The following is a 107,960-nucleotide window of genomic DNA, read 5'->3' as shown; positions in this document are numbered from 1 at the left end:
TAACTAGATTAACAAGTTAGAACTATTAGTAGAGAATTTTATTTACTAGTATAAGTCACTCTACTACTATAGTAAAGTAGACTAGTTACTATCTTGCTCTATTTAGATCTATTACCTACTCTACCTTATATCTAATACTAGGGATTTTAAACCACCTATATACTATGCCTAATAGTCTTTAGAGAGGCTTATTAGTTATATTAAGAAGATAGTAACTTCTCCTTCCTAGAAGTATATTAGTTTAGAGTAGAATATGCTAGCATATAAGCGTATTATCCACGCGTAATAGCTTAGGCTTAGTATAGAGTATAATATTAATAAAAATATAATTATAACTTAGTTACAAGAGCACTGTCTAAAATCTAAGTCTTATAGTAGTATAGATGCGCACTAGGGACATATCCTAGACAATACTTATACTATAATTGCAACTATAGTGCATACTATATAGACACGCGCCTAGGATATAGTTATATATAATGTAACAACCCTATTATAAAGATACCTTATAGTGTTCTAGTTAATTAGGTGCACCCCTAGCTAGGTTTAGTATCTTGGCGCCTAAGCTGCGTAAAACCTGCGCTTCGCCTAGGGCTTAGGCAAGATAAGTATTATTCTTGTGTTAATACTATACTAATAGCTATCTCTACACTATTCTATCTAGTGTAAAGCAAATACTATTACCTATAACTAGAACCTTATATAATAATACTTCTTATTTAATAGTCTAGAGATAGCTCTATCTACGCGCGTAAATAGCTAAGGGGTACTACTAGTAAAAATATAACTACCCCCTATTAAGCTATAACTAAGGGAAGAACTAGTAAGCAGTTCCCCCCTAAGCAATAAGTAGTAAACCCCTATGCTAGACGTAGACTTAACGCTTAATAAGCGTATCTAAGCTACCTAAAGGAGACGTAATAAACTCTAGAAACTATAACGCCTACGCAAACTAGAAGCTAAGATCCTACACCTTAAAAGCCTAGAAAGGGACACTACCCTAGACTTAATAGGGAGTATAATAGAGGATGTCCCTAAGACACTTAAAAATACGCACAAGTAGGGCGTATCTAGGGTGCTAACGCCCCTACCTTTAAAGCGTATACTAAAACTAAAGGATCTATTAAAATATAAGGGAAAAAACCTTAAGGAATATTATAAATTCTTTTACTCTTATAAGGGAGCCTTTCTACTATTGCTATAGACTTTCTACTATAATAAGGATAAGGTTCTTTAGGCTATGTAGTACTTAGCAGGAGACCCCTAAGAACTATAGTACACGCACTTTAAGCGCACGTTTAGAGTAACTACTATAATACTAACCTAGTTATATTTTAAGGTATATATACTTAACTTACTCTCTAACCCTATTAATTATATACTTAAAGTAGCTATAACGCACGCTTAGGTAATATAGCATAGGGACTAAATAGTTTGCTCCTTTATAATATACCTTAAAGTCCTAGAGGATTAACTTACTCCCTACACTAAATAATAGAGAGTCTAGTATCTTTTCTTAAAGCTAAGGCTAGAGATATAGCAAGCAATTACTAACTACTACTAAGTACTAGTAATAAGAGAGGATTTAATAGCGTTAGGCTCTATACTTAAGTAAAACCTACGCTAACCCTCTTTAACGCGTAATTATAACACACGTTCTAAGGGAAACACTAGATATAGGGACTAGAAGCTAGGGGAGAAGCTACCTCCTCCTATAAATAAGCTACCTTAAGATAAGAATAGTATTACCTATTTTAAATATTAAAAGAAAGGCTACTACACTAATAAGTATAAAAGTAGTAACCTAAATTAGATCCCTGTGCGTATTAATAAGATAGGAAAAGCTTAAGCCTTACTAATAACCTAGGGATAGTAAGGCGTATTCTAATATATATCTTACTAGGCATAAAGCGTATATATAGTGTAGCTAGGGAGATAACCCTAGAGAGATAACTATAGGTTATTTTAGACCCTTAGGTAGATATTAGCCTAATTAGTTAAAAGACTACTATTAAAATAAGCCTACTACCTATTAAAGGAGTAGAGCTTCCTTAGTTAGGCTAGATTAGGAGATAGTAATAGAGCACTTACGCAGTATATACGCTCTAGGTACACTTAGCTAACAATATAGGCGTTAAGCGCTATATATAGATAACTGTATATAGTGTTAATAAGGAGGGCTCTCTACTACTACTTAGTAATCTATTCCTTTAGTAAGGATATATTTACCTTAACTATAGCTCTTAAGCCTAGAGATAGGGATATAAAGTAGCTAGTATTTAGCTTATTACTACTAAAGAGTTAGAAGAAGATATATAATAATTAGGTCTTAACCTACTACTTCTTAGTGTTATATAGACTACTAGTATAGACTTAGAATATAATACCTATATCTACTAAGTATATATAGCGTAAGAGCCGCGTATACTAGATGCTTTAAAGGACTACTCTAATATCTTTAGTAAGGAGGCTATTATAGACTAGCCTTAAGGGAGAATATAATAAGCGTTAATAATAGTATTTAGTATCTTAAAGGAGAGGTAAGCCCTCCACGCCTTTTTATAGGTGTCTAGTGTGTTCGCTTAGTAGTAGTGTTAGACTTAGTCTGTCTTGTGTTAGACCTAGGCTTAGGCATAAGCCTAAGCCCTTTACATACCCCTAACCTTCCCCTATAAACTATTGTAAAATCGTCTTTCTAGGGGTCTAGGGTTATATCTTTGTCCTCTATAATCTATATTAGGCTTTATTACTATATTTTTTAATTTTATTATTATATCTTTGTATTCCTTCCTAATTTGTAATAGGCCTGTATATTAAGTAGTACGCGCGTGTGGCGTCTATATGCTTATTTTAGCACCCTACTATAAAAGTTCTAATATAGCTATCCTACCCTACTATAAATTTCCTAAACTTACTTTATTATATAATAGATTTTCCCTACTAATTAGCCCTTTCTCTAATCTTTTCCTATTAATCCTACCTATCTAGTCCCTATTATATCTTTGTCTATAGCTACTAGTGCTAGTAGTAGGGATCTACTATAAAGCAGTTAGACCCTGCGCTAGGCCTACTAAGACAAGGTGCGTACTTCTAATATTCTCCCTATATTTCCTGCACTAACTTTTTATTTAGCATATATCTCCCTAAACCTAGTTACTTAGTAGCTTTATTATTTCTAGTAACTTAGATAATAAGGAATATAATAGTAGCTTTATAAAGCTACTTCCCTATAATTAGTATATTAACTAGCTTTATTTCTTTAGCAAGTGTAACTATTAGGAGGGTAGTAGTAAGTTCCCCTTAATTTTTATTTCCTTTATAGCAAGTTCTAACTATGTCTAAGGCGCTTATATAAGTCCTGCTATCGCGGCTATAAGACTTATACTTAGTTAGAAGCTATCCTTACTAATAATCCTAATATTTACTAAGCCCTCTGCAACTAGCTTTAGTTTTATTATAGTTACTAGGAGGATTACCTTTATATTGCAAAGAAGGGGACCCTTAGCACTTTTATAGGGAAACCTACTAAAGGCACCTATTACTAGTTTATACTATAGTTCTACTAGCTCTACTATTATTTTAAGGATCTTATATTAAGGGCTTAAACTAATAACGCTATTACTCTACTCGCCCCTACTACTTACTCGCGCGCCTATAATTAGTATTAGCTTAGTGCTATTATTCTATCTACTACTAGTGCTCTAGTATTTCCTCTTTAGTCTACTATTACGCCTTTATATAGTAGTTATAGTAATAATAATATTATATAGCTTACTACTACTACTAGTATTACCTTCTAGCGTATTAACTAGCGTATAAACAAGACCTAGGCCTAAACTAACCTTTGTATTAATAGGCTTAAGAGCGCTACTAAGCGCACTACCTAAGGTATTAAGACTCTTATTATTAGTATTAGTTTTCCCTTATTCCCTTTGCATCTATTCTAATATTTATTTTCTTTAGGCCTAGGGTACTACGCGTTAGTAAGCTATTAAAGCACTACCCTCCTCCTAACGCTGCTACTACTACTACTTGTACTTGTTAACTAAGTTATTCCCTACCTACGCTGCGCGTAAGCGTTACTACTGTTGCTAAGAGATATAGAGGCGTTAGAATAATATAAATAATAGTTTAGGGGGGGCTAAGGGGGGGTTAGTTATAGATAGTAATAGTATAAATACTACTACCTAATTATTAGCTATATTATAAAACTTTAGTAGTAGGGCACTTACTTAGAGTGTTATAAGGATAATTAAAAGATTTCTCTAATACCTTTCTACTTCTTAATTATAATAAAGGTCTAAGTTATTATTCTAGTTTCCTTTTACCCTTGCTTCCTAGTTTTTATATATATTAGGCTATTATTATGTGTAGCATCCCTATACTTTTCCTTAAACCTATCTAGAGCCTTAGTATCCTACACTACCTCTAGTAGGTGCTATATTAGATTAATATACCCCTTCTATTTTACTAGGACTTAACGCTTCCCTTTTTCTCTTGTATTCTTTATACAAAGGATCTCTTCTACTTCCTATTTATCTAGTATTATATCTTTATTTTCTAGAGTAACTATTAGGCCTAGTTATAAGTCCTAAAGCTTCTAGCTTAGTAGTAGGTTATTAGCAGCTCTCTATAGTAGATCTATATATATAGTCTTATATAAGTTCCCTAGTAAGTCTAATACTACTATAAGTAGAGTAGGGACTTCTATTACTTTATACTTAACCTATAGCTAGTTAAACTTTTTACTTAGTTAGTTTATCTTTATATTACGTATTATAAACTAAACTATATTACCTTTTAGGAACTTTTTAGCTAGGCGTTAAGACTAGTTTATTACTTCTTATTATTATTACTATTAGAATATAATAGTAGCTTGCGCTAGCTCTACACCCCTCTATAGGTGTAATAAGAACGTTACAGCTTCTCTATAAGGATTCTTAGGCTTTACTAGTAGTAATATTGTCTTTTATAGTGTGTCTATAGTATACCTATTTAAAAGTAGATTTAGGCTAACACTAGTTATACTAGAGTCCCTATTATTAAGTATAAGTTAGTAGGCTAGTAGGTAATTAGGCTAGTTAGTCTACTTAAAGCATACTATTATACGCAGCACTACCTGCACTTCTTAGTTTACCTGCTCTATCCTGCTGTCTATCTAGGGGTAGTATATAGTAGATAGTAACTAGTTTATCTTTATTATCTAGTATAATGTTATCTAGAAGGATCCTAACTAGTCTAAACCTTAGTTAGTAATAATAGAGGATAGGAAGCCCTAGAACTACTACTAGTTATCCTAGAAGATCCTTATATAATAATTAGCTACTATAGAGACTGTTAATTTAAGCTAAATATATTTAGATAATCTATTAGTAATAACTAATAGGGACTAGGGTTTGCTATTATCTTTTGCAGGTAGGTTAACTATAAAATCTATAGATATTTAGGACTAGTATTATAACGCGACTAGTATAGGTTATAATAGACCTTATTAGCGCTTCTAGGAGATATAAGCACTATAATAATAGTAGTTTTAAATATACTATATAACGTCTCCTAATATTCTATCCTAATAATAGTTATAGCGTAGTATTTAAAATATTATATTCTTCCCTAGATATCCTACTAAACCTAATTTATATACTTGCTATATAATAGTAGTTATAAGGGGTTCTTATATTAGTAACTAAATAACACCCCTCTAGAGCAAAGTGCCATATACGCTAATTATATAGTCCCTAATTTGTTACTTTATATTAGCTAAAACTAGGAAAGACCTAGCGCCTTTCTAAACTATATTAAGACGTACTTAGTATATCTTATCTTCTAGTACTACTTTGTCCTATAGTGTCTACATGTGCAGGTTAGCAAAGAGGCTAGTGCCCTTTAGTAACTTAGACGCCTCCTCTGCTTCTAATACTGCATCTTAAATTAATTTAGGGCGCATTACTAACTATAGTGTTACTTTAGAGGAGTTTAAATCTTGTGGTTATCTACTTAAGGTATTAGGTTATCCTACAAGATAGCTAGGCCTATACTATAGGATATACTAATATTTTAAAAGTTCCTCTACCTAGTAGCACTATTACTTGCTTAAGCTTTAAAGGCTAGTAAAGTACTCTAAGTTTTTATAGTCTATAAATATTATAAATAGCTTATAAACACTCTATAACTCTACTAACTAACTTTTAAGATACTTAATAATAGCAAGTAATTCCTTATTATATATAGTGTAGTTTTATCTCTCTAGCGTTAGTGCTGTAGAGTAGTAAGTAACTAGGCGCTAGACGCCCCTAACTTTTTGTAATAAGCAACCCCTAAGAGCATATCCTAAATAGTCTGCTTCTAATAATGTTTCTTTAGCTAGGTCCTATTATATTAATACTAGTCCTAATATAAATACCTTTTTTAGCGCATTAAATATACTTTATTCTTCCTCTCCCTATTAGAATAGGGTATTCTTCCTAGTTAGTTAGTTTAAAAGTGCTACTACTTTAGAAAACTTCGCGATAAAATTATAGTAGAAGTTAGTAAAACCTAGAAAACTCCTTACCTCTCTTATATTCCTAGGGGATTCCTATTCCTATACTACCCTAAGCTTTTTAGGGTTAGGTCTAAGTAATTTGCCTGCCTTAATAATATAGCCTAGGTAGCATACCTCCTTAATACTAAAAGTATATTTCTCTAAGTCTAGGTATAGTCCTGCTTCTTTTAATATTATAAGTACACGCTTTACTTTTTCTATATAGTTAAGCTAGTCTCCTCCTAAATAAATTAGGATATTATTAAGGTAGGCTATTGCATATAATCTAAGTAACTCTACAAGCGTAGTATTAATATATTATTAGAAAGTAGATAGCGCACTACTAAGACTAAATAGATATACTAACTATTTATATAACCTAAACTAGGTGCAGAAAGCTATTAAGGACTTATAACCTTCTACTATTCTAACTTTATAAAAGGTAGCACAAATATCTACTTTTATAAACTAACTTACGCTAGATAGTATACGCAAAGTTTCCTTAATAAGTAGTAGTAGGTATTAGTCTAATATTATTATACTATTAAGTATCTAGTAATCTATATAAAGGCGCTAACCACCTAATAGCTTCTTTACTAGTAATACTAGAGCTCTAGCTATAGAAGAGCTTGCTTAGATCTAGCCCTTGTCTATTAATCTAGTAAGTTATATTCTTAGTTCTAGCAATTAGTTACGCGATATAGGGTATAGGGGACCCTATAGGGGGTTAGGCTAGGTTCTATCTAGGAGAGTTATTAACTAAATATAGTAATCTATACTACCTTAATAAGGTAGCAAACTACTTACTAACTCTTTGTTAAACAGGTCCTTAAACTCTTGTAGTTCTAGTAGTAACTTTATCTTTCTAGTTTTATACTTAGGTTTATAGGGAACTATGTTACTAGTAATATAGATAGTGTGTATATTATTAGGACCTCTCTTATTAACACTTCCTAGATATTTTATTAGGCGTAAGTTATATATTGCCTATAAAATATCTAGTATATTTATTGCAAAAATTTATACCTATATATCTTCCTATTAGGATCCTTAATTTAGTAACCCTACTATAACTAAACCTAAGATAGTAGAGATATAGGTAGGATATAGGTGTCTCCCGCTCTCCTATACTACTATATTTCCTGCCTTCCTAATTATTAATTTGCCTTATAGAATATCTATAACAACGCCCTCTCTACATAGCTATAGTCTACCTAGTATTAGTTAATAGGAGAGACTAGGTACTATATAAGCTAAAAGCTAAGACTACTAACTATCTAAATTATAGTCTAATACTACTAACTATAAAATTCTTGTACCCTTAGCAATTCCCTAGGCATGTTATAAGGGTTGTGGGGGAATATTAATAAAGTTCCTACTAATCTATCTTACTAACTTTTTCCTTAACTACACTAAAATACTAGCACCCTAAATTAACTATTGCTTGCACGTTCTCTACTCTACCTAGGAGGAGGGGAATAAAGAAAGGAGGATTATTTAGCCTAGCCTTAATATCTAGGGAATACTTAATAGCCTCTACTATTAATAATTCCTCTATTATAGTATCCTCTTTATACCCCTAACTTAGCCTAAAGTTAGGGGTAGCTAGTTTCCTAAATTAGGGCCGCTTGCTAATACTATAACTATCTTAACACCTACTAGTTATAGTAACAGGGCATTAGGGTATATACGCACAAAATAACCACCCTATCTACACTAGGTGCAGACCTTTGCTAGTTTCTATGCATTAAATAGGTCCTATAGGATCTAGTTAGGACGTAATACTAGTAGTTTAGTAGGTGTACTTAATAAGGCTGCTATTTTTACTATATTTATATTGCTATCCTAATCTAAGTTAAACTTCTACTAGGGTTCCTTAGACTTACTAGCCTAAAGAAAGCCTAGTTCTAGAGAGGCTATTTTAATATCTACTATAATTATCTTATATTCCTCTATAGCTATATTATAGTTTATCCTAAAGACTCCCCTATTAAGGGAAACTAAGCGTATATAACTATTAAGAGATTACTAAAGTTATAAAAGCTTCTATTTATTATCCTAGTATAAACCTCCTAACTATATAAGGAGCTATACAAAATTTACAAAGAACTCTATAAAAGGCTAATTTTAGCCCTAATATAAGTGTTCTAACGTAACTTAGGCGCGCTCCTGCCTATAATAGTTACTATAATAGAATACTAGGTAGTTAAGAAACCTACTTATATCCTAATATTTACATGCACTATCCTTAAAGTATAGTGCTATAGCGCGCTAGACTATAGGTAATAACTAGGACTAAATATATATAAACCTTACCTCCTTATCCTTAATAAAGACCTTGTCTGCACGTAGTTTAAACTCTATAGTTATTTACTAGGAGGAGAAGTTTACCTTAGTGCTATTATATAGTAAGCTAACTAGGAAAGGTTTGTAGTATAAGGTAGGGGAGGGTAGAGGCAGCATGTTATTAAACCTAGCAGGCTTAGAGGAGGGTTAGAATAGAATCTAATTGCGTATTTCCTTATTCTATTAATATAGTATAGCTATTATAGCAGAGTCTTAAGCCTATTATTCTATTAATCTATAGACCTATTATATTAGCCTTTCTACTATATTAGGTTACACCTAGTTATTCTAAATATCTAGCGCGTCTATCTCTTATTACTATTATAGTATATTTAGAAGAAGATACTAAAATATTATAGACTAGCCTTAAGGGAGAATATAATAAGCGTTAATAATAGTATTTAGTATCTTAAAGGAGAGGTAAGCCCTCTACGCCTTTTTATAGGTGTCTAGTGTGTTCGCTTAGTAGTAGTGTTAGACTTAGTCTGTCTTGTGTTAGACCCAGGCTTAGGCATAAGCCTAAGCCCTTCATAGAGGCAGCTACTACCCCTCTAAATTTTAAGTCCTTAGACTATACTATTCCTTTTCTAGAAGGCAAGGAGCCTCTATATAGTCCGCTCTATAACCTCTCCTTATATAAGCTAAAGCTACTTAGAGAGTACTTAGAATAAGCGCTACGTAATAGCTAGATTTGCTATAGCACTAGCCCTATAAGGGCCCCTATCCTATTTATTCCTAAGAAAGATAGAACACTTTACCTTTGTATAGATTACTATAGTTTAAACGCAATTACTATTAAAGATTATTACCTACTCCTACTAATTAGAGAGACGCTAGACTACCTGTTAGGCGCACGCTACTATATAACCCTAGACCTCTAGAACGCCTACTATAGAATATAGATTAAGGTAGAAGATAAATAGAAAATAGCTTTCTATACACGCTATGGTTATTTTAAATATCTAGTAATACTATTTAGGCTAACTAATACCCCTACTAGCTTCTAGGCCTATATTAATAGAGCCTTAATTAAATACTTAGATTATATATATGTTATATACCTAGATAATATCCTTATCTATACTAGTAGTAACAAAGTTACGCTCTACTAGCGTGCTGTGCGTGCTATGCTTTAATTACTACGTAAGGTAGAGTTATTTATTAACCTACTAAAGTGTACCTTTATATCTAATAAGGTCTACTTTCTAGGCTTTATTATTAGCACACAAGGTATATACGCTAATCCTGCTTAGGTAGAGACTATTACCTAATAGCTATAGCTAACTAATATTAAGGAACTATAATCTTTTCTAGGTTTTACTAACTTCTACTAATACTTTATTATAGGCTATACTATATAGACTACCCCCCTTACTAATTTACTTAAAAAGGATAATAGCTTTACTTAGACACCTACTATAGATAAGTCTTTTAAGATGCTTAAAAAATGCTTTTTAAGCGCGCCTATCTTGCGCTACTTTAATACTAAGCGCCCTATTTAAGTAGAAATAGATGCTTCTACCTTTGCTATTATAGGTATCCTTTTATAACTTTTTAAAGATAATAAATAGCACCTAGTTACCTTTATCTTAAGGAAATTACAAGCTACTAAGCTAAATTATAAAGTCTATAACTTAGAGCTACTAGCTATTATTTATAGCTTTAAGTAGTAGTAATACTACCTAGAAGGCACCTAGCATACTATATAAGTACTAAGTAACTATAACAACCTATATAGGATACACGCTATATAGAAGCTAAACCTATAATAAGCTTATTAGGTAATATATCTAGGAGCTTTTAACTTTAAGGTAGAGTATAGATTAGGGAAAACTAACCCTATAGATAGCCCCTTAAGAAGGGCAGATTATATATAGGAGAACCTATTACTAACCTAATTATTACCTACCCTATAGAGTAAACTACTTATAAGGGATAGACTTAGTAAAGTAAGTAGATCTATAGATAAGCAGAGCTTATTAGGCGCGTGTAAGACGCACGTTGCTATAGTTTATAGAACTAGAAAGGTCCCTACTACTAGCGCTATAGTGTGCACGCTATACGTGCCACGCTTACTAGCTAGGGTGTTAGCTAGTAGTAAACCTATAATAGTAGAGTACTAATTACTTATTAAGACCTTACGCTAGTTATAGTAGGGGGACGCCTTTGCATAGTAATAGGTTGCAAGCTTAATACCTAAGAATAGCACTTAAAACTATAGAAAAGCGCACGTTTAGCGCTTAGATAAGAAGGAAGTCCTAAGATATAATAGTAGAATATATATTCTAGAGGAACTAGCTATTAGGTAAGAGATTTTATTCTAGAACTATAACTTGCGTATAGTAGGCTACTTTAGCGCACGTAGGACACTTAAGCTAATTAAGAGGATATACTACTAGCCTACTCTATATTAAGATATTTAGGATTATATAAGAATATATACTATTTACTAGAGGAGTAAGGCTCTAAGGTATAGCTAATATAGGAAGCTATTACTACTACTAGTCCCTAGAGAAATCTTTAAGGAGGTTACACTAGACTTTATTACTAGCCTACTACTAGTAAAGGACTCTATAGGTTATATATTTAATATAATCCTTATAATAGTATATTACTTCTTAAAGATAGCACTCTATATACCTGCTTTAAAAATATAGGATATAAAATAGTTTATAGAGGCTTACTTTATATATATTATTTTAAAGTTTAGGATCTAGAAAGGTATTATATTAGATAGAGGAGCGATTTCTACCTCTTTATTCTAGATAGAAATCTGCTACTAACTATAGGTAAAGCGTAGGCTAAGCACCACCTTCTATCTATAGATAGATAGGCAAATAGAATACTAGAACTAGACCCTAGAATAATACTTAAGAATATTTATATTAAGTTCTTAAAAAGACTAGGTAACGCTCCTTACTATAGCGTAGTTTACCTATAATAATTTAGTATATAAGTTAATAAAAGTTACCCTATTCTAGGTAGTGTATAGTAAGCATCCCTTACTTACTAAGCTACCTAAGGTTAGTAGGCTAGAGGGGGAGATACTAGACGTGATTAAAAGAGTAAAGCGTATATATAGCGTAAGAGCAATAATAAAAGAATAGCTAAAGAAAGCACGCGAATATTAGAGCTAATACTATAATAAGAAATATAAGGAAGAAACCTTCTACCTAGGAAATCTAGTACTACTTAGTACTAAGTATATTAACTTAGCTAAATAACCTAGTAGGAAGCTATCTAGCAAGTTTATTAGCCTATTTTAGATATAAGGCGTAGTTAGAATATAGGTATATTACCTACTCCTTCTACCCTCCTATTATATTTATAATATATTCTACGTTTCCCTACTAGAATATTAGAATCCTAGGATAGGAGAAGAGGATAATACCCTCCTACTAGACGTAACACCTAAAGGAGAAGAAGTTTAGGAGGTAGAGAAGATCCTAGGGAAGTAGAAAAGGAAAGGTTAACTATAATACCTACTCTGCTAGAAAGGCTACAATAAATCCTAGGATACCTAGACTTTACCCTTAGACTTTAAGAATATAGATAATATAATTTAATAATATAAACTTAGTAAAGCTCCTTATATAAGGAAAGTAAGAAAGGATTATAAGTAATGTATAGAAAATATAGTAAAGAAGTATATCTTCTTATATAGCCTCTAGCCTAAATATAGCCTTAGGCCTATAGGTATCTATAAATATAAAAATACCTAATATAATTTATAGGAATTGCGCCCTACGCGTAATATACCTACTCCTCCTAAGCGCCCTCGCCCTTAACTGCACCCTCCTTGCCTTTAGCATCCTCCTTATCTCTACTACTATTACTAGCTTTAACACTAGCACCCTCCTTATTATTATTATTATTACTAGAGGAGCTATTAGTATTATTACTACTATTAGGAGCCTAAAACTAGTTAGTATACGCCCTATATATACTTAATAAGCGCATTTATAAGTCTAGCTATATAGCCTATAATCTACTTAAGCGTAGCTATAATATAACGCTGCTCTATAAGGATTAAGCTAAGGAATTAGGGCAAAGTAGTAGGGACCTAGGTAGCTACACCTAAAGGTGTGCTAGTATAGGCAGCAACATAGTAGCAGCTTAATAGCTCTAAGTTAAACTAGCGCTAGCAGCGCGTAAGCTTAACGCCTATAGTAATTATATTAGCGTCTATCCTTAGAGTAGTAGTATTTATAACTATAGTGTTATAGTTAGTGTAGAGGGCGTATAAACAATTTAATTAACTATTTATTACCTAGGGTACCTATAGAAATTAGCTATAGCGTACCTAAAGTAAACTCTTAGTACTAACCTTAGTATACCTACTATAGTTACTAGTAGTATAGTGCTTATAGTAATAATACTTAAGTATATTATAATCCTTTTTCTACTTAGTAATATTTTAAGCGCAGCGCAGGTAGGTTATAGCTAGGGCTACCTAATCTACGCGCTTAGCTAGCGCGTTAAATGCGTAAGGCTAGGTACTATAAAGGTGCAACTTCTTAATATATTTAGGGTTTAGATAGTAAACTATATTAATAGGCGTAGGATATATAGTTAAGGTGCGTTATAGGTGCTTAAAGATTAAGGCACGTAGTAGTAAAGTATTTAGTTATTTATAATATATAGAGCTTAGGCCTTAGGCTAAGTAATAAGTAAATAGTTAACTTTCTATACTATAGTATAATAACGCGCGCGTACTATATATATATAATATATATAACACGTAGAAGGAATGCTTATATAGCATATCTATAGGTTAAACTATAAATACTCTTTTCCTTCCCTATAGGGTAAGGTTTTTATTAAGGCTATAGGTTGCTACTAGGGACTATAGCTAGAGGGGGAGATTCTATAACAACCCTATTGTAAAGACACCTTATAGTATTCTAGTTAATTAGGTGCACCCCTAGCTAGGTTTAGTGTCTTGGCGCCTAAGCTGCGTAAAACCTGCGCTTCGCCTAGGGCTTAGGCAAGATAAGTATTATTCTTGTGTTAATACTATACTAATAGCTATCTCTACACTATTCTATCTAGTGTGAAGCAAATACTATTGCCTACAACTAGAACCTTACATATAACTATTACATACTTCTAAATAGGTGTACTATTAGGGTTTTAGGGAATTACAAAGATAGTAACTACCCCTAGAGCACTACGTTTATTATATATTACGCTGCTAGAAATAATTATAATAACTATATTTAGCTCTCCTTTAGGATAGTAATACACCTATTTTAAGATCTAGCTAATAACTCTAAATAGGCAGGAGTACTTTAATAGCGACAGATATAACCCGCTGCTACTATAGGCTAACTAGCCTAACCTTAGAGGATAATAGAAGATAATAATAGTATTAAATAGATTTAAACAACAATAATTATTAACCTTATAGGAGTAGCTACAGTTTACTATAGATGTAGCGCTTAACTTTAACCTAGTAATAAGCTGTATATTGTTAATAAACGCAGATAGTCTAAGACTAACCACCTATAGTTAAGTAAGATAATAGGTCCACATCTAGCTTTATAGTACTAGGCTCTTTATACTAACACTATTGCTATATAATATACTAGCATTTATTAGGTAAGTATATTATCTATATATTGCGCTAGACTATTATTAGATATACTAACTTACACTAATTACTGCGCAGTTGTACTACTTGTATACCTATTTAATTTATATTATACTGCAGTTTTCTAAAAATAAGTAAGGTACGTAGTGGACAGCCTTACAATTACGCGGGTATAGGCTAATTATTACGCGGGTATAGGCTAATAATTAGGCAGTTTTAGGCCTGTTAATTGGGCGGGTATAGGCTATTAATTAGGCGGGTTAGGCCTAGGGACAGGATAGGCAACAACGTACTAGTAGTTTATATAAGGATACTAAAAAAAATCTAATACTATTATTACTATACCTAACACTTATATTTTGTCTTTTATAAACCACTTTATATACTCTACTAATAGGACTATTATAAACCACTTTATTTACTCTACTAATAGGTCTATAGTAAACCACACTATGTTTATACTACAAAAAAGTAAACCACCACTTTAAACCTATTTACAGGTATACACAAGGTTAGTTTACACCTATATAGTAAACCCCTAGCGTACCATTCTACAGTAAATAATTTTTTACTATAGTGTTACTTTAGATACTACCTAGATAATTAATTGTAATAATTAACAAACTATTAGGTTAGTAGTAGGTAATAATAAAAGGATTACTACTAAGCTACGCTATATAGATATTTAAAATATGTAGCTAAGATAAGAGTATATAAAGGGATCTTTCTATATTACCTACCTACCTACTAGTAATATACTAGCTAATAGGCTTACTAAAAACCTAACTATATAATAATTTATAAGGTTTAGAGAGCACCTAAAGTTATATAATAGTAGAGTATATATTATATAGCGTTAATTAAAGTAAGGTAGTATATAAGATCTATTAATATATAATATAAGAATAACTAACTATAACCTACCTCTCTATTATTAACTAGGTAGCTTCCCTAAGGAGCTCTATTACGCGCGTAAAGCGTGCCTTAGAGTCTATAGGGAGCTGCCTAGGTTACCCTATCCTAGGATTTATAGGGGGAACCTTAGAGGAGCTAGAGTCCTTATCTTCTAATAAGGAGCTCTAGGCGCCCTTAGCTATAGTAGCAGCCTTGCGCGCAAGCTTAGTAGTAGTAGTAGTAGCTTTTACTAGCTCCTGCTACTTAGCCTTACTCTCCTTAAGGAGCACTAAGACCCTCTACTTCTTATCCTTAAGAAGGTCTTAGCTCTTACTTACCTACTTCCTTACTAGGAAGGATAGTATAGAATATTAGGTAAGCTTAGGGCTATTAGTTTATTAGTATAGATCTTACTAAAGTATTATAAAGGAAAAATTCTTATATAGATTATATATATTAGGATATAGCTATACCTAAAGAAGTACTACTAGTACTAAGTCCCCCTACTAGAAGAGTTATAGCACTTACTATTAGACTTATTAAAGAGCGTAGAGCGTAGATAATTTAGATAAGTTTTAGTATAATAAATACTAGGCTCTCTATAATAGGAGGATCTTAGGGTCTCCTTAGGAGCTAGAGAGGGAGTAGGAGTAGAAGTAGGGATATAGGGTAGGGTCTAGGGAGAAGCAGGAGCTAGAGTTAGAGCTAGAGTAGTAGGAGCTAGAGTAGGAGCGCCCTTCCTTAGCTTTATAATCTTAACTATAGTAGTAGTAGCTATATACTTAGCTACTACACACTCTATAATAGCCTTATACTTAGTAGTAGCACGCTCTTCTTTAGTAGTAGTAGCTTTAGTAATAGTAGCTTTAGTAGTATAGAAGGTAATAAGGGTAGTATAGGTAGAGTAAGTATAAGTAGTAGTTTTTAACTTTAACTAAGATATAGGTTAGTAAGGAAATAGGTATAGTTTAGATTTTTAAGGTTATATAATCTTATAACTTAGGCTATAGTAAAGATTATAGTTAGGTAGATAGAGTTATAGATCTTAGTCTAGATAATATCTAAGCGCGCAAGTGTAGGCTAAATAAGGAAGGCGCACTAGTTAGTATCTAAAGGATAAGCTAATTTAACCCTTTAGATATATAACACTCTAATTAGCTACACTACCTACTAACTATAAGCGTAACTATAATAATAAAAGATCTACCTATACCTAGGGGGTGTGTTATAGGAGGGATATTAACTAGATTATAGAGTATCTTAATCTAATTAATCCTAATTAATACCCCTATATAACCTACTATCTAATTAACTACTAGCTTACTACTAAGTGCCTAATAAAAAGCATGAGCTCTAGTAAGGAAGGTTTACTAATTATTTACCTTCTAGTAAGGGTAGCTAAAGCTCTATATATATAAGTACGATCGTAGTAGATACAATCTAATAATCTATCTCCTAAATTATTCCTAACCTTAGTGATCCAAATTTCCACAATTGCCTATTAAAGCAAGCTTTTACTATCCCTTGCTATAAAACTATAGACGCCTAAGGTATAGCTACCTTATTTATTTAGTAGGTGTACTAATTTAGATATACTCTAGATACTATTATTTCTAATTAAGGCCCTTAGTTTATATCTAGTTTCTAGTCTAAGTTCTATTAGATTATAGGTACTAAAGTTAAGCTCTTTACTACCTACTATAAATAAACTAATAGATAAACTAAGATTATAAACAAGTATATTAATTAGAGACTAAGGCCTTTTATATCCTATTACTAAGATAACTAGAGCAACCTACTACCTATAATAGACTATACCTAAAGTACTCTTTTATATTTATCTATTAGCATAGCTCTATATTAGCTCCTCTTTAGTTCCTTACTAAAGTAAAGTTAGTATTAGAAACTAGAAAAGACCCTATCTACTATACTAGAGAAACTAAACTATAAGGACGCCTTATCCCTTGCTACTTAGATACACAATACCTAGAAGATTACTAAAGAAAATATAGAAAGAGCTTAAGACTAAATACGCTCTACTACTAATTACTATTACTATCTAGTTAACTAGAAGGTTAGTAACTATATTTATCTATCTACTACTAATCTTGCTATTTTATAACCTAGCTAAAAACTATCTAAATAATAGGAAGGTCCCTTTAAGGTATTAGAATAAGTAAGAAATACGTATTACCTCTAATTGCTACCTAGTTCTAAGATCTATAATATTTTCTCTCCTAATATACTATATAAAGATCTCTAAGACCTATTACCTAGATAAGAGGCTCTAAAACCCCCTAGTACCCCTATATAAGGTATAGAGGAATAGAAGGTAGAAGAGATCCTAGCTAGTAAATTATATTAATCTAAGCTAAAATACAAGGTTAAGTAGGTTAGATATAATTCTAATCCTATTTAGTATCCTACCTCTAACTTTATAGGTGCCCCCTATAAATTATAGGTATTCTACTAATAGTATCTAAATTAGCTAGGTCCCCTATATAGCTTACTAAAATAGATTTAAGCCTAGGAAAAAGGTAAAGAGGATCTAATATTACTTTATAATAATTATGCCTAATATTAGAACTAATTTATATCCTATTTAGCTATATATTATTTATTAACTACTATCTATTACTATTATTCTTATTACTATTTATTATTATATCCTATTTAGAACTATTCTAGAACCTTTAAGGTTCCTAGGACACTACTCCTAGGAAACCTTTTTATTCTATATTTATCTTTCTATTAGAACCTAGTTTAGACTCTATATTAGCTAAGATAGTGCCTAGACTACCTTTCTTAGCTAGCTTCTAGATAACTAGTATAGTAGGTGCGGGAGTAGGTGTAGGAGTAGGTATAGAAGCTAGAACTAATTTAGACGCCTTCTTATTAAGCGCCTTTATCTTAGCCTATACTATAAAGGTTACCTCCTAATTTAGTGCTATTTCCTCTTTAAGTTTATTAATAGCCCTTATTAAGCCCCTAACTACTAAGACTATCTTATAAATACTATTCTAAAGCTAATATAAATTAGATATAGTAGTATAATATATAGCTATAAGGATCTTAGTAGCTTCTATACCCTTAGTCTAAGTATTAGTAATAGTAACGCACTTAGTAAGGTTTTAGGTAGCTTCTTAAATAGTAGCCTTAAACTATTTAATATCCTTCTAATAAGTAACTATAGTATCCTTATCCTTATCCCCTTTAGTAGGGTTTACTACTAGGCTATAGTACTTATCTAGAGCACCCCTAAGGGTAGAGTACTCTAGGCTAATAAAAGAAGGAATCTACTAGAATTAGTAAAGGAACCCTATTAGACTTAGATACTTACTAGATTATAATACTTATTCTAGGAGATATAGTACTAGCACTTCTTAGAATTCTTTAACTTAAAATTAAAATTATTAAACTTGCCCCTAGCTAGAGCCCTAACTGCCCTTATATAGAGAGCGTAATAAGCAATAAGGAGGACTCCTAGTAGTACTAGTACTAGTATAGCTAAAGGTTCTAATTTAGATTAGTAACTACTTAATTATATAGATTAAATACTTACTAGATTTTAAATAGATTAGGTTAAATAATTAAAAAATTAGGGATATAGAAAAAAGAAAGTTAGTAGGTAGAGGGCTAGTTATAGGCAGGCTAAGGATAGGGGTCTGTGCCCTAGGAATAAGAAGTAAAGGTAAAGGTAGAGGTGAAGGTAGATTTATTTTATAAGAGCTTTTTTTTTAATAAGGGATCTAAACCTAATCCTAAGAATAGGGACTATCCTTTCTCTATAGGAGGGGGTAGTATAATAATAAGGTAGAATTACCTACCTATTATTCTATACTAAGTTAGGCCTAATAAAGGCCTAACTTACTTATATATATAGAGAATAGCTTGCCTATAGTTAGGATAGGTATATTCTTCTTATCCTTTTATATAAGACCTATAGGTATAGGAATCTTATCCTTTTCTATACTAACGCGCACTCCTATATGCCCTTAAGTCGTATAGGATACCTTTTGGATGCCCTACCTACCTAAGTTGTTACAAATTTTTACCTACTAGATTCCCTAATATTTTAGTTATAAAATTTTAAATAATAGTCTATATAAGGGGTAATCCTTACTATCGCAATATAATATCTTATCAATATCCCACCATATATATCAACTTATCGGGGTGGGGTAACAGTGTTCACTTTTGCCCCATTCTCGGTTTGCGACACTTACCTATAAAGCTCTTTAATATACTCTATAAGCTTGCTTTCTTGCGTAGTATTAAGTATTTAACTATTTAGTAGAGTAGTAGTGCGTGCCTACTAAATTTTCTAGTAGCGTCTAGATAAGGTTAACTACAAGTAACTATACTTTTCTACTATTTCTAAGTATATAAAATCTTCTCTAAAAGTTAAGGATTTAATTACTACAAGCGCGTTATTAATAGGTGCTATAGTTGTTAAGAAATTTAGTGTTGAAAATTTGGTGATTTTGGTGTTAGTGGGCGCTCGGTGGTGGATCACGTTACCACAGACCCTCTGGCTTACTCGTAAGACTTACGGTACCGTACGATGCCGCGCGAGACGGCCCGCGCACGGTTTCTGGGGCATGCGGCATTTAAAGATCCAAATATTGCTACCGGAGCCCCTATGTGCGAGGGTGTTGAGATTCGTACCACAGTACTAGGTATGCACATGCTTTTTATAAAGATCTCTGGTGAGATGCGTTGCGCAAGGGTAGATTGTACCTAAATTTGGGGTGATTACAAATATGCTAATGTCCACTAATATTTTAGTGAAATATGAACAGCAATCGTGCAATCGTCCACAAAGGCTTCCTTTAGGATACCTGCGCGGTACTACGATCAGAGTCAGAACGGTCACACGCTATTCTGGTATGTAATAGCGGTTCTTGTGATGTTCAGTACCATGTACGTACATATACGAGGCTCGCTCTGGCATCCTACACAATCACTACTGGTCGATCCCTCATGGCCATATCCGCGCCACAACTCCGTTTCAGACTGAACTGCACAAGCACGTCATCCCATTTATCTGGGCCCCTGCACCATATATCCACATATCGCAGATCCCGATCTCCTGATGTCATTGTCATCCCCGTCCGCCCACGCGGACCATGTTTGCTCTTGTCAAATAGCGGCCCAACTGCCTTACTTCGCCACAACAAGAAAAATCAAGCATCAGCTTTTCACAAAATAAACTTTGAGAATACGAATGTAGAAACTCACGATGATAACCTCAACAGACAGTGCGTGGCGTAAACATCAGGTCACATCTGTCATGTCTCGACCGATAGCCATTGGCTTCAAAAGGCTCCATCTTCTCAGGGGTCGTCTCCGGTGCCAAGGTGATGGTAAAGGCGCGGAAGGTGGCGGCCAAAATGAGTCGCATTTGGTACGTGGCCATATTGCCTCCTGGGCAGCGGCGAGCACCGACGCCAAATGGGACCAGTAATTTCTTCTTCTCCGCGAGGTTAGTCTCGTCTAACCAGCGGAGCGGATTGAAACTGTCAAAGTCCGGGAAGAGGTCAGGCCTCTGCCGGCTCATGGACAGAGACTGTGTGGTCACGACCGTACCGGCAGGCAAGAAGTAACCCAGCACATTCAAGCCTCCCTCCGGAATCGCACGGCTTCCCGTAAGGGCAACAGGGGGTCGGAATCGCAGCCCCTCCTTGATACACGCATCTAGGAGTTTGAGCGAGTCAAGATCTTCGTATCCCTCATGGTCTTGCAGCTCCTTTCGCAGTTCCTCTTGGAGTGGCAGATTCTTGGCTAATTCATAGTAGATGAAGGCAAGTGCTGACGAGGTCGTCTCCGTTGCGGCGAGAACTTGGCCTGCCATTTCTGCACTGAGCTCGGGGCTGGACCACGATTGTGTGGGGAACTTGGCAGTATGATCGGTGAATAGCTTATGGATGCTAGGATCCTCGTCGAAGGGAGTGTCTGCTCCTGTTTCTGCTTGCTTACAGATTTCCTCTCCAAGGTCGAAGAGCTTATCACTAGACCGAACACGGTAGCGGGCATGCAGAAAAGGGCTGTATTGCAACCAGGTGAAGAGCCATTCTGGGAGGCAAAGTCGCCAGACGACAAGGAAGTTGTATTCTCCGACTGCACGAGGAAAGTCGCCCGGCTCGAGATCAACATTGGCGCCACCCATGATGACCTGAGAGTTCTTGAGTGTACATATGCGGAGATGATACACAATGTCCTCTGACTTGGCCCCCTCGGACCTGGCAAGATCACGAACCATGGTTTCAATGTTGGTGACAAATACATCATGGCGCAACTTGAGATTCTTAGTCGTGGTAGCAATCATAACTGGGTGGCGTCGGAGCCGTGCAACAGGGTGCTGAGGATAGGTAACGGTCCAGTCATGACCGCCAACACGCAAAGCACGAATCGACGTGGGAGAGGTGTCAAGGTCCTTTCTGACGAAGATTTTCTCCACTGCCTCAGAGTCATTCAGGATGACGAGGTTAGGGCTGATTCTGACAAGGGGGCCGTAGGTTGTCATGAGCTTGTCAGCCTCGAACGAAAGTCGGCCATGCCATCTCTGCCACCGAATCCATGCTGAAGTCGCCGAGCTAATCCGAGGACCTGGGATTGAACTCAGTGGATGGATGTAGGCGTTATACACCATCTTGGTGACCTGAGTGATGACTGCGAGGACGGCGACAGCTACCACCAATTCCCATCGAAACACTGTAGTTGGTCCATGCAGGACAGCAGAATGGAAGACCGAGCCGATGATAGATGATGAGTTGGAGGAGTTGTTGGAGAGCGTGCCCAACTCGCCCAAGGAACTGAGTAAAATCGTCTCATCAGACATAATGACGAACAAGAGTCCAGTGAACAGAATCTGTGAAGAAGCAGACAGTTTTGTCTGTATACTTTCATTTGTTCGAGGATACTATCTCTATTTAAGCTCCACAGGTTCTCTTCCACCAAAAACTCAGCCCTGTAGCAGTACATATCGGCCACTGTGTTGGGGACGGTCCAACAGATATCCGGGTTGGGATGGTCCTTGACCATGGCTGCAGTGACCAGTATCATCTTTTTTAGTAGGTATCAGGTCAACGGCGCGGAGCGTTCTCCAGCTGGTCGTTCAGCCACCCCCTTGGCAACGCTTAGAAGCCTGCTTCACAACGTCAAGGGGAGGCCAATCAAATGTGTAAATGACCATGTTGACGCCGTTCTGGTGCGGTAGGTATACCACCTACGACTTCGCGCCGAGAACGAGAACGAGAAACTTTCGTCGGGCACCCTACGCTTGAGGCTAGAAAAAGATTGGCAGCTCTTGTTTTTGTGCTAGTTCAGGAAGGCCTGTACGCGGTACTGTGCACGTACTACCGTGCTACCATACCTCTCGGAGCATCTGGTGTCTTGGGACATGCACTGGGAACATGCCACACGTGAGGCCAAGATGTGGTCCATAGTGTGCATTTCCATGAGCAACTGCTCATCTACTTGGACATCGAGGCCAAGACATGACACCACCGTCTGTTTCGCTTCGGATATATCATATAAATTGGCCAGTAACAGCTACGCTGATCAAACGCCCAAGAAAAACGGATAGCTCGGGGAAGTGCAATTTGTCGTGGACATGAGGGCCCAGGAGCGACCATGTTGATGATGTTGATGGGCGGCTTCACCGTGTCGAAACGTCACTGGATTGGTATTATTCCGAGTACATATTGGTTTTGCCTGGAGATACCATCGGTGATAGTACGGTCCATGCATATACGATCTGCTTTAATTCCGACCCTCTATGGTAGGAACTATTAGAGTGAGTATGTACTGTAGCAGTGTAGGTGAGTGCAGATTAGACCGTACAATGCAGATCTTCTACAATGTGCCTGCCACAAGTCAGTCGTAACTATATCCTCCCCTTAAATCGTTTTCCTCTCTATAAGGAAATGGAAAGATATTCCTACAGTACACTGTTTCTAAGCTGCATTCACTCACAAGTTCAGCGTCTGGCTACTGTTCAACTTTTGCTCAGGTTTCGACAAGCAAACGGGAAACCAAGTCGGCCCTTTTGTTAGTGTAGCTGTCACTTGTCCCTTCCAGCGGTTCGGTACAAACCGTATTCACTGAAGCTAGAAAGCCTAGTTAGCTCCGGGTGGTGCGAGCCGTCTTATGAACACTATCGCCACAGAACCCAATCGAACTCGGCGTAACAACATCTAGGTAGCCCCAGCCGCAATACGTCGCTGCGGAACCTAATCTGGACCGAAACCGTACCACGCCCAAACCTATTATCGACTGCCTGCTTCTGTCTGTCCGATCTTACAAGATCTACAGTACACCTGTTACATGCGGCTAAGCATGGCAACTTTGACGCACACATGATAGTTTGAGTCGATAGGACTGCCATAGCATAAGTCAGCCATGAGGCCATTGCAGCTTAGGTCCAAATATTGTCTTTTACTTTACACCTATCAAATCACAAGACGGACTCCGCCGCTTGCCGGAACTCCACTCGATGCTGAGAAAGCTTCATGATGAAATAGAGGAATGCATTCGCCTTCGCAGGACACAATGGGTACTGCGCTCCGTAGGGATTCCCTCGGAACTCGCCCCTCAAGAATGGACCACAGGGATTGAAAAGTTTCATATGATTGGGAGAAAGCTCGGATCGGTCAAACTTGGGAATTGGAGAAATCTCGCCAATCGTCCGGGAGCGACCCTGCGGCTGCCCCCCCCCCCCCCCCCACCCACAACCGAACATCGTCCCAAGCGAACTGCTAGGGCTGAAACACTGAACTCTCCCTCAGAGGACCGGACCAGTTTCCGGAATGCTCAATGAATGGGAGGTGTGTTCCTTGAATGGCTGCTTGCATTCATTGTGATGGTGTTTGACACCTATTCTCCGGATCTGCTCATGTACCACGCAATGTGGCTACGTAGGCACCAGGTCTAGATGGTGTGTATTACAAAAGCCGACCTCAAGTATGTCTGCTAACGTGGAGTCTTCACCCCAGTGATCGATCTGAGAGACAGGAAGATAGCTAGATCACCAACCAACGATTGGACCAATCATCTCATCCTCATTGACAATCATGCCCAAAATTTCCCCTTGGGGAATCATACAGCTAGCCTCATGCATGAAAGGACTGGGCAAAGACTTACTGGTATAGATTAACTGCAGATACTCACATGAGCTAGTCGGTTGAGTTGGGGTAGATCATAATATCAGGCCATTCTCCTTCACAGCTTTCGCTGTACTTACCACTTATCCCGAGGCAATTTCAGCCCGTAGGAGTACGGTGGCCACAATCCAAGTCCCTGATAGCCAACATGACCTCTGTTGTTATGTAAGAGCAATACGCAGTGTTCGCGCTATACCCCCAGATGGCGAAAGGATCCGTAGTACAGGACAAGGGGGGGGGCTGGGAAAAGTTGTCTCGTTGAACCAGCGGGACACTGGAAGAAGGGTATCCTTCAGCCCTCGACGGGATAATTACACTCGCCAAAATGCTAACTTGGGAGAACTTCGTAGCCAAGCCACTTCTCTCAATTTGATAAGGGGTTCAGCCTGCGAGATAAATAAGAGAAGTAGCTTTATTTGAAACGATAGGGCTGGGTGAGATGGACTTGTATGGCTTGCATTCCGGTAAAGTATGTTCATTTTTCTGTTTCGATTCTGTGCTTTGGTTTGGCTGTCCAACAGCTTTTCACATCCCATTACTCCTGACCAAAGATGAAAACCCGCTGTACATACTCTACAGAGACGCTATATGGTATGCCTGTCCGGTATCCAGACCACAGGGATGTCAGTAGCGGATCTAGAGGTGATCTTGTGGCCAGTGATGGCCACGTCTTTCCACTGGAGAGCAGCACAATTGAGGGTACCCTTGAACTTGTGGCAGTCGTTGCCAGTGAACACCACATAGCCGAGCCCAGACCCAACGTCTGCAGTGTGCTCTGGCACACTTGTGCCCTCAGTCATGGGGGTGCCGCTCCATTGTAGCCAGAATTTCGGTGACCGGAAACTGTTCTTATCAAAGGTGCTGAAGCGATCTGTTGCAAAAGTATTCTGGTCTGGATCCCCCTCACTGTCCTCGGGAAGACTGTCGATCGTTGGAGCATCTGTGTCTTCTTCGATCCCATCATCTTCCACATCGGCCACCGTCCTCTGCAAGCTAGCTCGACTCGCGGCCAATATAACGGCTGCATTGAGGACGAATGGCAAGACCAATTTGCCAATCACGCCCTCCCCATTCTCAGTTAGGCGGTAAAACTCGAGGCCGGAACTCTGATCAGACAGATTTTTTGCCGAGGTATCTATTCGCTTTTGCCATGCTGCACATTTGACCGAGTAGCTACCAAACACTTTTTGAACATCAAAGGCTTTGGTGCGAGACGACTTGCCGTGACCGCCCACACGGTTATGCATGTGGCGCGTGGAGAATGCTGCGTCTTGCCAGTCGTCGCCCATTGTTGGGGGAGGTCAGAGAAAACAGTTGGAAGTTGTATTTGGCTTTTGCTTGGGGCTGCTCGGCTGTGGCTGGTTACAGGATCTCGGGATGTACAGTGTTGCGGTCGTCTGGGCTAAGTTAAGCAATATAAAGGCTGACGTCATGGAGAGCGGCACACCCAGGTACATGGATGTAACTTAAACGGGAGGTCAGCATTCTTAAAATGAGGTTCATTGAGCTAGGTCAGAGTGCCAATGGTAGTGTTTTTTTTTTAAAAAAAAGTATGGCATCGAACTTGTTCTACACACACATGTTGTTGCCTCAACTACAGCACAATGTGTAGTCTTAGAGTGGATGAACCATTCACTCTTGATCCTGGTGGCATGTTCAGTGTTCATTTTTGTAAGACACGTGCTCCATGTTCAAGACCAAAGGAGGGTTTTGTGCGATGTATCATGGTAAGCACTAAGGATACACAGCCGCAACAGCGCCGGGAGTAGGTAGGTACCTGGAGCCTTGACTCTCGAGTTGCCAGTGCCCCGACCTAGATTAAGGTTTACCAATGCTTATATTGATACTGAGAAGCAGATCTTGTCTTGTCGCGTGGAGGAGTTGGTACGGTATGCACATATGCAGGCTACCTACCTAACCCTGGTCCAAGGTTGCGACCCACCTGCAAGGTACTGTGCACGTTCAGGGTACCATGAAGACCGGCGCACGTGAACAGGCGTCGCCAAGAAACCCTGCACATCGCGAATCGCATCGAAATCGCCTGGAACCCGCATCCCTTGCCTCACCAACCCAAATAATGCCGCCAAAAGGGTCTAGAAAATCAACAACTTCACAGCCAGCATTAAACAAGACCCTAGTCCTTGACAATGGCGCATATACGCTCAAGCTTGGCCTGGTAGCGAGCGGATCCAGTCCCGGCTATGACGATTGTACTGTGACGCCCAACTGCATCGCGCGCAGCACACGCGACAAGTGCACATATCTCGCTTCCGAACTGGACTCCTGCAAGGACTTTGGGGAGCTGGCATTTCGAAGGCCGGTGGAGAAGGGATTCATTGTTAATTGGGAGGCTGAAAAGGCGATTTGGGAGCATGAATTCATGAGCGGTAGTGCGAGGGAGGGGTTGAGGGTGGGTATGCATGTTGCGCGCGAGCAAATGAAGAATTCAGGCTGATTGCTGTATAGTGTGACCCAAAAGAGACAAATCTGCTACTGACAGAGAAGCCGAATTGTCCCAAGGAGCTGCAGAAGAATTGCGATGAGATTGTCTTTGAGCAGTTTGAATTCGCATCGTATTATCGCCATGTTGGCGCGGTACTGAACGCCTACCATGCTCCTAATGCAGTTGATTCTACTGTAAAACCTCAGGAATGTCTTCTTGTCATCGACACATCATATTCGGACACGACGATCCTGCCCATCTACAATGGCAAGCTGATTCAGTCTGCTGTTCGGCGTCTTACCGTAGGAGGAAAGCTGCTCACCAACTATCTCAAAGAATTGTGCTCGTTACGTCACTACAACATGATGGAGGAAAGCTATCTACTCAACGAGATCAAGGAAGCAGTATCTTACATAGTGCCCTCGACGCAGGAATTTGCGCGGAACCTAGAGCAGACTTGGAAGGGTCGGGTAGGCGACAGGAGGGAGCTCAGCTCGGATGTCGTTGTCGATTATGTGCTGCCGGACTATGAAAACTCGATACATGGCTACGCGCGACCTCACGATCCTGCAGCACGACTACGCATGCAACGTGGAGTGCAATCGTTGCAAGGACCACGCGAAGACGTGCTAGCTCTGGGCAATGAACGATTTGCAGTACCCGAGCTCCTGTTCAACCCTACAGACATTGGCATACAGGAAGCCGGCCTCGCAGGCGCAGTCATGGAGTCGCTCAGTGTGCTTCCGGAAGCGCTGAAGATTGGCATGCTGGCAAATATCGTGGTTGTAGGCGGGAACAGCTTGATCAAAGGGTTTGTGGAGAGGTTGGAGGCAGACGTCAGGGCGCTCGTACCTGCACAGTACATGGTGGTCGTCACCAGGGCAGAGGATCCAATCAAGCACACTTGGTTGGGGGGTGCGCGCTTTGCCAGTCAGCCCGAGTTGTTGCGGGAGGCTGTGGTGACAAAGGCGGAGTATGAAGAGAAGGGGTCTACATGGCTGGCGAAGAGATTCTCATGACGTGCTATGTCAATGTAGTCATAGATAGAACGTGCAGTATGACCACTTCAAAATCAAAAGCGAATCCCGATTTGCGATATTCTGCCATTTCGACAATAGTGATGGTGGTGATGGTTCTCAATGAAGTAATGATCTAGTTTCGGGGCTACTGCTGTGGTGATTGGCCAATGGACGGAGCCTTGGCACTCTGTCGACGACATGTCGATGAGAATTTCCCCACGAGCTTGCATTGCCAGCCCATCGCGACCGCCATGCGCCGAATACCGCGCCCCTTGCGGGCAATCGAGCCTCCAAATTCACTCGTCCTGCCACGCCGGCCGCCATTCTGGTCCAGTTGTCCCGCTTCCGCCGTGGGCTCTGCCGCCGCCTTCTCCACGAGCACGGCACGCGGCTTCCTCGTGCCCGCGGGCAAGCAAGATAAGAAGAAGCACCAGCAGTTTGTACGGCGCTGGCAGAAGAGGCTGCTGGGTGACTCGGAACCCATTGGCGCTCACGTCGACCCCTACGACCCAACGTCGCCTGTCCGCATTGCTCCCGAAGACCAGGGCGAGTATGAGGAGGTACTCGACGATGTCTCTGTGCAGCCGAGAAAGAAGGCCGTCTACCAGCCAGTGACACGAGTGTACCGACCAGCCAGCTCGGCGCGTCGTTTACCGCGCGTGGGAGACGACGAGTGGCTGCGGCAGCGCCTCGAGGTCGACATGGCACGAGAGTATGAGAAGCTCACGCTGCGCACCTACACGCCGCTTTCGCTCGACATGGCCACCGATATCGAAGGGCTGACGGGCACTCCCTACACGCTGCGTGACGAGAATCTGCTGTTGGCTCAGCAAGTCCACAACGCCACCGGTCGGCCATATACACACTACAACTTTGGTCTGTACCGCAAAGCCGCCAACACCACCCGCGAACTGCGTCATCGGTTTGAGCGTGCCGTGGCCGAAGTTTATGCGTTGCGACATGCGGGCTTGAGCATGGATCTTACCAGGCTCCCCCATGGCGGTGTCTACGAGGCCCCGCCATGGGTGCAGGACATCAAGCTATATAAAACTGACGGTGGCAGGCTCGCCCTAGCATATCCCCATTACAAGAGCGCAGAAGAGTTTCTGAACCTCTTGCAAACAGCACCGAGACTTGAAGAGAGCGTGCCTGAAACCGACGACCTCCTGTTCGATGGCGCTGAAGTGGAAGCTGAAGCTGAAGCTGAAGCCGAGGCCATAGATGTGCTGGAGCCCGTTGTACCACACGAGGAGCCGCCTACTATGGATCCTGCAACCCCTGCTTTCAAGAGAGCAGCTGTGGTCAAGGTGGACGCTGAGAAAAAGTTTGATTTCATGTCAAACCGCCCAGTCCCGCGTGCAAAGCCAGTGCAACAACAGGAGCCAGTGCAACAACAGGAGCCAGTGCAACAACAGGAGCCCGTAGAAGAGGTCAAGACTCAGGAACCTGTCGTCGCCGACGTGATTGTTGAAGAGGTCACTGCTGTGCCAACTTCTGAGCCAGTATCGTCTGAATCAATAGCCGCTGAAACGACAGCACCTTCCACAACCCCCGCCACAGAAGAAGCCGCACTCCCCTCAACAGACGCCCCTGCCTCGACAACAGCCGCGGCCCAGGTTGAAGCCGGCCCTGATGCGTCCACGGTAGAAGAGATCCACTGGCGAGATGTCCGCATCAACAACGTAGCTATCAAATTCGCTGTAGGTAAACCCCCCTTTAATAGAAACCAGCACCCACTAACCCCACCAGCTCTTCAAACGCATATACCAACTCACCTCGCTCCGTATCCCCGACGCTCACTTAGCCGCCACCCACACCCTCGGCGACCTATACGGCCACCTCTGCACCGCCGCCAAGCCCAAGCCCACAACCCTTCATTCCGCCATCTTCATCGAAGGCCAAAAAGCCCGCGAGCGCGCCAAACACCAACGCGCCAATAGCACCACCCGCCAGAAAGCCAACCTCGGCGATCTCATCAGCCTCGGCAACGTCGAGATTCGTCGCACGAAACCGACCAAGATGGAGAAGCAGACAAAGTCGGGTCTGGACAAGGTGGTGCAGTATGCGCTCTGGGAGCGTGGCCTGCGCACCTCGGGACGCAAGCGTGGTGTGCGAAGTCGGAGGGCTAGTGGCGGCAAGGCGCGCACGTCGAACAAGGTGGGTACGAGGGCCCCTGATTTGGGTCGGTTGATTAGTAGTGCGGGAGCGGAGTATCTGGCGAAGAAGACTGAGGAGTTGAAGCAATAGGGGCCGGGAGTGGGGGGGTGGGATGGAGTCAGAGTAAGAGGGACGCGGGGTTGAATTGCGATTTGAACAATTTTCAACGCGTAACTTGGGGACGTGGTGGTTGTCTCCCCGAGTTTAAAGCTGTTTGTATGATTATGTGACATGCATGCATTATCTGCGTCTTTGATCTCTCTCTGAGTTGTCTCTCTCTGGCTTGATCTATCTGCATCTCTGTCAGTAAATATTCAACATTAAACACTAAACCGCCAACTCAATGCCTTCATACCCTCATCATACCCTCAACACATCCAAATTCTTATATCACATCAAACTCCTCATCTCCCACCAGCCCCCAAACACAAACTTCAAATAAACGCCAAAGACCAGATGTACCCACGACTCGTGTGACACTCTTAGATAGAGCGCTGGTAAGCCAATGAATCCCAAATCCAATTCATTCATTTTTTTTGGGAGAAAGAAAGGGGAGGGGAGGTTACACGCATGACACGCACGACATAGCATAGCATAGCATAGGAAAGCAAAGCAAAGTAAAGCCGATCCTAAGTAGAGTACTACATAGGTAGTTAGCTATAATCCCTAGTATACGATTATAAGATCAAGTATAATATTCCAAGAAAGAAGAAAATCGCCCCTACCGGTACTCCCCCATCCCCTTCCAACAACCCACCCGACAAAACCCGACAAACCCCCCCAAAAAACCCCAAAAACACCACCCCTCCTCCCCCTCCTCCCCTTCCTCATAGCTAACTAGCAAGGCAACCAGAGTAGCCTGACATCACCCTCACACCATCAATCACAACCACATGCACACCAAACTCACCGACTCTCCAAAAAAAAACGCTCCGATGAAAATTTCATCTTATTCACCGAGAAAGTTTATCGGTATTGTGTTCGAGCTTCCGCCCACCATCGGCGGATATATTGAATAATTGCTTGGCGGGTAGACGGGTATCCCACCTCTGCCCCGCCAGCAACCCCCCCACCCCCACCAGCATCACGTTCACGTTCACGTTTGGTTGCACGGCTTGCAAGGGGGCGGAATTCGTGTTAATCAGAGGAAATTAGCTGCTATCTACAGTGGGGTTTTACGCCTTGATGCTCGGAATATACATGTTTTGCAGCTCCCCCCCAAAAAACGAAAAAAATAAAAGCACGGACAGCAGCTACATAGGGTATTCTGAAGAGCGTTGATGCAGGTCAGATTTTGATTGCATGGGCGAGGGCTCGTGCCTTCGGGGTATAACATTGCACGTTTTCATAGACGCGTAGCGCATGCTGCCCTTCTTATTCATCCCCCGCTGCAAGCCGTCATGTTGGGGGCACGGATTAGGTCCCAAACGCCAGTGTGGGTAATGCATCTGCTCGAGTCTATGCCGGATCCCGGATGACTCCTGCAGATGCTCAAAAGGAAGCCAAAGGAGAATTGGAGTGTTGGGGCAGGGTCATCTCGGTTGAGGTGAATCTACTGCTTGATTTCGTAGGTGCGGCGGAACATGCCGTCGATGCCGGTGAGGTAGTATGTGCCCGGGAAAAGGGTATCGGCGCTACCCTTGGGGGTGTAGTCCTTCTTCAGGTGAGCCTGCTCACGAAGGTTGCACATCTGGGGAGTAGTATCAGTCATGTGTTCGAAGCCTACAAAAGAGACCAAATCTTACCTCGTCGTACACTTCTGGGCCAACCACCCGCCTCTTCTCCAGACGGCTCTGAATGTCGAGCTGCTTGGCAATGTTCTCGGTGCTGCCAGTGATCTTGAAGGAGAACAGCGAGGATGCGAGTCCACTTCCGTAGCTGAACAAACCAATAGTCTTGCCCTGCAGGTCCTGGCTGCTGATGTTGGCCAATAAGCTGCACAAGCTTCCGTAGACACTGCCACAGTACATGTTGCCGCATTGGGTCGGGACCTGGATACTGGGTTGGACGCGGGAGGCGAATCGCTTCTTCGCGAGCCCCATGAACGTCTTTTCGACCGTCTTGTCTGTAACGGAAGTGGCATAGTCCAGATCACGCAGCTCGGCGGGCACGTCGGCGAAGATTGGGTTGGATGGGTTTGTGAGATAATCGTTGTAGAGCATGCGCGCATAAGACTTGGACACGAGCTTGCAGGTTGGTGCGTGGAAAGCCATGTAGTCGAAGCGGTCAAGCGGTGTCTCCTGGCCTTGGGCATGGCCATTGGCGCCATTTTGTTGCGACTTGAGAGTCTCCTCCCGTGCGTTGTAGGCCTTGTAGCATGCATCAACAGCCTCGGTGTAGCAGCGGACGGAGAAGTGACCGTCCACGATAGGGTACTCGCTCGTGAAGTCGGGCTTGTAAAAGTCGTAGGCGTGCCTGATGTAGGAGCCACGGAGGCCAGCGTTCATGACAATGGGTGCGTTGGGGCCAATGAGCATGGCAACGCAGCCAGCACCACCGGTCGGGCGGGCGTTGCCCTTCTTGTAGAGGGCGATGTCACCAGCGACAACCACAGCGTCACGACCATCCCATGCCGAGGATTCGATCCAGTTGACCGAGTTAAACAGGGCGTTGGTGCCGCCGTAGCAGGCATTTACGGTGTCAACCCCCTCGACATTGTAGTTGCCAGACTCCTCAAACAGCTGCATGAGCACCGACTTGACCGACTTGGACTTGTCCAGCAGCGTCTCGGTGCCCACCTCGAGGCGGCCAATGTTCTTGGGGTCGATGCTGTACTTGCGAAACAGCGAGGAGACGGTTGTCAGGGCGAGCGAGTACATGTCTTTCGGCGCATAAAGTCAATTGCGGGGTCTTTTGCAAAATGCCCGCTGCGGGGTCCAGGGCAAAACTCACCCTCACGATCGTCGCAAAAGGACATCTTGGTCTGGCCGAGGCCGATTGTGTACTTTCCCTGAGAGACGCCATCAAACTTCTCGAGTTCGGCCTGGTCGACACACTGAAGGGCTCACAGGTCAGTAAAAATGGCCGATGAGCAGATATCGGCTAGAAGGGGAAGGTGCAGGAGGATGTGTGTGGGTGTGTGGCGCGTAGGGAGGATTGCTGACTTGCCTGGCTTGGGAAGTACAGCTCAATGGCCTTGATACCGATGTTGGAGGGGCGGGCTGCCATGGTTGCGCTCAAGTGTGTGTGTGAGAGAGAGTGAGAGAGTGAGAGATAGTGTGTGTGCGTGTGAGTGTATGTGAGTGTATGTGAGTGTGAGTGTGAGTGTGAGTGTGTGTGTGTGTGAGAAAGGGGGATGGAATGTGAAGAAGGCAGGAAGAGGGAAGAAGATAAAGGAGGGGTCGATGGTCAATCACACCGCCGGTTTAAGTACTGCAAGAGGACTGTTCTACTGGGAGTGTTATGTACGCGGGCGACTTGGGCAAGGTGCGGTCAAGTAGCAGCGATCGTTCGTGGCAATGCTTGCTGGCAGCGAATGTCTTTTGAGTAGAAAAAAGGGTTGACAGTTGACTGGTTGTGTACAACGCTTTCTAGCTCCCAACAACGCCAACTTGCCGCGAATGCGGAACTGTTGTTCATTTTCCTTGATTTGCATCTGCATTGCCTGTCCACTGTTGTACTTGTGAAAATCTGCCTTTACCTCGTCTCCACTCGCAGCTTGGAAAAGTTGGACAAAAGACCTCATGTGATAGACTCGAGTAGTTCGAAGCCTGCTTGCTCCCCTTTTTTTCCTTTTTCTGCCATGGACAAGTTCTTTGCAGGGGGCCCACCGTAGTCGGAGCATCCTCTTGTCAAAGGACCCTGCCAATCCCTGTCACATCAAGGAAAAAGTTCGTCACGCGAGAGCCAATCGGCGTTGGGCTTGGCATGCAGGGCGACCACCTTCCACCTATGTCGCCATTCCAAGTCTGGCGCTAGTGCAGGAACCCAACGCCATGGCCCGGGTCGTGGACTGTTGTCTCCACGTAACTACCTACATACTCCTAGATTCTATAGTCTATCTTATATGCTACGCGTTCGAGACCTCTGGAGTAGAGTAAGACTAGTAACGAGCAACGTGTTGCAGGACCAAGTAGGAACAGCGTAGCGTGACATGTATCTCGGTATGAAATCTTCGAGACCACATGGAGTAGAACCTATACCATCTCAAATGCGTTTGGCAGATACGCATTATCGACGCTCATCTGTTTCGAATGAGCACGGTGTTCAGCATAGGTACGGTACTATGATGGCGTGTATATCACCAGTTCTTGAAACTACTTCATCTATACGACTGGACCTAATGAGCGTCAAATGTCACTCTAGCTGAGAAGGACATCCTACACTCGGACCGTTTCAACAAGAGAAACCAATATTCTTGACCAAAGAGGAGCCGGTTCAGAATGATTTCGTAACGTCTAGTCAACGATAGAAAATAACATAATGGCCATCCAAATTTGAATGGATTGTCCAGCCGGCCAGATCAAGCATGTATACGTCTGTTGTTCCACCCGAACCTCTGCCACATCCCCTCATTGCATAACTCCAAACACCATCTCACAGTCTTATGCTCATCTCATAGTAGCCAAACACCCCCACATCATACAAGCGTGCCATCAGGCTCACCCGGTAACCTCTTGACTCGCCTCTGTTCCCAGTCTTCGAGGTCTTTTGCTTGTAATCTCTGCAACACCCACTCAGTGACCTATCCTACACCCCGTCTACACAGTCCACTTACATAATATTCATCCTTCATGTTCACTTTCCGTCTCTCGCCTCGTAGGCCCATGGCCTCTTCCTGTGTAATCTGTTGGTTCTTGCGATCATAGCGTTCGTATCGCAACGCCGTCGCCGGCGTGAGCATGAAGCTCCCTGCCACAATGGTGCTGATAAAGGGCAAGCCAAAGAGTAGGAAAGGGTGTTTATGTAAAGCTTTGCGGTATCTGGCGGCTAGAGAGTTGGGAAGAGTGGCGGCAAAGGACTTGGAGGCGAAAGGACCCGGCATCGCGGTGGTGGTATTGGCCTGACTCCGGATGCGATAGAGTCGTCTAGGTTGAAATGAACTACTCTAGCAGTGATAGCTCAAATTCAAGTCGTGGGCGGAGTCTCGCGGCCAGTTGGCTGTTGCTCGCATTGCGGAGGGTTGCGCTTTCCCGGCAAGCCTACGGTAACGTGATCCACCACCGAGCGCCCACCCCCACCGAGCGCCCACCAACACCAAAATCACCAAATTTTTAACACTAAATTTCTTAATAACTATAGCACCTATTAATAACGCACTTATAGCAATTAAATCCTTAACTCTTAGAGAAGATTTTATATACTTAGAAATAGTAGAAAAGTATAGTTACTTATAGTTAACCTTATCTAGATACTACTAGAAAATTTAGTAGGTATATACTACTACTCTACTAAATAGTTAAATACTTAATACTATATAAGAAAATAAGCTTATAAAGTATATTAAAGAGCTTTATAGGTAAGGATTACCCCTTATATAGACTATTATTTAAAATTTTATAACTAAAATAATAAGGAATCTAGTAGGTAAAAATTAGGTATAGCGCTTTATTAACTACTATAATATTAATCTTATCTCCTATTAGGCTACTAGGCTTAATTATAACTACTTTAAAGCTAATTCTACCTTTAAGTATAGCTTATACTTTAAGCTTTTATACTAAAAAATAGAGTAATATAATATTAAGAGTTAGTATATCTATAATATAAATAAGAAGGGTTTTCTTATTAAAGTACTATTAAAAACTAAATATATATTTAATAAGAGCGCTTATAAGTAGAGAAAGATTAGAGCTATACTCTAGGATAATAATAGGGAGTAGATTACTACTATAGCTTATATATACGCTAATAGTACTACTCTTACTCCTACCCTTATTTATTAGTTCTAATCTAGAGCTCTATAAGATACCTAGTTATAAGATTTTAACCTATTATAATACTAAGCTTTCTTTATAAGATTACTAAGTAGGTAGATAAGCTATACCCTAGGGGTATCCTAGCTTAAGGAGGTATTTAATTATAAGATAAAAGCTAAAGCTTATACTTTATACTAGCTCCTTATCCTTAATAGCTATAAATCTTATATAATAATAGAGTTTATTAAGTACTATAATAAATATAAGATCCTACTTATAATATATCCCCCTTATAGCACTTATACCCTTTAGCTACTTAATATTATAGTATTTGCTCCCTTTATAGCTTTATATAAAGCTTAACTATCTAGTTTTCTAAATAGCTCCTAAGGGCTTATAAGTATTACTAAGAGGGATTTCTACTAGTTATTTAATACTATATAGAGTAATACCTTTAAGGAAAAGCTAATATTAATAGCTTTTAAAGTAATAAGTATCTTACTACTTAACCCTAATATTATCCTTTTAAGGTTTAAAGTACCTATAAATAATAGTAACTAGCCTTCTTTAAGTAATAGTATAACCTTAATATTAAGTATAAGTAATTAGAGAAAGATAGAGTAGTTACTCTATAATACTATAATTAATATCTATAATAAATAGTTAAAGAAGCTTAGCTAGATAATCTATACTATATTAGTAAGAAATACTCTACTTAGCTATAAAAATAAACACCTAAGGGCTGCCCTAGCTAATAAGAAGAAGCGTAGGAAGCGTAGTAAACCTCTATTATTACCCCCTAATAATAATTATAGTAGTAGTGCCTAATTTATTTTACTATTAAAGGTAGAGCAAGTATTTAAGCTCTAGGAGTAAAAGAACCTTAAAGAATAGGAGCTATAATACTAAAAAAGTAAGGTAATTAAGCTTTATAAGTAATAAAAGCTTACTAAAGCTTAACTTATAAAGAAGTATTACCTAAATTAAGTAATTACTAAAAAAGAGTAGGAGAAGAAAGCTACCTAAAAAGCTACTACATGTAATAAGTAGAAAACTACTAAGTAACTAGAAAAGTAACTCTAAAATAATATTAAAATATCCTAAATAGGTAAGAGGTAAATCCTTAAGCCTCCTACTATTATACTAGCTAAGGTAGTTAATAAGGAGCTAGTAGAAGAGGATATAGTAGTAGAGGCAACTTTATAGTATAGGCGCCTAATTAGACCCCCTAAAAAGCTGCTTATATAATCTAAAATATTTAATCTACTCTAATAGATCTAATAATTATAACTCTAAGAAATCTTATAATAATAGCTATTATAGGTGGCGTAATATCCTTATTTAGTGGGTGGTGGATTTTAGTGTTGGTGGGCGCTCGGTGGGGGTGGGCGCTCGGTGGTGGATCACGTTACCGTAGGCTTGGCAGTCTCGTGATTGCGCGACCTCCCGTCGACGCGCTTTCACGTCACCCCACCTACGCACACGTGCATCGGACTATCATCTCTTCAACTCGCCCAAATCACCTCGCCGCCTCCACCATACTCTGGATCCAAGCAAGTGGCTCTCCAACTTGCCCATCTGCACACAAGACTTTCCCTCACGCTTTCGACAGGCAACCCAACTACAGCTATCTACGCCTCTGCGCTTCGTCATACCACAATAGATTGCCCGAAACAAAAGCACTAATTTTTCTACTCGAAATGCTGCAGTAGTAACCGCCATCATGGCCCGCAAAGGCGGGAACTCGATGCAACCGCCACCCCCACCCAAAGGAACTACGAACACACATGTGAATGGTCCTTCGCCTCCATCTACAATTGCTGCTCAGATTCTGCACAACGCTTCCAATGTTCATACTCGACACGGTGCGCAAGCCAAAGTTAGCTTTGGAGAGCTAGTCAAAGAATTCCTGCAGCACCCAAACACAGATGAGTCTGATTCTCAACTGGTTGCACTAATAAGTGTCATATCTGAAGCTGGATTGGAGGGCCTGTATAAAGATGACCCCTTTGCCCAAGACCAACAGCGGCAGCAGAGTGTCGACAGTATCGATGCGTTGAAAATCATTATAAAACAAAAGCCTCATTTGCTCATGAGTATCAAAGATGGTGACGAACAAGGAGGTCCTCGGCCACGGCTTCTCCTCTGGCTTTTCCCCAAATTACTGCGCCTATTGACGCATAAAACATTGCGCTTCATTCACCAACCTGCACAGGAGCTTCTTGAACTCTGTCTGGGAGCCCTCGTTCAAACATCCGCGCTTTGGCGACAGGCAAGGGTAGCCTTGCGGTTGTACAAGTCTTGTGTTCAAAGTACGTACCGACCGACCTCGAATTACGTTGCTAATGGTTGTGCAGCCATGCTAGTCGAATTGAAGTGTCTAGATGATATATCATCTTTGCGCGGACACAAATTCAGCATTACCGTGCCACCGTCAAAATGCATAGGCGAGTTTTGGCCAGAGAGCCAACAATTCGTGGCGTTACCCCATGATTTACAGACAGGAATTACTTCACCACTTACGTGCATTTATGTTGGGCTCAGAATTCTGCATGCGCTAGTAGCTGCTACACGTTTGGAGGTCCGAAAGCAGGCAGGCTCGGCCTCATTCGAGCCTGAACTACTCTGGGCGCTCGATAGTACTATTGTGCTATGGCAAGTCTTCCGGAGGTGGACGACAAATTCTGACAAGCAGCCTTTGGGTGATGAGATTGTGATGCTGTACCTACATCTAATCGAAGCATTGGCCATTCCCCTTGGAGGTCCTGGTGACTATTTTCCGAACTCACCAAAAGCCGGCCAAGCTCTCGTCAAGAGTCTAACCAACTTTACTGAGCAGGAATATATTTCGACCATGTCAGAATCAAACCAGTCACACTTAGCTTCATTGTTAACACGTTTACGAAGCAGTCTATTATCTAGAACATCTTGCAATTTGGTTCTCCGAGCACGACAAGCCAAAAGTCGGCCTATTACCCTAGATATCCTAGAGGCAAATATCTATCAAGTATGTCAGTCGACCGAGCTTCTCTTAGCCCTCCACAGAGATTTGCAGGTAAGGCCCAGGTCAGCCATCATCGTAGTAGTCAACTGACCATCCATAGCTCGCACTGTGTTTGTGGACCTCTCCAGGGGACTGGCCAATTGAAGTGGCAGATCTTCGTCAAGACCTATGTGACAATGGGGCAAAGAGTTTTTCCGCTGCTCAAATTGGACTCCAGTCATATCCAGTCTTCCAAGAGTTCAAAATATCAAATTTTTCCGATGGTGACAGGCCAGTTAAGCGACGTAAAACACAGCCTGAGCCCGTAGAAGACGGAGATGTCAACACGTCAGTATATGAACAACTTGTGACCACTTTATGTGGCAGCACACAGGAGTCTCCAGCGCTGGATTTGACTAATCTTCACAATATCATTTTGTGAGTCAATCCAGTGTCACTATATCTACATTTGCTTACCTACTTCAGAGAAAAATTCTCTTTGATGCCAGATGACAACCACCAAAATCAAGAATCCCAATCCAAGATGATTGAAGCTTTTGCAAGGATAGCCTGCGCAGGATCACGAAGCCTTCGAAGTTCTACGGCCCATTCGAAAACACTAGAAAGCCATCGTTGCACGCTGTGCGATGATTCCGACGAATCTAAACGGGATGCGACAGTATACTGGGACATCAATAGCAATTCAGACGAGTGGAAAGACGTCATTGCTGCAATGCTGCTAGTTACTAAAGAGGCCAAATTTCAGGCATCGATCAAGTCTCGGATACTTATGGCTGTAGCCATCGGGCGGGTCTTCAATCACATCGCAGATTCAGAGTATCTCAATCTGGAGATTTGCGAGCTCGGACAGTGGCTACTCGCTTCTATGAGCAGGTCGTTACGAGAATTAAAGCTTGCAGCAACAACGTCCCTCATGGTGTTCCTGCGGAACGATCTCTCTAAGAGGGTCAAGACCAAAAATCGGAGGTCAGCTATAGAATTCTTGGATGCGCTTTCCAAACGCAATGCCCTTTCTGATCAAGAAACGCTCATCATGGCATACGGCCAGATCGCTCACGTATGTGGTGAACTGGAACTCCCCATTGTACTACATCATTTGGTTGAATTCCTTGGTCATCCCAACGCCCTAGTGTGCGGTATGGCTTACTGCGAGATCGGATCTATTGCCAAGAAGTCTTCGATGGATACCACGCAGCTACTGAGTCCATACTGGAAAGTCATCGGATTTTCCATCATCAAAGACATCATCAACAAACCACAAAAGGCACAGCAACTAGCTGACTTGACTGAGCAGAGCGTCCGTCAGCTTCTGGTCCACACGCAGTCGGAAACACTGCCCCATTTAGTTCTAAGTAAGCGAAAGGACATTATCGAGAAGATTGCGCAAGCCCGAAAAGCTTCCATAGTCGAAGTCCTGACTCAACCAAGAGCCAATTTGGCCAAAATTCTTGCTCTATTACTGTCACAGCCAGTGGCGGATGTTGAACGCAACGCCATGGACACTTTGGCAGCAGTGGAGCCGGCCATGCGAGAGAGCAGTAACAATAGGCTCGAGGCTTGGGTTACGCTGGACGTCACTGGCATCGCTATCGAGATATTAATGTTGGCAGCAGACCAAGAAGGAGCGAGGAAAAAGCCATTCTATGACGGCTTTACCATGCTCACTATACTTGCCGACACAAAATCAGCACAGCGCAAGCCTACGTCAAAATCCAAGGCCTTGGATGCGTTTTGCGAGGCCCACATCCTCGGTATCATAGCGCATTTCTCTGATATCATTGAAAGTCCTTTGGCACAAGGGAAGGCTACGTTACGGTCTCTGCCCGAACGCAAAAGAAGTATAGCCGCGATTGGTGATCTCATAAAACTCGCGCGTTATAGTGTAAATGGAGCCTTGCCACAGATTCGCGCATGTCTTCAGTCCGCGATGGCGGATCCAGATCTATGCGATGATACAGTCGCCGTCTGGATGGCATTTCTCAGGGCGCTGGACGAAGAAGAGACAATGCTTGTGGTAGATCAAACTTTCGCTCTAATCGTACAGCATTGGAATCTATTTTCGGAGGAAACCCAGACACGAGCCCACGACACAATCTTGAGCCTTACCAGCGAGTACAACGCCCAACTCAGGGCAAGGATAGAATATTTACCCTCGCTTGCAGGAATACCCATGCTTTCCAAAACAGAAGCAGAGCTGGTGCGTTTCAAGGAAATGGTCGACGAAATCAAGGTCTTCCAAGCATTCAGCAATCGATGCAAGGATCAGAACGCCGTAGTTGTACGTCGAGCGTTGAAGGAGCTAGTGCCTTTCCTTGACACGCATCAAAAAGTTCTGCATCAGTCCATGGTTGACCAGAAGCCGCTTCCAGTCCTTGCAGATTTAACCCGTTCACTGCTTGACGCCAGTGTTCGATTTGCAGAAGATCACACTGACATTACCGTACTGTGTGCCGAATGTCTCGGAATTGTCGGTGGTGTTGATCCCTATCGGGTGGAGACGGTTCGAGAGAAGAAGCGCGTTCTCATGCTATCCAACTTCTCCAAGAGGGACGAAGACATCAATTTTGTAGCCATGCTCCTCGAACAGGTACTGGTCAAGGTATTTCTATCGACGACAAATGCCAAGGCGCAAGGTTGGATAGCATATGTTATGCAGGAGATGCTCAAGCATTGTGGTTTCAGCGGTCTGCATCTCTCCAAGCCACGTTCCTCACAAAACAGTACTGAAGCACAGCGTTGGAACAAGATTCCTGAGGCTGTCCGTAACGTTTTAACGCCTTTTCTCAATTCCAAGTATTCGGTCAATCAAAACCCTGCACTCCAGTACCAAGGTCCGGCCTATCCCATCTTCCCCACGGCCACCAGTCATGGGACATGGCTTCAAACGTTTGTTTATGATTTGTTACGGAAAGGACAAGGTGTCAATGTCGAGATGGTATTCCCTGTCTTAGCTCGCATCATCCGAGGATATGACCTCTCCATCGCAACATTCATCTTGCCTTTCGCTGCTTTGAATGTTATCGTCTCAGATAACGAAAGAAATATGGAGAACATTGGAATAGAGCTACTGACAGTTTTACAAACAAAGATCCAGTCCTTGGACCAGCAGAACGCATCTATGATCAAGCAGTGCAGTGAAGTAAGTTACAGACATAGCCGTCATCGTACAACATCTTCTAACAGTGATTAGAACGTTTTCCAGACGCTAGACTATTTGTCCTTGTGGCTACAAGAGAAGAGAAAAGCGGTAGCAGAGGCTAGGGTGATGGCTGGTAAGACTGGCCGTGGTGTGTCAGAGGACGAAGAAATGAACGCTATCAAACAAATCAGTCGAGTTGAAGGTATTCTCCAAATCATTCCTGCAGAAGTCATCTCCCGACGAGCTGTCGAGTGTGGATCGTATGCTCGAGCTTTGTTCCATTGGGAGCAGTACTATCGCGAACAAGAGCAAATGAAAGTGGAGGCAAGCAAGCCATTCTCCGAAAGGGACGAGCTATTACAGCACCTGCAGATGATCTATTCCCATATTGATGAGCCCGACAGTATTGAAGGTATCTCGGCCCATTTGAAGGTGCTGAACCCTGAGCAACAGATTGTCGAAGATCGCAAAGCTGGTCGATGGACAGCAGCTCAGAGCTGGTACGAAATTGCCTTGGCTGAGAATCCGGACGACACGGAGACACAGATCAACCTTTTGACTTGTCTAAAAGAGTCAGGTCAATATGGTGAGCATGAACATCCATTCTCTGTTACATGGACTAATAAACATATCAGATTCCATACTCAACTATGTCGACAGCTTCCATGCATCCAAGACCGTTTCGAGCAGTACGCTCCCATTCGCAGCTGAAGCTGCATGGTCTGTAGGGAAATGGGAGAAACTTGAGAGGCTCCTTGGGTCATGTTGCGATACTTTACCGGCGTTCATGCATTTCAATGTCGGCTTAGGACGCGCACTTCTTGCGCTGCGTCACCAGAATACCGCCGAGTTCCACATGATTATTGGAAACCTCCGACAGTCGCTTGCGAAGAGTATGTCTCCATCAGTCACTGCTTCTCTCCAAGCATGCCATGATCATCTCGTCAAGCTTCACGCACTGTACGAGATTGAGACAATCAGTGGGATGAGCACAAGAGTTGCTCATGAACGTGAGACCATCCTGCAAAATCTAGACTTACGTCTGGACATCATCGGCGCATACACTTCGGATAAGCAATATCTCCTTGGACTTCGTCGTGCAGCTATGACATTTTCTGGGTACGGTCCACTTCTCCCTTCCCAAATAGTCTTTTTCTTTACTGACGACTTCAAGTATCGAATTTACAAAGTTGAACATTGCTTCAGCATGGCTCACGACCGGAAGACTTGCACGGCAAGGTGACTTCATGACAACTGCTTTCAACTCTGTGTTACATGCCGAGCGCCTTGGAGATAATGCATCCAAAATTGAGTACTCGAAACTTCTTTGGAAGGAGGGTCACCACCGCAAAGCTATACAGAATCTCCGCGGTGCAATTGATGGTAATGCTTTCCAATCAGACCAGACTATACCCGAAAATCTTTCAATCGCTACTACCGGTATGGCGGCCCGGTATGAGATGAATAAGGTCAAATGCCATGCTCAGCTATTACTTGCGAAATGGCTAGATCAAGCTGGCCAAACACAAGCAGGATCGCTAAAAGAGGAGTACGTTGAGGGAGTACAAATCTACCCCAAATGGGACAAGGGTCACTACTACCTTGGTCGCTGGTATCTCAAGCTTCTCGAGTCCGAAAAACGATCTCCGGTATCACGGCAGAGTTCCGAGTATCTCTCTGGAAGCCTAATTAAGCTCGTGATAGAAAACTTTGTCCGCTCCACTGTGTACGGTACGAAGTACTACTATCAAACATTACCCAAGATTCTCACTCTTTGGCTGGACATGGGTATGGAAGTCATGAACACTGCCCCGAGAGCGGCCAAAGACAAGGAGTTCCATGACCACCGGATACAGTATCTGGAGTTTATTAACAAGTATCTAAAACGGTATACTCAAGAGCGCATGCCCGCATTTGCGTGGTATAGCGCATTCCCACAAATTATAACGCGCATCAGTCATCCAAATAAAAGTGTATGGGATGCGCTCCAGACAATCATCATTCGGGTGGCATCGACGTACCCACAGCAGGCGCTTTGGAGTCTTTTGGCAGTGCTTCAATCAACGCAAGATGAGCGTCGCATTCGTGGCACCGCAGTGCTGCAAAAACTTCGTGTGAGTAAGATAGCTGGCCAAGGTCGTACTTCTGCTGACCACGACAAGGATGCCTCCAAAAAGAAGGGAGGCTCGCTCGATTTGAAGAACCTGATTATCCAGGGCCAACGCTTGACTGATGCACTTTTGGCCGCCTGTGATGCGCCAGTGGAACAACGCGTCGCTCATGTGAGTCTATCGAAAGACTTGGGTTTCAATCATAAGCTTGCTCCCACACTGCTCGTCGTGCCTATCGAGGCCAATCTGCTTCCAAGTCTCCCAGCGGGCAACGATAGCCAAGTCATCCGTCGTCACAACCCTTTTCCAGCGGATGCGATCACAATACATTCCTTCAAGGATGACGTCTTGGTGCTGTCATCACTTCAACGTCCACGCAAAGTCAATGTTCGTGGCTCAGACGGACGATCGTACGGTCTACTCTGTAAGCCAAAAGATGATCTTCGCAAGGACCAGCGTCTCATGGAGTTCAACGCTATGATCAACCGTACGCTACAAAGGGACATAGAATCCAGCAAACGCCGCCTATACATCAAGACTTATGCCGTCACGCCTCTGAACGAAGAATGCGGGACTATCGAGTGGGTGGAAGGTCTGAAGCCCATGCGCGACATCATCATCCGCTTCTATCGACAACGCAATATCCACATCGACTATTCGGAGATTCGTTTGCTCCTCAATGAAGCTTCTTCTACGCCATCCAAGATATCCATCTTCACAGAACGTATCTTGGGTAAATTTATACCCGTGTTGCACGAGTGGTTTGTAGAGACGTTCCCTGAGCCAGAGGCGTGGTTCGCAGCCCGACTACGATACACGCGTTCTTGCGCTGTCATGAGCATTGTCGGCCACGTCCTAGGACTCGGCGACCGTCATGGGGAAAACGTGCTGCTAGAGCAAGGCGACGGAGGCACCTTTCACGTCGACTTCAACTGCCTCTTCGACAAAGGCCTCACGTTTGAGAAACCGGAGCTAGTTCCCTTTCGGCTCACGCACAACATGGTCGATGCCATGGGTCCCCAAGGCGTAGAGGGACCCTTTCGCAAGGCCGCAGAGCTCACGTACAAGTTGCTGCGCCAGCACGAAGACACACTGATCACCATTCTCGAGACCTTTGTGCATGATCCCACGGCCGACTTCTTGGGCGGCAGGAAGCGCAAGAAGATCTTTGGCGTGCCGGATACTCCGCAGGAAGTGCTTGATATTACGAGGAGCAAGGTGAATGGCTATCTAAAGGGGGAGAGCGTGCCGTTGAGTGTAGAGGGATATGTCGATGCGCTTATTGCTATGGCGAGGGATCCTGCTAATCTTGCGGCCATGTATATTGGATGGTGTGCGTTCTTTTAACTCGTAATAGATGGCGTGAGTTTACAATCAAGAATGGTCTGTACTTTAATTATAGAACCTTTGCACATTGCATGCAAATCGGGGACTTGGAGCTGACTTTGCATGCTCCCCCCCACTTCGCCAAGTATCAAATATCAAAGTCCATGTGCAGTGATGTTGCAGAATGATCCACTCAGAAAGCTTACTAACGTGACTCACTATGACGCCCAGGAAATATGATTCGCTCGCTCGCTTAGTTACGGCTAAGCGGGCTAGTCCGCAAAGCATCTATGGAACAGATACGCTCAATACATATATACCCGTGCCGGTAACCTTTGCATTTATACTTGTACCTGAACGCCACGACACGCCAATACCGAAGTCAACGTCAACATCAACGCTAAACCTCCACAAACACAATCCTCCACAGTACAACCGATATGAGCGAGACTAAGGATATGGTTGTTATACTCACCGGTGCTTCGAGGGGTACGTAGGATGTGCATACTGCCGTTTTTTTCCCCAGGTTTTCATCGTGTCTGGGATGTTTTTCTTGGGGGTTGTGGGGGGTGTATGTGATGTGCGACTGTTTTATACTCTGGATTCTTGGGTTTGATTTGGGAAGAGAGGGAGGAGAAGGAAGAGGAGGAAGAGAAGGAAGAGAAGAACAAGACACCCGCTCCTCACACCCAAACCTCCAAACCCCAAACCCCAAACCCCAAACTCCCACAACACCCCTACTAACCCCCCTCCCCACACCCCCAGGAATCGGCCTTTCAACAGCACACCACCTCCTCTCCACAAACCTCACCACCAAACTCCTCATCACCGCACGCACCCTCGCGCCCCTCGCCGCCCTGCAAGCGCAATACGGCGCCGCGCGCGTCGAAGTACTCGCCGGCGACGCCGCGGACTTTAGTCTAGCGGGGGAGGCGGTGGAGCGGGTGTTGCGGCGGTGGGGTAGGCTGGACGCGCTGGTTGTGAATCATGGGGGCTTGGAGCCTGTGCGGAAGGTGGGGGAGAGTTCGGTGGAGGAGTGGCGGGCCGCATTTGATCGGAATGTATTTGGGGGCCTTTCTTTTGTGAGTTTTTCAAGTTTCAAGTTTTTATTTTATTTTTTGGAGGGGGGGTCATGTTGGTTCCTTTTGTTCTGGGGGTTTTGTCGGACGGTCCAGTCTTGTCCGAACCTTCACTTTTTGGTCAGCAAGTCTTATCCCAATCTTCCCTTTTTTTTTTCCCAGCAACCCCCAATCCCCCATTCCGGACACCACACCAAACTCACACACCCCCCAGATCCAAGCCGCCCTCCCCGCTCTCCGCACCTCCCACGGCCGCATAATCCTCATCTCCTCGGGCGCCGCAACAACCGCCTACCAAGGCTGGGCCGCCTACGGCGCCGGCAAAGCCGTCCTCAACCACCTCGCCCTCAGCCTCGCCGTCGAAGAGCCTCTGGTAACGAGCATAGCGCTGCGACCGGGCGTCGTGGACACGGAGATGCAGCGCGAGATTCGCGAGGTGCATGCGGCGCAGATGAGCGAGGGGGATAGGGGGAAGTTTTTGGGGCTCAAGGAGGGGGGGAAGTTGGTGAGGCCGGAGCGGGTTGGGGCGGTTGTGGGGAGGTTGGCGGTGGGGGTGGGGAGGGAGTTGAGTGGGCGGTTTTTGAGTTGGGATGATGAGGTTTTGGCGGGGTTTCAGGGGGAGGAGGGGTCTGGGTGAAGGGAGGGTCGGGTTTCAGGAGGGGGGGTTGAGTGAGATTGTCATTGTCATCGTTAGAAGTTGATAGAGTGTTGTCAAGAAGAAATAAAGCATCGTCCACTGTAGCTAAGAACACAAACGCCATTCTAGGTATGCGAGCCCCTCATCTGTACACACTCGCATGGGCATTCACAACACGCAAAACCCCCCTAGACCATCTCCACCTTTCCCGGTCTGCCCGCCAACGTGTCTACATCGGCCGGCTTAGTAGGTGCAGTTGGTCTTCCACTCAACGTATCCACCATTTCCTTGAGCGCCATCCAAAACTCATGTTTGGGGCGACGACGGTGCCACTCAGTCTCCTTCTTCTCCACCGATTCCATGGGCGAGAAGAGAGCCTTGGAACCCTTGATGCCAATCACGCTGACGGACAGGGGATCATCTTCAATCTCCTCGGGGCTCATATCCGCATACGTTTCAAGCTGCTGCATGGCCTTTGTTGCAAATCGGACGGCTCGCACACGATCCATGGGCGACGGCGTGGTGCCTTGTTGGAAGTGACCAGGCACACCGTGGCGCGACTCAAACTTGCCTTTTCCGGCTTCGGCAATCATTTGAGCTATTATCTGAACACTGTAGACCTTGGACGCCTTCTCGTTGACGAGAATCACTTTTCCGGATCTGCTGACGCCCTTGTCTTTGGTGAAAACGTCCCGTAGATGGTCAATGTCGCGATCCAGCATCTTTAGGTTGATGCCGTCTTCTGGTGTGTAGACAGCCAGAGCACCGATACTGAGACCGGCTAGTGTAGCAATATAGCCCGATTCGCCTCCTTGGGTCTCGATGACGAAGACACGGCGACGGGATGCTGATGCAGACTGCCGACAGGCATCACTGTATTGGATGAGAGCGTTGAGACATGTGTCCGAGCCAATTGAGTACTCTGTTCCGGGCACGTTGTTCGAGATGGTGGCAGGGAGGATAACCTGGCTCATTGTCAGTATGCTGTGAAGTAAATATACCATTGTGTGAAACAATGAAAGAAAATAGAAGAAGAAAAAACTGACCATGGGAATCTTGAACGCCTTGTAGTACTCGCGTGCCTTCCTAAGCTCAGACACGGCAGTAAAGGCCTCGAAGCCGCCGACAACGAGCAGCGCTTGGATGTTGAACTTTTTAAACACAAACGCCGTCGTCTCGAGGTCCTCACTAGGGAGACCGCGGTTGGTTCCAATTTCTGAGCCGCCCTTGGAGGCCCATGTCTCAGCGTCCATCCACTTGATGTCCCGTACCGCACCGATAGGCTCGTCCGAGTGATGGCGGATGATACCTGGGAAGCCATTGTGAAGGGCGACTGGCGAGTGTCCGCGGGCAATGCAGTAGGCTACTGCAGCCCGTGTAGCTGCGTTCATACCTCCAGCAGGAGCGCCGACATGAATGATACCGACGCGCATGCGCTTGTTCTCGGGAAGCATGAGCTCGGGCTGGTCTGCGGCGGTGGTAATGTAGTAGGCCTGGTATTGCTGCTCGAATTCGGTATCACGGAGTTGCATGGCCTTGTGGAAGTCCTGGTTCTTGATGGCAATGGCGACTTCCTGCGTCTGTGCCACGGCCTCGAGAAGCGGCCGTCGAACAATCTTGTTCTCCAACATGCAAATGACGGGACTGGGAGTCTCTGGGGTGGCTTCCAGGACGGCCTTGACGGCTTCAGCGCCCTGGAGCGTGGACAACATGCGATCATAGGCACATGGTGTGCCCCCACGCTGGACGTGCCCTAGTGTTGTGATGCGTGTGTCGAGCTTGGCCTCGTTGGAGAGAATGTCCTTGACCTGCTGGCAGGTGATCTTCTTGAGGTTGCGGTCAATGGCGCCCTCGGCCACGACGACAATGGTCTTGCGCTTGCCCATGGCGCGGTGCTTCTTGATCTGCCTGCACATGTCGTGCTCCCACCCCTCTAGTGGGGGGTTTTCGGGTGTGAAGACAAAATCGGCGCCCGTTGCCACGCCCGCATTCAGGGCCAGCCATCCGCAGTGTCTGCCCATGACCTCGATCACAAAGGCACGCTGGTGGCTCACGGCGGTGGTATCGACCGAGTCTATGGCCTCGCAGATGCGGCCGAGCGATGTGTAGCAGCCAATGGTGGCGTCCGTCATGGACAGGTCGTTGTCAATCGAGCCGACCAGGCCCACAATGTTTAGGTGTTTGAAGGGCTCTATCTGCTGAGCCGTGAGCTCGCCGCTCTGGACCAGCTCGTTCAGCAGCTCCGGCCATTCGCCGCGGAACTTGTCGGCGCCTGTAAGGGAGCCATCACCACCGCAGATGATGAGGGCGTCGATGCCCTTGACAATCATGTTCTTGGCTGCCTTGCGCCGGCCATCACGCTCCATGAATTCCATGCATCTCGCTGTGCCAATAAGGGTGCCGCCCTCGGATAGGAAGCCACGAACATCCTCCCACCTCATCTCCCGGATCATGTCGCCGCCTTTGACGAGGCCGTCGTAGCCCTCGTAGATGGCGTAGGCCTCGCAATGGTTATGAATGGCCATGCGGACTACGGCTCGCACTGCTCCATTCATTCCAGGCGCGTCTCCTCCGCTCGTCATGACTCCGATTCTGCGCTTCCTGCCCTCAAGGGGCGCGGGCAGTTCGACGGGCGCCATGTGGTCGTGCGTCTGTGTCTGGGCGCTCGAGGTGGTGGGAGTGGTGAGGGTGGGGGATTCAACGTTGGATTCGGTGTGGTGTCTATGCGCAGACGTGCAATGTACGGCTAGAAGTAGCAAAGGGTTTTCTCGTGGGCCCAGTGCGGGCAGTAAAGTGCACTAGGTAGGAGGTTCAAAGGTGGGTATCCGCGCAAAAGTAAAAAAGAGGGTCCACGAAGCTGTTGGGAGAGAAGGTTGAGCAAGAGAGGGGAGGGGTACGGTAATCTCTGTGCGCCTATCCGCACGGAATCGCTGCAACCGAACTGGAGGAAGGCAAAGCACAATCCGTCGACTGTCAATGGAGGAGGAAGAAGGGTTGGTTGAGAGAGTGTGCTCCTAGTAGTAGGCAACGGCCTTTCTATATAAACGCTGCCTCGTGGAGGCTATGTTCCTTGTGATAGGGTGATGTCTCCCACTCTCGGTCTCTCACTTTCTCTCTGCCTGTCCCCGGGCTGCCCGTTGCCCGTTGCCCGTTGCCCGTTGCCCGTTGCCCGTTGCAGCTTGCTCCTCGAATGACGTGGGCATCTTCAACAGAAAAGAAAAGCTCCCTGGTTCGCCCACCAAGTGCGGGTCACACCACCTCGGCGCCTTGTCAATGGCCTTCCCAATCTGACAACACGTCACTTGCTCTCATTCCTGCACACACCCTGCCCAGTCGAACCAGAAAATAGAACCCGAGTACATCACGCTTCAAGGAGTTGTTTCGCAAGAAGAAAAACCCTACCGCGCTACCAGCATCTAACATGGCCTGACACCTGGTGTGCACCGACCAAGACTTGTGCATACACAGCTAATGCTCAATGAGACGCTGACAACATCATGCCCTCCACAAGCAACATCACCATCACCAACCCCCCATGCTTTCCCATTCCTCCTAGTAGGCACCCACATCTTGGCCCTCCCTCGCAAGCGTCTCAAACACTCTTGGAGGCAACTTGTACCTGATCAACCCAGCAAACACCATCAAGTCCTTTGCCTTTTGCAGCAGCTGGTCTGCGAGCACCTTGCGCATCGGGTCGTCAAACTGGCCAGAGAGCAAGTGCTCGCGATGGCGTGAACAACAGCCAATGCACCACAGAAGAACATTGCCAATGTTGCGTGCAATCTCCGGTGGGTACGAGGAGAAGCTGTTGGCCGTCGACCGGATGTCGCTGAGGTTGCCCTTGGCCGTCAATGGCAAGATGCGCAAGTTTTCGATTTGCTGCAACGAAAAGTCAGTACGAGGGATAACAAAGCCTTCACTACCAAAAGACGTACGCCGAGTGCTTCCATATAGGCCCGGGCCTCGATGACCTTCTTTGCCCTGTTAAGGGTGTACAATATGCCAATCGTCTCCCGATTGACTTGGGAAACCTTCCTCCACCACGAGTTGTTTTCATTGTAAAGGGCAATGACTTTCTCTGCCAGCTCGACTGGGTCATCCGTTCCGAGCATACTCAGGCTCGCAGAAGATTCGTCCCCAGTCTGTCGTTGCTGTGTCTGCTTCTCTGCGGGTGTGAGCTGAGGCTTCAAGGGCTCCAGGCGCAGTGGCTCCTGTCCTAGCTCCACAGAGAGCGCTTCCGCAAGAGCGCGGTTCAGGATGGAGACTACGCTGTCGTATTCACCAGCCAAGTGGCAAAGCAGAATGGCATCATTCGTACGTCCATTGTCATCAGCCATCTTCGCAGCCTCGCGGGTAATCGTGTTCAGTAAGCCGTTCTCGCCCTTCAGCTTAAGCAGCGGTAGTCGTTCCTGAATAAGGCCAGGCGTGGTTTGTCCATTCGACTTTACATCGCCCAACAGTGTCGAAAACTCGCGTGTCTCGAGAACGAGTTCACGCAGCGCTTCATGGCAAAGCTCTGCCTGTTGCCTGCCTGCTTCGCCCGGAAGGTCGGCGTTCATGCAGATGAGAATCAAGTAATCAGCTGCAGCATCGGCACGAGCAGCACGGAAATCGCTGGTGTAGTGGCCAACCACACGTCCAAAGTTGAGTTGCGGCTGTTGCCGCGTGGTGTAAGTAAGGATTTCTCCTCCTGTCGTTGTCCAGTCGGAGACTCGCAAGAGTCCATAGTAGTCGAGAGCAATGGCAAAATGTACCGCAGAAATGTAGTTGTGACTGTAGAGGTAGTTGATGGCTTGCTCAAACAGGCCAGCGAGTATAGACAAATAGAAATAGACACCGTATCCACCAGCTGCCTCGGCATTATCGTCCATGAAGTGGCGCTGACCCACCTCTTTAATCGTGTTTCGCAGTTCTTCCAGACCAAAGACCTCGCCAGCATTCTCTTCTGCTCGATTGCCTTCACGAGCCAGGTTGAAGTGCAACCATGTCCAGTCGTCCATGTTCTCGTTGATGGGCTGCAAATTCCGTTTACTGATGTCGCATCGGCCTACAATCTTGTAACAAGCCAAGCGGTAGGGGTCTTCGGGGACACCAAGTCGAGTTCGCTGGGCGTGGGTATGGCTGATCTTCTGCTGTGTATCTGGGTTTAGTCTACGCTCCGGATCCGTCGCATACTGGGTGATTGCGGCGGAAAAGTTTCTGTCCGTGTTTTGGAAGAAGTTCCTCTTCTCTCGTACATAGTCAGCCGCTTCCGCAAGCAATCCTCCTCGCAGCAGGTAGAAGACGATAACCCATGGGAACTCTTCCCCGACATCACCGATCCGCTGGAGAAGATCCGTATCCGGCCCCAACTCTTTGAAGGCAACCTTGGCTCGCACGAAACCGCGAATCTTGTTGAGCAGAGATGGTACACCGCCGACAAGAGCCTCAGCAGGATGCTTTTGTACAACCTGGTCGACTTCCCTGAGGAACTTCGTCTCGGTATATTTCAAAGCACCGTCTAGAATACGCTTGCGTATTCGCAGGGAGGCAACAGAGTTGCTTTGATCGTCGAGGTAGTCCTTGGCAAAGCTTCGTTCCTTTGGCTGATTCGATCCAGGGTTCGAGGCCTCGAGCTCGTTCTTCTCGCCAATGATGGATATTAATGCGCCATAAGCGTTGATGAAGTAGTCAGAATTGTCTGTGCCGGCCGTCATCTCCACATTGGAGAATGCGTGCAGTGGAGAGCAAGCGTTTTCACGCAACCTCGCATCATTTAGTTTCCTGACTTCGTCCATGAACCGCTCCTGCTTGTCGCGAGCATATCGATCTTGGGGTCCAGCTGGACCGCCCAAGACCGACTTATCGGAGCCATCCCGTCCGCCGAGGACACTTGTAGAGGCCCCGAGAACAGGCGGGCCGCTCGAAGTCGCTCCAAAGGTCGATTTGCCATTTACAGACGCGCCCTTAGGTCCCATGGATCGCCCCTTGCGGTTCGAGCGTCCGAAAGCTCCGCGGGCTGTGTTGCCAAATGTAGCCTGTGAGGCTGCCATATCCTCACTTTGCCTACCAAGCCCAAAGTGTTCATAGATTCGCTGCCGCTGTTTGTCCCACTCAATCTGGACGTTGTCTTCGAGAAAAGTGTCGAAGTCGCGCTTGGACTGTTCGAGCCCTTCTTGGATAAGTGCCAAGGTTGACTGGGAGTGGAGGTTCGAAATGTAGCCATCGACATCGTCATCAAAGAGGTTCTGCGCCTGTCCATTTGTGGGGATGCCTGCCTGCGTGGAGAATTGGTTCAGATCGCGAAGGGTACTACCCATCTTCACGCCTGAAGCCGAGAGCAGGTAATGCCTGGAAGTTGTCAGTACGAGTAAAAAGACATGTAATTGGAGCTACTCACGCAGCACGATCTTGTGCGCGGTCCTGCACTTGATCCGCCGAAGGGCCACCAGAGCCCAGGTTGCGCACCTTGCGGGCAATGTCTCCCAGGCCCAGCTGCAACGAAGGCAGCTCATCGAAGTTGCTCGTGCCATTCTCACCAGCATTGCGCTTGCGACCCCGTTCCAATAGATGGTCGAAGTGTGCGGAGCGCGTGGTGCCTGTGGTCGACTGGGATAACGGTGCGCCCTGCTGTGACTGCTGTTGCTGTTGCTGTTGCTGCTGCTGCTGCTGCTGCTGCTGTTGTTGAGGCTGCTGCTGGGTTGAGGCACCTCCGAATAGAGACGATTGCCCAAGGCCACCTGTTTGCTGCTGGTTTGCCGTGCTCGCTTGCGCATTCGTAGTGTTGTTGAACAGCGAGAAGCCACTCGTTTGTGCCTGCGGCTGTGACGTCGACCCTGCACCAGCGAACAGCGACGGTGTGGTGGTTGCTGTAGACTTTGCTCCACCAAGACCACCACCGAACAAGCCACCGCCCAAGGTTCCGCTGCCTGATTGTTGCTGTCCTGTGCCGGCTTGCGCGTTGGTAGATCCGCCGCCTAGGTTGCCGAACAAGCCTGATGTCGCTCCGGTCGATGCACCAGTTGTTGCGCCAAAAAGTCCTCCTCCCGTTGCGGCACCACTTGAGGCAGGCTGACCGAAAAGCGACGACATGGCGGTTGTGTTGTGTGTTGTTGATCGTCCCACGAACAACAAACTGGGGAGAGGAAATCGCGTTGTTCAAGCTCAAGAAGTCCGTGCCCTGGGATCCCTGACAATCACTAGCTTACGTTTTGGTGGGTAACCCAACCCGTCCTATTCAAGACAATGAGACGATTCGGCCATCTTGATCTCATATCGTTGCATGTCTGCGATTAGGTCTGGAGATCTAGTACATAGGCCATCATGTTACTTTCTTAAGTTCATTGGCCATATTGAAAATTGCACGTTCGTTTGGCTGCAACCTGCTCGTTTGACGAAGAACAAGCAATGCCGGCACCGACTCAACACATCACGCATGCTTGCTAAATGTCTAATTCATGCTGAATTCGTTTGCTCAGTCGAGATCGGGCGGGGAAACACTTCAATGGCTTCTAACACTTACGCAAATCATGGCACAGAATGACTCTTCAGCAGGCGTGCTTCTGTACTGACGGTGTATGTCATTACTATCTAACCCAATCCAACAAACTCGAGTAGTATCTATAAACCAGGGCAGATTCCACAAGCATGCTGTTTTCCCAAACTCACATCCCTCTTGACTTCCTAATTCCATTTGCACAATGGCGGGCTTTTTGCCGCCTAAATTCGGCCAGACTGACGAAGGTTGGAGACATCGAGTAGCCGAATATGCTGACGAACCTCGTCTCCCACGAGGATGGTATCAAGACGGTCGGAAGCTCAACCAGAAAAAGACAGCAAAGGCTTTCATATGGCCCAAAGATGGAAAGAATGGATCTACGTGGGGTCGCTTGAAAGATGTCCTGCGAAACCAAGGTCCTGATATCTATGTCGCGTTCGGCGCAAATAAAAATGACTGCATACCCAACCGCCCCACACGAGCTGAGTGGTCCAGGCATTCAGACCTAGATGATCGTGGTATGGGCTTTAGGTTCAACACGAAAAAATATTCGCCATGGACGCGCGACCGCGGGCTCTGGGGGCGACCGCCTTGGAAAAAATACGATTTTCGGACTCGAAAATATGTCTCACCATACCCGGCAATGTGGACAGATGCCATCTGGCAGCCGGAGCCCTATAGGAACAGAAGTTGGAACAAATATCCCGAAGCCGTCAGGGATTTAAATGGGCAGTGGTGGCAAGACGACCAATATCTGCCCCAGGTCCTAGGCGGACCTATTGATAATGAGTTTGGCCAGGGTGCCCCGGGTGCACATTTACACTACACAGTCCCGTGGTGGGCTTTATAGAAGTACTAGCTGGGAGGGAGGTCTATCATCCAATGCAACCTTCATGGAAAGCCTCCCAGACTGTTTCCATCGTGGCATTTGGGGTTTCAACCTGCTTACTTCGTCTCGCAGTTGGTGGCAACATTGTTTGGTCAAGAATTTTGGCGCATTTAGCACATGATGGTGGCTTCATGGTCTTGTATGCAGCCAACATATCCTGTCTTTGTTAGAATCTCTATCAGCGGATCGAAAGAAAGCGCAAATGGAACATACCAATAGATACTCCAAGTCGTTTGCGTTTGGACGTGACGCTATGCATCGTGTGATGGCTTGAAGGAGCTCCTTGGGTCCCAGGCAGTCAGCTGCAAGTTTGTGTCGACCGTTCGCATCGCGTTCAATGACAATACGGAACTCTAGCTTTTTCGAAGTAGATATAAAATACATCTCCCGAGTGTCAGCGCCAATCACTGAAGTTTGAGTAGCCATCATACCAATATAGTTTGGTCGTCGTCCTGTGTCTCCAGTTTGATGTCGGGTCGTTTCTTTTGGAACTCGACTATGATGCGTGAGACGTCCTTGTCGCTGAGAACGGCACAATTTTCTTCTATAACATCACTATGCACATTCTGAACTGGATCTGTATTGCTGCGCGCTCTCTCTTGCCAACCGTAGGATGGTATCGTTGTGCTTGCGGAGAGATCTGAGTTGGTAGCATAACTTTTCCTAACATGCTCGAAGGTCTTCTGGTTCTCAAGACTATTCCATTGCTCGTTGAGCGACTTGATGCCGTTCTGTGAGCTCATGGCGCCTTGCGCATACTGTTTGAAGGTGGTGGAAGTAAAGGGTTGGTGGAACGGTTCGACTATCTGGGGGATGGCGAGGCGTAGATCATCGATCTGCTACTTGTTAGCGATCAAATCTATGACTACTCGTGGATTCCATCACCTGTGCCTGTAGTCGCTCTAAATGTGCCAGCGCTGAGGTGCATTGTGCTTCGTCCCAGCCGTCATCGACTTGGCCAGGGTGTTCTGTACCAGTCATAGTAAATAAGTGTAAAAATTCAAAAGAAGCAAAAAAGCAAGAAGGGATTTAGTAAATATAAGAGCGAGGCGGCGGGGTAAAATGTTATTGTTGGTGTGGAATCCTGTGAATGTGGAGAAGTCAATGTGCACAAGAAGCAAGCATCATCGTTCGAGGTTGCAGGCTTCGGGGAAACGAACCATCGGGCCGCAGCAGCCTTGACCCCACAGACGCGCTCTCACGTGCGTGGGGGCGCGGGCGCTTTTAAGATGCGGACCAGGGAAATTCTTATCCTCCGTTGATTATCGACATCCTCAAGTTTGTGAGGGACCAGGTTTCAGTCACATGAATAGGACATAGATTGTAGCATGTTCCTTGTTATCACCATGGCAAACCCGTTGCAATCAGAGGAACTACAAGCGAATTTGCATTGTGCACAATAAAACTCCAGCAACACGTGTCAAATCGAAATATGTACAACATAGTCTGCGTCTGCCTCTTCTTCCAACAACAGCCTACAGCTTGGACTTTTCTCTTACAGCCTTCTCTTGAGGCCCAAGGAGTGGATCATAGACATTCAAGCCAAGTGTGTCTTGCGGCACGGGCGCCGTGTGCATGCTTAAACCTCGAGTGTCGAGCATGGAAGGATTTAAATCCGCAATGCACGATGCTCCGATGAGGCGCATGTTCATCTCCATCTCGTCTTTCAGCAGCTGCATCGCGCGATCCACACCAGGCAGTCCGTACGCAGACATGGCATAAAGGAATGGCCGTCCAATGCCCACACCCTTTGCACCCAGTGCAACGGCCTTGATAATGTCTGTGGCTCGGCGTATACCGCCGTCGATGTATACCTCAATGCGATCTTGCCAGCCACGTTGGCGAAGGACTGGCATAACCTCGGCAAGGACCTCGACGCCAGAGCGAGCAAAGTCAAGCTGACGACCACCATGATTTGAGAGAACAACACCCTCGACACCGATCTCGACTGCGCGGATTACATCCTCTACGCACTGGACACCCTTCAAGATGATGGGCATTTTGGTGATGCTCCTGAACCAAGGAATGTCCTTCCAGCTGAGGCTCGGGTCAATGAAGGACGAGATGGCTCGTGCGGCGCCTTGACTTCGGTCCACATTGTCACCGCCGGTGCTCTGCACGTTGCTCCCAACATCTTCAAACTTACTACGCATGTCTTTCTCGCGACGACCGAGCTGCGGCGCATCGACAGTGATGAAGAGGCCCTTGCAGCCGCGCTTCTCGGCGTGTTCCACGATTCGTCTCGTGACATCTCGGTCTTTGTTCACGTAGAGTTGCAACCACTGGACTTGACCGTCTTTGGCCTCGTCCATGATTTCGTCAAACGAGCAGGATGCCAGTGTGGGAATCATCTGAATGACATTGTGTTTGCGTGCGCCTCGGGTGAGGACAACCTCGCCCTCTGGGTTTCCAAGCTTGCCCAAGGCCGTTGCTGTCACGTAGAAGGGTATGTCGACCTTTGCACCAAGCATTGTGGTGGTTGTGTCGACCTTTTCGACATCGATGAGGACGCGTGGGCGGAACCATATCTTGTGGAATGCGTTGTGATTTTCACGTAGAGTCTAGAAGGCTATTAGCATATGCTCTAGAGTGCGAGACGTTTGGTCAAGTCCTACAATCTCGTCGTCAGCACCGCTGGAGTAGTAGGCCCAGGCTGATTTCTTCATGACATTTCGTGCAACAGCCTCGAAGTCCATCAGGTTGTAGCATTGCTCCAAGATGGGCATACGCTCAATGCGCTTCTGTCGCTCCTCCTCATCCGGATCGTGTTCCTTGGCCTCTTCTTTGACGGTGCCCATGTCGACCTCTCCCAAATGCTTGGACTTGTGCAAGTACTTGTCCAGTGTGTCGGGAGGGTGGATGGGCTCGTACGCTTCTGTGGCGTCTTTCCCCGCATACTTCAAAATGATCTTTGCGCCTCCGGGGTGTTCTGGCAAGAACTCTGTGACATCGTATGCGCGACCGTGGACAATGACCCAGCACGATTCGCTGTTGCTGTGCTTTGCAATCTCCTCGCCCGTGAGCTTGACCGCCTGCGTATTATTGCTGTCCCGATTCATGACGGTGATTGTGGGATGGGATGGAAATGAAGGGAAATGAAAAACAATGGATCAAGACACACAAGCAAGAAGAAGGACAGTCTTATGATGGTAGGGGCAAAGACAAGAGTATAGAATCGCAGTAGCCACTAGACGACGAGGCGAGGGCAAGATGCGCGGGCTGACTGGGATATTGACGGAACGAGTGAAGTGCCCCCTTGGCTCCTCGGTGCATCTCGTCCCCGCAACTGGCCTCTGGAGAGGAGGCCTCGGGAGTGCAGGCCAGTCCAAAGCGGTAAGCCGGCTGGGGTGTTGGTAAACGCAGCTCGCGGATAGGTCCGTCCAGCTTTGAGGCAAGGTGGCAGGGCAGCGTGCATGGCTCGAGACTCCAAATATACCCTGCACGAGAGAGTGGAGTGTAGGTACGGCACATTGTGTGTACTTCTACTACTACTCCATGTACACATACGACGACCTGGAGAGCGTGCAGGAGTGCGTGCACCAAGGCTGTCGCTGCCAGCAGACACTTCCAATCGGACGCGCTGCACCTCCGTCCTGCACCGCCGCTCAGACTAACTGGGAATACTTACTCTATGACGTGCATGCCCATGCAACAATGCAGTCACAAACACTGTAGTTCTAACCTACAACGAAGCTGGATGGACACAACGGCCATGGCGCAACCTCAGCACGCGTGCTCTTCCAGCTCTTCAGACACACCACACAACGATAATCCCCCTCCGCCCCCCCCCCTCTCTCTCTCTCTTCCCCCTCTCTCTCTTCGCCCTCTCTCTCTTCCCCCCCTCTCTCTTCGCCCTCTCTCTCTTCCCCCTCTCATTCCTTGCCTTCCCCCCCTCCTCCCGCCCCAGCTGCAATGGATAGATAATGCCATGCCTCTATCTCTATCCTTTACGATAGGCAAGCGTCATGGTCCCTACATACCTACGCTCCAGTTAGGCTGGCCTAGCTGACTGCAAGCCCATCGCGCGATCGCCGTCACATGGCCCCCGTAGCCAAGCCATGCAGCGTGCAAGCGCCATATGGACCCGCGATGTCACTCGTCGTTTGGGTCGCTCGCAGTCCCTCATAATCCGGTCCACAACTACGTCAGGCTTCTGGACGGGCTCATGTCCTTCTTCACGACGCCCTGCCGCCTTCAACCCGCCATGCAACTTGTCCTACGACCGCCAACGAGACGACCGCTTCTCACTCCCCAGGCCCAAAACAAGCACCGTGCCTGAGGTCGCTGCCCAACCCGAACATACATCATCTCCGCGAATCCGCCTGCGGTCCGCGCACTCCCTCAGCCTCTGCCTGCTCGCATCTCCATTCCAGCCGATTCCACGGCCATGACGAACAGTCTAGAGGCCAAAATCGTGGTCCTGGGCAGCCAGGGCGTCGGAAAGACGTCTCTCGTCCATCGCTACGTGAGGAACGCGTTTACACCACCGTCCACTCAATCCACAGTGGGCGCATCCTTCCTGACCAAGCGAGTGGTGGACATCGACACATCTACAGTCGTACGTCTTCAAATATGGGATACAGCCGGGCAGGAGAGATTTCGGTCCATCACAAAGCTCTACTACAGAGGTACGTCCAGTCACACACCGATTCCGTATCGCGGGTTTGGACCTTTCCCCAAAACACCCCCTTTCTTCGTATTCAAATTCCTTGCGTTACCGCGATAGCCTGGTCTCCTGACTTGCCTCGGCCCATTAGACATTCCAGGGTATCGAGGTCGAAATCAACGTCCACCCCACTCTTTTGTGTTTAAATGATATTGTACAGAAACTAATCGCATCCCCAACAGGCGCAAATGCAGCTGTACTGTGCTATGATATTACAGATCCTCAGTCCTTTGAAGAAATGGGCCGCTGGCTGAAAGAACTCAAGACCAATCTGGGAGAGGAAGTTATCCTCCACGTCGTTGGAACCAAGTCAGACATTGTCGCCGAAGATCCATCGAAACGCAAAGTCCCCTTTGAGCGTTGCATCGCGTACGTTGCCGAGAACCTATACCCCGCGCAGGCTGTGCAGGCACCGAGCAGCCAAACCACTGGCTGGGGCTCCGTCCCGGCCGCCTTCCAAAGTGGTGCTCTCGCCTCACCACAAAGCAACCGATCTAGCGGCTTCTGGGGACAAGACATTGGCTGGGACTGCTGTCACGAGATCAGTGCAAAAGATGGCGAGGGCGTCGATGAAGTCTTTCGCGTAATCACCCGCAAACTTGTCGAGCAACAACAAAAGAAGTTTGAAGAGGAACAGCGCACTCTCGCCATGGTCGGCATGACACCTGGCGTCGACATTAATGGCAACCCAGGCTACTTTGATCACCCTGCCAACGGCAACGGAAGCTTCAGGATCGGCGCAGGCGACCAACGCCGCAGCTGGCTTGGGTTCCCCAACACCCCTGGCCTGGTGGGACATCAGCAGGAATGGGAAGATGATATTGTCCGCGTGCAGAAGAGCAAAGGGGGCAGATGCTGCTGATTTTGAGCGAAAGGGGCATAATGAGCGGTTTTACGGGCACGAATACGTCTTTCTTTTGGATTCTATTTTCGAGATACCCATCACGCTTGATTATACCCGATTTATTTAAACTCTTGAAAAGGACGGCTTCGTGGTGCTTGTGGATGCATGCAATGGGAAGGAAGGAAGAACTACTATGTTGTCTTGGTATCTTGGTAATTAACTACAGTCTAAGTCATGTCTAATCGAGTGAGAATGAAAAGGTGTGATGTGTACAATCTAGGGTCCAGCATCCTTGAGCACGAATTGGCCGGCAGCAGTCTTGATCTCAATCCATCATTGCGTATGGGAACGACACCAACACTGTAAAAAATCGACCTCCTACTTCAAACACCCTGCGCCCTTTCAAAAACCTTGACACCAAACTTCCATACCTCATCCACCACCATTTTCTTCTCCCCTGGCACCGCACCCTCTTGCAGATCCAGCACCACCAAATCCGCGTCCGCGCCCTCCCTCAACGTCCCCTTGACCCCTTCTACACCCAGCATCCTCGCGGGCGTCTGCGTCACCGCCTTGAGCGCCTGGGGCACGCTTGCACCGGTCCAGTTGAGAAAGTTGGTGACGCAGTCGACGAGCTGGATACTGCTACCAGCAATCTTTCCGTTTTCCTCGAGGGTAAGCAGGGCGCCGTTCTTGATGATGCGGGAGCCATTTGTCCAATCATAGGTTCCATCCGGCATGCCGGCGAGGCGCATTGCGTCTGTGACGAGGATGAGGCCGTCGGGATGGGCGTTCCATGCAATCTTGATCGAGGTCGGGTGCAGGTGGATGCCGTCTGCGATGATGCCGAAGTAGGGTTTCTGGATGGAGGACGAGGGTGTGCCGAGGAGACCGAAGATGCCTGGGTTGCGGTGGTGCAGGGGTCGCATGGCATTGAAGAGATGGGTGATCATGCTTGCACCTGACCGGATGCCTGTCTTGGCTTCCTCGTAGGAGGCTTCCGAGTGGCCGATTGAGACGATGATGCCACTTTCGGTCAGCGCTTGTATGGTGGGCAAGGCGCCAGGTAGTTCGGGGGCAAGTGTGACCAGTTTGATGGTTGAAGGGCTGAGGTTGGTGCTACCATAGCAGGCTGATAGAGAGGCTACACCGTCGATTGGGTCACGGAGAACAGAGGTATTGTGGATGCCATTCTTGGTGGGATTGAGAAAAGGACCTTCGCAGTGCGCGCCTAGTGATTCTGAGCCGTATGAAGCATCGCGTGCGTGACCGGATGGGCCAAGATAAGGAAGTGCCTGACACGGCGTTAGTAGCTGTCCCAACGCGGCTTACTACCATGGCAAATCACCTTTTGATAGACTTTAGGTGGTTGAGATGTCAGCGTCGGGAGGTACGATGTGACACCTGTCGTGACCAGACTTCGGTTGACGCGGCGGACTCCCTTGCTGTACGCTGAAGTTCCCTCATCCGGAATGACAGAAAAATCGAATCCGTAGGCACCATTGAGTTGTGTATCGATGAAGCCGGGCGAGAGGATCCGGCCACCCAGGTCAACGATTTCCTCTGGCGCAGTCCGATGCTCGTACAATATCTCTTGTCCGTTTAGTATCTTCCCGGTGGACGAGCTCACCCATAAATCGGCCTTGACCAGACTGTCGTCTTGGACCAGCAAGCAGTTGGTGAACTTTATAATGCCAGAGGTGCCAGGAGCACGGGCAAAGGTGCCGTTCATTGGCACAATCGATGGCATCTCGAGAAGCAAGGTGCCTTATGCAGGGGCGTACGGGGGGAGATGCAAGTAGAAGGCCGGTGCCCAGAGCAGAAGCAGGTACAAGGATGGTGGTGACAACCTTGGACCGGAAATGGACAGATGGGTTGGTCGCACGCGGTTGAGACAAGCTTGAAAGCCCAACAATCCTCGGATTGAAACGGCGGGAACACGACAGCTGATATCGAGGAAACACGATGTGGACGAGTCCACAGACATGACGTCGTGCAAACCCTCGAGGCACGTGGAAATGCCCATCACAGCGACCTCATCGAGGGCCGTCGCTGTGCATGCGTCCCATTCGGACACCACAACTGGCCGATGAAGTCGATGTCGATGTAACACAGCTCCAAAGGGCCGTCCAGCCTATCCAACTGACCGAGCCGATGCCGCATTTTCTGGGCCCATGGTGGGGGGAGGGGGCAGGCAAGGTGGTATTCTCAACGGACTTGTCTATCGCGGGAGGAGGAGAGTGTGTGGTCACTGTGGGTGTAACGATGCGCCAACGTCAACTGTCCAACATGTTTACTACCTAGCGGATCTTCGCTTAACAACCCCCTCCCCCCCCCTCCCCCCGGCCCCGAAGGCGTGAATGCTACCGTGCCATCTTCCCCATCTTTCCCTCATATCAACCTATTGCGAGTCACGTTCAAGCCTCAATCTCCATCGCCCGCCCCAAGTCACATCAGACCGGGAAACGTCCGGCGCTGTCATCATGGCCCGGCCGGAGAAGCTTGCGCCTGTGTGGGATGATCTTGATAGGTGAGCTTCGTCGTCCGTCCACTTTGATGCGCAAATGCTACCCAGGATCCGACTAACGAATGTTCGTTTGCATGATGCAGGACAATGGTGGGTCGCTTTCGTCAACGCGCTGCAAGTGCACTAGCTAACGGTGCGTTCAATGTCGCAAAAGGGTCAACTGTTCATGATGGGCTTTGATGGCACGTCAATAACCCCCCACATCAGGACGCTGATCGAGGATCATCATGTCGGCAGCTTACTGCTGACTGCGAAAAACCTCAAATGTGAGGCATGCCCATGACAATTGGTCTCGGTACCATGACACGTGACTTGACATAATGATTAACAAGACACAGCTGCTGAAGAGACGACCAAGCTCTGCTACGAGCTGCAAAAGATTGCTCACGATGCTGGCCACCCGGTTCCTCTGGCCATAGGCATAGACCAGGAGAATGGCGGTGTCAACAGCCTCTTCGATGAGATTTACATCCGACAGTACCCCAGCACCATGGGCATGGCAGCAACGGGGTCAACCGATCTCGCATTCGAGGTAGCAAAGTCCACTGCACAGGAGATTGCTGCCTGTGGCATCAACTGGATCTTTGGGCCATGTCTCGATGTACTTACTAATGCCCGCAATCAACCTCTTGGTGTCCGTACGGCTGGTGACGACCCTCAGGAGGTGTCCGCGTTTGGATGTGCCTTTATGCAGGGTTATAAAGAAGCCGGTGTAGTAACTCTTGGGAAGCACTTTCCATCATATGGAAACCTCGAGTTCTTGGGATCCACCCTGGACGTGCCAATAATCACGGAATCTCTAGAACAGCTCAGTCTTAGCGCCCTTGTACCATTCAAGAAGGCCATCGAGAGAGGGCTTGATTCTATGATGGTCGGCGGATGTGCCATGTCTTCGGCTGGTCTAAACGCCATGCACGCCTGTCTGTCCGAACAGGTCGTCGACGAGCTGCTTCGAAAAGACCTAAAGTTTGACGGCGTCGTGGTCTCGGAATGTCTGGAGATGGATGCCCTCAGTCACAATATTGGGGTAGGTGGCGGTACGGTCATGGCGGTGAATGCTGGCTGCGACGTTGTCTTGCTATGCCGTTCGTTTTCACTACAGCAAGAAGGCCTCAAAGGCCTAAAGACCGGTATCGAAAGCGAAATGGTGTCCAGGGACAGAATATTCAACTCCCTTCGACGCGTGTTGGAAATGAAGAAGAAATGCACGTCGTGGGAGAAAGCGTTGAACCCCCCCGGAATCAGCTACTTGGACACCCTCCAACCTTCGCATACCGCCCTGTCTACAAAGGCTTACAACAGCTCTATAACGGTCGTACGCGATAAGAACAGGTTGCTACCATTAACGAATATCTTGGAAAGCGAGGAAGAGCTTCTTTTGCTGACTCCACTTGTCAAGCCTCTAGCTGCATCTGCTGCGTCGCGGGCATTGTCAGATGCTGCCAGTGGTGCAGCCAGTCATTCGCCAGAGCCCGCTGCGTGGGAGAGGAGTTCATCTGTAATGAGTGGTGAACGGGTCTTTAGGGAATTGGGACGTTCATTGGCGAGGCAACGCAATGGCCGGGTTCTACATACATCGTACACTGCTAATGGAGTTCGGCCAGTTCACGAAAATCTCATCAATCGAGCGAGTGCCATCATCGTACTGACCGCCGATGCAAATCGTAACCTTTACCAGAGCGGTTTCACCAAACACGTATCCATGATCTGCAACATGCAGTACACGACTGGTGGCGAGCGACGTGAGAAGCCTCTGATAGTTGTAGCGGTGAGCTCACCGTACGACTTTGCCATGGATACGTCTATTGGTACTTACATCTGTACCTACGACTTCACGGAGACAGCACTCAACTCTTTGGTAAGAGTACTATATGGCGAGCTCACTCCAACTGGCACTTTACCAGGGACGATAAGCAAGAGCCAGAAATTGCACCCGTCAAGGCAACATTGGTTGGTCGAGATCTTCAACGAGGATCGAGACGCAAACGCTCTTGACAATCTCATCGCGGCAGTCGTGGCCAGCACGATACCAAGCCAGAGATCGGAGCTGTCAAGCGCAACCTCCAACTCGTTTGTTCTGCACCACACGGAAGTGGAAGAGTCACATTTTGTTGTGAGAAATAGCAGTACGCAAGCTCTGTACGGCTTCGTCGCAACTTACTTCTTCAAGTCGACCGGTACCGGGGTCATTGCAGCGTTATTCGTCGATCCGGCTCGGAGGAAGCTTTCCATCGGCCACTCGTTGCACAATCGAGCGATACGGACACTGCTACAAAAAGAAGGCATCAAAAGATTCCAGCTAGGATCTCGCCTGCCTAGTGTGTATTTGGGCATACCAACTGGGCATGGCAATGAGCGAAAACGCCTGCGCTCGTGGTTTGCGGGCCTGGGGTGGGGAGCAGCACTATCTCGTCCGGTGTGCAATATGGTTGCCCGTAATTTACAGAGCTGGAACCCGCCCGATGGCATGGCCAAAAGCCTTGCAAGCGCGGGTGCACAGTTTGATCTTGTCTATGGATGGGACTATGCCGGACCCATACTGGACCATATCAAGACCAGCAACCGCCAAGGTTTGGCTGAGGTGTACAAACTTGCCCTTTCCGATCCCTCTGCGTGCGGCATCATCCGTGCCAAACGGCCAGAAGATGGGGCGCTCGTGGGCACCGTGGTCCTCTACAACCACCATTCGCGACTTTCGGATTACATACCGCCTCTCAAGGACCTCAACGAGGCGGCAGGCGGCATCTCTTCGCCCGTCATCTCGCCCAGCGTTGGAGAATACTCGACGCTCCTGCAGGGCTTGATTCTCCTCGGGATGCGGCAGATCAAACAGCAGGGTTGCAACGCCTGCTTGCTAGACTATGTACGTGCTTGCCGGCCTTGATTGCCAGTACTTGCTAACGTTGGACAGATGGACGGAGACGGGAATTTTGACGGGTTTTCTGCAATGGGGTTTGACGTTATGCACAACTTTGAAGAAGTCAGTTGTGATGCGGCGACTTGGACCATGATACCACCTGCTTGAAGCGGGATGGACGGGCGTTTGGGATCTCCATTATACTACAGTGCTGGGGTCGAGGGCCGGGGTTCGGGGCAATGACAGTTTGAATGGGACATGACAAAGGCAGGCCGACGGAGGAGTGTAGGCGCATCCATCCGTCCGTATTTCCGTATAGTTGTTTGAAATTTGTGGACGGGACGGGGTTGGTCAGTGCATGGAGTGGAAGATTTGCCATAGATTGATAATAATAGAAGTGGAGGAGATGTTTGCAATCAAGGGCTGAAACGCGCAGATATTGCATGGCTTGGTTAAGGAGATGTTTTTTGTTGTTGTTATGTCGGATACATGCGGTCTTGTTGGTATGATAGGTAGTGCATAGGTATCTGGTTGATGTGGATAGAGACTTGAAGACATGTGAAAAAACGATGGTGTACTATAAGTTACTAGGTGCCTACCTAGGCACTGTATGCACAGCAAACGCTCACCTGTAGTCAGTATATAGTCGTAGTAGTAGTAGTAGTAGTACACAGTAGGTAGAAGCCCCCAACGTTATTTTTAGGTGAGTGGAGGACGAAGCCAGAAGAGGAAATGGAATTGATTGGGGGAGACGTCTGGCGCCATCTGCCCACGCAGCACGGATCGTCAGGGCCTTGTTCGGTTTCCAAGAGTTAGGTTGAGGAAGCCCGCCGCCGCCACGGGCCCGTCCGAACGCGTTTCGTGTCACGTGTGCGGCTGTGTGCGGCTGTGACCTGGCTTTGGGCGGTAATAGGCATGTATGCCGAATGGCTTTGTTTCCTCTTGTACGGTTTGATGTTTACTACTACTAGGTATTATGAAGTAGACAGGCGATTGCAGATGGGGAGGATGTACATACTAACACACCAGTGAAGCATCATTGGTATGTCGTTACCGACCACTCTGAACCATTTACGACACCGGCAGCAGTAAAGAAGACTAGAAGAGGCTCTCCGCTTCTTCTCCATCGGATCAATCAATCAATCAATCAGTCAATCAATCAAGCAAGCAATGCTTCAAGCGTCCAGCGGTTGAATCGCCCCACCAAGCTCGACTGGCAGCGAGGCACTGTGGGTAGTTACAGGTACAATAGACTAGAGTAGCGCTCGCTCCCCTTGGCCAGGAGTGCATGTGATCAGTGTCGCACAGCTTCAGCACCCGCCCGCTGGTCCAGCTACAGAGTTATTGCTTGGTGCGCGCAACGCTGCGACCTGTGTTGGCGGGCCCTGCTGCACACCCCATCGGTATCGTCCAGTGGTTTCGTTGTTGTAAGCTCGACGCCTGAGTCAACCTCACTCCTTTCCCCTCTCCTGCGGCTGCTGCTGCTGCTGCTGCTGCTGCTGCTCCTCCTCCTCCTCTTCCCCTCCCACCGCCGCCCAGACAACCAGTTACCTAGCGGTTAGCCAGGTGCCAGAGAGGACGATACACCATTTCCCGCGCGCCGGCCGCTGCCAGACCAAGACCAAGACCAAGACCAAGACCAAACCACACCACACCACACCACACCACACCACACCCGACCGCACACCTCATCTCACCTCACTCCCCCTCACCACACGGCCACCGCCGGCCAGTGTCTCTCCTCCCACACCCACACACACACCCACACAACGGCGCGCCGCTGCCCGCTCCTCGCCATCCGCCATCCGCCATCCGCCATCCGCCATCCGCTGCCTACTGCCCTCGACTGCACGCACATGCGCCGACTCGACCACGACGCTGCCCCCGGCTACTTGCCCGTCCCGCGCCATGGAGCACTTCGACACCCTCACCATGTCGTACATGTCGACGCCCATGCCACTGCAGCCCGTGTCCAGGCCCGACCAGCAGATGGCCATGCCCATGGTGCCCATGGACCACTACGACCAGCGCTCGGCATATGACGCCGCAGAGACTTTTGCTGGGTAGGAAACCACTCCTCGCTGTGCAGCCCGCCTGCCAGAAAACATGTATCCACACATGCCTACACCCACCCATACACACCCACACACAGATGGACCCTGTACTAACACAGTGAGGCAGTAGCGAAGATGCCTTCTCCACCTACCACCTGCAACAACCCCCGCCCCACCTCAAGCGCTTCCCCACCGCCTACGAGGACCCCTTCTCCGATGTCCAGAGCGGCTACGAGCAGTCCATCCACCCACACGACCAGAATGGCATGCCCGAGAGCCCCAACATTGAGAGCAACAACAAGCTGCTCAGCTTCTCCCTCCCCGACGTGCCCTACACCATCCTCAGCTATGCGATGCAACGCGTCTCCATCTCCATGGCTGCCCAGCTCCACGGCATGTTCTTTCTCGCCGAGTCGCCCTGGGCTACTGCGAGCGATGTACAGACGCCACCAACGGAGCTGACGTGCTATCGTAGGAATCTCTTTCAGATCACTGGCACCGTCACCCTGCCGCGGAACTTGCAATACATCTTGACCGATCAGGGCGACCAACTCCCCATTCTTGGTCAAGAGCTGACCATTTCGGCCGCAGAGTCGCTGGAAGGCAACCCTGTCAAGATCATATCCGTGCCGTGGAAGACACCTGCAACAAGCACCGCGCCCATGGAGGACAAGACCGAAAAGGAACCCCCGACCTATCCTCTCGATCTCTCCACCGGCCAGGACATGGATTCGGATTATGTCAGCTTCCCCATCAGCTGGAAGCGGCTGCAGTTTCGCATTGCAACGGCGAACAACGGCCGTAGGAAGGAGCTGCAGCAGCACTTTGTCGTCCGACTCAAGGTTGTGGCGACATTGGCTACCGGCGCAAAGGTCCCCATATGCGAGATACATTCGGGAGCCATTATTGTGCGCGGCAGGAGTCCACGCAACTTCCAATCTCGAAAGGACATGCCAATCAGTGGAGGAAACGCGTCGACTCGCAAGGCCTCGCATCTCCCGCAACCGTCCAGTCGAACGCCTACGGGCGAGACCCACCAGAACAAACAAGGCCATGCACAAAACCAATCCGTAGCAACGTCGAAGCCAGTGGACATGATGCCAGTTCCTTATGACTTCAATGCCGATAACGTGCCACCCTCTCCAGATTTTCTTGATTGGAAGATGCCAGCTGGAGCCATGACGGCCATACCGCCGGATCCACCATCATCGCAGATGCACCACGTGACTCCCTATGCTCAGTCCACGCCCGAGATATCACGGAGCGTTCCACCCCAATCACAGCCCCCGCTGGCACCTGTGACGCTCTCATTGACAGACGATGAGCCCAGAAAGGCGCCGTCTCCGGCCGAGCACAACAAGAAGCGGGCCACCCCCGTACGGCCACCTTCATTCTCGATTGGGATCATCAACAGCCCAGACGAGAGTGCCGACTTGTTGTATGAGTATTTTCCGTTGGGTCTAGACGACTGGATGCCACCTGTCGATGCAGTATATCGCCCGCATGTTGTCCACCACACCAACCTTCCACAAGATCCAAAGGCACTTGCTGTTAAGAATCGGTCCAAGAGGTACTTCTCAGACGCCTGGTGAGGCCTGGTGAGGCTTTGGTTCACTTTTGCGCTTTTGCGGCCGAGCATGTTTACGCAATCTCGAGGGGTTGTCGAGGTGCGCGCGGCTTACCGTCTTTCTGCTTCATTCCACCGCACGTTGTTACGCAAACTTTTATGCCTTTTTAATGGGAGTCACCTTTTTTTCCAAACCAAGTCGGCTTTTCTGCAGGCGTTGCGACTTTGATCTGGTACGCGATTGCTACGACTGGTTATCTTTCTCCCCCGGCTTGTGTCTTTTTTTTGTTTTCTTCAGAGAAGGCCGATTTCCCTCAGATTTCCCCCCTTTTTTTGCGGACCAGGCTTGAACTGAATATAGAGAGCGGTTGCACGGCCGTCAGATACTTGTATCATACGAATATGGGCTCTGGAATGCTTGAGCTGTCTGTTGGGTCCGGATGTTGCTTGGTTGCAGGGTCGTGGAGTGTGCGTGTGCGTGTGCGTGCGTATGTGAGTGTGTGACTTATGATTGAACGAAATTTCCGCTTGCCATGTTTGCAAGATGAAGGAGGAGGACAAGAAGATGGGCAAATGCAGAATGCAGATACAAGGTGCGGGTGCTTGTCGGGATCTAATGTTTTTTTTTCCATTCTCTGACTTTTTTTTCTTGACTTTTTTTTTTGGGGATTCCAAGACGTATGGTTTTGGCTTAGGACAGCTTTATATCCCCACCAAATTTATCCTTGTTGTTGTTGTTTTTCTTGGCCTTTTTTGAAATTGTTTGGTGTGGGTGGGGTGTGGGGGGTTGGGGTTGTGTGTTTTGTGTTGCCCTTCTTTTTTTTTAGGGGGGGGGGGGGGGGGAAAGGGTGGATGCAGATGGGTGTGGTTATGTCGAGGTTGATATGTTGGACTTGTCTCTTGTTATATTTATAGTCAGATGTATATACCACATACATGCATGCATACATACGATCCAACTATCCAGCCTGCAGCATACAGTATACAGTATACAGCGTTACACGCGCTAGTGGCAATATGGCTATATGTGATTGTACTCGTATCTGTACATGTACATGTACTCTACTGTTATTCATCTTTTATATCATGTATAGTACACTACTACACTACTACACCGTAGCAAACAAGCAGAATGTGGTGTCGTCTTGACGTCACACCCCCTCCCTCCCCTAGGTTCTAGCAGAGTATAGAGTATAGAGTATAGAGTATAGATAATTCTGAACCTGGTGGCTTTGGCATGGCTTGCTTGGGCTGTGGGGGTTTGGCAGGCGAGGGCGAGGTGAGGTGGGTGAGGGGTGTGCAGGGGGAGGTTGGCAGGTGAGGTGAGGTTATGATATGGGAGAAGGAAGGAAAAGCTGGGGATTGTGGAAATTGGGGTTTGCAGGTGAGTTGTTGGTTCCTGGTGTGTGTTTTGGAGAAATGGGTTGGAGAGTTGGGGTGGATGGGTTGGTGATGCGTGTCTCCCTACGCAAACCCCGTTCCATTCCAACCACGTGCAAATAACCCAACCCGCACACATTTACCCTACCATGCCATGTCCTGCCATGCCCTACCACATCTAATCCATCGTTCCCATGTCGCGCAACCCCGATGGTCGCGTGCGATGCAACACTGTACCGCTGGACCGTACCTACCGGTAAGCGGTACCGGTACTAGCAGCGACGGGTAGGTATGGCAGGTGTGTAACGTCAGCCCGCACTGGACCGAACTGCGCGTTGTGTTATCTGCGCTGTGGAGATGGAGGTAAGATGGGATGGAGATGGGCGGGACGGGGTGTTGCAGTGGGGGGAGGGGGAGGGGGAGGGGTTGAGATAAGTACAGTAGGTAGGTGGGGGGTACCGTAAGGGTATGCTGGTCCAGCGGTACAGTACCTACAGGACATACCAAGCCTCTGCCCATGCCATGCCATGCCATGCGAAGACGACGACGCCGCAGTGGAGACGACGTGTGGTATTGTTGTTACACTCGGTTGTTCATCGTGGGCGGGGCTGGAGGAGGGACCGGGTGAGGGAGTGCTGGGTTGGGTTAGGGGCGGGTTGGGTGGTAGCGGGCCGAGATGGGCATGTATGGGTGTGAGGGTGTAACGCTGATGAAATGTTTGTGGGATGGCGTTGAGTGAGATTTGAGGTGGGTTGTAGGTGGGATGGTGGGATGAGATGGGATGGAATAGTAGGTAGGTAGAGTGGATAGGTGGATTCGGTATAGAGAATGCTGTTCTCTAACAATCCCGGCATGTCTTCAACTGATTTGTGTATTTCCGTGCACACTACCGGTATATCCGTAAAATAAAAACCAAAAAACCGTAGTCCATAATAACAAGACACCACACCATACCGCACATCCATCCAATCTATCCCCCCAAAAACCCACACCCCACCAATCCACACCCATATCCTCCCGCTTGCCTGCTCATCTCACCTCCCATCCTTGCACGTACCGTACCTAGCACTCAAACTACATACCAGTCCAACTCCATCCATACATCCACCTGCCCTCCCCAACCTATACCGATAGTCGCGTAGTTAGCTTGAAGTATCTATCCACCTAGCATAATCATACCTAGAGTAGTACCTACACACGGCAGACACCGCACCGTACCGCAACATCTCTACAACGAACAAGCTTACACCCCCAACCCACCACGCCAAATCCCGCCCCAAACCCAGCCTAACCTCCAACACAGCAACCAAACGCACCGCCGCGTCAGACGGAGCCTCAGACATGATGAGCAGTCCAGACTCCAGACTCCAGCAGCGCCGAGCAGAATCCAGACAGGCTAGAGTAGAGTACAGTAGCATCCGAGCCGCGTCTACCGTGATATGGGATGCGAGGTACACCACCCTTGCCATGAAACGTATGGCGTGGTAAGTACCGGTCCTATAACTAGAGTATGTAGCATTTAGGCTCTGGGTGGGAGGATGGTTGGGTGTGAGTGAGGGTGTGGTGTGGTATGTTACGGCATGCTGCGCTACACTGTATCGCACTGCGCTACCCTGGTGTGCTGTGGGAATTAGGAAGTGATGGGCAGGGCAGGACGGTTTGTATGGGTGTGCATGGGCTGTTTGGTAGGTAGGGTGGAGGGAGGATGCAGGTAGGACGTGGGGGTGGGGATTGTGTGGTTTTAAAGGGGGGCTGTGGGGGAATGGTGTATTGCGGTACAGTGCAGTCCATTACAGCAACGATTAGTCAAGAACAAGCCGTGTGTATACCAACCAGGAACTGTGTTGAACTGTACAAGGGCTAGGGATTGCAAAGGTGAAGGGGTTGGAAAGGAGACATGTGGATGCAGTATAGTGAATGAAGAGGAGAGAGGAAGGGAGGGAGGAAAGAGATGAGTGGTTAGTGGGATAGTGAGCGAGATGGAAATCACCAGTAATACTATTCATAACAATCACTTGTCATCTCTCCCTCCAAAATCCCCCCAAGAACCCGTCAGCCTTTTGAAGGGAAGCTGACACAACACACCAACTAATCATATGCAGCAACAATAGTCCCTGCAGTACAGCATCCAAACATCCAAAAACCCCCCTCCAAAAAACGCCATGGGGAACAATTCGTCAAAACCATCCATAGAACGCGTTCCCATATGCACCGCTCCACCTCCCTAGTCCGTAGACCTTCTAGATGTTCCGAAAACAGAACGCTAAGCCAGAATCGCAAAAGGCGTATATACAGGCCATCCTTTGCGTTTACTGGATGACAAGAAACAAAAAAGGACGCGTCAAAGAAGAAACAGAGTTCATCGCTAGTAAGAATCATGCGATGCCATGCCATGCAAGCGTCATTGTCCCTCGAGACAGGAAACTGCAACGGCGGCCCCGTAAATGGCGGATTCGTGGGCGATTTCTAGCGAGATTGCTTTTGCCCCGGCGCCAGAGGCTGTGGTGAGTTCATCGAGATGAGACTGGCACAGTTCGCGGAAAAGGGGGTATTTTTCAATCACGGAGCCGTTGCAACCGATGCTCAGTCGGCCGGCCGTGGCAGCCGTCAGCGCTTCGGATTGTGTGCGCAGCGTCCACAGGGCGTGGATGCCTGTTGCCAGGAATGCGGCTGCGCGGTGCGAGACGAGCTGGGAGATTTGGCGGACAAAGTGGATGTCGTTGAAGCTTGCGGGTTTGCTCAGTGGGTGCTTGGACTGGAAGAGGGCGGTGGCGTGGGTGAGGTGCTTGGAGTTGTCCATCTCCATGGCGGCAATGGTGCCAGTGTCGAGGCTGTATGGTTCCGCGAGTTGGTCTGGCATTTCGCCACTGAAGAGGCCGGCACTCCGTACGGCTTCGACTATGATGAGTCGCACAATCTCTCCCAGGTAGCGACCGCTGATCATGTGCTCGAATGGCTGGAAGTCTGGTCGCATGTGCGCATCATTCAACTGGTCATCCCAACGCGTGGTGGGGAACACGTTCTTTCCAAACATGCTACATTCTGTGTTGACGAGCACATGTGTGGCCTTGTCAAGCCAATGTTGTGGGTAGCCCTTGAATTTGGTGTGTGCAAGCGCCGAGACCGGCAAGTGGACCGAAATGTTGAAGCCGGTCCCGAGTATGACTGCGAACCGCGTCGAGGGATCTTCGTAGGCACGCGATAGTAATGTTGCCGACGAGTCGTTGACGATCGAGTCGAGGTGCACGGGCAGGTTCTGGGGTTCGTTAGCGGCCGACTAGCGCACGGCAACTAGAGAGCAGAGTTTACCCTTTTTCTGCAAGGCGCCATAATCAGCTCGCTGAGATCTTGCCCGAGCAGTCCCTCGGTGGCCCGAAAACCTTTGCCCATGTCCAGTAAGTTGGCAGCACGGATTGATGTTTGCCTGAGTTTGTGAGCGTTCCAATGCCAGGTAGGGCCACTCCAAGGAAGAGACCTACTCTACAGGGAACGACCATGCGAGGCCCATGGGAATGGACTTTGTGCCAGCATGGCATTGGAGTCGACCGTCAGCCAGTGCTTGTTGAATCTTCTCGGCCATCCAGTCAAAGAATTGGCGACCACTTCGCTGTCGGACCTTTTCGTTAATCTCATAGCTCTTCATAGCCATGATACGCATGTTTTTGGTGTTTGGCTGTCTTCCATTGAGCTCGACGAGAGCAATGCGAAAGGTCGATCCACCGACATCGAGTGCGAGATAGGTTCCCCTTTCGAGGCCGGTTGGCAGTGTGTCGTTGTACGAAGGCAGCATGCAGATCTCGCTAGCCTGCAGTTTGGGGGCGAATTGCTCGACCAACTTGGCTGACATGCGAGACAACTCTGCTGGCTCCAGGGGTGCCTCGAGCAGACGCTGTACTTCACGGAGCAGGTCGTCCATGGTGCGATCGTAGGTTCGCAAGGCATCTCGTACGCGTTTTCGAGACGACAAGGAAGGAAGCACAGCATGAATAAGCGAAGGTAGCATGGCGATTCTCTCGAGAGCCGCAAGAAGGCCCTGCCAGAAATCAAACATGGGCTTTTGATACCAGCAGCGATCGGCTTCGTTGCTGTTGTCCTGTTGCAGGTCACAAGTTCCGTCTGGCTCAGGATTGCGGGAGAGGCGGCGTTTCTTGAAGCGTTTTAGTAGCAGAGAGGGCATGGAGGGGTGGAGGAGGGGTGATGGAGGGGTGACGACGGGTCCAGGAGGTCTTTTGGGTGAAGCTTTGTTCGCAGGCCTTCTATCAGACTGTGATGTTGCGGCCGAGACGACAGACGGCAAAGCACAAAAATGTTCAATGGAGCGGCAGCATGAATGGACCGATGTCGCAAACAGCTCTTAAGCATGGTTGTACGGCTTGTCAGAGCATCAAGAGAGGTTGTATCCACTAGAGGACGGTAGTCGGGAAATGGGACCGGCGCCTGGCGTTGCGAGGCTCGCTGGCTGCTGGGGGCACTGCAGACGGACCAGGCACGTCAGTCAGGTAAGGGTGCTCCGGGGCTGTCAAGGGGAAGGGGGGTTCAAGGGGGGGGGCAGTAGGCGCAGCGGATGTAGCAGCAACACGCAGCGTGGCGGACAAGTGAAAGCGCCGGATGTGCAAGAGAGTGACAGAGCATTACAGCAGGGCGCTGTCATGACGAGGAGCGTTTGGTGGGGTTTCTTGTCTTTGCATGTTTTCTCTTCGATGGCCATGCTACCGTTACGTCGGCGAGTGCCGCTAGGCTCGGGTGGGGCTGTGAATCGAGGCGTAGGCGAGCACCAAGGCCGTTGAGCGGCCAGCGCAGCCGCACCGCGATTCACCCCCAGAAAGAGAGAGAGAGAGAGAGAGAGAGAGAGAGAGTGTGTGTGTGTGTGTGATGGTGATAGAGTAGAGTGCCAGAGTAGAGAGTGCTGTCATGGCCATTACTGCATTCTGTGATAGCAGGCGGGCGCCCCCCCCCCCCCTGTGTTGAGAAGCTCCCGAGGTCGTCGAGAAGCTACTGATGGCATCCTGGGCCCACAGACTTGTTAGGTAGTAATTGTTACTACGACTATACCATGGCATGCCTACTGCCTACCCTAGCCTATCCCAAGTAGCATGTAGTATGTACCATCATGATCTTGTAGTGGATACTAGACACAGTCCAGCCCTGTCCAGGCCTGCTTGCTTGCTGGCGCATCGTTGAGGTTGCTCCCGGCCGCTCTAGCCTCTTTCGGCACGACATGGGTGCGCCGAGCGGGAAGCACGTGCACTGCCAATTCCAAGTTTGGGAGCAAGCTTTGGATCACTTGCCATGTCCTCCTCGTCCATCTACAGTCCAACAACCATGCAATGCATCCATTCTTTCCACTGTCAAGTACTGTCTTGGCCTGCGTGTGTGAGAGCGGGAAGAGGGAAGAGGAAGAGGGAAGAGGGTAAAGGAGTGCGTTGTGCGTGAGTGTGGTGTAGGTGAGCACCCAACGCCTTGCATGCACACACAACTCGACAACCATCTCTCGGACATGGCTGGCCACACCTACCGTACCCCGCGCGTGTACTCCGTGTCCACCACCCGTGCAACCACACCCATCTCTTGGTGTTTTCAGATCGAGGCCTGCAAGGGCCTGAGCCAACGAGCCCCAAGCGCAACAGAAGGCTGCTGGAACGTCGGATAGAAGAAGCAATGAGGGAACGAGCATGGCTGTACCAGTAAATCCTTTTCCCTTTCTCCCCCCCCGAACCCTTGTTAGTCACCCTGCATTCACACCACACCACCACACGTGCACACATACATACACGCGCATGCTTGTTCCCACTGCCACTTCTTCTCGTCTGACAGCCGCATGGTCGAAATACAAGGCGGCCCAACCTTCCATCTAGACGTGCGGCTACCCAGCTAGGAATGCAGTCCTAGCATGGCTACCGTGCAAACCAGCAGCTGCGCCCTTCTCCTACTGTGCCATTTTGACCCCACCGAACCACTTTGATTTGCCTGCGCACACAACCCTTGCTCTCGATGGATGGCATGGGAAAGGCTGTCAGCCAGTCGAATGGCTACACTGCACATGGCAATCTGGATGCGCTGAAACTGCCGGCGGCCACACACCGTTACAGTCGCACAGTCGCACGTTGAGGGAGGGGAGGGGGGGATATTGCCATGCCATGCCATCATCAACTATCATCGCCCGTATCCACTCATGTCCCTGTTTCATCTCAGTGTGCATCGATCTTGTGTATATTCCTTGCCTCTACAGCATTAGGGATGGATTACAAATACTATGGGGCCAAATGCGAAGCCAAGGCGGCTGCTGGCTATGCAAAAGAGACCTGCCAAACAAGACAGGTTCGTGTAGAGACATCCAAACTCGCCATCCCAAGCCTCCCAAGCTGGAAAGCGCCAGGTCCTTGCCCAAACGTGATGACTCTGCCAACACAATATACAGGAACAACAGGAACAACGAAAAGCAAGTCCGAGGTATCATCAATCCCTTATACAGCAATAGCCCCTCGTGATAGTACCCAGATCTCCGTGGTCATAAATCGTCATCTAGCCCAGTACGTTCATACCTTCTCGGCCTCGTTATTCACAACTTGTACATTGGCCTTGGGTGCGACCTCGGCAACACTCTCGTCTGTAAATGCAACATCCTTCTCCAGCGCCACTGTGTCCTCGACTTTCCAGAGAATGACGGGCAGCGCGACGAGCAGGCTGCCGCCAAGCAAGCCCCAATTGGACGCAAACATGTTCATGTACGGAATGCCCGTGTCGTCCAGCCGCCAGGTAATAGCACCACCGGCCGACTGGATGCCCTTGTAGAAACCAGCAAAATTCGCAAGCTTGCGGCTGTTGTTGGTCAACGCGCCCATGAACCAGTAGACACACGTCTGCCAGGCGGCGTCGGAGAAGCCGTAAAAGGCGTAGAGGACAAAAGGGCCGGCGTAGCCCGCATCCGTCCAGTCCTTTTTCTTGTTCGACTTGTCCTCTGCCCAGGCACGGTCATACGTCTTTTGGAATTCGTAGCCGCAACCCCAGACAATCATAATGGTCGCAAACAACGCAGCCCATGCTGCCTTGGCACGCGTCGTTCGACGAACACCCTTCATGTCCAGGGCAAAGCCAAAGACGTAGGCACCGATAATCTGCATAATGTAGTACACTACCCCGTTCAACGCCCGGGTGCGGACATTGAAGTAGGCCGCGTTGACCTCGGTGAAATGGTAGGCGTAGAACCAGTTCGAGGCAAGGAACATGGGAAAAAGAAGGATGATGTAAGGGTCGGTGAAGAAGGTCTGCCAAAGGCCGACAAACTCCGATTTCCACGAGGGGTGTTTCATGACGATGACCTTGGATCCGTCGGCGCGCACAACATCCTTTGCGTCCACTAGGGTCCAGGCCAGGGCGGCACCAATAAGCGTGAGGATGAGGAAGCCAATGTAGGTACCGTCATTGACAGAACCGTCTTGCTCCACGTGCATGTTCTGGCCCAGGGGAATCTAGAGGCAAAGAAAGAAAAAAGATCATTAGCCAACGTGCTTTATGAAACGACGCGAATGCAAGTGTCTTACCAAAGTTCCAATGACGGCGCCCAAGTTGAAGATCATCCAAAACCAGGAAATGTAGCGGCCTTTGGACTCTTCAGGCGGGTAAGACATCATGATGGCGCCCTGAGCGCACCACAGCAGACCAGCGCATACACCAAGCCAGGCACCGGCGAAAGTGGTGAAGCCCAGATTACGGGTGTGGTTGTAGCTGAGGTAGGAAGCGACATAGACCGAGTAGCCAATTCCGCCAAAGGACAAGGAGGTGCGAATACCGAGTTTGTTGGTGAATGTGCCGGCAAAGAAGCCCACGACGGCAAAAGTCGAGTACAGCGCGGTGTTGGCCCTGTTGTTGGCTGTGGGATCGAGCTGGCCGCCTCCGCCCATGCCGTTGAGGGCATTGAACATGCCCGGGCACATGAAGCACACAAACGAGACAATGACCAGCTGCACCGGCGGCGAGGCGAACCAGGGGATCTTGTAGCCGAGCAAAGTGATGCGCCGGTACTTCCATGTATTGGGAAGCTCCAGCGTGTTGCTGTCGGTCAACGAGTGCTCTGGCGAGTCGACATTGTGCGGCAGCGTATCCTTTTCCGTGGTTGACATGGCTTTTGCGCAAAAGGCTGGTTCCGACGGTGGATGGCAGCAGATACGGAGATGGACGCAACCTGGAACTTGGGTACCGTAGACCAGGGGGGGGGGATGGGAGTGAATTTTGCCGATTCGGAGGGAAAGAAGTTTGTAGGGCAGCAGAGGATCGCAACTAATAAAAGAAAGAGAGAGAGATGCGAGTGCTCACGCTCAGACCACAGGTGACTGGCGTTTTCGCTATCGTATTGTCCAAGTAGATGGGTACTATGTATGCGCCGTATTCTAGGATGCTATACTATAATAAGTGCTTTTTTGGGGGGCGGCCGTGGCAGCTGTGGGTGAAAGCGAGGGGCCGCTACGTTTTAAGCATCTGCCAGCCCGGCCCAATGCCCGCCTAGGGTCTTCCTCATCGTCCACATGCATTCACATCCCACCCGATCAGGCTTACCCGATCAGGCCCAAACCCGCCAGCCTTAAAAGAGAGAGAGAGGAGAGAGAGAGAGAGAGAGAGAGCGTGAGAGAACACGCGACAAGTATTGGCCTTGCCGGGCAATTTGGCAGACATCATAAGGATTCACGCCCCAGAGTCGCAACCATTGGGTCCTGGCTGGCACCCCTCGGACGCCTCCAACATGCAAGTCCCCGTATCAACGACCCCCCTGGTCTGGACTCTGTAGCACTGCACATGTGCGCGGGCCGGGGGCGCACGCTGATGCGGTCGTGCCGACCAAGGGTTGACAGTCTGCACTTCCTTTCTCGGGAAAAGGGTTTGATAGGGAGAGTGGTACTCTACTCTAGTAGTCACTGGATGTAGGTAGATAGATGCTGGATGTGTATGATAGCGATAGAAGCGGGGAGCGGGTGGAGACCATCTGAGTTGTAGTAGGATTAGCTTATCGTTTAGTACCGGTAGGCCCTCTCCATTCACGTCCGCTGTTTGAATGGCTGCACCAGGCCAGGGACCTTTCACCCCCCCCCCCCCCCACTTCCAGCTTACTCTCTCCACAACCACCACCACCACCACCCCGGCCGCTCAAGGCGAACTAAGAGTCGCCGGTCCCAGCCACGCGTGCAACGCTCTCCGCGCGCCACCTCTAGTCGAAAATGTAACATCAACGTCGTCGTCTCCAGTCCATCATCAGACTGTCCATCAGATCGTCAATCTTCACCGTTCCATGACTCCATGTTTGTCCCGTCGTGGTGCCCTTGCTGACAAGTCTGGCTGGCACACTCACGGTCCGAACCAGCTCGAGCAGCGTGCCCACTACGCCCAGGATGGGTTACAATCACCGTGATATCTCATGCTGCTGTAGCATGGCAGTCGACTGGGATCAGCCTCCTAGCATCGACACCATGGCCCGCGTTGTACCACCACGTTCACCTTGCCGTCCATTGCAGCGGTGGTGGGATGGCTCTTGTGACCCACCACGAATGCATCGTCAAGTGCTGGACGGATGGGGACAACGGCCATCAGGACAACGTCTTGAGTGAACGTGGTCGGATCCGGCCACTCGGCCGGTCTCCAGTCTCGACAAAGGAGACCCTGACTTGCTGATCGAGCTTGCGGACTGTGGTAGTACCACTTGCTATGACGGCACTGATGCGGAGCATCAGGACTGCTCACTCTTAAAACTTCGCGCATCTGCTGCAAAGGTGTCCGCCCAGTTTTCACGGCAACCCGCTCGAGTCTCACAAGCAACACTACACATCATGTACGCATATGCACTGTTATGTCGGCTACGAGCAGAACGCTTACCGCTTACAGGCGGCTGATTATTAGGGACGATCCTCAGGCGGCGTCCAAGTACGTTGCTGACTATGTCATTGGTGCTTGGCCCACTCCCTTGCGGGAAAGACGCACCTCAGCTAACGCCTAGGCATAGAACGCATCAAGACGTTCAATCCTACAGCAGAGCGGCCTTTTGTGTTGGGCTTGCCCACGGGAAGCAGCCCAGTCCTCATATACCAACATCTTGTCCATCGCCACAAGGCGGGCGAAATCTCATTCCGCAATGTCATCACCTTCAACATGGTAAGAGAATAGGTTCCGCGGTGCCTTTCACCGTATTCCTTCCCTGCCAAGCCTGTCACAACAGCAGGTTGAGGAGAGCTGACCCACTTAGGATGAGTATGTTGGGATCCCGCGGGACCATCCGGAGAGCTACCACAGCTTCATGTATAAGCACTTCTTCTCCCATGTCGATATCAAGCCCGACAATATCAACATACTCAATGGCAATGCTCCTGATCTTGAGGCGGAATGCTTCCAGTACGAGGAAAAGATCGAGCAAGTCGGTGGTATCGAGCTCTTTCTTGGAGGGATTGGGCCTGACGGACACATCGCATTCAATGAGCCGGGTTCCAGTCTCCAGTCTCGAACACGTGTAAAGACCCTTGCGTATGAGACCATACTCGCCAATTCAAGGTTCTTTGGGAACAATCTGGATCAAGTGCCCAGAATGGCTCTGACAGTAGGCGTACAAACTGTGCTCGATGTGAGTAACGTAGTTCAGTTCCAGCTCAGCTTGTCTCACATTGTGTTAGGCGCGAGAGGTACTCATTATCATAACGGGCGCACACAAGGCCCTTGCGCTCCAGAGATGCATAGAGGGCGGTGTGAATCACATGTGGACACTGTCGAGCCTCCAGATGCACCCACACCCAATGATTGTAGTCGATGAGGACGCAACTTTGGAATTGCAGGTCAAGACAGTCAAGGTACCTACATGGATGGATCCAACCCTTGCATGAGCCAGGGATACTGACCAACGCCAGTACTTCAAGAGCATCGAAAAGGTATCCAATGAGCTTGGGTTCCGACAAAAGCTTCCGCGAAAGCGCGATTCACTTGTTGACGAGGGCACCTTGCTAGTGCCTGAATCCCAAAGTTCTGGTATCAAACTGACTGTACCTCCATTCGACATTTCACGTTCGACAAGTCCGGTGCTGGAGCCAATGAGCGCACGTCTCACGGATGAGGAGGCTAAGTTGCTGCGCCCCATGAGCGAGCTCGAGGATCAACCGTCGATTCGCATGAGCGCTCGTGTCGAATCCTGATGAACCCATTTACCGGGAACAGCGCACCGAGGACCGCACTTTTCACAAAGGACTAGGGTTATGTTGTTTGCTTGAGTTCGAGGTTGTTTAGGCAGTCAGACCCGAGACCAGGATGGTCCGCCAGAGAACAGGGGTGACATGATTGCCGTCGGCTTCTAGAACTGGGGCCGAGAGATTGTTGGCATGTACGAGTTTTGAATATTGTGTCAGTAACAGGTGCGAAGTTCACGAGAGACTGTATTGCAGATTTGGGTATTGTCGAATTAGCCCAGCGAAGTTGCATAGATGGATGAATGATGATACCTTGGAGTAAAAAATTGGATCATCTACACAGAGCACAAGGTGTTTATTGGTTGCTTGTAACTGCGTACGACAGACGTTGTTTCGGTGTAGCAGCACTCATCATGTGCAAGGCTACATACGCCATGATTTTGTATATTGCAAGTATGGGTAGGCTGCCTATACTAGAGTCAAAGGTAATGAATACAAAAGCATGTGCAGTGACGGGGGAGGAGGGGACAGCCGAGGCATGACGGCCGACAGGGCGATCATCAACGGTGCTAGCTTCGGCTTTCCCCCCTCCCCTCCCCAGACTGCAATGACCATCACAACAACAACAACAGCAGCCCCTCGAAACATGGTTGCGAGCGTCGTCGCACATTCAATATCAGACGCACATCATGTCGTCCGCCGGCGCATCGCAACCCTCGCCGCCTGGCCAGCCGCGGCCGATTGATCCGATTCTGCGCAATGCGCTGCGTTACACCATTTCGGCAAAAGAGTATCAGCTCCTCCACCAATACCTCCTTTCACGGGCGCCTGTGGTGAAGAAGCGTACCCTGAATCCGAAGCGATATGAAGCCGTCACAAAAGGGCCGGACGACTACAACGTCGCTGCTGTCCGCGCTTCGTTGCGCCTGGGCCTGGTCACTTTTGCAGGCTTGAACGCGTGGGAGCTGGTCACCACAAAGCTGCGTTCTCAACAACAGCGCGTCAAGGCTAAGGGGCCCCTGTGGAAGTCAGGCAATGTGCGCCTCAGCAGTTCACTCGCCCTGATCCTCCTCTTCCACCGACTGCTCCGTCGCGTTTTCATGCGCATCCGCGAGAGCCTCCTCAGCAATGAGGCCAAGTCGTTTCGGCGGCGCAACCCACGCATCTCAAGGTCACTGACATCCAGGCTGGCGCCAGCTATTGGGTCGAGTTTGGCAGGCTTCTTTCTCGCCGTCTATCCTGGAGACCAGTTGCGTATCACCATGGCGATATACATCTTCACGCGAGCACTAGAGTTTGGGCACAATTACCTGGAGGAGCTTGGCTACTTCAAGAACAGACCCCATTGGTTTGGGAGCTGGTTGTTGATGCCAGTCGCTTGCGGACAACTGCTTCACGCTTTTGTCTTTGATCGTGACTGCTTCCCCGCTGGCATTGGCAACTACATCATGGGCAACTCCCCCGAGTATATTCAAACCCGGCCCGCCGACTATCCCAGCAGTCTGAAGTGGCCAGACACGTACGAAATCGTCGACAGCCTGGCTGAAATCTCCAGACAACGATGGCCACCCTTTGTCTCTCCCATACTGTTTCCCAACAGCGAAACCCTCCCACGGGACTTGGCTTCAATAACAGCAATCACCTCGCCTGCCCACCCTGCCATCAAGTCATTATCCTGCGCACTTCTTCACCCACAGGACCCTTCTTGCTTGCGCACCTATGTCCAATACTGGATCCAGGCATTCCCCAAAGTCGCCCGCTTCTTTACCATGTTCTTCGCCGTCATGAGCATCACAAAATACAAGGCCTTTCTCAACTCCCCACTCACCTCTCTCAACAACCTAGCCAAGCGCGTTCTGCGCATGTCGCTTTTCATCTCCGGTTCCATCGGTACGAGCTGGGGTTCCATTTGCCTGTTTCAAAACTTCTTCCCCCGCACCTTGCTCACCACGCAGCGCTGGTTCCTCGGCGGCTTCCTCGGCGGTCTGTGGTCCTATCTCGAACGCAAGGGCGGTCGGTCGAATTTCTTGTACTGCTCGCGCATGTCTGTTGATTCTTTGTGGAAGGTTGGTGTCAAGCGGGGCTGGTGGAAGGGCGTCCGGAATGGAGATGTCTTGCTCTTTGTCCTGAGTCTGGCTACGGTTAACGTGCTGTATGAGATTGCGCCTCGCTCGGTGAATAGCGGTGTTGCGCGCAAGGGGTTGGGCGTGTTGAGGGGAGAGGGCTGGGTTGATAGGGCGGTTGTTGTAGGGGGGGAGAAGGGGAAGGATGGGACTGGTCAGAAGTAATGTAATGTATATCTTAAGGAATTCCTCTACTTTGGGCATGATACGAAGATTAGTAACTGAACTCCTAACTGAGCACTAAGAACGCCTATAAAACTAAGCTACTAGCATACCGTCCTCTTCATCACTTGGCGAAGAATATCGTGACAAGTGTCAAGCTTCGATACTCGGTCCTCTAAGAATGCCCTTTGTCTCATAATAGTCGCCGGCTCCGAAGCAATCTCGTTCAACTCAGAGTCGGACCATCGACTTACAACCAGAGGCGAAAAAATATCCTCCAGACCCCGAATAATGTGCCTCTCTACGACCTGGGTGACAACATTTGCTTCGTAAACCTTTTGATGTACCTGTGTAGTTGTGATTAGATCAAGTGCTTTTGGGCAGAATGTGTTGCAACAGTTTTGTAGCTGACCTTGTAAATGGCAATCAGGCCGTCCAGAGCACCTTCGCAACCGTATATGTCCATGTCGGGGTTCCGACTTTGACTGAATTCTGCACATATGCGATCAATGTCAACGCTGGCAGAAGTGTGGTCTGAATGGCAGCCTGGGAGACGAGTATGGGTTGTTGCGTTCTCCAGACACGTAGCAAGGGATTGACTTTCTCTGCTCATGCGGCATCTCTCGATAGTGTCAGTGTAGTAGTGGTTATAATTAATGGGATGTTCTCTGAGGTCATCCAAGATTTGCCCAAGTTCCTTTGCAGCTGCCATGCATCTTGTTTTGACAGCTTCTTCAACATGAGTTAATGAGAGGCGAGACTGGACATCCTTGGGACAGAGTTCCTGAAGCAAATCGTGAAGAAATCGTCGACATACATCAACAACATCTTCAATGTGGTCGGTAGCAATGCTACCCCACCTGGCCGACTGCTCCCAGAAAAGCTCTCCGATGATAAGGGGGTTGAAGTTGCCTTGGAGTTCTCTTCCTCGGTTACGAGTTATAGCCTTGATGACCCACCGGAGTGAATCATTGCGTGACAATCTGACTGGCTTAGTCGAATCCGGGGTTGGTATTGGGATTCCCCGCTCGAGCTCGGAAGCCGTGATCTCGCCTGTCCTCTGAAGGACATATGTGTGCCCAGCCTTTCTGAGCTTTTCAGAAAATTTAGAATTCAGCAATTGGACCATAGCTCGCAGTCGACGAACGGCACAAGACGACTCCGGCGTGAAACTAGCACCTGGGGCATATTTGAAGTGTATTCCTTCGTACTGTCCTTTCACTGCAGCACCGGACACCTTATTGAAGTCGAGGCTAAGCTGCATCAGGTATTCTCTACAGTCTGCTGGCGATGAGCGACGATTACCCAACAGGTGGAGCTGCTGTTTCGAGTCTGTGCGGGCATTATTGAGATCTTCGTGCAGCTTAGGAAGCTCTTGCTTGACGTGCCCAAAGAGGAGTTTGCTCAGTCGTTCTCTTAGCGAATCGATGCCAACGGTTCCTTTTGGTAAGCAGTTGAAGTTTGAATGACGGAAATAGTATGCTTCAGCTGCGTTACGTTCTGCGAAGGAGCTTGCCCCTTCCTCAAAGCTTCGATTCTTGACAACATGCCAACCCAATTTGAAAAAAATATCCTCATTGCGAGCCAAGCTAATGTAAGCACTTTCGCTTCCTGAACCAGCAGGAAGTCTGTCCGGTTTTGTAATGATGCCAAGTGTGCGTTCTCCGTTTGGGTCTACCTTCCGAGCCTTTGTGAGGATGCCTTGATTCGCGTAATCATTGGTGGCGGACACGACGGCTAGGATGATCGTCCGAGATTGCGAAATATATCGATCTGTGATTTCTTGAACGAGCTCCACGTCAGCCTTAGTGACCCCTTTGGTCTCGTTCTGAATAAGACCAGGCAAATCGACCAAAGTCAGTTGAGGTCGAGATGGACCTTCGATCTCGACGCTCAGTACGTCCCTGGCGAAAGCGCTCGATTGCGACCCAACTCCACCTATTCCCATGACTACCATTGCCTTGTCCATGATTTCTGGTAGCTCTTCAAAATCTGTAATGGTTTCTGTGAATGCTTGTATTGTCTCCTTTTCAGCACTTGATCGTTCATCATCTGGTATCACCTTGATGGTCAAGGACTCAATCGTTGCGCGCCGCATGATGATTTCAGTTGCAAAACGGGTACATAACTCGTCATTTCGGGGAAACGGTATTTCAGTAAGAGCTTCAAGAACAGAGCTTTTCCCGGCGGACTGATCGCCACAAACAACAAGTTGGGGGAGAGCCAAAATGCTTTCTAGCCCACATTTGCGGACCTGGGCCACTGTATCAAGAACAAGGCGCTGTTCGTCGCTCTGAAGAGCCTCAAGCGAGAGCGTGTTGCTTGGTCCATTGTCAGATGGCGTACCTAAAAGGAGTCAGCCTGAACAGAGGTTCGAAGCCATGAGGCCTGCCTTGCTGCTCCGTTTTGCCTTTAGACATCTTTCGTATTGAATTTAATTTGCACTAAGAAGAAGTATCAGAACCGATGCGTATACACGAGAAATCCAGTGTGTAAAAAAGGGCAGAATAGACCATCACGGAAATTCCTCAACGATCTAAAGACGCCTCGAGTATAAGTGTGTTACAAGGCGTATTAGCATAAGCATTCTCTGCGGAGCCATTTGAGCCAAATATGTGAAAGCCGCAGCATCGGTACGATGTAACTTCTCATGGAGATTGGGATGATCAGTTCTTCCTATTCATTCCGGGGTCGAATGAGTCGTAGCACTTGTGCGGGTTGTGGATGGTCCCAGGTCCTGTACATGCTTGGCTCTTGTCGCATTTGTCCCGAGATTCGTATTGTGACATTCAAACAAGTTGCTGGGACTCCTTAATGTGCCACAAGTTTATTACAATTACAATATCACAAGTTTTCCTTGCACGATTTGGCGATTAGATTTGTTTTGTGCGACAAACATGGTAAAAACGTCACAAGCTAGAAGTCAAGACTTTCAACTTTCAATACCCCGCACTGCCAAAGCGGGTCAAAGTTTTCCCGATTCCCTCTCGAAGCTGGCGATGAAGCACGCCTTTTCTAGCACTTAGTTTGCCAATATCGCCGCGCAAATCTTTCTTAGAAGACATCAAGCCATTTTCGCAAAAGTCTGCACACAAAGTGAAGGAGACGGCTTAAAACGCACATCACATTAGGGCCAGCGGCATCAATATTGAACAGAAGCTAACACTTGCGAACAGGCTCCTGGAGTCATTCAACTGCATGAATTCTTGGCTTAATTCCTATAATAAATTTACTACGGTTCCTGTTTCCGGTAAACCGGTTTTGCAGGTCACCGTAACGCTGTGCAAGCTAGATGTCTGCTTCGATGATGCTCACCATCAGCCCAAACAAAATTGCCTTGAATGTCCCTCATCTGCGTCGCCACGGGGCTGAAGTACACATGCCAAGTGTGTGCAGTCTGCCTATTGATTAGGTGCGTATGGGCCAGCTTCTACTCATATGGCCTGCACTGTGTTGTTAGCTGATTATAATTCGGATGTCTCTGCTAATTTTTACATCTCTTTACCCCTCCATCTTCTCCATCTTCTCCATCTTCTCCATCTTCTCCATCTTCTCCATCTTCTCCATCTTCTCCATCTTCTCCATCTTCTCCATCTTCTCCATCTTCTCCATCTTCTCCATCTTCTCCATCTTCTCTCGTGCTGCCCAAAGAATCTTCCTCATATCCGAGTACAGCTTCGGGTTCGGAACTTCCCATCTTCTACCTTGAGGGATTATCTTTCTCCGCAGTTCGTCAACGCAGGGGATTAGCGGCTGATAATAGTCTGTAAAGTGTTCGAGGGTAGCGTTGCGAAACATGCGATCGTCTGATATTATGCCCAGCTTTTGCTGGGCTAGCACCTCCATGTTCGCATAGTTCCATGTATCGAATTCTTGGACCACTCTTGCCTGCGACCCGTCGCAATGAATGCATATCCAAAATAGCACCCAAAAGAAAGATTCTAGGTCGTGCATGAAAGAATGCTGGTCATCGTCGTGGAGTATCCTGATCGCCATGAACGCTCGCGTGCCCATCTTCCCTCGTGCCCCTGACGGTTTCTCGAAATCCTCCTTGATAGCAAGGTCTAGGTCGATCAAAAAGGCGTGCCAGGAGGGTGTTGTCTTTATCCTCGTTCACCGTGAGGTTGTTCGGCGAGATATCGCATCGTAGCATGCCGGCCCGCGCATAAAGCGACTCGTATCCCGCGATGCAACCTTCTAGGGCAGCCAGTACGCTAGCCCTGGAACTCGCCATGTATATAGGCTTATCGTAGTCCCGAACAATGACATGGCGGTGCACTCGATCCGCTGTTGCCGTTCTTCCTTTCACAGGAGAGCTCGAACAGATTCGCTTGTTAGTGGTAAGGAAAAATTCCTGCAGAGGTTCATTAGTCTGTGCGTTGATGGCACGGTTGCAATACTCACTAAAATATATTCTTGAGCTCGTGAATTTGCCTTTGTCACAAAGCATCCCTAGGTAAGAGTTGTAGCTATGGATGGCCCCACCTGGGCATCATGTGGGGCTCACGTGAGGACGCGTGTTGGCGACTACGGAGTTTATCGTATGACCGACACGCAGGCCAAACATTTCATAAACACAGCACTCCAGCACATTGAGCCCCCATTAGTTGAAACACACACACACACAATCAACAAGATGGCGGAAAAACAAGAGCAAGTCAGCGCCGCGTCGCCAGAGGGCACTAGCGCCGATGCGGGCTTGGAGAAGAAACCTGATCCAGCTCTCACCGAGGCGGTCACGGAGAAGGATGGCGCTGCCCCCAAGGACGAGCACAAGCTGGATGATGCTACGACCGGAGTGGCGAATCTCTCTGTCACGGAAGACAAAGCAAAGGAAGATACGACTACTTCAGAAGCGACAGCACCACCACCCGCTGTCGAGTCTCCAGCGCCAGCTGCAACGACAACAGAAGCCACCACAGACGACGCCGCCAAAGCCAGCCAGGGCCCCATTTGGCCCGAGACGGCACCGGACCACCCACTCTCCAAATTCTACGATGCCTTTGAAGCTCTCGTCAGCGAAGCGGCGCACAACGAAGTCTACGGCATCCAGCTCACAAAGTCTAACCCCTTTCTCACCAAGCTCATCCTCCAAAAGTTTCTCCGCGCAAACCAAAATGATCTCGAGGCGGCCAAGGGCCAGCTTCTCGAGACGCTCAAGTGGAGGAAGGAGTTTGATCCCATCAAGGCGGCTGGCGAGAGCTTTGAGCGCAGCAAGTTCGAGGGCTTGGGCTATATTCTCAAGGTCGAGGGTGTGCCTGGGAGTCCCAATGCCATGGATATCGTCACCTTCAATATCTATGGCGCTGTCAAGGATAACAAGGCTACCTTTGGCGATCTCGATGCGTACGTTCCTCACTTCCTTGTCATGCCACTGTCTTTTGTTTTAAAAGCCCAACTGCTTACCATCCTCATACCACAGATTCCTCCGCTGGCGCGTTGGCCTAATGGAGAAGTCCATCCAAGCCCTCGACCTCCCCTCCGCCACAAAATCGATTCCCAATTACGGCGAAGGCACGGACCCGTACCAAGGCTTCCAGATCCACGACTACTTGCAAGTCTCGTTTCTCCGCCGCGACCCGCTCGTCAAGACAGCCACGTCCAAGACGATTGAAATCCTCGGTAAACACTACCCAGAGACGCTGTCGCGCAAGTTCTTTGTCAATGTACCCGTAGTCATGGGATGGGTCTATACGGCCGTCAAGATGATTGTGGCCAAGGAGACGGCCAAGAAGTTTACCGTCTTGAGCTATGGCAAGGATCTGGCGGGCGAGTTGGGTAAGGGTGTGCCCAAGGAGTATGGAGGCGACAAGGGCAGCCTGCAGGAGGTGGGCGAGGCGGTCAAGTTGACGGATTAGGCCTCGGGTCTATGTGTATCATGCTATTCAACTTGCGATTGGATACGTGGGTGTTGGGAAGACTTTGGTGGTAAGAGGTAATGGCAGTGGACGTTGAAGCGCGTTTGCTGGGATAAGAGTGGTGAGCACAGAGCAGCAGCGCAGGTTTTTGACTGTTGTTTAGCGATCCTAGTCGCGATATACCCAAACTGAGAAGGCTTTTTTGTGCCGAGCGAGCAACTGGAGTTGTTCATGTTAATTCGAGCAGCTGTTTTATGGAAAATTGATAGCAAGCAATCATCATGCACTTGGTAAAGCAGAAGCATTCTTACAACAGGATATGAAGCTGAAACACATCAATGGCAACACATTTGTGAAAACGCAAGACTTTGTGTAAGGTTTGAATTCAGACTATATACGTTGGTCATATTGAAATGTGTAACGCATCAGTCCCGGTGCTCAGGCACAAGATGCTGCCAAGCAGTGATGATAGAAACCTGTACTCTTGTTCCAAGTCAGCATTGATTCACGACAAAAACGCTGAAGATGGAAACATGAGTGAGAAGCTCAGCCGAAAGATGAAAAGTCTCGAACGTTTTTTCAATCAGTGAGGCGGACCCCGTCTGAGTTAGCATGAATTGGTATTCGTCATTGCAAAATATTTTGAAAGAAAAATTGTGCTTACCGTGCTGACAGTCTGGGGCTAGACAGTGTAGGTCAGCGAACCGCTATCTTCACAGCATCAACTGCATAGCAGTCAGTAACAGACTCGTAAAGGATATCATCTGATTCATTGTGATATAGAACGGCTATCAGGTAATCGAACTTAGTTAGATCCCCACTGGTAGGTCGGTATTTGATAGTACTTAAGGTTGCTCATCATTGCAGGTGCTAGGTGTGTGGATGCATGGGGTGGTGCCTGACCTCTTGGTGTCTTTCGCAGCTCAACTATTCCTGGTTCATGATAACGATCCTATTACGCCTTGTGATGGTCGAGGCGATCGCGTATGGAAGAGGTTCTGAGTCGAGCTGCGAAAGAGGGCGCAACGGCAGCGCATGCTTTCTATTCAAGCGGCTTCATCTCTGCCAAACGCTATGCGGTGTTCCAGTTCTAAAGCAGCTTCAAAGCGTTAGCTGTGGTTCTCGAAGCAAATTGATACAAATGCGAAGTATTTTTCAGCTAATCAGTCTTCTCGTTTGGCTTGAGTGGTCGGATCACCATATGTATGTATGATAGGGGCGACACGAATGTTCATCATGTTGGAGTGGAAATAGCAGATGAAGGGGGAGCGACTTACCAGAAGATGCTGTGGTGGTGCAGAAAGAGAAGCGCAAAGCTCTCCAACTTTTGAAGGGAACTTTTCTCCTACGGCGGATTGTTTGGCCGAGAAGATTGGGGTCCGAGCTCCTATCCTTGGCGCGACGCGCTCCAGGACAATATGGTCCATTAGAACCAACGCGCTTGCATGTCCCTCTTTTTCCCTGTGTCCGCCGACCACCACCACAATCACTACCATTTGCAGCAGCAGCAGTAGCAGCACAAACATCGCCGCGTCGTTGCCACTTCAGGCACTAACCGAAAAATCTAGTATGGCAGAGAGAACGTCTTTCGCTTCCTTCGTCCAGGACGCGCGGGCAAAGAAGAAGAACGAAGCGCTCGCCCAACAGTTCCTTGGTCGAGGCCGCAAAACAGCCGCATCGGGTGCAGGTGTCGCCAACAAGCCCCGCGCCGATTCGCAGAAGCCGTCGCTACTGAGCCGTATCACCGGCAGCGCAGGCGTGCAAAAGCGCTCTGCGTCTGCGAAGCCCAACTTGCAGCCCACGACCAACATCCACGGCAAGTGGAAGAACGACTTGTACGACCCCGACCCACCAGCACCGGCTGGAGGTAGGAACGCCAGGCTCAGTCGCACCGTGTCGGCGTCGCAGGTCGAGCGCAACAGCAGGACATATGACAAGTTCACATCGGTGCTGAACAAGAGCACGGATGCGCGTGGTGGTGGCGGGGCAGGGGGCTTCAGCATTCGGGGTGCTGCGTCGGGAGGACCATACACTGTCGTTGCTAGCAACTTTGCGCTTGGCACCACCGCGAAGGATATCGAGGCTGTCATGTCGCCTATTGGCGGAGAGACGTTGGGATGCAAGCTCATTTCTGCCTCGCCAACCGTCATGGTCGAATTGCAGTTTGCGGACAAGGCAGGCGCAGAAAATGTCATTGCTACGTTCAACAATCACCTAGTGAGTCCTTCACGTCCACTCCCGAGGGTACAATACGACTGACCATGACTTCAGGCGGATGGCAGGCTACTCTACGTATACATGAAGGATGTCCCGGCCAGCTCTCACCTCGCGCACTCTCGGCAAGCTCCAGCACGCCTTACACAGCCAGCCAACGACATGGACATGGATATTGACACAAATGCTGGTGCCCGCCCAGGCAGCTACCAAGACGGTCGCTATGGCTTCAGGGAGGGCGGCCGCCATGACCCACCACGCGGACCGCGCCGTCGGTACTAAGCAATGTCCTCACTCATCACTTGCTCAGGCGCAACTTCGATTATTGATGTACGATACCCTTACTACGAACATTGGCTGCATGCAAACCTTTCACAATGTATGAGAGGGCTGCGACTAGGGTCGCCACAGGCGTCAAATACACTAGACGAATAGCGTGCGTCTTCTATCGCATGAACTAAGATTCCCGCTACGAGGGAGTTGGAGCTAGGATCTGATGACCTAATATGATTGAGGTAACACATCGAATATAGATGTGATCACCTCATTGCCCTACCATGACATTCAGCGTGCATTGTACCAGCCCTTCAGCTACGGAAAGGATTTTCCAACCCGTTTCTTGGGCTCAGGTGCTCTTCCATCCTTCGATCGCACTATCAATGTCCTTCCTGTACCGTTGCTGACCCTCGCATTGCTCCAAGAAAACTTTGTACTTGGCATCCAACAACTTCTTGAGCGTCTTGTCGCCCAACGGCTTCACGATCTTACCAGGCTTGCTCAGCCTATCCATGATGTCCCACAACGGCTCACTGTTCCCATCCTTATCCGTACTTGCGGCCTTGGCACCCAGCATAGCAGCACCATGTACGACCGCCGCATGTACGTATCGTGGAATGAGGACGGGCATGTCACATGCGGTAGCCATGAGCTGCATAAGCAGTCCATTTTGGCACTGTGACCCAGACATGAAGATTGAAGAAATGACGTGCCCTGAGGCATTCATGGCTGACACAATTTGATGTGTTTGCAGAGCAATAAACTCCATGGTGGCGTAGTAATACAGCGCCAAACCATCGAGACTCTTGTCCGAGCTGAGGCCAATCACCGAACCTTTCATGTTGGGATCGGCGATGGGTGAGCGGTTACCGAAGAGGTCGCCGTAGAAGAAGAAGTGTCGTGCCAGCCAAGCAATGTGTGGTGCGCGCGCCGTTTCTGCCATTTCGCGAAGATGCTCGTTCAAGTAGTCGTAGATGTTTGTGTTGTACGTCTCAGCGACGGATACGGCTTCGTTGAACGCAGGGTGTGTCTCAATAACGTGCTTGAGGAGCTCTCCGGTGGCACTTTGTCCGCCCTCGGCCATCCAGTAGCCAGGCAGTAAGACGTCGCGATAGGGACCCCAGACACCATCGACAAATACAGGATCGCGCGACATCGCAAGATGGCATGTCGATGTTCCCGCAACCGCGGCGAGACGTGTGAAGGCCTGTGACACGTCGTTCTTGGGTTGGTCCATGTCGAGCTGATCATCATCCAGCTTGACTTTGGCGCCAACGGTCCCAATCCACCCAGCGTATGCGTCGATGACACCGCTTCCGACTGCGATGCCAGGTGAGAGACCCATTTCCTGGGCCGCCTTTTCGCTGAGTGTTCCTACAAGATCACCAGCTGTAAGGTAGCGCCCATTCTGCATATTTGTCAGTAGATTGCCATAAGCATAGCAGAGTAGGACAAACCACATTATCCACGCCTCCCATGCGCTTGAAGTTGTCCTCGCAAAGATCTTCAAGGCCGATCTCCTTTAAGAAGTCTTCTTGCCAGCCCTTGACACTGCCATCGACACCAACGGGGACGAAACCCTGCTTGCACACCACACTGCAGAAGCTCCGGCTCTCGCTGCCCGTGGCCAAGTGTGTGAGCGCATCAGTCAGATCGTAGAACTTGCAGCGATCAAATAGCTCCTTGGGCATGTTGTTCTTCAGCCACAGTACCTTGGGAATCTCCATCTCAATGGACATTTTGCCGCCCACGTATCGAAGTAGATTGTGGTTTGTCGCATTAATCTTTTCCGTTTCTGCTACAGGCCGATGGTCGAGCCAGAGTATGACGTTACGATCGTTTCCGTCCTTGTTATCGAAATTGGGGCCCGTGACGGATACCGGTTCATCGGTGTCGTCTCTGAAGACAGCGAGCGAGCAAGTCGCGTCAAAGCCGATGCCACGGATGGTGTCTCGGTCGATGTTGTGTTGATCCAACGCGCGTCGGACAGATGAGCAGATACATCGCCAGATGTCAGATGTGGATTGTTCCTTCAATTCTTAGTAGGTGCTCTCTACAATCGGCCGGGACAGGGAACAGTACATAAAAGCCCGTCTGTGGTTGCCACAGGGCGATATTCTCTGAAGCCAGGCCAACAATGTCGCCCTGATCATTCATAATACATGCTCGGGCACTTCCCGTGCCGACATCGATACCGATGTAGTGGTCAACATGTGGACGAAGCTCATTGCGAGGGTCAGTTGACAACTGCCTGGATTGCTGGCGTTGAGCCTGTCTAAAAGGGACCGTGCCAGCCATTATGATGCTAATTGATAGTGACAGTGGAGCGAAACTGGAAGCTGTTCAATAAGGAGGGTAAGTAGAGGACCCCCAGAAATGAAATAAAAATGTTGAGATACAGCACAGCGATGCACGGTGAGCTCATGGGAAGCTGTCAGGAGCTCTGGCATGGTGGGGGCGGGGCAGTGGAGTGGTTAGCGAGCCCAAGATCAACATGGAGCAATTGGATTGGATTCTCTACCCGCTATTCTGGGGAGTGTCGCCAATGTTGCCGATCGGCTCTGCCAGGAGAGTCGGAAATGTGGAGGTTGTGGAATCTCGGATCCACTCATTGGGGTATGCCGTAGCTTGAGCGCCAGTGGAAACACCGTAAGACGCAAAGTCAATTATTTAGCGTTGCCATCAGACGGACACATCAAGGCTCTGCTATGGGTAAAGGGAAAACATGACGGTGAGGACTTGATGACCTGGCACTCATGTCCAGTCGGAGTAGTCGAATCCGCTAGGGTTACGCCCTTTTAGTAAGGGGAAAGCCTGGTAGTTCAGAGTCTACGGTAGGGACAAGGTCAAATACCCAGGTATCATAGTTATCCATGCAACCCAAAAGGTCCTCAGGTTCAGTTAGATACCAGCATTTATCCTTATCTCTTTGACACGCCTACATTATGTTTAGCAGTAGAACCCAGGTGATTTGATGAAGACATGCCACCAATACCTCGTCGACCTTTCACACATCTTTGGCCTAAAGGAAGACCGGTGACGGCACTGTGACCACCACTGTTACCGACAGCTACAATGAGGATTACAGCAAGAGAGAAGCGCACCTTCAATCCATATTACTGCAATGATATGCTGAAGAGTGCTTATCAAGCCAAGAGGGCTGTATGGACACCATGTGAACACATTTTATCGCCGCCTCTACGGTACCATATGTGTAGTTTAGTGAGAATTCAGGGCGCTTATTAAGGATTGTTTATATAGCTTTGAAGCAACTTCAGACCTCCTATGTATAGTACGAAATGTATACATTGTACCGTATATTGAACAATAACTTGAGAAAAGCGAAGCTCGTTGAGCAAAGTGATTATCAGGTATAGGTTTGCACGATAGGATATGGTACGCAGAAAGTGATGTAGGATTTATTCAACGTGATTTGATAGAACAACTATCTACCGTATCCCCCCAGAGGCGTCCACCAAGGGGCGGGTGGATCACAAGGGGCGACACAGCCTCCGTCGATGCGGTGTTAGCTACGCACCTTCGGTCTGTTGAATTTCTTAGTGCAAGGAAAAACATTGTAATAAGTCCAAGGGGGAAAATACTTACCAGGTCCGGCGCCGCACAGTAAGTGGTAATTTCCTTCACAGCAGCAGCAGTCCGATATTCGTGCACAAGGTGCTACACAGTAATTAGTAGGTGATATATAGTAGTAAAGTCAAGACATAACACCAAGTCCACTTTGGCCAGGGTAGTAATTTTGGCCGCAAATATTGCTGATGGCTACAAAGAGAATCGCGGTGAGAGCAAACGCATATTCATTGTAAGATTTTAACTTGAATGATGATGATAATATACTTACGAGTTGTAGTGTACACTTTATGTTGGGTCAAGAAGGCTATATAAAGACCCAAATCTGGCCAGGTAGGGCCAGTAAGTTACCGGTAGGTGAGCATAAGAAGATCTCGCGTACCTGCCTGGTACAAGCCGCATGATACTTTCGTACATTCTTCAATATACATCAACAAGTCTGCTCTAAGAGAGTTTAGGCTCGATCAATTAATCAAAATGTGCCATGGCAACAGGCGGGCGGGGTCAGAAGCCAGTTAGAAAACGCTCTAAGGAGTTACAAAGAGAGTATCAAAAGGCTAGGTATTCCGAGTGTTGAGGGTCTGTGACTCTTGGCCCTCTAATACAATCAGAAGAAACTACTAAGATACATGAATATGCTGTACATATATACACAGTAAGATACTTGACAAGGAAACCCATAACGTACATATTCAACGTGCTCCCATTGATATTTCCAACAATCAGTGTGCAGATAGTGGAAGGATTACTCTGCCAGTCTGTGACACTCACAATAGTCCTACGTGATAATTGTATTTTCTGTGTACTATTGCCAGTCATCGCACACCGCTGCCCAACGTTTATTTCATAAGCGCACGGTAGCAGCTGTCACGATCTATTCAATCCATGTTACTTGCCTAGGTGCGTTAACTTGAAAAACGGCGTTGAATGGCATCGAACAGCTTAAAATAATTATCAGGCCACATTGATGTAGACTAAACAATACCGTATATCTTGAAAGAGACCCAAAGGGAATAGAAGAGCTAGTTTGGACTTGGTCGCAAGCTTAGTAGTGGGGAAATGTGTGGGTCACCGAGCTTACTGCATAGAGTGAATGAACGGGTGGTCCGGCGATACATTTGGCCGTCCAGCTCCAAGCGTGCATGATGGAACACCATCTCGCGGCGAACCCCATGTCTTCGTTGCACTTTCATATATCAGCAACATTCACCATGCTACTCACACAACTCCTCCTGCTCCCCTTCGCGGTCGCATCTTCAGTAACGCTATACGTGTCGTCGGTCCCAACCACCTCAGATCCCTCCATCTCCTCGCCCATCCCGCTTGCGCAAATCGAGTACGATGTAGAGCAATCGGCCGGCACACTGGCATCCTACACACCACCAACCGGCTCCTACGCCTCCGACCACCTCTTGCGCGTCGGACTTTCCGACTCCAAATCTGCGGCATGGCGCGGCATCGTCACCTCGGCGGCTAGCTTCTCGGAGCAGTACCGCAAGAAGTTCATTATCCATGTGGATGAAATGGGTGAGCCGATTCATGTGGGTTTTGGCACGAGTGCGAAGGGCAGTGGGCAGGAGATTGAGATTGAGATTGTCAAGAGGTCGGCGGGACCGAAGCCGGTGTTGAATAAGCCTATTGTGTTGAACGCGGATGGGAAGCTGGATTCCAAGGAGCCGGAGAAGACCTTTTTGCAGAAGTGAGTGAACTTTGGGCCTATGGGATTTGAAAGGAGTATGCTAACCGCCTCATAGGTACTGGTGGGTCCTTGCATTGTTCCTCGTTGTTCAGTTGGTGTCGGGTGGAGGGGACGGAAAGTAAGAGCCAGCAGCTCGGCATCATCTACCAATATACCCATTCGCGCATACAGCTTTCAACGTACGCTCCGGATTATGCTTGTATTCAAGTAGGCATAAAAAATTTCAAAAGATGTTGGGTCACGAGGCACGCCTCGATGTTGTACACTGTTGTCGAGGGTTGGGCGATCACATAGTAGATCGCTGGTACGATTTTCAACTCGAAGGTCACGAGCCAACGCCACGCTGTGCAAGTTCATGCACGAAATTGCTAATGACAATGTTGTATTTCACTGGGCCATGCTTTGTGGTTAAGATCTATAATGCGGGTATCTATATATGTTTATGCTCATTATTGAGCGGCCTTGGAGGGCGATCAGGCAAGAAGTCTGGAAGAAGCGGAAGAGATTGCGATGTTTGGAACGGCGACAGGCGGCGCACGCAGTACCGGTGGTGGTGTGGACTTTGGCTGATGAACGTCCATGGGCAGAATCTCCGTCTTAAGCTCTCTCGTCTTCTTCTGCTTGGGTTCCGGGGCTTTCTCATTCTCTTGGACGTAGAACTTACGCAACAGCATGATAGCTTCTTCCCTGAAGATACCACCAGTGACAGGGTACGGCTTGTCGACACTGGGACTGTACTTTGTTAGGACTTGGAAAGACAACAAGATCGTGGATTGGCTTACTCGCAGTGGACATTCAGTACACCACCTGTGCCTCCGAAACGCTCGTTCCAGCAGCCAAAGTAGACCGCCTTGATTCCGTACTGACGGAGCATAGACGCACACATGACACATGGCTCCACGGTCACGTACAGATCAGTCTCGTTGAGGATGCTGATTGGGTGTTTGGACAGAATGCTGGCAATGGCTACAAACTCGGCGTGGCGGGTACCATTGAGTGTTCGGTTTGTTTCGTTCATGCCTCGACCAATGATTTCGCCATCTTTGACAAAGACGCAGCCCACAGGTGTCTCGTCACTCTTGAGTGCGAGTTCAGCCTGGTACAGGTAATGGGTTAGCCAATATCAAATGCACAACCTTGGCTGCACATGAGCAGGTTGGATCAGTGTGTGGTGTATAGTGTAGAGTGTGCAAAGTGTAGTGATTGTGACTCACCATAGCGATGGCCTCACGCATGAAGCCCTCATGAAGCGCCCTCTCCTTCGGATCCATAGCCAGTACTGCACGATCCTGGTCTTGGTCTTGGTCTTGGCAGTGAGGTTTGTCTACAGGTTGCGATGCAAACTCGTCGCTGTGCGAGGGCGAACGTTGTGTTTGAAAGCGGTGCAGGACATAGAGCCCAAGGCCCAAGGCCGCAGACATCGCAACGACAAACGGCGTCCATGGCTCCTTCCCTCTCAACGTTCCCAACATGCCCAAATGGAAGTTGCGACCATCTGTGGGTTGCTGAAACAGAAGGTGCACGCACGCACGTCCACCGTCGGTGTTCTCGGTGTGAGCTGCCGACCAAGACGCTTTCGGCAAGCGTAGTTTAGTGTACGTGGACTTATGTCTGAGAGAGAGGCGCCAGAGAAGCCGCGAATCTGACTTGCGCAGCAGTAAAGCCAACCTCCATTGCAATCGCCAGGCAACGACTTGATAGACAGGTGCATAGCCACACAAGCCTTACGCAACCTTACATAGACGATCCTGCGCCTCCACAACCCAACAAAAGGAACGAAGACCCCAAGCAGATTGAAGCCGCCCAGCCCATCTCTACAAGAGCTCCGCTATTCACAGGTCGCGCCATCAACACAGCCGCACCCAGCTACACTATACCTCGCGCAACACACCACCCACGACACCTAAAAGGCCCTGCACGCCGTCGCATACATCACACTCAGAATGACGCTCGCTGAGGAGTTCAAGTCGAGGAATTTCAGTAAGAGGCTCTGTCCAGATGACTGCTGAGATAGCTGCTGACCTGGCACTTGTGTAGGTATCTACGGTCAATGGTCAGTCGTATTCCCACACTAGTCATGTCGCGACTCCCTTCTCAGAATAGAACTGAGTTGCAGTAGCAAGTCTCTGGTCATTGCATACTCACTTGCGTTATTAGGACCGGAGTGCTGTGCATATTCCTATGCTTCGCCCTCGGCATCGCAAACATCTTCCACGCCAACTTTGTGATCGCATTCAGCATTGTATGCTTGTACGTCCCCCCCTCAGTCTCTCTGAAGCAGCAACACGGCTGATAGACACGGACAGAGTTTGTTCCTTCATCATTATATTCATCGAGATACCCCTCTTGCTGCGCATCTGTCCGACGTCGTCGACCTTTGACAACTTTATCCGCAAATTCAGCTCCAACTACATGCGCGCGGTCATCTACTTTGTCATGAGTGCGATACAATGGATCAGTATCTGGCCCATGGCGACAAGCTTAATTGTCGCTGCCATCTTCTTGCTAATCGCTTCCATGTTCTATGCACTTGCTGGATTCAAGGGGCAGCAATTCCAGGGCAGCAAAACCCTAGGTGGACAGGGCGTCGCACAAATGATCATCTAAAAAGATTACGGACCTCAGTGAAGGGGAAGAGAGCGCAAGATCAGACACGGACTCGTATGTGTGAGACACGATGCGGTGCTTGTTAGGGGGAAATGGGCAGCGACGTACAGCAAGGCTCACCCATGAGTATCAGTACAGCACGTTGGATAGGCGGTTGAAGCTGGGTCTCGAGTCCTTGTATCAGGAATCAATTGCTAGGCGTTTCTGGACGTGTCTTCAGGAGGACTGGAGTGGAACAGGGCGCGCATTGCGCATGGCATGTCATTTGCAAAAAGGAATGCAATCATCTATTTTATGAACACATGGAATTGTTGCCTGTAGGAGATGACAAGGTCACTGATGATGTTGGTGACATGGCTTTGACTCGTTGTCACAATTGCACTTGTGCCCCACATGAGGCCATGACAGCGTTTCCAAGCTCGCATGGTGAATGCTGTTTTTGACATCTTTAGTCCATTGGCTTTCAGTGGGAGCTGACGTTGACTTGTCATTGAAGCTAACAAATGCCCTTTGCCAACTCTGCTTGCAACTACTCTAGCGATGGCTGGCTACCAGGATTCTAGGTAGACGGGAACAAGGGACCATTACCGCAGCATGCGCTTCCAGATGATGGATGGATGGTGCGGGGGAGAGCGCTAGACAGGCTTGATGACGGAAAGTGGCGTAGCTCACACGTTGGCCGCAAAGGCTCTGCACGCTTGCTTGGCCTTGTATCGATTCACTTTGGCTCTGGCTTCTTGCAATTGAGCATTTGAATGAGCGAGCCGTGGAGTTTTGTGACGGCGGGTTGCGGGTTGATGGATCTGTCTGGTACGGTTGAAAGCGTTGCGCAGACTCGATGTCTTCTTGATTGGTTAGCAGTCTCGAATAAGGTACCTACAACAAGACCCGACACGATACACGATACATCAGACACCAGACACCATGCATGTATGGGGATAGTCGAAACAGGCCTGTGGGCGAGCAGGCTCTGCACTGTGGTGGCCTTTCAGGTTGCCAAACAGACCCTTGCGCCTGCGCCATTCGGGAAGATGATGCAAGCGGGTCCTGGCCAGCCAGCGAGAATGCTGGTCCAGTACATGCACTCTGCACCCTGTACTCACTCTGCACAGCACATAAGACTGCACAGGTACCGCTGGATTTTCTGACGTTTCTTGTCTTGTCCATACTTCATACTCTTGAACACTCGCTCTAGTACTGCTCCCGCCATCCCTCCCTCTCTCTCTCTCTCTCTCTCTCTTTCTCTCTCTCTCTCTCTCTTTCTCTCTCTCCCCCTCCCTTGACTATACTACTGATTGACTTGTAACCCCACGCACTCCGAGGTAAGTGCCAATCATCTCGCTTTATCTCCTCCAGCTTTCTCCGCTGGTATCGTCAAACACGGCCGCGCTCATTGGCTGGCTCTGCATCGGCGGGCATGGGAGCCACAGAGCTGGTTGTGCCAGGTGCTGCGCAGCTTTTCTACTGTGAAGCTATTGTACCAGCCATCACATCATCGATTCCCTGCCATTCAACGGCCCGCTTATCTCACGCTTCATTTCATGTCTTCTGGCCTCTACTGCGCTCCTTGTCCGACTTTCTTCGCTGACCTTGTCACCCCACGTAGCTTGCCTCACATCACTTTTCCCCGCACATCCCACCTCTACACTACCCAGACACCATGAGCGCCCCACCAACAATACCTCCCCGCCCGGCGCGCACGGAGAAAAGCCCTGCGCCCGCCCCCCAATCCCACATGGATGTGCCCAAAATTCCTCCACGCCCAAAGCGTGGCATCGAACGCTCAGTCTCGCCCGCGGGGGACAGATACGCCCGCTCCCCCCTCAATGACCCAACCTACCTCCACAACGGGCCCCCGCCGAGAGAGGGCGGCCGTCTCACCACCGACACCCCCTCTCGCCCGCCCAGCGTGTCAATGCCCTCGCTGGGAGAAGAAGGTAGCGAGTACGCCAGCTTCGAAGACCTCTCCAAGACCCTCACCAGCGACAGCCTCGGTCCAGCTGGCTCGCCCCATCAATTGAAGAGTGTTGCTGGCGATCTGCCTCTCCACGCTCCCACAGCCTCAGTCCCTAGCTCCACAGCCAAGAGTAGAATTCAGGCGGTGACACGCACCGACTCCTCCTCGGCAGAGGCAGCAGGCTTTGGCAAGCAGCTTTCGGTCGACGAGAAAGTGGCCCAGAGCACTACCAAGTCAGGCCGCTCTGGATCCTCGATTGGCTCCAGGCCCAGCTCTATTTACAATGACAAAGATGCGCATGGCATCCCGGAAATCGGCGTGCAGGTGCCCATGTTTCGTGGTGCTGGAGACGTGCAAGCTCCTAGCCCGGCACCTCATGCGCACCAGCCGGGCTCTGGTGGTGCATTTCACCCAAAATCTGGTGGACGCCATCACGGACGTACCAAGAGCGGTCGTGAAATCTTCCATGGACCCCCAGGCAGCTATGGAATGCACGGGCATGGGGTCATCTCAAACGACGAGTTCGAGCAGAAGTGGTACGAGCGACATCCGGAGGACCTGAAGCGCGAAAAGGCTGGTGAATACGGACCTCATATCCAAGAGAACAGAAAAGACTATCACTGGCGTGCAGACAACTTGGAGAAGCTTGTGCATACCAAGGGTCAGGATGTTGGCATGGGTACAGTGATCTGAGACATTCCACAATGAATAAAGACTGACAAGTGCAATAGGTACCTCTAGAGATGCCATCAGTACACCGGACGAACAGATTGGTTACATTGCCACCGAACAATTCGCCTCGAGAATGGCATCGCCTAGACCACAATCTGGCCGTCCTGCCTCGATCAAGGCTGGCCACACCGACTCTCCTCTCCGCAACGAAGCAGGCCAAGAAGTTGACGAGCAAGGCGAGGTTATTCATATCGATCCGCCCGCTCACCGAAGCAGCAAAATACACGGAGGAGGCTATGATCCCCCAACAGAAGACCTGGGTCCACAAGGTGGAAACACTACGGAACAAGGCGGGTGGGTGACTGAGCGTGGCTATGGCACGCCCATTCTTGCCTCCGATGAGGTAAAGAAGCATCCCGATAACGAATGGAGGCAGCCTGCCGTTTCGCCTGAGTTGGAACGTCACGGCAATGAATACACTGTCAACGAAGACGGCACACCAGCATACATGACCAAAGGCCGAAGCCATAGCAGGAGTTCGAGTCGAAACAACAATCCTCCGCAGCGCGTCATCCCCAGCCCTGCGCAGTTCGACCGGGGTGGTACTCCACTCGAGTCGCACAAGGAGTATGAACCATTGTTTCCAGAAGATGAGGAAGACACAAAGAAGCCCAAGTCGCAGGTGGACAAGCTCAAGCGACCCAGTGTTGCTCGTCACCACTTTCCCAGTCAGGACGTCTGGGAGGATACTCCGGGTAGTCTGCAGCTCGAGACCACTGTCGAGACTCCAGAGCCTGTCGCTGTCGATGAGCCGGAATCTGCTGGCGGTATCAAGGATGTGAGCCCTGCAAAGGTCTTCGAGGATCCCAGCACGGAAGAAGAGCGCAAGACTCATATCGCCAAAGAAGACCAGCAGTCTTTCCTTCCTGATCACACCAGGCGCTTCGCAGCGGAGAACAAGCACCTTGGCAAAGTTCGCGATGAGAATCCTATACGCCCTGGTATGCAACAGCGCTTCCCCAGCCAGGACATTTGGGAAGACTCGCCCTCATATGGCCATCTTGAAACTACTGTCAGCGCGCCACAGATGGAAGACACCAACGAATATGCCGAAGAATCACCTGTGACCGATAAGCCGACCGTTCCAGCGCGCCCTGAAATCCCAGCTCGCCCGGCGAAGGAGTCAGTATCTCCTGTCGACAAGAAGGCACCCATCATTCCTGAGCGTCCAAAGCCCCAGATTTCGGTCCGCCCGAGCAAGCCTTCTACCGGATCTTCAGAGAAAGTACCCACTGTAGATTCGCAGTCGGACAACGACAGTTCGCAAGCCAAAGCGAAGCCTCCCGTTCCTGCGCGCCCTGCGACCTCGAAGATTGCGGCCCTCCAAGCCGGCTTCTTGTCGGATCTTAACAGTAAACTTGGACTGGGACCTCAGGCACCCAAAGTCAAGGAGCCTGAACCGGAAAAGGAAGAAGAGGCTGCTCCTCTGCAAGATGCTCGCAAGGGTAGGGCTAAGGGACCCCAGAGACGAAAGCCCGCAGCCTCCGCTACAGCTACCATGTCTGCCGGGGCTGCTGTTCCCACACAGAAGTTGTCTATTGGTCCAGTCACTACCATTTGGAGTTTTCGTGAAGACGGCGCTCTTGACGTGGCAGCGGCTAGGATGGCTGCCACAATCCAGGATGCCCTGAGGGCTCCGGCTCCAGCGAAGAGTACGCAAGACGGGCCCACCGACTCGCAAAAGAATAATTCTTCCAACGACGTCATGGACAAGTCCTTGCCTGGTGAATCACGAGAGGATGATCTAGTCAAGACTACCACTAATCACAGTGAGCCAGCCGCTGCAGTCGAGGCAACCATCGACCAGACTTCTTCAGCAGTTGAGCATACTTCGTCGACTTTGAAGCCGGTAGCTTCCAACGTAACCAATACTGTCTCGCCCGCCGTGTCCAAGGCCTCGGAGACCGTACAACAAGCGGTCCAGCCAGCTGTCGCCCGAGTTTCCGAGACACTGGAGCCCGTCGCGTCCAAGATCTCGGCTACCGTACAGCCCGCAGATCCGCTGATTACTGAAACTGCCTCTGGCTCGGTGGATGCACCAGGTGCTTTTCCCGGATCGGGCCCTGGTCTTGAGGACAAGCCGACTATCTCGCCTGCGGCCACAGGAAGTGAAGCGCAGGCGCAGAAGCCGTCGTCAGTCCAGCAACAAGATAAGGATGTGGCATAATTCGTAGACGCTGTTTTTGGCTGACCACAAAGTCTATCCTGAAGACGAGAGTATCAAGCCAGTACTAGTGCGCGCTTTTTTTTATGGCAGTAGCTTATAGGTAGACATTGCAATTGTAGATGTGTATACGAGTGATTGTCGTGAAGGGGTTTCTCCTGACCAGCCTGACACACCACATGTTGCTCTACCAGTGATATTCCTCTCCTTACCTTTTTCGTCTGTTTCTGATGGCTTCTTTTTCTAGTCTGTTACATAAAACACGAGCGCGTCTACTTGGATAATCCTGCGTGTTTCGCTCTTGTTGATTCTCTCGTCGCTTTTAGTTGTCAACAGTTTTACACCTGTAAGTTACCATTGCAGTGTACACCTCCAAGAGCTTGATAGATGTAAGCTTCACAACGCCAAGACAACGCCCCGCTGTCCTCGCATTCACAGCATATACAAACCTATCCTTCCTTCAAGCGAAATACATTATTCCCTCTAGGCTTTACTATGCAGGTTTCCAGAAAGTCTCCGCTCCTGCGCCCATAACACACAACCTTGCGCGCTATTCAAGACCTGAACAGGTCCAGCTATGTTACCAGGCCAGTTGTAAAGGCGATCTCGACGGTGTCAAGGAACAGGTCCGACGGCTTCTACATGATCCTCATCATGAGGCCGCACCCGTAGAACAAGCCGCAGAACAGCAGCCCCGTCCAGAATGGCTTTTTCGCTTCACTTTCCGAAGCCATATCGCGCAAAGACATAAGAGTGGTGCAGCACTTGCTTGATGAAAATGTTGCAGGCGGACATCTTCCAGCTGATGATGCTGTGCGTTCGCAAGCCTATGAGATTTTAGCATTGTTTCTCACGCGCGGATGGGATATCAATGAGCCTATGGGTCGAAATCTGCCTGCTGTCTTGGGGTATTGCTTACAAGTTAATATGTCCATATTGCAATGTCCGCTAATAATACTTCAGCATCCCATCATCAACTTCTGATGAGGAAATGGTAGCATGGCTGCTCGACCATGGCGCTGATCCCAACAGCCGCTGCGACTGGGATCTCACGTCTACATCCTACGCCATGCTCCAAGCACCTCTACAAACCATCCAAACACTTTTCCAACGAGGCGCAGATCCTCACCGCGGACAACTCCTCCACTACACCGTCCTCCGCGACAAACCCGACGCCCTCGCCGTAGTCCGCCTAGTTGTGGAAAAAGGTGCAGCTGTTAATGAGGTCAAGTATGAAAAAGAGCCCAAGACGTATGCAGAGCGCAAGCCATTTAGTCTTGGTACGGCACTCTATCGAGCTGCGGAGTTTGGGAAGCTGGAGATTGTGGGGTATTTGGTGGACAAGGGTGCCGATCCTTTGAAATTGGATAGCAAAGAGCGGACACCACGGTTCTGGGCGGAGAAGAGGGGGCATGGGGAAGTTGTGTGTTTGCTTGAAGGAGCAGAGGGGCAGTGGTTGCGGGGTGGGAGCGGGGGTTCTGCTGTGGGATTGTGAATTCCTCTGTGAAATTGAAGGGATCTGTTGGTGTACATGTGGTATGATTGCTCATTCTAGTAGTGGATCTTGCTGAGGAAAATGATAGTGCTGGTTTTTACGCAAAGACGCGGATGTCCGTAGTCGCTATCTCATTCCGCAATCCGAGCTGCATTGTATTGCCAGCGACACATGGCCGATGGCCCAGGAACTATATAGCCTTATCTGGTATGCCGGGATGTAAATTGTTTGGTTTTAATATATGGTCTCCTAGCGCCGGCTGAAAAACAAGAAATCAGTGATGGTGGGATGGCCAAACTTGAGCGATACCAACACTCGTATGCTGATATTTAGAAGATTTCTTTGGCAAAATAAATCCTATAATGTTGGGCAACCTCT

General features: G+C 48.3%; 37 protein-coding genes across 37 annotated transcripts; 17 read left to right on the top strand and 20 right to left on the bottom strand.

The window, feature by feature from the left end:
• Positions 1-20,607: 20,607 nt before the first annotated feature.
• IAQ61_002947 (uncharacterized protein) lies at positions 20,608-22,197 on the bottom strand (the record flags this gene model as incomplete). The annotated part of the gene is made up of 1 exon (XM_003843252.1): positions 20,608-22,197. The coding sequence occupies one exon, from the start codon at positions 22,195-22,197 to the stop codon at positions 20,608-20,610; it is 1,590 nt and encodes a 529-aa protein (XP_003843300.1).
• Positions 22,198-23,680: 1,483 nt separating this feature from the next.
• On the bottom strand, positions 23,681-24,112 carry IAQ61_002946 (uncharacterized protein; the record flags this gene model as incomplete). The annotated part of the gene is made up of 2 exons (XM_066095770.1): positions 23,819-24,112; positions 23,681-23,738 (listed from the first exon to the last, which is right to left on the bottom strand). Exons 1-2 carry the CDS (start codon positions 24,097-24,099, stop codon positions 23,681-23,683), a joined length of 339 nt encoding a protein of 112 aa, XP_065954606.1. The 5' UTR covers positions 24,100-24,112.
• Positions 24,113-25,104: 992 nt separating this feature from the next.
• Positions 25,105-25,809, bottom strand: IAQ61_002945 (uncharacterized protein; the record flags this gene model as incomplete). Its single annotated transcript, XM_003843254.1, has 1 exon — positions 25,105-25,809. One exon carries the CDS (start codon positions 25,807-25,809, stop codon positions 25,105-25,107), a length of 705 nt encoding a protein of 234 aa, XP_003843302.1.
• Positions 25,810-26,597: 788 nt separating this feature from the next.
• On the top strand, positions 26,598-27,982 carry IAQ61_002944 (uncharacterized protein; the record flags this gene model as incomplete). Its single annotated transcript, XM_003843255.2, has 2 exons — positions 26,598-26,930; positions 26,987-27,982. 2 exons carry the CDS (start codon positions 26,598-26,600, stop codon positions 27,980-27,982), a joined length of 1,329 nt encoding a protein of 442 aa, XP_003843303.2.
• Positions 27,983-28,233: 251 nt separating this feature from the next.
• On the top strand, positions 28,234-30,229 carry IAQ61_002943 (uncharacterized protein; the record flags this gene model as incomplete). The annotated part of the gene is made up of 2 exons (XM_003843256.2): positions 28,234-29,682; positions 29,732-30,229. 2 exons carry the CDS (start codon positions 28,234-28,236, stop codon positions 30,227-30,229), a joined length of 1,947 nt encoding a protein of 648 aa, XP_003843304.2.
• Positions 30,230-31,201: 972 nt separating this feature from the next.
• On the bottom strand, positions 31,202-33,796 carry ERG13 (3-hydroxy-3-methylglutaryl coenzyme A synthase). The gene is made up of 4 exons (XM_066095769.1): positions 33,651-33,796; positions 33,032-33,134; positions 31,885-32,960; positions 31,202-31,829 (listed from the first exon to the last, which is right to left on the bottom strand). Exons 1-4 carry the CDS (start codon positions 33,738-33,740, stop codon positions 31,692-31,694), a joined length of 1,407 nt encoding a protein of 468 aa, XP_065954605.1. The 5' UTR covers positions 33,741-33,796; the 3' UTR covers positions 31,202-31,691.
• A 532-nt stretch (positions 33,797-34,328) lies between these two features.
• Positions 34,329-35,273, bottom strand: COX16 (Cytochrome oxidase assembly). Its single transcript, XM_003843258.2, has 2 exons — positions 34,857-35,273; positions 34,329-34,802 (listed from the first exon to the last, which is right to left on the bottom strand). Exons 1-2 carry the CDS (start codon positions 35,121-35,123, stop codon positions 34,719-34,721), a joined length of 351 nt encoding a protein of 116 aa, XP_003843306.1. The 5' UTR covers positions 35,124-35,273; the 3' UTR covers positions 34,329-34,718.
• Positions 35,274-37,720: 2,447 nt separating this feature from the next.
• On the top strand, positions 37,721-39,091 carry IAQ61_002940 (uncharacterized protein; the record flags this gene model as incomplete). The annotated part of the gene is made up of 1 exon (XM_066095768.1): positions 37,721-39,091. One exon carries the CDS (start codon positions 37,721-37,723, stop codon positions 39,089-39,091), a length of 1,371 nt encoding a protein of 456 aa, XP_065954604.1.
• Positions 39,092-39,482: 391 nt separating this feature from the next.
• IAQ61_002939 (uncharacterized protein) lies at positions 39,483-42,191 on the top strand (the record flags this gene model as incomplete). Its single annotated transcript, XM_066095767.1, has 1 exon — positions 39,483-42,191. One exon carries the CDS (start codon positions 39,483-39,485, stop codon positions 42,189-42,191), a length of 2,709 nt encoding a protein of 902 aa, XP_065954603.1.
• A 75-nt stretch (positions 42,192-42,266) lies between these two features.
• Positions 42,267-45,598, top strand: IAQ61_002938 (uncharacterized protein; the record flags this gene model as incomplete). Its single annotated transcript, XM_066095766.1, has 3 exons — positions 42,267-42,829; positions 43,122-43,259; positions 43,366-45,598. 3 exons carry the CDS (start codon positions 42,267-42,269, stop codon positions 45,596-45,598), a joined length of 2,934 nt encoding a protein of 977 aa, XP_065954602.1.
• A 191-nt stretch (positions 45,599-45,789) lies between these two features.
• IAQ61_002937 (uncharacterized protein) lies at positions 45,790-47,293 on the top strand (the record flags this gene model as incomplete). Its single annotated transcript, XM_003843260.2, has 3 exons — positions 45,790-46,066; positions 46,343-46,659; positions 46,871-47,293. Exons 1-3 carry the CDS (start codon positions 46,018-46,020, stop codon positions 47,291-47,293), a joined length of 789 nt encoding a protein of 262 aa, XP_003843308.2. The 5' UTR covers positions 45,790-46,017.
• A 188-nt stretch (positions 47,294-47,481) lies between these two features.
• Positions 47,482-49,932, bottom strand: IAQ61_002936 (uncharacterized protein; the record flags this gene model as incomplete). Its single annotated transcript, XM_003843261.2, has 2 exons — positions 47,482-48,258; positions 48,340-49,932. The coding sequence occupies 2 exons, from the start codon at positions 49,930-49,932 to the stop codon at positions 47,482-47,484; spliced, it is 2,370 nt and encodes a 789-aa protein (XP_003843309.2).
• Positions 49,933-50,845: 913 nt separating this feature from the next.
• Positions 50,846-54,364, bottom strand: IAQ61_002935 (uncharacterized protein; the record flags this gene model as incomplete). Its single annotated transcript, XM_066095765.1, has 3 exons — positions 50,846-51,172; positions 51,229-53,623; positions 53,673-54,364. 3 exons carry the CDS (start codon positions 54,362-54,364, stop codon positions 50,846-50,848), a joined length of 3,414 nt encoding a protein of 1,137 aa, XP_065954601.1.
• Positions 54,365-54,972: 608 nt separating this feature from the next.
• On the top strand, positions 54,973-55,620 carry IAQ61_002934 (uncharacterized protein; the record flags this gene model as incomplete). Its single annotated transcript, XM_003843263.1, has 1 exon — positions 54,973-55,620. The coding sequence occupies one exon, from the start codon at positions 54,973-54,975 to the stop codon at positions 55,618-55,620; it is 648 nt and encodes a 215-aa protein (XP_003843311.1).
• Positions 55,621-55,645: 25 nt separating this feature from the next.
• Positions 55,646-56,640, bottom strand: IAQ61_002933 (uncharacterized protein; the record flags this gene model as incomplete). Its single annotated transcript, XM_066095764.1, has 4 exons — positions 55,646-55,816; positions 55,873-56,043; positions 56,091-56,495; positions 56,545-56,640. The coding sequence occupies 4 exons, from the start codon at positions 56,638-56,640 to the stop codon at positions 55,646-55,648; spliced, it is 843 nt and encodes a 280-aa protein (XP_065954600.1).
• A 375-nt stretch (positions 56,641-57,015) lies between these two features.
• On the bottom strand, positions 57,016-59,100 carry IAQ61_002932 (uncharacterized protein). Its single transcript, XM_003843265.2, has 2 exons — positions 58,275-59,100; positions 57,016-58,220 (listed from the first exon to the last, which is right to left on the bottom strand). Exons 1-2 carry the CDS (start codon positions 58,716-58,718, stop codon positions 57,135-57,137), a joined length of 1,530 nt encoding a protein of 509 aa, XP_003843313.1. The 5' UTR covers positions 58,719-59,100; the 3' UTR covers positions 57,016-57,134.
• A 406-nt stretch (positions 59,101-59,506) lies between these two features.
• On the top strand, positions 59,507-61,339 carry IAQ61_002931 (uncharacterized protein). Its single transcript, XM_066095763.1, has 2 exons — positions 59,507-60,287; positions 60,508-61,339. The coding sequence occupies exons 1-2, from the start codon at positions 60,047-60,049 to the stop codon at positions 61,185-61,187; spliced, it is 921 nt and encodes a 306-aa protein (XP_065954599.1). The 5' UTR covers positions 59,507-60,046; the 3' UTR covers positions 61,188-61,339.
• IAQ61_002930 (uncharacterized protein) lies at positions 61,340-63,474 on the bottom strand. Its single transcript, XM_066095762.1, has 2 exons — positions 62,518-63,474; positions 61,340-62,464 (listed from the first exon to the last, which is right to left on the bottom strand). The coding sequence occupies exons 1-2, from the start codon at positions 62,917-62,919 to the stop codon at positions 61,553-61,555; spliced, it is 1,314 nt and encodes a 437-aa protein (XP_065954598.1). The 5' UTR covers positions 62,920-63,474; the 3' UTR covers positions 61,340-61,552.
• A 64-nt stretch (positions 63,475-63,538) lies between these two features.
• IAQ61_002929 (uncharacterized protein) lies at positions 63,539-67,241 on the top strand. Its single transcript, XM_066095761.1, has 3 exons — positions 63,539-63,962; positions 64,035-66,559; positions 66,608-67,241. Exons 1-3 carry the CDS (start codon positions 63,839-63,841, stop codon positions 66,719-66,721), a joined length of 2,763 nt encoding a protein of 920 aa, XP_065954597.1. The 5' UTR covers positions 63,539-63,838; the 3' UTR covers positions 66,722-67,241.
• A 140-nt stretch (positions 67,242-67,381) lies between these two features.
• IAQ61_002928 (uncharacterized protein) lies at positions 67,382-71,031 on the top strand. The gene is made up of 2 exons (XM_066095760.1): positions 67,382-68,616; positions 68,735-71,031. The coding sequence occupies exons 1-2, from the start codon at positions 68,462-68,464 to the stop codon at positions 70,197-70,199; spliced, it is 1,620 nt and encodes a 539-aa protein (XP_065954596.1). The 5' UTR covers positions 67,382-68,461; the 3' UTR covers positions 70,200-71,031.
• An 863-nt stretch (positions 71,032-71,894) lies between these two features.
• Positions 71,895-72,972, bottom strand: IAQ61_002927 (uncharacterized protein; the record flags this gene model as incomplete). The annotated part of the gene is made up of 2 exons (XM_066095759.1): positions 71,895-72,390; positions 72,746-72,972. 2 exons carry the CDS (start codon positions 72,970-72,972, stop codon positions 71,895-71,897), a joined length of 723 nt encoding a protein of 240 aa, XP_065954595.1.
• Positions 72,973-73,955: 983 nt separating this feature from the next.
• On the bottom strand, positions 73,956-75,731 carry IAQ61_002926 (uncharacterized protein; the record flags this gene model as incomplete). The annotated part of the gene is made up of 3 exons (XM_003843271.1): positions 73,956-74,810; positions 74,864-74,978; positions 75,034-75,731. The coding sequence occupies 3 exons, from the start codon at positions 75,729-75,731 to the stop codon at positions 73,956-73,958; spliced, it is 1,668 nt and encodes a 555-aa protein (XP_003843319.1).
• A 2,359-nt stretch (positions 75,732-78,090) lies between these two features.
• Positions 78,091-79,674, bottom strand: IAQ61_002925 (uncharacterized protein; the record flags this gene model as incomplete). Its single annotated transcript, XM_003843274.2, has 2 exons — positions 78,091-79,023; positions 79,096-79,674. 2 exons carry the CDS (start codon positions 79,672-79,674, stop codon positions 78,091-78,093), a joined length of 1,512 nt encoding a protein of 503 aa, XP_003843322.1.
• A 1,338-nt stretch (positions 79,675-81,012) lies between these two features.
• Positions 81,013-82,716, top strand: IAQ61_002924 (uncharacterized protein; the record flags this gene model as incomplete). Its single annotated transcript, XM_003843276.2, has 7 exons — positions 81,013-81,021; positions 81,274-81,371; positions 81,425-81,486; positions 81,543-81,691; positions 81,783-82,154; positions 82,204-82,377; positions 82,435-82,716. 7 exons carry the CDS (start codon positions 81,013-81,015, stop codon positions 82,714-82,716), a joined length of 1,146 nt encoding a protein of 381 aa, XP_003843324.2.
• Positions 82,717-83,396: 680 nt separating this feature from the next.
• Positions 83,397-84,995, top strand: IAQ61_002923 (uncharacterized protein; the record flags this gene model as incomplete). The annotated part of the gene is made up of 1 exon (XM_003843277.2): positions 83,397-84,995. One exon carries the CDS (start codon positions 83,397-83,399, stop codon positions 84,993-84,995), a length of 1,599 nt encoding a protein of 532 aa, XP_003843325.2.
• A 101-nt stretch (positions 84,996-85,096) lies between these two features.
• On the bottom strand, positions 85,097-87,412 carry IAQ61_002922 (uncharacterized protein; the record flags this gene model as incomplete). The annotated part of the gene is made up of 3 exons (XM_066095758.1): positions 85,097-85,339; positions 85,405-87,338; positions 87,385-87,412. The coding sequence occupies 3 exons, from the start codon at positions 87,410-87,412 to the stop codon at positions 85,097-85,099; spliced, it is 2,205 nt and encodes a 734-aa protein (XP_065954594.1).
• A 1,010-nt stretch (positions 87,413-88,422) lies between these two features.
• Positions 88,423-88,838, bottom strand: IAQ61_002921 (uncharacterized protein; the record flags this gene model as incomplete). Its single annotated transcript, XM_066095757.1, has 2 exons — positions 88,423-88,435; positions 88,498-88,838. 2 exons carry the CDS (start codon positions 88,836-88,838, stop codon positions 88,423-88,425), a joined length of 354 nt encoding a protein of 117 aa, XP_065954593.1.
• A 625-nt stretch (positions 88,839-89,463) lies between these two features.
• SFH5 (Non-classical phosphatidylinositol transfer protein (PITP)) lies at positions 89,464-91,196 on the top strand (the record flags this gene model as incomplete). Its single annotated transcript, XM_003843281.2, has 2 exons — positions 89,464-90,338; positions 90,415-91,196. The coding sequence occupies 2 exons, from the start codon at positions 89,464-89,466 to the stop codon at positions 90,848-90,850; spliced, it is 1,311 nt and encodes a 436-aa protein (XP_003843329.2). The 3' UTR covers positions 90,851-91,196.
• Positions 91,197-91,275: 79 nt separating this feature from the next.
• Positions 91,276-92,277, bottom strand: IAQ61_002919 (uncharacterized protein; the record flags this gene model as incomplete). Its single annotated transcript, XM_066095756.1, has 7 exons — positions 91,276-91,333; positions 91,515-91,526; positions 91,568-91,575; positions 91,754-91,777; positions 91,922-91,949; positions 92,128-92,195; positions 92,254-92,277. 7 exons carry the CDS (start codon positions 92,275-92,277, stop codon positions 91,276-91,278), a joined length of 222 nt encoding a protein of 73 aa, XP_065954592.1.
• A 142-nt stretch (positions 92,278-92,419) lies between these two features.
• IAQ61_002918 (uncharacterized protein) lies at positions 92,420-93,346 on the top strand (the record flags this gene model as incomplete). The annotated part of the gene is made up of 2 exons (XM_003843283.2): positions 92,420-93,067; positions 93,122-93,346. 2 exons carry the CDS (start codon positions 92,420-92,422, stop codon positions 93,344-93,346), a joined length of 873 nt encoding a protein of 290 aa, XP_003843331.2.
• A 343-nt stretch (positions 93,347-93,689) lies between these two features.
• On the bottom strand, positions 93,690-94,685 carry IAQ61_002917 (uncharacterized protein; the record flags this gene model as incomplete). Its single annotated transcript, XM_066095755.1, has 1 exon — positions 93,690-94,685. The coding sequence occupies one exon, from the start codon at positions 94,683-94,685 to the stop codon at positions 93,690-93,692; it is 996 nt and encodes a 331-aa protein (XP_065954591.1).
• Positions 94,686-94,722: 37 nt separating this feature from the next.
• IAQ61_002916 (uncharacterized protein) lies at positions 94,723-95,638 on the bottom strand (the record flags this gene model as incomplete). Its single annotated transcript, XM_066095754.1, has 2 exons — positions 94,723-95,291; positions 95,398-95,638. The coding sequence occupies 2 exons, from the start codon at positions 95,636-95,638 to the stop codon at positions 94,723-94,725; spliced, it is 810 nt and encodes a 269-aa protein (XP_065954590.1).
• A 1,232-nt stretch (positions 95,639-96,870) lies between these two features.
• Positions 96,871-97,747, bottom strand: IAQ61_002915 (uncharacterized protein; the record flags this gene model as incomplete). Its single annotated transcript, XM_066095753.1, has 5 exons — positions 96,871-96,885; positions 96,947-97,018; positions 97,200-97,214; positions 97,280-97,346; positions 97,617-97,747. 5 exons carry the CDS (start codon positions 97,745-97,747, stop codon positions 96,871-96,873), a joined length of 300 nt encoding a protein of 99 aa, XP_065954589.1.
• A 311-nt stretch (positions 97,748-98,058) lies between these two features.
• Positions 98,059-98,749, top strand: IAQ61_002914 (uncharacterized protein; the record flags this gene model as incomplete). The annotated part of the gene is made up of 2 exons (XM_003843286.2): positions 98,059-98,627; positions 98,683-98,749. Coding segments are annotated over 2 exons (636 nt in total), but the record flags the coding sequence as incomplete, so codon positions are not given.
• Positions 98,750-99,100: 351 nt separating this feature from the next.
• Positions 99,101-100,241, bottom strand: IAQ61_002913 (uncharacterized protein; the record flags this gene model as incomplete). Its single annotated transcript, XM_003843287.2, has 3 exons — positions 99,842-100,241; positions 99,410-99,723; positions 99,101-99,359 (listed from the first exon to the last, which is right to left on the bottom strand). The coding sequence occupies exons 1-3, from the start codon at positions 100,097-100,099 to the stop codon at positions 99,101-99,103; spliced, it is 831 nt and encodes a 276-aa protein (XP_003843335.2). The 5' UTR covers positions 100,100-100,241.
• Positions 100,242-100,267: 26 nt separating this feature from the next.
• TVP18 (Golgi apparatus membrane protein tvp18) lies at positions 100,268-101,815 on the top strand. The gene is made up of 4 exons (XM_003843288.2): positions 100,268-100,607; positions 100,665-100,680; positions 100,785-100,877; positions 100,934-101,815. Exons 1-4 carry the CDS (start codon positions 100,571-100,573, stop codon positions 101,232-101,234), a joined length of 447 nt encoding a protein of 148 aa, XP_003843336.1. The 5' UTR covers positions 100,268-100,570; the 3' UTR covers positions 101,235-101,815.
• A 1,079-nt stretch (positions 101,816-102,894) lies between these two features.
• IAQ61_002911 (uncharacterized protein) lies at positions 102,895-107,582 on the top strand (the record flags this gene model as incomplete). Its single annotated transcript, XM_066095752.1, has 5 exons — positions 102,895-103,870; positions 103,923-106,056; positions 106,575-106,713; positions 106,760-106,995; positions 107,051-107,582. 5 exons carry the CDS (start codon positions 102,895-102,897, stop codon positions 107,580-107,582), a joined length of 4,017 nt encoding a protein of 1,338 aa, XP_065954588.1.
• Positions 107,583-107,960: the final 378 nt, after the last annotated feature.

The sequence above is a fragment of the Plenodomus lingam genome (assembly GCF_022343315.1).
Source record: "Plenodomus lingam strain CAN1 chromosome Unknown contig_14, whole genome shotgun sequence".
NCBI lineage: Eukaryota > Fungi > Ascomycota > Dothideomycetes > Pleosporales > Leptosphaeriaceae > Plenodomus > Plenodomus lingam.
The sequence above is the reverse complement of the archived record's forward strand: the minus strand, read 5'-3'. Positions and strand labels throughout refer to the sequence as shown.

Excerpts from the sequence above, each read along its gene's own strand:
- ERG13 (XM_066095769.1), bottom strand. The coding sequence starts at position 33,740 with ATGCAGATGCAAATCAAGGAAAATGAACAACAGTTCCGCATTCGCGGC. Across the intron at positions 32,961-33,031 it reads CTTTTGCGACGATCGTGAGG|ACATGTACTCGCTCGCCCTG; the intron begins GTGAGTTTTGCC and ends ATGCGCCGAAAG. Across the intron at positions 31,830-31,884 it reads GCCCAGAAGTGTACGACGAG|ATGTGCAACCTTCGTGAGCA; the intron begins GTAAGATTTGGT and ends ACTACTCCCCAG.
- COX16 (XM_003843258.2), bottom strand. The coding sequence starts at position 35,123 with ATGCCGGGTCCTTTCGCCTCCAAGTCCTTTGCCGCCACTCTTCCCAAC. Across the intron at positions 34,803-34,856 it reads ACATGAAGGATGAATATTAT|AGATTACAAGCAAAAGACCT; the intron begins GTAAGTGGACTG and ends TGGGTGTTGCAG.
- IAQ61_002932 (XM_003843265.2), bottom strand. The coding sequence starts at position 58,718 with ATGAATCGGGACAGCAATAATACGCAGGCGGTCAAGCTCACGGGCGAG. Across the intron at positions 58,221-58,274 it reads GCGGTGCTGACGACGAGATT|ACTCTACGTGAAAATCACAA; the intron begins GTAGGACTTGAC and ends ATAGCCTTCTAG.
- IAQ61_002931 (XM_066095763.1), top strand. The coding sequence starts at position 60,047 with ATGACGAACAGTCTAGAGGCCAAAATCGTGGTCCTGGGCAGCCAGGGC. Across the intron at positions 60,288-60,507 it reads CACAAAGCTCTACTACAGAG|GCGCAAATGCAGCTGTACTG; the intron begins GTACGTCCAGTC and ends CATCCCCAACAG.
- IAQ61_002930 (XM_066095762.1), bottom strand. The coding sequence starts at position 62,919 with ATGCCATCGATTGTGCCAATGAACGGCACCTTTGCCCGTGCTCCTGGC. Across the intron at positions 62,465-62,517 it reads CACCTAAAGTCTATCAAAAG|GCACTTCCTTATCTTGGCCC; the intron begins GTGATTTGCCAT and ends ACGCCGTGTCAG.
- IAQ61_002929 (XM_066095761.1), top strand. The coding sequence starts at position 63,839 with ATGTCGCAAAAGGGTCAACTGTTCATGATGGGCTTTGATGGCACGTCA. Across the intron at positions 63,963-64,034 it reads GACTGCGAAAAACCTCAAAT|CTGCTGAAGAGACGACCAAG; the intron begins GTGAGGCATGCC and ends AACAAGACACAG. Across the intron at positions 66,560-66,607 it reads ACGCCTGCTTGCTAGACTAT|ATGGACGGAGACGGGAATTT; the intron begins GTACGTGCTTGC and ends AACGTTGGACAG.
- IAQ61_002928 (XM_066095760.1), top strand. The coding sequence starts at position 68,462 with ATGGAGCACTTCGACACCCTCACCATGTCGTACATGTCGACGCCCATG. Across the intron at positions 68,617-68,734 it reads GCCGCAGAGACTTTTGCTGG|TAGCGAAGATGCCTTCTCCA; the intron begins GTAGGAAACCAC and ends ACAGTGAGGCAG.
- TVP18 (XM_003843288.2), top strand. The coding sequence starts at position 100,571 with ATGACGCTCGCTGAGGAGTTCAAGTCGAGGAATTTCA. Across the intron at positions 100,878-100,933 it reads GCATTCAGCATTGTATGCTT|AGTTTGTTCCTTCATCATTA; the intron begins GTACGTCCCCCC and ends AGACACGGACAG.